The sequence below is a fragment of the Gobius niger genome (genome assembly GCF_951799975.1).
Source record: "Gobius niger genome assembly, chromosome: 13".
In the NCBI taxonomy this organism is placed as follows: Eukaryota; Metazoa; Chordata; class Actinopteri; order Gobiiformes; family Gobiidae; genus Gobius; species Gobius niger.
In genome coordinates, this window is record NC_136864.1 from 8,067,534 (window position 1) to 8,211,712 (window position 144,179).

Sequence of the window (144,179 nt, forward strand, 5' to 3'; positions counted from 1 at the left end):
AGAATTACGATAAGGGAGGAGTGCCTTGGTTTTTTGCTGAGCACTTTGTGTAGTTTTCCTTGCATGAAATCCTTGTTTCTATTATATTTTTTCAGCTTGCAAAACTAACGCAAACCCTGTATTTACTGATGTTTTTGTCCTATTTATATGAAGCACTTTGGCTCAGCTCAAACTCTATTAAAATGTAATGTAAACAAATAAATGCCCTGCCTTCAATGCAAAAATACTAGGCCTATAGGACTGAATACAAGACTTTTGTTATGAGAAGTGGAATGAAATTTTGTTTTGTCCTTCAGAAAAAGGCTGCACATATTTTTATCGATTACGAAATGTGTTTTTCCCGCTTTTCTGAAAAAAGGTCTTTAAAATGTTATACTTAGGCTATAATCAACACATTGCATTACATGGGCTAATTAATTAATAATAAACAATACTATAGTGAAAGTAGTAATCAACTCTTACAAGCAGACAACGTTACTCAAGTTTGATTTTGCCCACCTCAAAATGTCGGTGCCCCCATGGAGCTCAACGTGGCCTAGGTCTTCATCGTCATCATCATCATCATCCATGGGCGCCGCGCGCAGAGTGAGACGTCTCTCACAGCCCCGTGTCTGTTTCCAGCGGTGAAGCGTAATTACCGAAAGCCATAAAACCCCCGCTGAAGTCGCCGCAGGGCACTCTTTAAACTCACTGTTTACACTTTGGATCATTTAGCACGAGGAGCCACGAGGAGCGGACCATTTACGAGTGTAATTACTCAGAGAGATCACTGCTTCATCAGGACAGGCAGTGGAGCAGACACTCAGGCTTTACATCATTATTATGTCATTCCCTCATTAAAAACATGCCTGAAGTGTTGCCTTGGCACATTCACGTATTTTTGAGTAATCTGTAAAAAAACTCTGATGGCGGCCATTTTAGGGATAGGTTTGCCTGAGTCCTCCTAGGAACGCCCCCACCTCCTGAGGACGCCTCCGAGCTTTCGTCACCAGCCGAGTAACCAACCACTGCTCCTCAGCAGAACCCCCTCCCCACTGATGCCACAGACAGCAAGTGGAGGGGGCGAGTCGGAAAGGGTCAGAGGCCTATTTCAAGACATTCGCTACAGCCATTTTGAGAGAGCAATGTTATACAAGGCAGTTATTCTAATTTACTGCATTTACAGACTAACAGAAGGTTTCGTCATCATTGTAGTGTGATATAGACTGGTGCCATGTGATTGAAAAAAGCATAATACCCCCTCTTTAAGTCATACATGTGAAGGTAAAAATAGCTCACTGGAACTGTGTGTTTTGCATATGGAACAAGACAGAAGGATGATCAAAGTGTGTAGCATTGGGGCAGTGATCTTGAAATATGGAGAAAACAAGAGGCTAATACACTTTACTGTCATGGATTTGTTCATGATTTCCTGAAACTAATTGGATATAGGCTCCTTTTGCAGTTGTCGACGCCATATTTCTGTTCAAAAGGTTGACATCTCTACGGGAGGAATGCACAAAATCTCGACATCACCTTTAAAAGGAACAGGCCACCGTTTTTACATACTGAGATATGTTCTTACCTGAGTTTAGACGAGTTGATGCGTACCTGTCTGGTCTTTGTGCGTGCCCTCAGTCACACAAAACGGCCAAAGATGTTGTTAGCATTTGGCCTCTCCCAGCATATTCCTATAGCTCCAAACGGGGTGAAGTTCGAAGTGACCACGCTCTTCCACGGGCACAAAGACCAGACAGGTACGTATGAACTCGTCTAAGCTCAGGCAAGAACATATCTCAGGGAGCTGCAGGAGGAAGGAGGAGCTGACCAGTGCAGGACACCATGCTCTGAAACAGGGACCAACCCAGGAGGCGCTGCACAGGTCTGAGTCCATGATTAATAGGAGTGATCCTGGACTCAGACCTGAACTTAAACATCCACATCAAAGCAATAACATCAGCAGCTTTTTGCCATCTGAAAAACATCACTGAGATCAGAGGAATAGTGTCAAAACCGGACTTAGAGAGACTCATCCATGCATTTGTCTCCAGCAGGTTAGAAATACAAACATATTAGTCCAGTGCTCCGGTCTCTGCACTGGCTTCCTGTCACTCAGAGAATAGCCTTTAAAACAGCTCTGCTTGTTACAAGTCATTTCATGGTTTAGCACCAAAGTCCATCTCTGACATGTTACAGCCGTATGAACCATCTCGGGCCCTGAGAACTTCAGGCAGGGGCCTCCTGGTGGTTCCCAGAGTCAGGACTAAACACGGTGAGGCTGCGTTTCAGTTTCATGCTGCTAAAATCTGGAAAAGTCCTCATGAGGATGTGAGACAGGCCTCAACTCTGACAATGTTCAAATCCAGGCTGAAAACAGTTCTTTTTGCCCATGAATATGACTGAAAGTATTTTATCTGCACTCTTGCCTTTTACTGTAATAAATAATAATAATAATAATAACAATAATAATAATAAACTTGCCTTGCCACAGATAGAGGATCAGAGGGAAGCCAGCCAGGTTTCTTCCGGATGCTACAGTTTCCCAGTTAAAAAGACAATTAAATGAAATATGCCAAACATTTAGCTCTTAAATGTAATTAAAATGGATTCTAACTGACAATACAAGCCTAGCACACACAAAACCAAAAGATACAATTACTTTAGTATTGTGGTAATGATTTATTCGAGACGTACAGCAAATTAAACAATGCTTTTGTGGCGAGGGTCGGTGACATGTTCGACGAGACGATATGGACACAGTTGTAAAAGCCGATATGTTCAGAGGCTGGAGGCGAAACTTCAAACCTACTCAACTTCCCCTGAAAACATATTCAAAACTTGCACAGGCACATTAAAATCCAGCTCGATTCCTTGGCATTAGTGGCATCTCCGCGGGGAAAAAAAGTATGAGGCGAAGGAATCAAGGAAGAAAAAAAAAAAAAAAGTTAAAATTATGAAATGATCACAGAAAAAAAAAGAAAAAAAAAAAGGAAAATCTTCAAGTAGCAAATCAACAGGTAAAGAGTAATCTGCCGTTTTAGATACGCTCTGATATGTACATTGCAGGACCATATAGTGATTTTGGTGTATGTAGCGGCGCCCCCCTGTGGACCAAAGTGGGAAGGAGTGCGGCGCCGATGCTTCGCTGGCAAAGTAAAGTTGGCGTTTTTCTACAGCGGAGATTAAATAGTCTATGCTTATACATCATATACACACAGCCTACAGCAACTGCAAACAGGAGTGGACCGATGGCTTTTTCTTAAATAAAAACGCAGCTACAATTAACATTATTCTCATAAAATTGCATCAAAGTCATAGTAAGGCAGTGAAAGCGAAATAAAAAGAGAGAGAAGGCGGTTCCGCTCGTTTTCGGAACCACTTTTTTCTTTTTTTTTTCTCGTTTAAAAATCGTACAGTTTTGAGGAGGAGGATCGTTGCCGTGGTTTGGATAATGCAGCGTTTGTCCGTTTCATGCAAAGAGGGCTATTGTTTGATTTGTTTGCAGGAGGTGGTGGTGGATGTTTGGCGACGGGCGCAGGGGCTGCAGCTGTTGGAGAGGCCAGTCTTGTTGAGTCCCGGCGAAAGATGCACAGATTTAAGGTTTTTGTTTTAAAGTTGGCGGAGGACGGACAGACCACGGAGCGAGGGGTCACTCCTGGAAGAGCAGAAGAAACAAGAGTCAGAGGGATACAAATCATTTTTTGTATGGGCAGTGCTACAAATGCAATCAGCTTCCTTCAGACCTGGCATTAAACGGCTGCAACTACATTCATTTCTACGGCTCGGTTGAAACCTACACAGGCACGAGGAGATATTATGCAAACTCCATACACTATCACATGATATCTCGTCCTCATTTGTCCTCGTAAAACTTAGGTGCATTTGAGTTGGGACTTCAGAACGATCCCAGTTGTGTAAAGGCAAATTTAAAAGTTAATGTCCCTGCCTTATTAGACTACCAGTGGTTCTCAACAGGTGGGGACCCAAAAGCGGGTCACAGAACCATTTTCAGTGGGTTGCAGGCCTTTCCCTTTCAACAGATTTTTTTCTGAAACAGGATTGAAACACTTCCTAAGTCTGTTTAAAGCCCCCCCTAGAGGCCATAAGCGTCACTGCAGGTGTTGTAGCATGTTGCGTTTTTTTTTTACTCATTAATTGTCCATGAGAGTAAATACTACGCTGACAGAAAAGACAAAGGGAGAGATGGATACTATATATCCAATTACACAATGGAAATATTTTTTTTCACGCAAACCTGGCTGTAAATATAGTTTAAGTGGGGCTAGTCCGCAGTTAGCTTTGCCCGTTAGCAGGCTAGCGTCTTCTTCATGATTCTATTAGTGTGTATTGGGGCCTCCAAACCGGAGGCAGTCAAGGTCTGCAAGCACCCGGAAGCGGAAGTCGTGACGTGACACTAAACCAGTGGTTCTCAACCTGGGTGTCGGGATCCCCAAGGGGGTCACGAGACAAAATAGGGGGGTCACAAGAACATGTAGATGAAAAAAATCTGTATTTTATTATTATTTTATTGAAGAATGTGTGTGCGATTTTACCAAAGTGCTATTATTTGTTCTTAAAGGAGCTATACCTGATTGTACAAATAAACAGGGTCACTCAAGTTCAAATTGCTATTTCATTTTTAATTCAAACCCGGTTTCAAAACTGTCACTTCACTGTAAAAAATGCCTTCTACATTTTATGACTGTTTAAAAGGCTTTAAAACCAGTATTTTTTGGATAAATGTCTGCTTTTATCATATACTTAAGGACAAAACAAATTTTATTCCAATAACAGAAAATTAAAAAATCAAGGATAGCTCCTTTAAGTTGATTTATTTTATTGATTTGTTTTGGTCCCTTTGTTTTTGAAGAATTATAGGCTACTGTCCCCATTTCCTCTGGTGTGACCCGGACGGGGGTCACAAGCCCAATTAACTGTTATAATGGGGGTCGCAGCTCCAAAAGGTTGAGAACCACTGCACTAAACAAACATATAAACGTAATATTTACCAAAATCGGTACATCCGGGTTAGCGGAGATAAATGCTAACGCTGCAGCAGCTACGCTAACCCCAGAAGTATAAGTGACTTTAGTAAATAATACTTTTTTAGCAGTAGCTGCGGCATTTTTGGCTAATGAGTCTGAGAAATAAGTAGGTTCAGTAACTCTCCGTTGAGTTTCAGAAATATTGATAGTTTTAAAGAGTTTTTTAAACTTTTTTTTCTCGCATATTTGCCGCTCATATTTGCGGAAGTCGTGACGTCACACTTAACCCATAGCAGGTCTTGCAATGGCCGAAATGTCGCTTCTGTAAATAAAACCTTGTCAGAGTGCAAGACTTTATTTAGTGTTTGAAAAATACTTACACTAAACCTGTCAACATAGGTTTAAATCACTTTTTTAATGCCAGATCTGAAGAAAGACAACAACATCAAAGTCTAACATACTATAGATGCTCTTTACTTCATCCAAATTAGATGCACCCAGAATGATTAAGAAGTTATAATTGATCAACTCTTGCATAGAAAGTCATTTGAACACCGTGTATATGTAAGGAGGAAGTTTAATAACATTTAAATAAGGAATCAGAGTAAACCCATACGAGGGCTGCCATTCTTTGTGCATCTACAGTGGAAGAAAACAGCGGCATCTGAAGACACGAGGACAGCATTAGTCTGTGGTTAGTCCAGGCTCACAGTGATACAGCAAAGCCAGGCATTCCCACATGAACAGACATGCACCGCCCCCTCATCCCAAACGCCGCCGCCGCCGCTGCGCTTTGGGATCGCGTCAGTCAAAAAAGCTAATCGCCCAATTAGCTTCAGAGAAAAGACGAGAGCGAGAGGCAGAGGGAGGAGAGACAGGAGGGATATTTGAGAGTTTCCGAAAGATATTAAGAGCGGTAGAGACATGCTGTAGTCGTAATGGAATGAGCGGCTTCAAAAAGATCTGCACATTGAGCTGACAGAAGACAAGTCCAGACAAAGATGGCCGCCTCAGTGACGGAGCAAAACGGCGCCTGAAGGAAAGATCTCTCACTAAATACATAAAATACAGGTGCGGTAGGTTTAGGACACGCCTGTTTTGGGTGCTTCAGGTTGTAAACGCTGCTTTTAAATAGACTCATTGACGAATAAATGAGCTGAATGTGGTGTAATAGTAAACGAAGGCCAGGACAATTTAAGCCTCTCTTCAAAAGTTTGGGTTTTTATCTGAAGCTTGCCTTGTTTATTACTGGGGTCGACCAATATAGCGGGCCGATATTCGGGTATTTTTCAATTCGAATGCCGATTAAAGCTGATATCTAAAGAGCACAGTCAAAGCTTTAAAATGCCTGTTGGGAGAGTTTGTTAAAGGTGCATCATGCAACTTTTTATGTGTGGAAAAAAAAGTTGATATTAGTCCGTATTTGACCTTGTAGTCACCCAGTATATGTACGAGTGGTGAGCATGGCGCTTTTACTTTCTATCACAGTGGTCTCTACAACACTCCAGGATCATCTGTTTTGTATGTTTTCTGGTGAGAGGGTCTGTCAGTGGTGAAAACCTTCCAAACAATTGATCCTAGAGCGTCCAAGAGATCACTGTGATGCAAAGTAAAGACCACTCATGCAGCCACTGGGTCACTACAAGGTCACATTTTTTTCACATAAAAAGTTGCATAATGCACCTGTAAGTTTTTAAATTTTATGTGGCCGACTTTTGCTTATTATTTCAAAACCACAGGAGATAGAGACTTTTTTAGTTTTTGGAATCTGCTGATATTTGTCATTAAAGGGACTATACGGAGTTTTCCTCCCCCTACATGTTCCAGCCATGTCCTAATGTGTAGAATGAGCCCGGACCTGTTCACCACAACTGCCTCTAAAATCCTGCACTGTCACTCAAAAAGTTGTTAATTCGGGTCCGAAGTGCCGTCATGCACGAGCTTAATATAGAAGCTGCAGTTACACGTATGACCTGAGATGGCAGTAGTGAGTATAAAATGACTAACTTGGATCTAGCCCCTTTAAAGGAAAACTTACCCTCAAATACAATTTTTTTGCTGATAAACTGTATAAATGAGTGTCCAATGGTGTTCTCTACAGATCCTGGTCATATTTTTGCAATTTAGTTCAAATAAGTAAATATAATAATATAATATATAATAATAGATTTTTGAATATGGTCCCACACATGACCCCGGCCCCACCTCCAGCAATGAGAAGGGAGCGGGGGAGGGATAGGGCTGTTTACCTGTAAGGTGACCGGGGTCAATCACAGACCAATATCCCCCCCACACCCCTCCCCCCTGCACACTTCTAAGTCCTCCAGGAACGCCTCTAGGAATGCCTCTTTCTCCTGCTCTCAGGCTGAGGCTCTGGAAGGGGGGGTAAGTTTCCCTTTAAAACGAGCTCCCTCTGTAGTAATGACTAAACGGGAATGTTTTTAATAAATCAGGCCTGTGCCCCTAATAAACCCTTTACACTAGTTTTATATTTAATCTTTATCCCGGTCTCTCTGCACAACCTACGCTCCCAAGATTTCGGATAAATATGCAATGCCTCGATCCCAACAACTAGATCAGGATAGGATTTCCACTCCCAGCCTTTACATGCGCCGCACTCTGCACTACACTCAGCTGAGAGGTGATTAAAACACAGTTCTCATGCTGCAGATAATGCCGACAGGGCACATGACACAAATGCCTTTAAACGGCTCAGCATGTGACACTCGCAGATGCAGATGAGCGGTTCTGGGTCTAGCGTTTTAAATAGAGCGGAGCGATCGGGTTTCAGACTGAACACGTGGGTTACAGGAGCGGAGCCGGTTCTACCACGTCCGCACGGTCCAAGTCTGCAGGGCCTTTGTGCGATTCAATTATGTCATCGTTACTGCAACCCGAGCTGCCAAGACTGGTGTTACTATGACGTGACTCATACGGAAATCACACCTTCCAATGGTGCATAACAAGCAGAATTTAGACTTTCGGGGAGACACTGCAGGCAAAACACAATTATCTTACATTTTCTGGTTTGGGGACAAAACATGATCTAATCTACACAATGAGGTGTTAATTATTGCACTGATTCAATGTTTCGTCATGGATTTTTTTCATTGGAAGTTGTAAATTCAAGGGCAGTGCTTTTTTCTTACATTGTTGGAACGTGTCCACCTACAGGCTTGTATCAAAAATTTTGAAGGACATTTTTAATATCAAATTCCGAGCCTGAACTCCCCAAAACAACGTGAATGCTAGATTTTTTTTTTAATCAATCAAAAACTAAGGAAAGATGTAAAAAATCCCATTTGAGCAAATCTTTAAAGCAAAAATAAAGCCATGAATTTAAACCTGGCTTTATCCAGTACCAATATTTCACTGTCAAAATGAATAGCCACTTTTTCCAATTTGTTTTTCCAAAAGTCTTATTTTGTTATGAAAACTTCAAAGAGACTATACAGAGTTTAATGTTAAGTTTATTGTTAAAACTAAGTATTTTCCTCCCCCTACATGTTCCAGCCATGTCCTAAGATGTAGAATGAGCCCAGACATATTCATCACAACTGCCTCTAAAATCACTCAAAAAGTTGTTACTTTGGGTCCGAAGTGCCGTCATGCATGAGCTTAATATAGAAGCTGCAGTTACACGTATGACCTGAGGTGGCAGTAATGAGAATAAAATTGCCAACTTACATCTAGTCTCTTTAATAGAAAGAAAAGCTACATTACATTATGTCTTCATTTTGATGTGCTTCATCTGTCGCTCTATTGATCTTACCCAAATCTAAAAGCCTATTGGCCAGTGAAACGTCTCATTTGAAAGCTAAGACCTACAAAACTGAGTGCAACTTTTTTGTTTCGTTGTTGTGTTTACGTCTCTTTTTTTCGAAGATGTTTTTTGTCGTTTGTTGTTGCTTTCTTCATCGCTCTTTTCCCTCGCTTTTTGGCACATTTTTTCTTCATGTTTTTGTCGCTTTTTTCATTGTGTTATTGTTTCTTTTCCGGCTCGTTTTTTTGCTGGTTTGTCACTTCTTTTGTTTGTTTTCTTCCTCGGTTTTGTGGGGGTAAAGAAGTTGCCCCAAAAAAGCTAAATGTGACTGGAATAAGTATTATGTAGTATTCAATAAAGATAAACCTGGAATGATTATACCACAAGTGGACTAAAAATATTGTAGAAATGATTACTGCGACTACTGATGCTATGATTGTACGGTATCTGGATTATTTCTCTTTGTGTTATTTAACAAGGAAAGTAATATTTAAATTTCTGGTTCGTTGAGCTGGGCATTTATCAAAGTAGGCCGCCGACTGGGTGAAGAGGATTATGCTTCCTCTGTCCAGCAGGGGGCAGGTGCAGCGCGTCTCACTTTAAGCTGTGTCATTACTGTCTGAGGCCGTAATATCCGGTCTGTAGCGCGCCCTGACTGACCGGGACTGAATCACGTTTCTCTCGACTCCTTTAATCCCTGACTCCTGAGCTGTAAGACCTCGCTCGGACAGAAGGAGGAAAGCTGCTCCCGTTTCCTTTGAGGAGGCGAGTTTAGAGAAACGGGAGGAGACCTTGTCCTGGGGGTTAAGTGGACGCTGTGTTGTTAGTAGTGAGAGGTTTGAACAGAGCAAGGGCTGATGGGAAAGCAGCATGCCCGAGAATGACAGCAGCTAGATTTCAGTGTTCAGACTGCACATGCACATGGATATTTTTAAGAGCGTTCTCCCTTTGCTTAGTGTAGAAGCATTTATTTCAAGCTAAAACTTTGATAGAACAGTCCTGCAATTGACCAATGATCTGACCTAGACCTTCTGCATTTTAATCATCATCATTTTTACACAAGAACACTGGAAAACATAATAGTCCTACATAAGAAAATGACATAAACGTGCTTAAATTAAGATAATCTATGTTAATTTGGAGTAGATTTGGACTTTAAGATTCGCCAATGGAAAGAGAGTGTTTTTTGGTCTCATTTCATTAATTAATTTTGACATCAACAAAAATGTCGTTTAATTTTAGTCTAGTGTTAGTCGACTAAACATTTATAGTATTCATTATAATCATATATTATCAAGGTCCTCTGTTTTATGGAGCTTCTCCCACCAGTGTCAATTTCGTCGAAATATTATCTTAAAATATTAAAATCATCCAAACTTCTATTGAAAGTCTGAAAGAGCCTCAGATCATGTAAATTCACTGCCAAAGGAGCAGCTCCTATATTATAAATGCAAAGTGGACTAAATTTGTTTTAAATTTGGTGCAATTTTAGTCGACTAAAACTAGACTAAAATTGAAGATATTTTTTGGACTAATTCTCGACTAAAATTGTATTACATTTTCATCAAAAGACTAAGACTAAAACTGAATTAAAACATGTTGTCAAAATGACTTCATGTCTTACTGCCCACATGAACAAAGCTCAGAGCTGTTCCTTTGTCAGTGAGTTGTAAATCAAGAGGCTCTTTCAGACTGTCATTGGAAGTTTGGATGATTTTAGTCTCTTCTTTTCATTTTGTCTTATTTTAATCGATCTGGACATTTTAGTCATAGTTTAAGTCTCATAAAAAAAACTTTTAATTTAGTTTCAGTCCAAATTTAGTCAGCCAGAATATTAATTTAAATCATGACTAGTCGATGAAATGAACACTGATTTATTTAAAGCTGCACTATGCAACTTTTGAAGTACAAAAAAAGTTGATATTTGTGCGTTTGACCTTTCAGTGATCCAGAGGCCCTATGGGTGGTTAGCTTAGCGCTTTAACTTTCCATCCCCGTGGCTCCTATGTTGCTTCAGGATCAATTTTATTTCAGGTTTTTCAGGGTTTCCGTTAAATTTTTGGAATGGAATGTACATGTAACCATGGAAACGGTTCAATCAGCAACGAACACCTAAAAAAAACAATTGATCCTGGAGTGTCATCGGGATGGTAAGTAAAGGTGCTGTCCTCTGGGTCACTGAAAGGTCAAATACAGATTAATATCAACTTTTTTCTTTAAAATAAAAAGTTACATAGTGCACCTTTAAGCATCAGGAGAAATTATGCTTGTTCCATTGTTCTATTTCAACACAGTCCAAAAATCAGCACTAATTTTAAAATTCAAGCACTTTTCAAGCCCTTTATCTGACAGAAGACGGTATTTCAAAACCTACTGTGATTTTTCTCAATAATAAATTTAATTATTTGACCTTAATTAAGAAATATGTACAGTTTTAATCATCCTTGTCTTGTCTAAAGCTTGTTTTTAAAATAAAATTGACCTAATTTGAGGTTAGACATTGACCAACATAATGTAAGTGTGATTTATTTCCTCCCAATTTAACCAACATTATTTCACAAACACATGTCATACTCTTTTCATTTATCACTGTGGTTCTATCAACTTTATTTAATAGAACTTATCAATAGAACAGCCAGTAACATTTGACAGTGGCTTTAATAGGTGAACTCATATCCCTCCACCAAGAAAAAGTAGTTCCTGTCGAGTACTACCACAGCAATAAAGGACATGAATATGATTAATATGATAAATGAATAATAATAAAAAAGTATCTCTATTACGTTCTCCCCTTTATCTGTAATATTGCATTTTACTGGAGTTTAAAAAGTAAAAATATCCATGTGCGTGTAAAGCTCAGTCTAAAGCACGCGGGTTCAGAGTGAAGGGCCTTGACACCAGGACTGGACCAGGACTGGACTGTGGGACTTACCTGTGTCAGTCCTCTCCTTCCTCTGGGGTGATCTCTGTCTCTTTATGGACCACTACTTTGGTCACTGACATGTCTGGGTGCTGCTCTTTGGCCTCCTTTATGGCTTGGGCCAGTGCCTAATGTGGGCGGGTGCAGTACCAGCAGGGACCACCAGGGGGAGACACATACAATGGGGAAAGAGGGCAGGAGGCATGGTTGGGTTTAAAGTCAATAAAGAAAAAAAGAGGGAAGCTGGTATTACAGTGATGTTTTACAATAACAGCTGAACTAAAAATGTGTTTACCCTGACACATCAAAGGACTGTGTCTACGGGGGCGGCTGCTTTTCAACACAATTTGAATGGAAATTATAGTAGTCAAATATTTCTAATCACCTCGTCGTGGTCGATGTCGGCGTCTCCTGTGATTACGATTCTTTTCTCAATCCTTGTCTCTGAAATTCCTCCTTTCACCATCTGAAATATAAAAAGGCAGATGAATATACGGCAAAAAACTAGCGATGGGCAAGAAAACCCAGAGGTCCAGAGCTTGTATCGCTCTTCCTGAAGCAGATTGCTTCAAAGCACTGCCCCAGGAAGACGAGCAACCACTTTGCGGGATCCTAGTAAAGAATAAAGAAAAAAGAATAAAGCTGGTCACGTGACTTAAGTGTCAGATGTCTTGAAAAGTGTTCTGCGAGTCTGGCTCAGAATGTTTTAGTGTGTTGCCTCGACAACTTTGAGCAGCGAGGCGCTAAACCATCTATGTTTTCGGCAGGGGCGGATCTAGAGGCAGCTGCCACCCCGAGCAAAGGTCTTGCCACCCCATTGTCATGTGATGTCTCACATCTGCTCTAGAAGCTACTTGGATGCTTACAGAGGCTCACTGTCAGGTCTTACTTAACAACTTTAGAGCTAAATAAAGAGCCAGGTGGAACTCCTGTGGCTTCAAAGATTATTATTAGTTTGAATTGTACCTGAGTTAGAAACCCCCCACTTATATTATGAACAATGCTACTATTTGTGTTTCATTTTGGGAAGGCTCAGCCAGCATATAAATGGAAAAATTGCCTTGCGATCAAGCAAAACGTGCGTACCCCTGCTATAAACATTCAATATTGTAAAATGTGTTGCCACCCCAGAAATCCCTGACACCTGCTTGCCACCCCGTGATTTTTTTCTAGATCCGCCCCTGGTTTTCTGGTCCACACTTTGGCGATATAAACCATAAGTAAATGTGCTGTAGATCACTCTCCTTATGGGGTGATCTACAGCACAGCAGTAAATAGACTGAATGAAATAAATAAGATTTCGCATCGATGTCCGACGTCCGTAGAACAGAACTACATTATAAAATGAAAATGTACTCGTTTATTGGCCTATGATTGGTCTGATCATCAACAGCAAAATCCGGCTGTTGTGCAAATTATGTAAACGCCACACGCCTGTTTGAAACTTCTATTGCTCACATCGATTTGATCGCGTTGTCGCAATAATAAAGTTTGTCCACAAGAGGTCAGTGTTCACACAGAATGAAGCAGCTCTGAGAATCTGAATCTTTACAGACTGTTTACCAGGAAAGTGTTACAAGGCCCATCAGGAACAAAAACAAGTCCTTGATCATATGACCAAAAACATTCAGTATAAATCTGGTAAATGTCAGATTGATATTATAGTGCAAACAGCATTCGCGCAGTAATATGAATATGTTTAAATCATACGTGAAAAGAATGGACTTTCAGCAAGTCTCAAAAAGTAGCGCTAAAGCAATTCAATATGTTATTATAGTTTGTAAATGTGTAGCAGCACCACATGGTTTTCTTCATGGCTGTAGTGTTTTCAGTTTCAGTGCTCACTACAATCCTGCCACCTGATCGGCCCGAACCATCGGCAGATGGAAGATGGATTTTATGAGATTGAAATTCAGATCTAACTACAATCCAGTTTGTGAAGCACCAAGGATAATAGTAAGGTATTCAAAGACGATTTAAGACTCTCTAATCTTTACATTGCACAACTGGTAGGTCTTTAAACAACATGAAAAGCCGGTACTCAGCCATTTTTAGTGATGCAACTTTAGTTTGCTGAGCGCCTTTTACTGATTGCACAGATCTGTTGCAATATTGGCACATACTATCCATATAACGAGAGCCACAATAACTTCTTTTAGACTGAGATTTACAGTGCAAAAGTTCAGGTTTAGTAAAATGTCACAATAATATCGTCCTCATATCGCGCGCGTGACGTGTTTTCAGGCCGTTGGGGAGGGGTCGACCTTCGCTCTAAAACGACCCCTGACCTTCGTGATGTGAGTAGTCGTCGTGGTGCTGGTGGTTTCCGAGGTGATGGTCTGGGCGCTTAGCAACACTCCAGGGTCTGCGTCACCGTTCGTCTCCCCCTGCGGCGAACAACACGAGAGGCCATCTTTTATGACAAAGATGTATCGATAATGTCTGTGCAAATTAAGGCGAGACGCTTGATAGGACAAATAATAAAGACATGTCCATTTGCAGCTTTTCATGTAGACACAAAAGTCCTAATCGTCTTAATAAAGAACCAGCCTGAAGTGCCTCGGACTTTCAGTTTCTGTTTTTACTGGAAAAAGAAACAAAAACAAACATAGCCAAAAAAACAAATCACATAAGAGCCTAAACCTGTGCAAAAGCTCTGTTTTAGTCTTGATTTTCCTAATTTAGTCCACTTTTAGGCCACCGTTTTTCCATATTGAGATATGTTCTTAGATATTAGCTGTTGTTAGCATTTGGCCTCTCCCAATGTATTCCTATGGCTCCAAACGGGGGTGAAGTCAGAAGCTACCACACTCTTCCACGGGCACAAAGACCAGACAGGTACGTATCAACTCGTCTAAGCTCAGGTAAGAACATATCACAGTATGGAAGAACTGTGTGCCCTCAGTCATGCAAAAAGACCAAAGATGTTGCTAGCATGTGGCCTCTCCCAGCATATTCCTATAGCTCCAAACGGGGTGACGCACAAAGACCACACAGGTACATATCAATTTGCCTAAGCTCAGTTAAGAACATATCTCAGTATGTAAAAATGGCCTGTTCATTTAACCAGTGCATATAGGATAGGATAAGTATTGTATGTATGTTGAAATATCTTCACAATCACAATATTCTGTCGTCAAATTTCCCACGTTTTTCTCAAATTGTGCAGTCCTTGCCAAAAAAGATGTCGACACGTTTCTACATGCATTAGTTGCAACTTTGTTCTGTCAAAATAAGGCATTTTCTGTGTAAAAATCACAAAAAACTGCCATTTCTGGAGATGTCTGAATAATGGATAGACCCTGGTTTGATTTGTGTATTAGCTTTTTGGAATATCTTACAGTAAACTTGTGTTGGACGCTGCTAATTTAAGTGGAAATGTTACTGATACTGTGAGAAAAATGCATTTTGAGGGAAAGAGCCTTGTTGAAGCTAGGATTTCCAATGTAGAGATGTGGGAAATAACGTAGAGTCAGAGCAATTAAAAACCATCACAAACAATTCATCTGTTTCCAAGTGTAAATTTACTCGTCAAATCAGTGAAATGCCCTAAAAATACAAAGTTGAAGCTTTGTCTACTATGTTAATGAAGATTCACATTCTACACACCTATTTGCAAAAGAGGATTAAGTTCAAGAACGCCCTATTACTGCTGTTCTCTATAGCCATCTTCATATAAATCATCAGTAAATAGACATTATCCCAGTGGAAATCTCACCTCAGCAGCTTCGTAAGTGATGGTTTTCGTCTCTGTGTGGACCACTGGAGGCATGTCTTTGGAGCCCACGTCATTCTCAACGGTCTAAAACAAGATTGAGAACATTTATTATTTGAAATACGAGAACGAGTCACGAAACTAAAGGTGTGATGTGTAATCTTAGCAGCAATATATATCATAATGCTCTTTCGCCCTCTGAGCATTGTCGGGCGCCCAGTAGGAGCATAGCTGCGTGATATTTTGCTTACTCGAAGCTCACTAAGAAGAAAACTAATTTTGTTCATGAATTCCCTGATCCCTTAAGTAATAAACGCGGTATATACACAAGGAGGAATTAAGTTTGTTCACTCTGCGCGGTGTCTGGAATTAAATTGTACACATCCATACCTGCGTAATTGGTAAGGCATAGAGCAGTGGGTCTCAAACCTTTCAAACATCATGAAAACTTTCATCTAGCCCTGATGCTACTTGAAAAGTCAGACAAATTTGGACTAATCCGGGTCTAAAAAGGGTTTAAAATAGACAAAATCTCCTCACATTGTGCAGTCCTGGCCAATAAATAAACACATTTCTACAAATAGCGTCAATTGAAGTGCCTTTAAACTCGTGAAAAACATGCAGCCAGTCATGCATTAGAGCCAGTCCCTGTTCCAGTGAGGGGAGGAAACACCTCGGATGCAAATCACAAGGTTTTGATCAAGAGTGTCCCACGTCATCGCTGCCCTCAAGTGTCCGCCCCCGGAAAATGTGAAATTAGGGAGGTTTCCGGCACGACATTCTCCATTGATTAATAGTGGATAGTGTGTCATCAGGAGGAGAAAGTGCAGGTTACAGGGGGCGAGGCTGGACGGACACCAAAAAGGTTACCTCACGTGGGGCTTGGTCTGACTGGATTCCCTGGTCTGGTTGATCCGTTTGCGAATCTTCAACGTGAGCCACAACATCTTCGTTTGCATCAGAAGTGTCCAAATTTAGCATTTTTGTATCCCCTTCAGATTCTTCTTCATGCTGTATGTTTATATGCTTTTCAGACTCTTCTTGATGTACTGTTGAATCACTTTCTGGCTCTTCTAGCTGGGCTTTTGTATTCTTTTCAGCCTCTTCTTGCTGCAGCACCTTTGTATCCCTTTCAGACTCATCTACCTGCACTTTTGTTTCCCTTTTGGACTCTTCCTGAACTTCTGAATCACTTTCAGACTCTTCTTGCCGCACTTCTGAATCACTGTTTGACTCTTCTTCTCGCCGTGCTTCTGTATGGCTTTCAGACTCTTCTTGCTGCACTTCTGAATCACTGTCTGACTCTTCTTCTCGTCGTGCTTCTGTATGGCTTTTAGACTCTTCTTGCTGCACTTTTGTATCACTTACTGACTCTTCTTGCTCTGCATCTGTATGGCTTTGAGACTCTTCTTGATGCACTTTTGTATGGCTTTCAGACTCTTCTTGCTCTGCTTTTGTATCCCTTTTAGACACTTCTTCGTGCTGCACTTTTGTGTCACTTTCAAACCCTTCTCCCTGTATTTTTGTATCCCTTTCAGACACTTCTAGCTGAACATTTGTATCCCTTTCAGACTCTAATTCTTGCAGCACTTTTATATCCCTTTCAGACTCTTCTTCTCGAACTTTTGTATGGCTTTCAGACTCTTCTTGCTCTGCTATTGTATCCCTGTTAGGTACTTCTTCTTGCTGAACTTTTAAAGCACTTTCAGACTCTTCTTCATGCTGCACTTCTCTATCCCTTTCAAACTCGTCTGGCTGCACTTTTACATCACTTTCAGTCTCTTCTTGCTGGACTTTTCCATCCCTTTCAGACTCTTCTTGCTGAACTTTTGTATCACTTTCAGACTCTTCTTCTTGCTGCACATTTCTGTCCCTTTCAGACTCTTCTTGCTGAACTTTTAAAGCACTTTCAGACTCTTCTTCTTGCTGCACATTTCTGTCCCTTTCAAACTCTTCTTGCTGAACTTTTAAAGCACTTTCGGACTCTTCTTGCTGCAGCACTTTTGTATCCCTTTCAGACTCTTCTAACTTCACATTTGTATTCCTTTCAGACTCTTCTTGTTGTGCTTTTGTATCTCTTTCAGATTCTTCTCCTCCCTGTACTTTTCTTTGGCTTTCAGACTGTTCTTGCTCTGCTTTTGTATCCCTTTCAAACTCGTCTTCTCCCTGTACTTTTGTATGGCTTTCAGACTTTTCTTGCTCTGCTTTTGTATCCCTTACAAACTCTTCTAGCTGCATGTTTGTATTCCTTTCAGACTCTTCTGGTTGCTCTTTTGTATCTCTTTCAAACTCGTCTTCTCCCTGTACTTTTGTATCCCTTTCAGACCCTTCTACATGCACTTTTGAAGCAGTTTCAGACTCTTCTTGCTGCACTTTTGAATACCTTTCAGATTCTTCTTCTCCCTGTACTTTTGTAGGGCTGTCAAACTCTTCTTGCTCTGCTTTTGTATAGCTTTCAGACTCCTCTTCTTGCTGTATGTTTGTATCGCTTTCAGACTCTTCTTGCTGGTCGAGTTCATCCTCCAAGCTGTCGGGTAGTAATCTGTGGTATTTTTCTTTTTCGTAGGGAGACGCCTTTGACACATTTGGGCTTTCGACATCTCTCAAATCTTCCGCACAACTTCCTCCCTCGGAATGGATCTCAGCTTCATTAAAATAAGTCACTACATCCGAAAATTGCACCCTCTTTTCAGATCCCTCAAAACTTTTACTTGTATGTGTTGTAACTGCATAACAATTCCTTTTAGCTTGACAGGAAATGCCTTTCTTAAGGTGCACTTTCTCCTCAATTCTAGCTGGTGTTACTGTGAATCGAAATCCGTCATTTTCATTGGTCAGAACCTCTTCTTCCAAATCTTCATCCACAACAACGTTCTCATTTTGTCTCTCAGCTTTTGCAGTCAAACATGATTCTTCTATCATATTTTCACTAAAAGACAGGCTTGTAATTTGCTGTTTTTGCGGGCATTCCTCAATAGATGGGGAATTGCATAAGTTGTAGGAGCTTGTTGTGTCTTCAGCTTTAGCCGTAACCTCTATTTTGCCAATTCCCTTTTGCACATGGTCTAAATCGGAAGCTTGGATATTCACCGTTGGGGTTGTGGACTCTGGTTTAGACTCTGTTGCGACCGCTGTCTCCTCTTCTACAACAGGTGAGGCCTGCAAAAAAGTTTACAAGGTTAGACAAGTGTTACGTTGATGTTTAATAGAATGGCTACACAGAAGGGTTGGGGGGTTTGGGTGGAAATAATCCTCATGGCTATTGGCGAGATAAACTATGGTCTACTGTGGTTCTCAACTGACAAGCCGTGGAGGGCTGCAAAGTTTATCCATGTTGAATCGCAATTGAGGTTTTGACTACTGCAATAGCCTAACCTCAAGAAGGTGAGTTAGTTTTTGGTTGAGATCATTAAGGTGGCCAAAGAATAAGGATAGAGTCAGCTGATGATACTGAATGAACAGGTTATTCCATTTTTGGATTTTGGCGCGGCTTATACCAAGATGACAATGCCAGGATTCATTAGGCTCAAATTGTAAATGCGAGGTTCAGGGAGGGATTCAGATCAATTTATCAATTACCATTTTTAGCAAAGGCCAAGAAAATCGCACTGAAAATGGTTTCACGACCCACTTTTGTGCGCTATCCTAGTGTTCCCCAACCAGGGGTATGATCTTGGGGAACTTATAAGCACTTTGCAGGGGGTACTTGGAATTGCCTTATATTTAAAAAATAGGTGGACTTCAGTACAATTTCAACATTACTTTCAAAGAAAAGTTAGTTTTAATAATGTTTTTCAGTAAAAGCTTTGACTTTTAGAGTATTTTAGCTATATTTTGAACAAAACATTCTCCTAAATACTTAAAAAAAATTGGCAGGATCCTCGAGTTAGGGGGTACATGGAGTATAAATTAATTCTTCCAAGGGCTCAAAAAGGTTGGGAACCACTGCCTACCAATTGAGAAACCACTACAATATATAAGAATAGACAATACTATGAATGACTGAAGTACACAGACAACCATTGACCTTTGACAATTTTGAATCACTAACACTTCATGAAATTCTATTGTCTGTACCATCTCTGTGGCATGTTGTAAAAAAAAACATATCTCATTATGTATCTGAAACCACATTCAGCTCAACTATTCCAAAGTAATGTTATGCTTTAGTTCAATATTGCACTTTGGTAGATTGCGTAGTCCGCTAATTAACAGTCGGTGCGTAAAGTACAGTTTAGAGGGCAGACTGAAGCCTGAGACACAATAGACAAAACAAGAAGAAAAGTCACCTTTGTAGTAGCAGAAACAATTCCCAGAGTGGACTGACGCGAGAGAGAAAGAGAGAAGGACAGGGGACATTGAGATGTACAATTAGAACAAGTACGCAATCAACACAAGCAATAACAGGCTGAAATATTAGACGGTAAGCCGGGAGGAGCAAAGGAGAATTAAGTGAGTCAAGGGTAAAAGTTAATTCGAAATCTTGCTTTAGTTTTATCATATACATGGGTTTCCAATGACATCACGCATAGCTCCAGCGGCCATTTTGAACACTGAAGTACATGCAGTACCACAACAGGTAGCAATATCTCTACAAGATTTACTAAAGATCTTCTTCACTCCTCAGACTAAATTAACACATCAAAGAGGAAACAGAAAGCCTTTCTCTGTGATTTTTACAGTTGTCATGTCAACAGAGTCTCAGCCTGAGTCAGTGTTTACGCTGCTCAAGACGTTAGCATGCTACCGGTTAGCAACTGTCATCAATCAACTGGCAAAAACACATGTGTGGCTCACAGCTATGACACTGAAGAAATACTACAGTAACAGCTCAGCTCTGACCTCTGTTGTATTCAGAGAGAGGCTGGTGTTGAAGCTAAATGCTAACCGGTAGCATGCTAACATCTTAAACACTGACTCACTGGTTTCTTCACATAAACGTCTCTGGGGCCGTGTTTTAACCGTTTTCTTCTTGAGCAATGATTACATGAGCACAATGAGTACACAAAAATGCCACAGTTTTCATTTACTTTCATCCTGAGTAGAGATATTGTTACATGTTGTAGTACTGCATAATTGTACATCGGTATTCAAAATGGCCGCCATAACAACAAAAGTCACATGATTGAAAAGCATGTATTACTCTACTCATATGTCATTTTGTTTGCCGTGATTTGATTGATATAAAAAAAGTTCCTTTTTAGCCCATAGCGTGCAACCGCCAAGTCACTCACTTCTCCTTTCGGTGAATTGTATGGAATACCACTGTTTTTGGTTGGACGTTACAATGAAATAAACTCCAAAGGAAGCAATTATTACATTGTTTTTCTCCACTAGAATTGTCCTAGAACAGATCGCTCATTGCAAAGAGTGGAAAGACATATATGTATTATCAGGTAGAGCCATACAATGTTGCTTGAAAATGTAGCAGGGAAAAGCTGTCACTTTGAAAGCGCTGAAAAGCAAAGTGAAGCTGCTGAGCGTATATCAGGACAAAGCAAAGCAAACACTATTTCTTTCCTCATCAGTCACTGCTAAGGGAAGGGGAGCGGCTTCGGAATTCAAACAAACATTATTGCATTGTTTTCTTACTTTTAAATGAAATGCCCAGTTTGGTTGCAAGACAAACGGGCTTACAGGCCGTGGCTCTGGCGTTAATAGTTTGTTATTTGTAGGGATGTAACAAAATTGGCAATATCTAAAGTGTCACAACATTGGCATGAACTTACATTGGCTGCCCTGCGAGGCGACTGTTGTTTTATTGGGCTTTACAAAAACAAATTGAGTACACGAATGATGATATACAAAGCAATAAAGAGCTTTGGGGTTAATACAATGACCATGATCCGAAGTGCCCCAATCAATAGGTTGGCATTTAAAGAGCACAAATAGTTTTTTCGACAATTCTGTGAGGCTTTCCATACAGAACATCGATATAAATAGTATAATTGAATTTAAATACACAGTTGTTTTGATTTTGTTACATCCCCAGTATTAGCCATGCATGTTGTTGCCATTATTGCTGCGGTTAGACTTTGTTTCGGCTCGGCTGTTGCAAGAGGGAGGCAATGGGAGGTAGTGGAGACGAGAAAGAAGCCATTTTGGATTATTTTAGCTTCTATATTTATTTTTACAATACCACAGCTAAAGTTGTCGCGATTTGATTCAGGCTGGACACCTCCTCCTCTTGAACATCGAAAGTAAAGCTGTCGGAGGTCTCTGACTTTGTCTCTTGGTCGTCCGTTTGGTCGCCCTTCGCCTCTTCGTCTGTTGTCCGGGCAACGAAATCCATTTCTGCAGCCTTAGCGTCATCCCCCTGCTCTGTCGTTGTTGTTGTAGTAAGAACTTCCTCCTCCCTTGTCGCAGCAACAACATCCTTGGTGATCAAGGCAACAGCGTCTTCTTCCTTGACCTCCTCGGTTATCCAAAACGCCATCGCTTTTTTAGGAGAGTCAATGCTTCTAAAGTCATTCATCACTGTCTCGATCTCCATTTTCGGGCTTTGCAGCTTCATAATGATGTCATCTGTCCCGATATAAATCTCTTCTTCGATAGTTTTTGCCAAGTTTTCCTCAACAGAGACCCCTCCAGATGGGATTTTCCCATTCATAACTGCCTCCTCGCCGGTTTTCTCGTCTTTGAGTATTATGAGCATGCCCTTCTTGTCGATTATGGCTTGGGACACCTCCTGCCGGACCGCCCCGGGGCTGACCCTGAACATCGACCTCTCCGAAGCCTCGTCCTGCGAATCCGGGGTCTTCTGCACCGCCTCCCTCAGCGTCCCGTCCAGGAAGACGTCGTCGTCCAAGGTGTTGGACAGACTGATGCCGTGGGGGCCCGACGAGGTCTGGCCGTCCGTGAGCAAACTGTCCGCGACGTATTTGATCACAAAACCTGCCGCCTACAAAGACACTGCGCTTATAGATGGGAAACTGGTGGACAAAAGTTAAAGAGGCACAAGGCGAGCGGAAGAAAGAGAGGACACACAGACATACAGAACAAAGACAAGGACACGAGATATTGACCAAACACGAGCTTGGGAATGTGCTTATAGTAGCGCATGACGTTGATAGAGAGGAGTGGGAGCGAGATAGGCAAATCTAAATGTATGAGAAGAAATACAAAATATAGTACGAAACTGGAGCCTTGTTTGGGTCCCGGTATAGTAGTTTTAAGTCTTGGTTTGAGACAATTTGCTGGGAAAGCCCCAAACAAACACATTTCTTGTGAGTTCCGTCATAATGAGTAGCCCTAGTACCTAGCCTATGATCTGCCATGGTAGGATTTAACTTACAATACTCAGAGCTATTCTACAAATAGTATATGACTTTATTGATCACACAATGGAGAAATTCAGTTAGCAGTTTCCAAAATACATAATTTACAGGATTTCTAAATGTAGTATGATCTGATGGGCCTGAACACTGCATTACTTTTATTCAGTTATATAAGGCCTGCTGCTGACATGCCATCTACTACAAATAACTTGTTTTATTCACCTCAGTGGCTTTGGGTTCCTCCTTTGCCTCCTCTGCAGGCTGTTCATCTTTAGTCTGAAAAAGGAAAAACAAAAAAGGAAAATGAATAAAAGCAAACAAACAAAGATGGACATGAGTGAGTGTCAACTATCACCAGATCCTGCTGCTCATGTTTGACACACAAAAATGAAGGATGAGAGTATTTCAGTTCAAGCACGTCGCTGTACAATTATGAGATAACACTACATTATAAACTTTTACACAGACCAGTAAAACCAAAGCATGTTTCAAACCGAGCCACAGGCAGCAACACACAGTTGACACATTCAGAAGAGACTTGTACAACATTTTATCAAGTTGCTCCGATAAAACATCCTTTATCTCAAACATGTCCTTGAGACCTTTGCGTTTTCAGTAATTACTCACACAATCATGCACTACAGCTTCAGGAATGTGCAATCCTTTTTCATTATGGGACGAATATTGAAGTGTATAAGGCATGGAGGGAAACAGATGGGTGGTCAGTGCAGTCAGACATTCAATGGGTGCATTTAGGAAAGGTTTAAACCGTTTCCTACACTTGTGTTTAGGCTTGTCTCACAATAAAAATTTTTTTTTTGAAGTTTAAATCGTGAGGAATTATTAAACTACAATCTCTGTCAATGTGTGTAACCTGAGGACCACATCCTATTTGTTTCAGGTCCACATTTGGACCCCGGGCCGTACTTTGGGTGCCCACTACACAATACAGAGCAGACCAATCAAGTCAAGTACACTACAAAAAAATTCTTGAAATAAGTAAGATTTTCTTGAAATAAGTTCTTTTGTGCTTCATTTGGAAGTCTAAAAAACTCTTTCTATGGGGCACGAAATTTACACTTAAATTAAGATCAATGAAATCACAGCACTCAAAACTAGAAAAAGAATCTTAATTTCTTTGAAATAAAACTGTGGTAGGTGTTGTATCTTAATTTAAGTGTAAATATAATGTTCCATGAACATATTTCTCAAATGAAGGACAAAAGTACAGTATTCAACCTATTTCAAATTAAATTTTTGCAGTGTTGACTTGATCGCTCTGTAGTGTAGTGTAAGGGTATCCAAAGTGTGGCCGGGGTCAAAATGTGGCCCAAAACAAATTGTATATGATCCTCGGGCGAGACAAATTTACTTATTTCAAGAAAATTTCACTTCTTACAAAATCAATTTTTGCAGTGTATAGAAATTTAAATGATTACAAAACTTGACAGTAAAGTGATGAATGTTTATTAATTTGGCTTTTAATGAATGAACTAATATAGTCTCACTGACATTCATAATCTCTTTTTCAGGAGAGCCTTAGTCCCTAATGTACATGTTTGTGTGGAAGGGCCCCCGGAGGAAACATCATACATGGGAGAAACATGCAAACTCCACACAGAAACGCCCCAACACGGCAGGGGATCGAACCTGGGACGTTCTTCCGCTAAATCATTGCGCCATACACTGTGTCGCCTGTTTTCCATGAGCACAGTCATATACATTCATGTTAAGAAAGTCTAAAAAATGTTACTTCAATTTCAAGCCAATCAATAGTTAGTCAGAACACACTCGTTTATCTCCAAATCCGCTGCTAAAGCACCAAGAGTCAAAGCCAAACCCTCTGTTACTCAGAGATCAACAACATTAGTGCCGGTGCTGAATCATGCTCCACTCTCTTTTACAACCTGCAGCTCCAGCGGTTCGATCATGGGCGCGTCCTCGGGTTTGGGGGAGGAGCACAGCCTCTTGTCCCACTCCGTCAGCCCGGGAGAGGTGGGCCCCGTCTCCAGGAAGGACCTCTTGAGCTCGCTGATGTTCGTCAAGTGTTTGGCCACCTCGGCGGGGGTGGAGCTGTCCTGAAGCGGCCCAGGGAAATGATTATCAAAACAGCTAATGCGGATGGTGGGGGGCGGGCGGGCGGGGGAGGCAGGGCCATGCAGCTGGGATGTCCAAAAAGCGTCAAGAGGCAACGACAAGAGGACGTCTCTGAAAGGGTCTGCACGTAATTCAGTCATGTTACAGACCATTTCTCGAACGAGCAGCTTCAACCACTTGTGGAGCCAAAGCAAAGAGCAAAAAAACAACAACAAAAAAGCCAAAATACAAGCCTGCGAGCTTAGTATTTCTTTCCATTTTATACAAGACTTGTTCATATCGTTAGGGGGTTCCAGAGAGAAGTTAAAAGTCACCAACAAGTGGGTCTGTGTATAAAACTCTGTGGCTAACCTTGCGCGCTGTGTGACTGCTTCCTATCCCAATTTTAAAGATAAATAAAAAATATAAAAGGATAAAAAAATGAAGGTAAAGCCAATTGTTTTTCTTGCACATAAATTCTGAAGTGACACTGTTTTGAGCTTCACTGTCCTTCGATTTAACGTTAGCCTTTAGCTTTTAGCATTTAGGCGAGGAATAACAGGAAACAGTTACGAGCACAAGAAGTTAGCCGGGACTAGCAACATGTTCACAACTCCACACAAAAACAAGCAAAAAGCAATTTAACATGTCTGCACAGAAATCAGCCTGTTTAAAGGGATATTTCAGGATTTTTGACATAGGGCCTCATTTCCTAGTTATCCAGAGTGTTGCTGATTTCTGGAGATTTTTTTTTTTGTAATTCATGCAGTTCTTATATTTGAAGAGTTTTGTGGCGCTAGGCTAGTGCAAGGCTAGCGCATTTCTATGTTCTATGGTATCAGCTGGCCTGCATTAAAAACAGTCTGACTCACTCCACAGTGCACCTGAGGCAAATCACTTATAACACCAGACTAACCATATAAATGTCTGTGTCGATAGAATCATTTTTGGAATATAACTGACCTGCATCACATGAATGATCACATTTTGAGGGACTATTTTCTAGCAGATCACTCCGCCGCTGCGTAGCTTATACAACCACGAAGCTGATGCTGCTTAAATATAAGTTATTTTAAATGCAAAATGGTTAAAATTATTCTATTGACACAGACATTTATATGGTTAGTCTGGTGTTATAAGTGATTTGCCTCAGGTGCACTGTGGAGCGGGTCAGACTGTTTTTAATGCAGGCTAGCTGATACCATAGCAATGCGCTAGCCTTGCACTAGCCTAGCGCCACGAAGCTCTTCAAATATAAGAACAACATGAATTACAAAAAAAATATCTCCAGAAATCAACACCACTCTGGTTAACTAGGAAATAAGGCCCTATGTCAAAAATCCTGAAATATCCCTTTAAGTATTACAGTAAACTCGACATCCTTACAGTGAGTTTAAAAAAGTTATGTCAATCATGTACGACAATGACCAGACAAAACCCACACAGAACCACGGCACACGGTTAGGATCGCCGTTATTTAACTCTGGCAGGTCGTTCAGGGGTTAGCACTGTAACACGAGCCTTCGAAAGTTTCCTCAGACCAAACACCACGCTCCGTGCTCGGACTGACCTCCATCAGCATCAGGTTACTGTGTCTGATAAACACGTTCTCCCCTTTCACACGCCTTATGAAGCTATACTGGAGACACAATAGAGGAAGGGAAGGATTTTAGCTACAAACAAGCCTGCGTTTGATCATCTGGGAACTGCCATTTGAAAAGATTTTAGGATTTTAGGTTTCAGGTGGATCATAGTAAGAATAGATCATTATTGTCTGAGAAATGTAGATTTATAGCCAATCTGAATCGAATTGAAGGCTTTTTGTTATGATATTTAAGGCCTTAATTTTGACACATTCATTAATTGACTTTTAACGCTATTTATGCACTGTGGAAACCTTTGTTTTTAAAGGATTATTTTGTCCCATAGGCTTTTCTAGACAGGACAGCTAATCGTTAAAAGGGGTAAACAGCGTAAAAAGAGAGACATTCAGCAAATTGCCCGAGCCAGGACTTGACCTCACAACGCCAAGAAGGGCTTTGTCTTTTGATATTTCACTTTTCTTGTCAATACAGACGGCATCTCTGGAATCGCCCATATATGGTCATGTTTGAAAACAGTTAAGGGGGAAAATAATTCAGAAAAATATAAACTTTCTCTATTTATTCAAAAACTACTTGCTTAATTATGAACATAGTTTTCTATCCAATAAAGATAAAAAGACATGGGGAGGAGCAAAGAGATTCAACAGCCCATAAATACATAAATAGCGGAGAATGCTAACATGATGCTACATGTTAACAGCGTGCTAATGCTAATGCTATCTAGCGGTAGCTATGACTGCCGTTTTTTCGCTTCTAATGAACAATCTGCTGTGAATAAACATTCATATGGACCCGATTTAGACTACTTTATTTGTATGTGATAAATAAGTTAACATTTAACCAGAAAATGAGTAAAAACTGTGAAAAACTGTTTCCCAGAAGACTCTATTTTCCTCCTTGGCGAAGCCGCGCCCCCTTCTATTTCTTTTTATTAGCTGCTGTTGCTGGACATCGTCATAAAGCTATTTCTGCCGCTGGAATATCTGACATGTTTACTTTTATGTGCTACGTAATGCGTTTAGTTGCTCCTTTGATCTGGATAATATTGCATTGGTGTCAAAAACAGTCACTAACCAACACTTCTCCCCTGTTATAACATAGAAATAAAAAGGAGAAGCGTTGGCCCATCCGTATGTTGACAGTTAGCAAGTCGGCTAATCCGTTAGCCTGCTCAATGCATTTTCCCTAAAACTGTTAGCATTAGCCATCAATCACCACACATTATGAATGATCCAGATGTTTGAAGTTGTTATTTTGTTTTTTTGTTGTTGTTTTAAGTTAACCCATCGGCCACTTTTAGGTCAAAGCGTAGTTAAAAATCATTAATGAACCTTTTGAGATTTTGCTTGGATATAAATTAGCGTCTAAGGGTGTCCTCTGAGCTAAATGCTAACTCAAATTAACTTAAGCTTTTCCTTTTTGTGGGGTCAGATACACATCCAGTGGCCACTAAACACCATCTTATAATAAGTTAATGATAAAGAAACCAGAGAAATTACATAAATGCCGTGAAAACAACATGCTAATTTAAACCGGGGTCCAGGATACGACGGCTAACAAAATGTGCACATTTGTATAAACAGACAGCTAAAGGCGTCTCAGTGATTTCTAAACTCTACTTCTTGACGGAGAGCTGGGGGCTTTTGCAAAAGGTCAATTTTGAGAGTTCTGTCTACTTGCAAGAAAGCACCAGGTAAAAAGCTAAGCCAAAGTGTAGCTAACCTTTGCTTTAAGTTGTTCACTGTTATACTGTCCAAACATATCACGATTTGCAATTTTCTTCCAAATGATTCAGCTCTTTTCCTTGTACAGTATTTCACAAAAAAGCACCGACGAGAAAGAAGCAGCAGCAGCAGCGGTAATAAAGTGAATTGAGGCAAATGAATGAATGTTTGGCGGAGCTTTTTTTGCGATGACGACAGCAGAAGAAGAAGAAGAAGAAGTGAAGCCGGGGGTGAGATGGATAATTCAACAGCTCAGTGCATCTGGTGAAAGGGGCTGGAAATGCAGAGAGCAATGATACAGCAGTGGTTCTCAAACAAACGGGTCGTGGGAATACGATTTGGATTTGGGATAGTTTAGTTCGTGTCCCATTTTCAGACCAGTTTGAGAACCTCTCATTCAGATGGTGAATTCTACCTGAGTGCGCATCTCAGAGTCCTCATCCACCTCCGACTGAAGCATTAAGAGGAGACACAGAGTTAGACAGAGACAGTGAGGCAGTGATCGGGGGGAGAGGCTGAACAGGGCAGCATGCAGGGGGAAGGTCAGAGACAAGAAAGTGAAACAATATGGTGGATATCGCTTAAAACAGTAGATGCCGCAACCAACAAATGCTCTTCTCTTTATGTATTCTTCCACAAACACCAATGCACTAAGTAGTTTTGTGTGAAAAGTACAGTGTGGAGGCGTCGGACTAAAGGGATTTGGCGTTTCCGAGAACAGATCTAGTGCATGGGGTGTTCAAACGTTTTTCATTGGGGGCTGTATTTGGAAGTGTAGACTGCGCAGAGGGCCACAGATGGTGGAGAGTGCAGCGAAGCATTCAACTGGATAAACTTAGTGAAGGTTTTTTAAGAGATCCTAATCTCTCAATCTAAAATGTTTGGTATCGCGGTTATAATTCTGTAGAAATATTTAGGACTGGGTGCTGTTGCCTTTTTTTTTTTTTCAATACCAGTTCTTTAAAGCAGAACTAGTCACTTGTTAACCTTAATAAATCCTTTCCGTAGTCCCTCTGGGGGTAATACAAGCTTTAATAGGATGATTGGGGGGTCTTTCATCTACCCCTGGTGTCTCTGGCCAGAAAACCACAATTGCAACTTTCCCTGCACCGGGTCGGAGCCACCAATACACACTAATGGAATCTTGAAGAAGAAGCTAGCAGGCTAACGGGCAAAGCTAACTGTGGGCTAGCGCCACTTAAACAGTATTTACAGCCAAGTTTGAGTGAAAAAAAAAATCTCCATTGTTTCATTGGATGTACAATATCCCTCTCTCTCTTTGTCTTTTCTGTCAGTGTAGTATTTACTCTCACGGACAATTAATGAGTAAAAAAACGCAACATGCTATGACACCGGCAGTGGCGCTTATGGCCTCTAGGGGCATGAGTTACTTCGTACTGCTTTAGAAACTTGGCTTTTGACCAATACCTAAACAAAACTTTCTTCAATACCATAAAACAGAACGTTGGTGTTAATTTATTCCATAAATGTCTATTTCTATGAAATATTTGAGCCAAAACACCATGTTACTTCCAAACATGCATCAAAACTTGGTCTCAAAATATATTTTTTTCATGCCTGCTTTTGATACTTAAAGGGGCTAGATGCAAGTTCGCCATTTTATACTCACTACTGCCACCTCAGGTCATACGTGTAACTGCACCTTCTATATAAAGCTCGTACATTACGGCACTTCGGACCTGAAGTAACACCTTTTTGAGTGACAGTGTAGGATTTTAGAGGCAGTTGTGGAGAATAGATCTAGGCTCATTCTACACATTAGGTCATTGTTGGAACATGTAGGGGGAGGAAAATACATAATTTTGACATTTTTAAACTCTGTATAGTCTCTAACTAAAAATAAATAAATATATATATACCAGTAGTACCTAAGCTTTTCTTTGGCACCCAGCCATAGATATATTAAACTATTAGTGAAAGAAACAAAAACATCACTGGCGATGTGTGTCAAACCAATAAGAACGCAGAGGGGCCAACAAACCCGGTCTGAGGCCCACGTTCTGATCTCGTGGCTATTATTCTCGAACAATAACCTTCACTGTATTTTCTACAATTCGGCTCAGCTTGTTTTTGTTTGCGACGATGAGAAACTGAGCTGCTTAATCGGTTGAAATCACTTAAATGGATCATAAGACAGCCGATGTAGCAACATTAAATTGTTTTACTGGACTGGGAGGGAGCTGTTTCAAAACACAACGAAAGACCTTGATTCCAAAAGAGCAGCTGTAAAAATATGCAGCTTACCTTTAATTAAATGCTTTAGAAAAGAAGAAATGTCGTAACTTATCATAAAGGCTCTGTCCAATAATACACAAAATACAGAGTGTGTTTCCAAAGAACAAACTGCATGCATGGACAGGACCCATGCTGTAAACATTACTCTCTTACAAACCTCTGTGGGCGTCATCTCTCCGTCAAACGCAAAGTCAGTCTGTTCACTGTCAGTCTGCGACCGACAACAGATCCACGAGAGCACGGAAAACAAGAAAACCCAACTTTTAAAACCATTTTCGCAGCAGGGAACGAGGCAAAGTTTAACCACGAATGGACAAGAATGGGAATGAAACACTATGTTGGTACAAAAAGCTATAGGCAGAACCACAGACTACGGCAGAAGAAAAAGGGGAGGGAAGGCAAAGGAAAGTAAAAGCAGAAGCACAACAGACTCAGAGGAAGTACTTTGGGAATATTGAGAGGGATTAGGAGGGATTAAGCCTGACCGATCCACAAATGTGAAGGCCAGGGTCTATTTGGCGCAGAAAAGATGGGAAGTTTTGGGATTGTATTTTGGACAAACAGTGCCCGACTTTCAGGCCCTCTCCCTTGTCTTCATGCATGTGCTGATGAGATGGAAGCAAACCAACAGCCTCTCTGCATTACACAGCGGTGAGCACGAGCTGAGAGTAACCCAGAGAGACTTGATCATGAACGAGGAGAAGCTTCGTGCACATTCGGTTTGATGTGATGATGGTGAGGCTGAGGTGGGTTAGACACAAAGCTACTGTGTCTGAAAGTGAACCTTCGCTTGTGCGATACATGAAGAGGCTGAAGGCTAGATGACATTCATTTGTATCAAGTGAGCTGTGGCTACTAGAGGCGGGAAATATATCGTCTACAAGAAAATATCGAAATAGCCGTTTGGAAGACGTGCAAATTTACAATATCGATTTTAGCTCTAGTGTCAAGAAATGTGGGGAAAATGGGTAGAAAATGGGCGAAATGGAGGAAAAATATATGGGAAATTTGCACAAAAAAAAGGGTAGGGTAAAGGTGGGGGGAAAATGGGAAAAAGTGGGATAATTTGGGGGATAGAATTGGGGAATATTGTAAAAATGGAGGGAAATGGTGGCAAAAATGTTGGGGAAAAAGTAGGATAATTTGGGGAAAGAATTGGGGAAATTGCAAAAAATGAGGGAAAAAATGTTGGAAAAAATGTTGGGAAAAAAGTGGGATAATGTGGGGAAAGAATTGGGGAATATTGTAAAATGGAGGGAAATGGTGGCAAAAATGTTGGGAAAAAAGTGGGATATTTTAGGAAAGAATTGGGGAAAATTGTAAAAATTGGAGCGAAATGTTGGAAAAAATGTTGGAAAAAAGTGGGATAATTTGGGGAAAGAATTGGGGAAAATTGTAAAAAAAAAAGGAAAAAAAAACTTTTCTACTTTGTTCAGGACAATTATCTTTTTGGGCAACAAAACAAAAGCAATGTCAATTTAGATGTTTGCAGCACATTTTTACTTATTTCTGATGGTTTCGCTTCATTACCGTTATCGAGAAAGTTCCCCAAAATATTGAGATATTCATTTTTATCAATATCGCCCAGCTCTAGTGGCTACCATTAGGTGAAACTGAACCATGAGCCTTTAGAAAGATCCTGTTGTCGTCCGGGATTCTACTGTTATAACAGAAGCTTTCAGATATTGTCGACTAGACTGGGAAACTAAATAATGCATCTGGCCTGTGTGTTTCTCAGCCTTATCTTTTTGATTTACGAGCAGGAAGAAGCCTCTGAGGAGAGAGATGAAATTACAGATCCATAAAAAAACTCTAGAGAGGAAGATGCTGCAGTAATCCAGTGGGAGGGATGTCCAGCTTGGGCGGCCATGTTGTGATTGTCCATTCTAATAGGAGACTCTACCATATCTCACTGACTTTGAAAAAATGTGTCTGATTTTTGCTCATTATGGTCTGTTTTTAATAATTGGTGTAAGTCAATGTATTCATTAATGATGAATATATCTATGCAGTGTATTACACAGAGCCATGTAAAGTGTTTTACATTATGTTAGTAAAATCATGGCCTGACAAACTACTTTTCTCTTCTTCTCTCTTGGTGTTATTAGGACTCACAGGATCGGTTATTTTTTTTAAACTTTCATTCATGGAAATTCCTGCCCTTCTTTTCACTTTCAATTAGAATTTGGCTATGAGGACAATAACAAGATGGCTGCCACAGTTTCCACAGCGACGGTCGGAGTGTCCTGCCCTGAGTTTAATTGACTTGATTGTGCATAACTTCAAATCCTAACAATGCCGCAAAGAAAGTGGCTTCCTGTTTCAATCCAGCACACCAAGATAAAAGCACACAGCTTGTCTCAATAAGTGTTTTGTCTGCTAATGGTAAGGCAGAAAGAAAGTTGAAGAAATGAACTGCTGAATTAATGAATAAGATGGTGCTTTTATTTTGGCGTGCTGGATTGAAACAGGAAGTCACTTCTTGGGCGGCGTTGTTATGATTTGAAGTTATTATATATATATATATATATATGCACAGAGTCAATTTCACATCTGTGGGTGAAACATCAAGTCCAGTCGACGATATTTGAAAACCTCTACTACCTAAACCTCTTAACCCTCACCTTAACGGAGCACATTTTCTCCAGTTCGGCATTACCCAAATCGAAAAGCTCCTCGAAAAAAAGAGTCAATACAAGACGTAAACAAGGATGAAAACGCAACAAAAATACAACAAAAAAGTGACGACAACACAAGGAAAAATCTTAGCTCAGTGTTGTAGGTCCTAGCTTTCAAATGAGGTGTTACACTGGCCTGTAGGCTGCAAGCGCTGGTCGAGAAGCTTTTCGATTAGGGTAAGGCTGAACTGAAGAAAATGTGCTTGGTTAAGAGTAAAACAGCTGAGAACAGAGATAAGCTTTAAAGAAAAGGCATTAAAGCTACACTGTGCGATACTTTGTGGTTTCTGTGAAGACGTTCCGCTCTGCAGCTGCTGTGGCTAACCCGCTTTTCAACCCGAAAATGTGCCGTGAAATGATGAGACTTGCAGGTTTATCGTCACGTGGGCCGTAATGAGAATGCTCCTGCGCTACAGCTGGTGTTGGTGAATGGCGGAGATGAGGATCTGAAAGACAGACACTGGGACAGACGTCTCCAGGACAATGTTTCGGGCGGGGGGGAGGGGTTAATATCGTTCGACGTGACACACACACACACACCTCCTCCTCTTCCTCTGAACTGTCGTGGTCATGGCTGTACCCCTGCGCTATGGAGGCGGTCAGGGAGGCCGCCTTGGGCTCCAGGTAGCAGAGGCACAGGGCCAGCGGGAAGGAGAGGGTGAGCGCGTATGGGACGGAGAAAGAGGTGGAGAGGAGGAAGAAGAAGATGAAGAGGAAGCACGGGATGAGCGAGGGCGACTTGATGGGCAGGAAGTGCTGGGCGCACTCGGGCAGGAAGCGCATCTCGGACAGATCCGGGAACGTGAGGTAGCCGTCCTCGTCCAGGAGCGAGGACAGGTCGGGGAGGTGCAGGGAGATGGAGAAGAGCAACCCCCCGCCGCGGGATTTACTGCGAGCGAGTTCGAGCCGCTGTTTGCGCGCCGACAGCAGCAGCGCCCGCTCCTTCAGCAACGCCGCTTTCCGGTCGGCCCGGGCCTGCCTGCGCTTAGAGCTCGCTCCGTTTTTAACCGGGCTGACGGACGAGGCGCGCTTTCTGGAGGAGTCTTTTCGGCGGCGGCGGAGTTTGTTGGAGAGGACCGGGGTCGAGGGGAGGGACAGTTCGTTGTACAGATGGGAGCACTTATGTAAATGCACGGCGGTAATACAGTATATACGAGTGGTGGCGTAATGGGAATGGTGAGGAGGTGGTGGGGGAGGGGGGGAAGTCAAAAGAAGGACAAAAACAGAAAAGTAAAATTAGTAAAGCGAAGTGAAAGTGAAAGCTCCTGGTTCGAGTGCGGTGGGTTAAAGCTCAAAGCAACTGGGAGCCGCTCTCAGGAGTGAAATTAGGCAGAAAAGCAAAAACCTTAAAGGAACAGGCCACCGTTTTATCCATACTGAGATATGTTCTTGCCTGAGCTTAAACGAGTTGATAAGTACCTGTCTGGTCTTTGTGCGTGCCCTCAGTCACACAAAACGACCAAAGATGTTGTTAGCATTTGACGTCTCCCAATGTATTCCTATAGCTCCAAACGTTGGAAGCTACCACGCTCTTCCACGGGCACACACAAAGACTAGACAGGTACGCATCAACTCGTCTAAGCTCAGGCAAGAACATATCACAGTACGGAAGAACTGTGTGCCCTCAGTTAGGGAAAACGACCAAAGACGTTGTTAGCATTTGGCCTCTCCCAATGTATTCCTATAGCTCCAAACGGGGGTGAAGTTAGAAGCTACCACGCTCTTCCACGGGCACACACAAAGACCAGACAGGTACGCATCAACTCGTCTAAGCTCAGGCAAGAACATATCACAGTATGGATAAACGGTGGCCTGTTCTTTTAAGGAAATGAAAATAGTAGCAGCTTCTACAAAAGAGTTCACAGAGAGAACACGGAAGAAACATTTCAGTGAGTTTCTAGATGTTTCCTATGAATTAGTGAGTAGCTACATGTGCACACAAATAGCATTGAATGAATTCTTTCAAAGGCCATTTCCTCAGAATAGAGGAAGCCCTGTAATAGTTTCACGACCCCTGGGAATAAATGGTAAGATTATTTGAACATGCATTCCTGAATAGCAACACTGTCACACACAGAGAAACAAACCTACTATAAGCGCAACCTCCTGACCCCCAGCGGAACCGAGCACATTTTTTCCAGTTTGGCTTTACCCAGATCTATAAGGTTCTTCAAAAAAACAAAATGGAGACGAAATTCAACAACAAAGTGACGAAAAAGTGGCAAAAGAGTGGCCTGAAAAGGAACAAAAGGCAATGACAAAAAAGTGACAAAAACACGACTAAAGGGTGATGAAAAAGCAACATAAAAGCCAAACAAACGTGAGAAAAACATGACGAAAACTTTACAAAAAAACACCAACAAAAGTGACAAAAATGCAAAGCCGTGGGAACCCAGGGTGCTGAGGGTGCTGCAGTACACCCTGGTGGATGGTTTGTGCATTGCAGGCAATATTAATAAATGGGGAAATAAGCACAGGAAAGTATTTTTGTGGGGAAATCTAGTCCCTCAGCACCCGCTAACCAAAATATGCTCCCACGGCTTTGCAAAAATGAGAAAAAACACGACAAAAAAGCAATGAAAAACAGTGACAACAAGAAACTATGAAAACACAAGAAAAAACACACAACAAAAAAGAGGTGCTACACTGGGCTATAGGCATTGAGAAGCTTTTAGATTTAGGTAAAGCCGAACTGGAGAAAATGCGCTTGGTTAAAGTAAGAGAGTAAGAGTAAGAGACTTTTAGGGTGAACCATAAACATGACCAATTATGGCTTAACGCCTATAACAAAAGCTTTCCGTGTCCTTCAAGACATTCAGGACTTTAATAGATAAATATTTAAAACATTCAGAGTCAAACCTGAATTTTATCTTTTGGAACTTTTAGTATTTTTTACAATTTTACCACGAACGCGACTCGTATCCGTTACCTTCGTGTCCGTTACCTTCGTGTCCGGTCTGACGATAGCTGCCTCTGTGCTCTGGACCTCCGGGCTCTTGGCTTCAGTCGGGGCCGCGGTCTGGACCTGGTCGTCCTGCTCGGACCGCTCCTCCTCCTTCTCCGTCGTTACCGTGGTGATGATGCTGTCTCCCACGGTAACGCCTCCAGCGCCGCCGTCTTTCATCAGGGACTCGTGGTTCTCCGAGATGGGAGCTGAACAGAGAGACATATTTGTTTCTCAAATCGAGGCATCGAGGAACTTTTAGCATCTTTTGCATCCGCTTAAGGCGAGACACTGCAGGTGAATAGGGGAAAAAAAAAAAATGTAGAGATATCAATTTGAAACGTTTGCTGAACATCACAGATATAAATATGAGAAAAAAATGTATTGCATTTTTTCTGTCATTTTATGTTTTCACATAAAAATAAGGCCTTTTGAGCATTAAAATGGCCAAAATTGCCTATATTTTGGGCAACGAAATCAAAATAATGAATTGAGCCAGAATAAAATTTATGGTTTTATTTTATTGACATATTAGTAACTAAGATTTTTTCAAAGGGGATTATGGATATTTTGTTTAGTTTTTCAATAAACTAATCATCAGTGAAAAAATCTGTAAAAACTCAAATTCCGCCTGTTTTTTTTGGTTTCAAAGCTGAATAAATCAGGCTAGGAATTAGATATTAAAAAATCCCTCTGAAAAAAACTTCAAAATATTGTTAGGTCTCAGACTGGAAAGTTTGGAGTCTGTTGGAGCTTCTATAAGGGCTCAGGCTCTGCCCGAGTGCGGCTTCTCTCATTCAGAGAAAACCAGCCCTGAAGTTTTGTAGCGACTGCGACTTTTCCGCACCGGGCCTGACCAGGCCTCTCGTAGGAGGAATAATACGATATTTGGGTGGAAGCATCATCACGGGGCCCCTTCGCAGCACACGTGGATGTAAAATCTGTCAATATTTATGAATTAATACCCGCTTTCAACGCAGCGCAGCAGCTACTTCGGGATTGCCCCCACCTCGCAGGCGGACATAAAATAAACATCATGCGGGTGAGTTTTGTCATTTTTATACTCTGACATGAAAACTAAGATGTAAAGGGAGGAAAATAGATAAAAATCTCCACTTCGACCACTACGTGAAAAATCAATACTTTCACCTGCCGTGTCTCGCCTTAACTTTATGCAAACAATGGAAAGAAAGTGTTGTCATGGCGGCGTGAAAACAGGCAGCGACCTCCCTCTCTCCTGGTACAGCTCAAGTTTTAAACTTTTTCTGCAAACTGCATTGTGGCTTGTTTATCGGGATACCCTGCTGTGTTTTTGTGGAGGTTTGGTGGATTTGTTTATTTTGAGAGTCCAAAATGGTCCTGAAGAAAACAGCTTTTAAAAGGTAAACCCATTTGAGACCAACAAATTTCTTCTTCTGAGACACTGAAGAGGCACCAAGGATCTTGCTTCTTGATCAGGACCTCTTTTCTGTGGCTAGAGCTTGAATCCATTTCCTCTACAGTGTTATCAATGGCCACAGGTCGCTCTCACCTCCGTCCAGGCTGCGGGACATGTTGTATCTCTTGCTGCTGGACCTCTCGAACAGCGGGGCGGGGCGGATGATCTGAGAGCTGGCCCGTCGAGTCTGCGCCTGAGTCCTGCCGCTGTAGCGGAACTTCGAGCCCAAACTCAGGAACTTCTTTGGAGGCGCCTCCGGGGACACCAGTCTGAGGGGAAATCAAGCCACATGAGATTCATGGATTTTACAAAAGGTTTTGACCTGGATTAAGGTTAGTTTCTCTGTACGTTATGGAGACATGTGCTATATGGAGCAAGACCAAAGTGATGGGGAATAGGGCTGCACGATTTGGACAAAAAACAACAACAAATTTTCAGACAAATGTTGCAAGTGTGATTTTCATGTTTGATACATTTAAATAAATAAACTGCTAAAATTATGAGTGAAGGAACTCATGTTACTTAGAGACTGTAAAATAACATATTCTCAGCTTTCCTCACATTAGAACAATGCACAATAATCTACTAATAATAAAATATTAATTTCCCCCGACATTCAGAGTACCCCTGGGGGACAGCCATGTGATCAAAACAAGTCACATCCCCAGAGAAGGTACTTTATACTGCAATCTTAATGCTACACAATTAAAACCTCAAAAAGTAACATTTATTGTGAGACAGAGCTTCATTAAAGGTGCACTATGCAACTTCTTAAGTGAAAAAAAAACACACAATTCTGATGAACATTGATCACTCAAATGCCAGAGACCCCCCCACCCCCCAAAAAAACAAACAAACATGAAAATATGATTCAATATTGATAAACATTGCAGCCCTACAAGTGAGAGTAAAATAGTTACAAGTCAAAACAGAAATCCATCAGTGTTTGGCTCGTCCAGCTCGGATTACTGTGTTTGGCAAAACTAAAGAACTAGAATAAGGTTCAAGGGCTTCTCTATCAGCCCAAATGATTTCCTTGTTTCATCAAATGTTTACACAAACAAAGTCAGGTTCATTGTCTGAAAAGCAGTGTTTTGTTGTCCTAATGTTTTCTGCAGCCCTAAAGTACAAGTTTATACCATCTGCTGTATTGTAAAAAGCTGTGAGATAATATCAGTGCAAAATCCACTTTAAAAGCAGCCACTTCTGTTGCACAAAGTGTGAAATATGACAATCCGCAGTCATTTGGAGAGTCACACTGCTTCATTTGGCTCGCTCCCAAAGAGAGCTAATGTTACAAGCTGCACAGGAATCTTTTCACAAAACATATGCCGCCGCGCTTTTAGCAACCAGTTTATGTGCCCTTAAGTCATGGCTTGCAGAGCAGCGTATGTGCAGTGGAAAGGATGCCAAAACACAACACAAAAAATACATTCTTGCCAGGATTAAGACAGTGCAGCAGGAGTTCTTAACCAATTTCCTATCTAATCTATCCATTTATTGATACAAAGGTTGGAATATTTTGCATTATAATAATAAAGAAAAGAAATAAGCTTTTACCTGAAGAATGTGTGATGTTCGACACAGACTTTCCACAGGCGTTTCGCGGCGCGGTGATTCGGGAGCTTGAACCCGATGGTGCTTTCAAACTGCTCAAACTGAAACAGAAAGAGGCAACAAAATTACATTGTAAGCAAAAACAAACGATTCAGGAGTCCAATTATATAAAGAGGGAGGTGATGTCACAGCATAGCAACGGCACAGAGACAGAGGCCAACTTTTTATCCCTGTGTGTGAACAGCGAGCAGGTCTGGGTACCTTTAAGTTTACAGGTTTAGATTATACAGAAGCAACATCTGGCCCCTGAGATGATTTGGGGAAACATTATTACACAAATCAGCTGTTAAAGTGGTTGAAATTGCTGAAAATAGTGTCAGTTCTTTTTGGCGAGACACTACAGGTGAATAGGAAAAGATAAATATACTTTTCAAGCAGCTTATTCTAAAACGAGATGTCCAAAGTCCCATGAATTTAAATCGGTCTCCATCCATGGCATATGAAAAAATGAAAGGAAGACATGTTTTCCCATATTTAAATCACTAGTCTATACCAAAAGTTGATAAAAAAATGTATAAAAATCCTGACTTTACCAGGACTTTAGCTGCTGTGTGTAAATGTATGAAGTGCCTTGTTTTTGGGCTTCAAAGCTCAATAAATGAGGCTAGAAGAAAGAAGAAAACTAGCCAAGATTAGAAAAATGGACCATAACAAGGTTCAATGCGTTTTTGGAAAAATAAAGCCAGATCGATGTATTATTACACAGGCTGAATTTATGGTAAATGGCAAATGGCCTCAACTTATAGACTCAACTCCTGTCGATATCTTGGCCAATAATGTAAAATGTATTATATTATCGGCCGTTAAAGCAGAACTAAGTAACTCTTGCCCCTAGAGGCCACAAGCGTCACTGCAGGTGTCGTAGCAAGTTGTGTTTTTTACTCATTAATTGTCCGTGAGAGTAAATACTACGCTGACAGAAAACACAAAGGGAGAGAGGGATATTGTACATCCAATTACACAACGGAGAGAATTTTTTTCACTCAAACGTGGCTCTAAATATTGTTTAAGTGGGGCTAGCAGGCAGTTAACTTTGCCCGTTAGCCTGTTAGCTTCTTCGTCGGGATTCCATTAGTGTGTATTGGGGCCTCTGAGTCGGAGCAGGTGAAGTTGCAATTGTGGTTTTCTGGCCAGAGACACCAGGGGAAGATGAAAGACCCCCCAATCATCCCATTAACACTTGTATTACCCCCAGAGGGACTACGGAAAGGATTTATTAAGGTAAACAAGTTACTTACTACTGCTTTAGATCGTTATTACATTATTAGCACAACAGTGTTTCATTACACTATTGGCCTGTTAGTACGTGATCGGCTTATTGGTGCATTGGTTTTCAATAAGGAAGAAAATCGTCCCCCTACCAAACAAACCTGCCTATATACAGTGTTAAACAAAACACAAAGAGCATAAACCATGTCAGCCATCACCTCGCCGGGACGGATTTTGATGTAGAAGTTGTTCCTCTTGTAGGAGATTTTAAGGATTTTGGGCCACGCGAACCGGTTGATCCGCAGCCGGTCTCTGTAAATGAGGAGTCCACTGGCACAGACGCCCAGCATGATCTCCACGCCTTCAGAGTCCTGGGACAAAAACCAAGAAAAACATAAACCTCTATCATTGTTTGACCTATATTATACCACACCTATATTATATTAGGGCTGAATGGTTTAGGGCAAATATAAATATCTACTAGCAAATTATAATACAATATCAATTCATTTTTCTTCGCAGATTACACTGAAATATGAACTGCTAAACTACTACAAGAATCAAAACTGTTTCAGAACTCGTTTGTTGAGGTCAGAACTACAGGATTAGCAGGTTTTGAACAACAGATTTGCGATTTTTCACACAATTTAAGCATAAAACTCATCATTCAGCCCTAATTTATAACACATTAGAAACAGCGCACAGCAGAATAAATCATAAAAACGATTGAGGATGAACAAGTCAAAAGGCAGGCAGTCAAGCACCAACGTTCTTCCTTTATCTCCTCTAAGCCGTTTGCAATGACTCTGGAGGGAGAACGTGGCGAAAGCAGCAGCGAAGTTGTGGAAAATGACAGAGAAAAGATGCTCTCCACTGCACAAAGTGTGAAATGAGCAGGTGAAATCAATGAATGGGCTGGCGTTTCGGTGTAGAGAGTGACAGTCTGGTTTGGGGCGACCATGCATGAGAGGAAGCACACAGCTGGAGAGAGCGCGGGAAGCTCTTACCTCGCCCTCAGACGCGGCCAAGATTTCATAGAGTCGCCCTACCAACTTAGCATTTCACAAAGACACAGACAAGAGAGGGAGGCTTGGGCTCATGTGGATAATGTGTTCTTAACAACATGCTTAGGCTACTCCGAGACAGGACTTTGGGGGAAAAAGCTTCATTTTTTAAATCCAAGACTGCCATGCATTTCATCACACTTTTGTAAAGGCGTAAACTACAGGGTTAGCAGGTTTGATACATAAAAAAACCCAGAGGAGACATACTATGTTGTTAAATCACTGCAGCCATTGCAATGTGCTGTTTGTGCCCATTTAAACTGCCAATTTAATTTGATTGCGACTAATTGTCCTTTGCGCAGTATACACGGGACTATCATCTTTGCAAGCCAAAAGGAAGGTGCAAGAGGTTGGTATATAATCTGGTTTAGCTTCATGCTTTTTTCTTTTTTTTTTTACTCATGCTTTAATATAATCACAGCAGGGACATGCATTGACAAGAAGGCTGTGTGCTTATTTTATTATCTACTGCGAATTAGCGTCAATAAACCTTACCAAATGATACCAATAATGGTATACATGTGTTTCCAATGACATCACGCAGTTTGAATACCGAAGTAGAATTATGCAGTACTTCAACATGTAACAATATCTCCACCCAGGATGAAAAAGAAAGACAACTGATTGACAGTGGCATTTTAATGTACTTGTAATCATTGCTTAAGAAGATAACAGTAAAAACACGTGTTTGTGATATAATCAGCAAATGGCAGAGACGTAGCAGCTCTGGATATACTAAAGATCTGCTTCACTCCTCAGACTAAATAAACACATCAAAGACAAAACAGAAAACCTTTCTCTGTTGACATGACAAATTGTAAAAATCACAGAGTCTCAGTCTGAGTCAGTGTTTAAACTGCTCAAGACGTTAGCATGCGACTGGTTAGCAACTGTCATCCAACTGTCAATGGCTTCCATAGGATAAACACATGTGTATCTCACATCTATGAACACTGAGGAAATACAGTAACAGATTAGCTCTGACCTCTGTCACATGTTGTATCCAAGGCTAGATGTTTGGAGTGTGATTCAGAGGTCAGAGCTGAGCTGTTGAAGCTAGATGCTAACCGGTAGCATGCTAACATCTTGAGCAGCTTAAACACTGACCTCTGGTTACTTCACATAAACGTGCGCTTTCTGGGGCCGTGTTTTCACTGTGATCTTCTTAAGCAATGATTACGAGTAAAGAAAAATGCCACTGTCAAAAAGTTGTCATTTATATCTTGAGTAGAGATTTTGTTATATGTTGTAGTGCTGCATAATTCGACTTCAGTATTCAAAATGGCTGCCATAACAACACAAGTCACATGACTGAAAGGCATGTATAATATAGTATTTAAATTATTATTATGACTAAATGGTTGATAGTCTTGTCGATCGCATATTTTAGAGAGCTAAATGTCATTAGTAATCGATCATGAACAATAGGGGCTTAAAATGTATTAAACGTGTCATACTTTGAATTATATACACTGCCTGACACAAAAACACGCTGTAATATTTTATTGGACCGTTTTAAGCTCTCATCATTTGCTGTGACATTGTTTCAATAAGCTTATGCAATGTGAAAAGATCCAGTGTTGCATTCATTCTTCACCAAGATCTTGTATTGATGATGGGAGAGTGTGACCACTGCGCAAAGCCTCTACATATACATTAGCTGGAGTGTAGGAGTTGGATTATTAAAGCAAATATCGCCCACTTCCATGAACTTGTTCGTTACACCCTCCCAACTCTGGTCACTTCCATATCACTTCCTCTTTTCAAATACCAACCTATTTGTTTTCCTTTATTTCCACCCCGTCGTAATTTCTCTTTATGACTCAAGTCCTGCTCGGGCTTTAATGATCCCATCTGTTATGAGGATTAGAAACAGCAGCTCACGCAGTGGTGCTACAGCCAGCACACGCAGCTTTCCGCCTTAACACAGTCCACCTTAAATCCGCAGCGCTAGCAGTGAGGTAATGTCCATAAATTAGCCGGGCAGCATGTCGATTGTAAGGCATCGATTGTGCAGCCATGATGTGGAGAAGCGGTGTTGGAGGCGGCGAGCGTGACAACTTATGCACATCGTCTGAGAGTTTTTTTTGTTTTTTTTTTACTTACCCGGGCATGATGCAGGTCCACGCCGTACATCGATAACTTCTTTGCGTTTTCCAAGAAGTGCATCTCTGCTTCGGCCGGTGTCATGCCCCTAAAAGGAAGAAAGTGATGAATGCACTCATCTCTGACAAGTAATCATTTAAGGCTGCACTTTGTCGCAGACACACTACAATAAGGCATCTATACAGACACAACAGCCAGTCCATGACGTTAACCTTTTACCACCCGCCTTAACTGAGTGCATTTTACCCAAAATCCATAAAGTCACCACAGCCTATAGGCCAGTGTCACACTTCATTTGAAAGCTAAGACCTACAAAACTGATTTAAGTGGATCTTTTTCCTTGTGTCCACTTTTGTTGCTTTTGTGTGGCTTTTTTGTATTGTGTTTTTGTCAGATTTTTGATGACTTTGGAACTTTTTTGTTGATTTTTTGCCACTTTTTTTGTTGAATTTTTGTCATTTTTTTGTTGAACTTTTTGTCATTTTTTGTTGAACTTTTGTCACATTTTGCTGGATTTTTGCCACTTTGTGTTGAATTTTTGTCACATTTTTGTCACATTTTTGTTGATTTTTTGTCACTTTTTTGTTAATGTTTTTTTCCACTTTTTTGTTGAATTTTTGTCACTTTTTTGTTATTTTTTTCACTTTTTTGTTGAATTTTTGTCACATTTTTGTTGAATTTTAGCCACTTTTTTGTTGAATTTTTGTCACATTTTGGTTGAATTTTTGTCACTTTTTTGTTGAATTTTGGTCATTTTCTGTTAAATTTTTGTCATTTTTTTGTTCAATTTTTGTCATTTTTATTATTTTTGTCACATTTTGCCACTTTTTGTTGAATTTTTGCCACTTTTTGTTGAATTTTTGTTGAATTCTTGTCACTTTTTTGTAACTTTTTTGTTTCATTTTTGTAACTTTTTTGTTTCATTTTTGTAACTTTTTTTGTTTCATTTTTGTCCCTTTTTTTGCTTAATTTTTTGTCACTTTTTTGTTGAATTTTTGCATTTTCCTCCAGTTTCTGTTGCTATTTTCAAGCTTCTTTCAAGAAGCTTTTAGGTTAATGCCAAACTAGAATGTGCTCGTATCAGGCGGGGGTTAAGAGGTTAATGGTTTAGGTTAAACTTCTACAGAGGCTTGTTTATATTTCACACAGTTGTCCAAAGATTTAACAGGCTGGCGAGTCATCAGCACAAACACTACAAATGTTAAGGATATGAGCGCTCACTTGTAAGTCCGGTGCAGTTCCATCACCTTCTCCTCCAGCTCTTTGGTTTGGTTTGGTGCAAAGCGCAGCTCGCTGATGTAGTCTGCCCCGAGCTCGTCCGGGTCGTAGTCCCCGAGCTCGGACTGGACCGTGTAGGAGCCCAGCACCGTGTGAGTGGCAAAGGAGCAGGGCAGGCGTCCCGAAACCACATCGTCCCGCAGCTGAAGGCACAGGTAGTACCTATGGACACGAACCCAGGTGAATAAGTGTTAGGAGGTCATTATTAAAGACAGAACCTGCTTTTGTACGTTTACTATGACTGGTGCGGCCATTTTAAATAGATTTCATTATTATTCATCACATACAGTACACTACAGTAACATTTTACACACATTCAGGAGCCTTACCATTTATTAGAAGGCAGAAAAAAGATACCAGTATAGTGACAAAAAAGTTAAGGCACTACTGGAATTGGAAATGAGAATAATAGTATTGAAAACTTGCACACAAAACTTTTTATATTCAGCAACTATTGATGTCTTGTGACTCAAGAGACAGGATCAAAGTAAGTTACTTGGTTGTTCAAATACATGATAAAGAAATGAAGAGCAGGTTTTAAATACTGGGGCCCGACCGATAAGGATTTTTGATTTTTGAAGAGGCCCTTCATAACTGAGATGTATTGGATTATTGTGATGTACTGGTTGTAACTGACTAACTGTTGTTAATTGTTTTATACTGTATGTGTTGCAGCTTCAGGCAATGAGCCCAAGACAAATTTCCTCATTGGGGACAATAAAGGTTATCAATCAATCAAACTCAATGCCAGTGTTGTATTGTGACAGCGGGGGCGCTGCATGGGGGGCAGAGGGCTGATTTATACAGGACACTCATGTTTAGGGAGCTGGTTTGAAAGACAAAAATCTGCAGATTCCAAAACGAAAAAAAGAGTAAGTCTCTATCGTGATTATACGAAAAAGTCTGCAACGCAAGATCTATAAAATAGGGGTGTGACTGATTTTCGCCAAGATGTTTCTTTGTGAGAGCTCAGTCAGGGTCATTTTAAAGGGATCTTTCAGGATTTTTGACATAGGGCCTCATTTCCTAGTTATCCAGAGTGTTGCTGGTACCTGGAGATATTTTTTGTGTGTAATTCATGCAGTTGTTATGTTTGAAGAGTTTTGTGGCGCTAGGCTAATGCAAGGCTAGCGCATGTCTATGGTATCAGCTAGCCTGCATTAAAAACAGTCTGACACACTCCACAGTGCACTTGAGGCAAATCACTTACAGTATAACACCAGACTAACCATATAAATGTCTGTGTCGGTAGAATAATGTTTGGAATATAACTGACCTTGCATCACATGAATGATCGCATTTTGAGGGATTATTTTCTAGCAGATCACTCCGCCACTGCGAAGCTTATACAACCACGAAGCTGATGCTGCTCAAATATAAGGTATTTTAAATGCAAAATGGTTCAAATTACTCTATGGACACAGACATTTATATAGTTAGTCTGGCGTTATAAGTGATTTGCCTCAGGTGCTCTGTGGAGCGGGTCACACTGTTTTTAATGCAGGCTAGCTGATACCATAGAACTGCACTAGCCTTGCATTAGCCTAGCGCCACAATACTCTTCAAACAAAAGAACTGCATGAATTACAAAAAAAATATCTCCAGAAATCAGCAACACTCTGGATAACTAGGAAATGAGGCCCTATGTCAAAAATCGTGAAATATCCCTTTAAGGGGAAATGTTTGCCACACTGTCAGCTGATTCTGTAAAATACCAATACATGGATCGGGCCCTAATTCTAAATAATGAATAACGTTGTATAGGCATTGAAAAAAACATTATTCTGGAACCGGTACCATAGTTAAAGTTCTGGTATTGAAAAAGATGTAACGGTCCTCGGCTCTTGGAAAGACTGAAATGTGAGTTGCACATTTGTATTTTTCTGTGTCCTATTACCAAATTAATTGCATCCTTTGGAGTTTGCTAATTTCAACCTTTCAAAGCACGATTTCGTTTTTGATCGTGATTAATGTGTAAATTTAGTCTGAAAGCAAAACAACGATCTGTAAAGGTTCATGAACCTTTTGAACCCTGTTGTACTCACCTGGTAATGTCCTCTGAGAGCTGGGAAGGATCCGGAGGGTAAAACTTCACGTTGAAGGCGAAGTTCCAGGGACCTGCTGCAACGACAGACACAGTGAGTCCATTGAGAAAAACACCGAGCAGTTCATGTCGTCGCACTTACTCCTGATCTGCTTCTTCAGCTCTTTGTTGGGGTCCAGCCAGTTCTGCAAACACAAAGAAACGTGAGCAAGTTAAAGCGGGACCTGGGCCGGGCAGGTTTCCAGGAGGATGTTTGTAAATATGAGCGACCTGATGACCCAGCGCTCATGAACTTAAGAGAGGGGCTGCACAATGTACCAACAAACTATCATTACTGCAGTTTCCACATCCACTTCAAACTGACTGGGATTTACAATTTTTTTGCAAACACAGCCACAACAAAAACACATGAGTACTCGAAAATACATTAAAGCTCAGTTTTAGACGTGATTTTAGTTATTTAATTCCATTCTAGGCTCATTTTGCTCTAGATTTGGTGTCTGTTTGTATCGTTTTGACACATTAATGGAATGAAAAGACTTAAAAACTGCTTAATTCAGAGTTTTGTTTAGACTTTAGGTGAGCTGCAGCAGGTGAATAGGGGAATAGTTTTTTACCCCCTTAACTCCCACCTGAACCGAGCACATTTTCTCCAGCTTTACCCCAATCCAAAAGCTTCTGGAAACAAAGGTGTGAAAATAGCAACAAAACTGAGACTAAAACAAGGATGAAAATGGGAAAAAAGTGAGAAAAAATGGACGAAAAAGTGACAAAAAATGTACAAAAAATGTACAAAAAAATGACAAAATTTGACAAAAAATTGAGAAAAATTTGACAAAAAATTGAGAAAAAAATAGATGAAAAAGTGACGAAAAATTGACAAAAAAGTGATAGGAATTTGACAAAAAAATTTGAATAATTAGATGAAAAAGTGACAAAAAAGTGACAAAAAAATTGAAAAATTTGACGAAAAAGTAACAAAAAAGTCACAAAAATTTGACAAAAATGAGATGACTGCCCAACAAAAAAATCTGATGATGTGAGGAAAAAGATCTATTTAGTTTTGCAGGTCTTAGCTTTCAAATGAGGTGTTACACTGGCCTACAGGATTTGGGTAAAGCTGAGCTGGAGAAAATGCTCTCGGTTCAGGCGGGAGTTAAGAGGTTAAATTCAAGATATCAGTTTGAATCTTTTGCTTTAGATTACTGGCATAAATATGAGTAATGAGTAGTAATGCCAGGTTTAAATTTATGGTTTTATTTTGTTGACATATTAGGGGATTTTGAATATGTTGTTTTAAAAGAAGGAAAAAATATGGAAAAAATATGGACACATTGACATTTCTCCTTGTATTTTGGAATTCAAAACTCAAAAAATAAAAATGTTGTTTAGTCTGTAGGAGCTACATGCGTCTTACATTGTTGCACAAAAATTAGAAAAATGCATTTTGAGTTTATAGGTCTTTTCAAATTACAATTTATATCAGTATATCGCAAAACATTGAGTAATTATATTGCAATAATGAGAAAGTATGAAGATAAGGCCTTTTTTGTTTTCGTTTCGAGGCAAAAGTTTAAATGTTAAAGGGGCTAGATGCAAGTTAGCCATTTTATACTCACTACTGCCACCTCAGGTCACATGTGTAACTGCAGCTTCTATATTAAGCCCGAATGAGCACCTTTTTGAGTGACAGTGCAGGATTTTAGAGGCAGTTGTGGTGAACAGGTCTGAGCTCATTCTACACATTAGGACATGGCTGGAACATGTAGGGGAAGGAAAATAGTTAATTTTAACATTTTTAAACTCTGTATAGTCCCTTTAAGAGACCAACCTGAACATTGAAAAACAAATATCTCCTTTTAATGGAGCTCAGTGTTGAAACAGTTTAGTAAGATATCGCAATATTCAAGACAGTTATCGAGTATTGCCTTTTTTCTCGTATTGTGCAGCCCTGACACTGTATAACATGTTATTTAGACGATAAGAAAAGATTTTGCAACAAACTGGATATTCTATGAAGATATGCATGATTACCTTCTGGTTCTCTATGTCTCGGTACGTGATGCCGAAGTAGTCCTTCTCCAGCAGGTTCAGGTGGTCGCACACTTTGTCGAACAGGACCTGGCCTTTGGATCGTTTCTGCAAAGACACATTTTCAAATATTACAACATGACGAGGGTCGGTCTCTCATATCTACTAAACCAAGAAACATGAGGGATGTTATTAAGGCATTAAGGAGTGCTAGTCCGAGCTAATCCGCAGAGATCATCGTTGGGGAAGGGGATTAGCTGCTTCCCAAGAGACCGCTGTGATACTCGATACATCCCTCAGACTTTTCTGCCAGAAACGACCTGGATCTGAACTCACAGGTAATGGCCCGGGGGGAAAGATAAGCCCTATATAGTATAACGAATGTTAACAGTTTTTAGAGGAAAAAAAATCTGATTTTGGTTGAATTTTAAGATTACAAAACACATTTTAAACACAACCAGGATATTAAAGAGGGAATAATGTAAAATTTCTTTAAAGAGCTAATATTAAAATGGGATTCCCTCAACAAAGCATACTTGGAGATGTGTCCTGGTGGCCTGGCCAGCCAGAATACACGGCTTTCCTATTCTTTACAAAGACGTGTAGTCTGGGATCAGGGCGATTACTTCAAATCCCCGATGGATGTGATTGACAAGATATGGCAAACGGCAACAAGGAAGTTAGTGTTTTTTATGATGCATCAGCCAGTAGAGCGGACACAATGTGAACGATCATCACAAAACCTTAAAGAGCCTATACCTAATTTTGAACCTTTTAAGTCAAAATGTGAAGAAATGGGTATTTTTACCGTCATGGCCGTCCTTCAGAGTCACTATGTGACCAAAAAGGTCAACCCAAATAGCCAGATATTTGGGGTATTTGGGTTGACCATGCACAACATCAACAAATCATAATACAGCACAAACTTCAAGCTCAGGTTGATTTTTTCAAAAATGACTTTTACAGCCTACTTTTATGGGGCAAAAACGATTTGAGCTTGCAAAAAGAAAACAATGTCAGGTATAGCTCTATTAAGGATATAAGGAGTCGTTAGCATTTCGGGTCAGATTTTAAAATGTAGGAAAATTTAACACAAATGCATATGTTTCAGTCAATTCACGTTTGGATTGGGACAAAAACACTTTTGCTGGGCGGCAACAAGAAGAAAATTCTCTCTGAGAAGATGAAGCATCAACATCTACGCAGGTACATTCCTGTTTAGTACATTTAAGAAAATGTTTTACTAGTGGTGAATGATCTAGGTTCCTGATCTGATCTAGCCTGGGTTAACCAGAACAGATTCAAGAGCTTCCTTTACTGAATGGTAAATTGAGATTACACGGATGTAACGCGGCCACTGAGATCAGGCCCAGACGTAACATGTCGGGAAATGATCATTGACCGGAGTTTACGGACAGCTAAGGCCAGGCTGGGTCTGATCTGGATCGATATGAAACTTTCTGAGATTTGATTTGCTCTTAAGAAAGTTCCAGACAGTCCAGGCAAGTGTTTTGAGCCATTTGTTCACATTCGATTAAACTTTGACTCAGCTGTGGCAAGTACGAATTTAAATTGATCTCATTATCTCATAAACCAAGAATGAGAAACTTTGAATAAACCGTTTTTAAATCAATCTCTTTATAAGATGCTGATTAAGATGTGTTTGAAAGTAATATGAAAAATTCCTGTGAAAAGTGTAATATTTATACTACTACAGTTGAGAGAAGACTGTAAACTGCATAACTAAAGCAAGAATCACATGTTTGTAGCTTTATTCTGAAATTTGATTGGTGCTAATCACAGTTTAGATCGTTTCAAGAGTAATTTTGATTCAGTCTCTGTTTATCTCTCCACAGAGCGTGACGCACATTCGGCGGCTGATACGTCCTACAGAGAGCGGTAATAAGCCTCCGCTGATCATTTGCGACACAGAGAAGAGGAAATTGACAGGAAATTTGATCCATTCACAGGAAAAGGGCTTGATCTGTTGGAATATCTTGTCGCTAATGTCTTTGGGGACAGAGACCGCGCAGTTTCATAATTTCAGCAAACATGTTTCTATGATCAGAAAGACACTGGGAGACTTTGGTAAAAAAACAAAACATGACTGGTTCATTTCGATAACCCACAGCAAAAGAATTTTCTTCCCCCAATCCCCTTTTTGAAATCCTTCCAAAATGTCATAACTTCGTATCCTCAGGCAGCTTGGCTCCCCTTCAGGGGGGGAAACTAATCGCCTCCGTGATCTCTGCGCCGCGAGACCTGTCACTTTAAGACCGTTATGTAACAGCGTTAAGATGCAAATTCACTCAAAATGTATGGGCAGCTGTGGCCCCAATCTAAAGGCCTACACTATTATATAGAGGACACATTTTTTAGTTTTTGAGGACATTTTTGGTCTTGTACAGAGAGATCATGGACCCAGTGACTGATATTTATGAGCATTTTTCTAATTCATACATTTTCTTTATAGATACGACTTGTGAAAGTGTAATGCTGTTAATAGGAAAAACTGGCTCCTGCCCCCGCTGGGTCCGGTGACATCATCACAATCGAGAACCTGCAACCCAGCAATAGTAGCTTACGACCACCGAGTATGGAGTGAATGAATAATGCAATGTAAAGCGTCTTTGAGTGTCCCTAAAAGCGGTATATAAAACCGATGCATTATTATTATTATTATTAAGCTACAGACAGGAAGTGACAGAGCAGTTTGACTCATTTCCCATTGACATAACATAGTTGGCACGGCAACAGTCTGAAATTGTTTGCCTCTATCTATGTCACTTCCTGTCAGTGTCCAATAAGGAAGTAAAACTATAAACATCACACAAATGGCCAAACTAAAGAAAGCTGCTTGTATTTTTATTTCAGCAAAATCTTGAATATGACTGTGTGAACTATATTTGAGCAAAAACTTAAACAAGTTAGAACTACTTTTACCATGAGAAACTGTGTTGTAGCACGGCTGTTGTAGCTCTGAGTAAAGAACAGACGAAGGGAAGGGAGATGCAGCACATCTTATAAACATCGACTTTTAAACATTTTTCAACAAAGAAACAGACAAAGGGCCAGTGATTGAACGAGCAGCGGCTTCTGAAACAGGTGGGAAACGAGCGAAACTTCTTGAGCTAATCATGTTCTGAAAAAGATACAGCTGCATTGCATTGGCTGAGCAAACATCATGTGAAGAGAGGAGTTGACGATCTTAGCTTTTTCTTGCTCTCAATTGCCTTCACTCCCCCAGAGCGACATAAAGGGCTCACAACATGGAGCATATAATGTGAAGAACAGACAGAGACACTGACTGAAAGATCATTCACTGATGCCTAAAAGCAGATGCAGTGAGCCACTAAAAACACAGTCATGTGCAGGTCAAAATATCAGTTATTAGTATTACATTCATTAATTATGAGCTAACATGGCATTTATTACAGGAAAACTAATTGAGTTTGTAATGTCTAAATTCAGAAGCTCAACAAATAAATCTACTCGGCCTCCGACTGACACTGTGTTTCCGGATGAGCTTGAGGCCTCTGTTGTAAATACAAAAGCCTCCATTTTAAGCATGTATTTATAAGTGCTTTATTTTCCCTCCCTGGGTTTCACTCTTTTCCACTCATCGCTTTAAAACACGCGGAGCTGCCACTTCCGTCCGTCTCAAAGGGCTCCAGACTGACCCCCATTAACCGGGATTGTCCTTAAAAGTCCAGCGGGATATCCCATAATCAAACCAAAACGCAAAACACAGGTCTAATCCCACATCCAGGAGGAGGGGGAGCTCCGGGCAGGACGTCCTATCAGCGGCTACAAGTCTGGGAAGGTTGTTCGGGGTGAAAGAGTTGAACTAGTTCAGGATTCCAGTGGGAGGTGAGTCCAGATCGAGCCAATTTAATGGAAGGCACAGAAACACTGGACAACAAGGCTGAAAGTTCAAACAATTTTTATAATATTATTGAAATATTGAGGTTACAATATATTAAAGGAGGACTAAACACATTTTATTCTAGTACAAGAAAAGAATCAGGTGCCTTTAAGTCACTCACCTCCACACTGACGGTGAAGTCAGTTCCGTCCAGGAGAGTGATTTTACACGGCATGATCTTGACCTTCTTGAGTGGGGAGCGGGACAGGCGACTCGACGAGGACTGATGGGACACCAGGTCCTCCTCCGGCTGACCCTGCAACGGGACAGGCACAACAATTACTAACAATGTAAACAGTGTCAATGCCAAACACATACCACTATAAAGATCATTTCCATATTTATATAAAGGCATAATAAGAATCTCTTAAGGGGAAACACTGCAGACAAAACTAATGTTCAGGTTTTGGGCCAAATTGGTAACACATACATTTTCAGCTAGAAACAAAGAAAAAAACTTATCTTCAAAATAACATGTTTAATTATTGTTTCACAATAGATTTGTAAGGGCCATTTTCTCAAAATGCATTTTTCTCACATTGGTGCGACTTTATCTCCATGTAAGTAGCACCTTAGAGACTTCACACTTTCCTTGGACTGAACCATATTTTGAAGGCCTGTTTAGATTTTTTTTTACATCTAATTCCTAGTCTGATTTATTCCCCTCTGCGATCAGAGTCATGAACAAAAAACAAGTCTCTGTAGCTTAGTTACAGACTGCTATCACTTCATCACTATCACTTTATCACTTTATATCACTTTATATCACTTTATACGCCTACACATCTGTAAATACAATCCCGCTGTTGTTCAATGTCAAATTGTTCTTGTGTGTGTCACCATGTGTCACTTTTCATTTGATCTTAATTATCTTATTTATTCATTTAATATTCTTAATGCATGCCCCATAGCCTTATTGTTGAAAGTTTTATAGCTTATTTCTATCTTAATTCTACTAGCTGAGACCCGGCCTTCGGCCGGGCCTCGCTAGTTTCCACATTTGATATTCTGAGATTATGAGTTATTACAAAGAAATGTCCAACCCGTCACACAGTTCAGCTGTAGACCAGTGGTTCCCAACCCAGTCCAAAAACTATGGCCACTACAAATGTGTAAAATAATTAATGCTAAAAATAATTTCAAACAAACTGCAATTTGAGTGTTTGATGCACCCGTAGTCCTTTCTTATTAACTACAACGACAATATGTTCGCTAAAAGGGAATAGAATTCAAGAGACAGTGGAATAATGATGGATAAATATTAGGGGTTCAGCTCTAACGGTTCGGTTCACGGTGCAGGGCCCGTGGTTTGGTGCATCACGGTAGTGTACAATGTAAAAAAAAAATAAGTTGGTTTAGAAATGAAATAGCCTAATGATCGTTGTTAGACAGTATTTATAACCGTACAATACAATTCGCAATGCTTTCAAAGCTGCTTTAGAATAAAATGTACCTCTGGGCTCACAATACGTGAAAGCAAATGACACACATCGCCCTGTTTCGATGCGCGCGCGCTCACATACGCACACACGCACGCGCGCACGCACACACCGCCCTGTTTTGATGCACACGCGCACACATACGCACGCACGCACGCGCACACGCACGCACACACCGGCCTGTTGTGATGCACGCGCGCACACAGACACGCACCGACGCACACACAATCGCGCGCACGCGCGCACACACGCATCGCCCTCTGTGGATGCGCGCACACGCACGGCAGTCAGATCTCGTGCACTCGCGTTGTTGTGACGGCGGGTTGTCCTCGGACAGCAGCACCGCGGTCCATATGGACCCGTGGTCAATGCCCGCAGGCGGCGGGACCGCAACGTGGGGGCCGGCACCACGCACACACTCAGTACTGTCGCCAGGCTTCCTGATGTTCCCAAACGGTCTCCCAACCCAGTCCTAACCAGGCCCTTCCCTGCTTAGCTTCGGAGGAACGGTCTCCCATCCCAGTCCTAACCAGGCCCGTCCCTGCTTAGCTTCAAAGTCGGTATGGGAAATAAACATGGCGGCGCCCAGGCGACGGCCATTGAGATAGCGTTTTCTATTATAGATGTTATATGTTTTATGTTGCACGCTTGCACCAAGAAAACTTCCTAGTTTGTGAACCTGTTCTCAAACCTTGGCAATAAAACCTATTCTGATTCTGATTGGGTTTTGAATTTCAAAAAACAAGGCAACATTTCTACAAATTTTTTTCACCAAAAAAGCTTATTTTAAATCTAAGATTCCAAATCCCCTCTGAAAAAAAGTCTTTGTAAATAAAAACATAAAGTTAAACCTGGCTAAATCCTTTATTCACACTTCCTCTGGAAATATAAGTGACATTTTGGGCATTTTTAAGCACAAAAGGTAAAACAAACTTCCAATACATTTTTTCCTTGTTTTTATGCCAGCAGATCTACAGCAGAAGTTTCAAATGAATATCTTCAAATTTAAAAAGTTTCCCTATTCAGCTGCAGTGTCTCGCCTTAGGAGTTAGAAAGTAAAACCCAAATCTGTTGTGTGAAGATAATATTGGAAGCGTAAAAAAAACACAGAAAAAGGATTTGACCTTGTTACTAACCACATAATGGAGCCACAGTGGCACTAACAGACCGACAATGAGCCTAAATACCTGTGTCCACCTCAAATGTCACTTATCTAACATTACGGGCCGCTCGTCACATGCCCACCTCTAAAAATAGTCCCTGAAAGCAGCACACAGTGGGGAAGGCAAACTGTCCGACCATTTTATCCGGAAAGGAGTAAATCCAATTTTCCACTTCGCTGCAAACGAAAATCTCCTACAGAGCGACTTTGTGACCGAGCAGAAAAGGCCAAACATTCAGTCTGAGCAAACAGAAGAGGTGATGGTCTGCGATCTCTTTCACGCTTTCACACTCGTGCTGGAGACAGGCCGTGTCCCCCTCAGCGTCCCAAACCTCCACCCCCAGAAATGCATCAGAACATAACAGTACGAGCAAAAAGCAATTTATTTCAGATAACTGGAGTCGTGTCAGTATGAAAAAGTAAACAAGAAATAAGTGTCTTTTTCATCAAATCAGTTCATGGGGCAAATTTCTACATCTAAATTAAGATGTTACTCATTTGTAGGTTAAGTTCTTTTAACGCAGTGACCAAACAAAGCTTTAGGCCCATTCCCGCCATCCCTGATGATCCCCAGGGACGAAATCACACCTTTTTTTTTAGGTTTTCAATTACAATAGTATATTATAGATGATTAAAGCAGTACTATATAACTTGTTTACCTTAATAAATCCTTTCCGTAGTCCCTCTGGGGGTAATACAAGTGTTAATGGAATGATCGGAGGGTCTTTCATCTCCCCCTGGTGTCTCTGGCCAGAAAACCACAATTGCTGTTTTTCTGCCTACGGGTCGGAGGCCCCAATATACACTAATAGAATCATGAAGAAGAAGCTAACAGGCTAATGGGCAAAGCTAACTGTGGGCTAGCACCATTTTAACAGTATTTAGAGCCAAGTTTGAGAGAAAAAAAGGATCTTCATTGTGTACTTGGATGTACAATATCCCTCTCTCCCTTTGTCTTTTCTGTCAGCGTAGTATTTACTCTCACGGACAATTAATGAGTAAAAAAAAAACGTAACATGCTACGACACCTGCAGTGGCGCTTACGGCCTCTAGGGGAATGAGTTACTTAGTAGTGCTTTAACCTACAAAATGTGATTAAAAAACAAACATTTAAAAGCTTTAAAGTTGCTACACCCCAGAAAACCACTCATTTATTCTTCATATTAACAACTAGGGATGCACCGATACCGATACCAGTATCGGGTATCGGGCCGATACCACATGCTTGTACTCATACTCGTACTCATTCATGAGGTCCCGATACCAGGAACCGATACCATTTGACGTGCGGCCAGCGCACCTACGAGGCGCAGCTCTCAGCTGAGGAGAGAATATAGCAACAAACTGGAGAATTCTTTAGTGGAAATACAATAATCCACATAGAGCTGACTTTATTACAGACTGCGCTCTCTAAATCAGAGTCTGTGCTGGATTTAACCAGAGCTAAATGTTGTTAGAGCTGCAGCGTCTGCAGTGTTTACAACATACAGGCTAACGTTGCTAAATCGCGGCTAGCGCAGTTTTGGCCATTCTGACGCCGTTTTATGACCAGTCCTCAGAAAATCCAACGTAAAGACATACAGCATGTCCATATAGAGCGAAAATGAGCTGCAGCAGAACAATGAAAACGCTGTAGCTTCTCGCTAAGTTGCTACAAAACACACGAGAAAATCCACACGGAGCTGCAGTAAAGGCGAAAAGAGACCATTTAAGTAACCTCTCAATACTATTGTTAAATAAAAATACATAAATGAATAAAGCACAGGCATTGGGAGCTTTTGGACATGGGCTTTTCTTTCTATGATGGACAGTGCAATAAAAATAAAAATTATATTGAATGAAAATAAAAATAAATGGCATCAGCACAATTCTAATATAACTGCTCTTAAATGTGTAGCCTACTTGTAATGTAAATGAGTAAATTTACTAATTACAAACCAATCTGCTGTGAAAAAAGTAAGAATGTTGAAGAAAATGCCTTGTACTCGTATCGGTATTCGGTATCGGCGAGTACTTAAATCCAAGTACTCGTACTCGTATCGGTTTTAGAAAAAGTGGTATCGGTGCATCCCTATTAACAACGCAGTGCCTCTTAAAGCTAAACAAATGTACATTGTATAATTTTTTTGGTTGTTTCTTCCTCTGAAACACTGAAGAGGCACCAAGCTTAGCCGCAGCACAGTGGAGGACTCACAAGAGGCGCCACAGGAAACAAAAAAGGGACAAAAGAGGAGGTATCCGGGCAAGACTCGCAGCTAAGTCACACAAATCTTCTGTCCCTACTATTGTTCTGACAAATGTTCGTTCACTGGAGAATAAGATATTGTCAAATATGATATTCGTCTGCTATACGCTCTTCCCAGAAGGTGGTGAAAGACTGTTGTGGAGCGGAGGGAGCTGCGCAGGAGGAAGAGGAAGGAGCTGACCAGTGCAGGACTCCTCCAGTTATTTTTAGTAACTTAAAGAAAGGTAAGACCTAACGACTCCTATTACGTTGTTTTAATGTATTTCAGGCGATTACAGTCCACTAAGAATTGTACTCGACACAAACTGGCCTCCCCGGCAAGTGCAAGAATCCACTGTGGTTTGCCCCACTATCGACCCGTGTTGATCCTCCGGCGCTGTTGACCAGACACAGACAGAGGACGCCGGCGCCCGGGTGTTAAAATGTGCCCGTTTCTCTCAGTCATGTTCGTGTCACTTCACACCGACCTGAAAACAGCCCCAACCATCCATCTACATCAACGAGGCAAACAGCGAGGCGTGAGGAGCAGCACGTAAAAGCTACACAGCGGTTCAAATACAGGGTTTGTTGCCTTATTAACATCTTAAAGGTACACTGTGTAACATCATGGACTATACGGTTGCCATCAGTACAAAACATTCTCCTAATGAGCAGCTCGACAAAGAAAAATGCTAGTTTTGCAGTGTGTAATCAAAGAATGGATTTGAATGAGAACCTGTAACTTGCTTCAATCAAAAATTCTGCTGACTTTAGTGGACATCTCCATGGCAACGAGCTGAGACGTACCCACTACTGGTAAAGTTACAGTCATGTCTTAGGAGAGCTGAGCCGCTCAGAGCAAAATAACATGTTTGTTTGTATGTTTATGAAGTATTTTTCAATGCTGAAAATATCTGTCACAAAATAAAAGCTTGTATTTCAATGTTATTTTTTTGGTAAAATTCTACACGGTGTGGCTTTTCAAAGGGATATTTCAGGATTTTTGACATAGGGCCTCATTTCCTAGTTATCCAGAGTGTTGCTGATTTCTGGAGATATTTTTTTTTTTGTAATTCATGCTTCATTGTAATTCTTCTGTTTGAAGAGTTTCGTGGCGCTAGGCTAATGCAAGGCTAGTGCATTTCTATGGTATCAGCTAGCCTGCATTAAAAACAGTCTGACCCGCTCCACAGAGCACCTGAGGCAAATCACTTATAACACCAGACTAACCATATAAATGTCTGTGTCCATAGAATAATTTTTGGAATATAACTGACCTGCATCACATGAATGATCGCATTTTGAGGGACTATTTTCTAGCAGGTCACTCCGCTGCTGCGTAGCTTATACAACCACGCAGCTGATGCTGCTCAAATATAAGTTATTTTAAATGCAAAATGGTTAAAATTATTCTATCGAAACAGACATTTATGGTTAGTCTGGTGTTATAAGTGATTTGCTCAGGTGCTCTGTGGAGCGGGTCAGACTGTTTTTAATGCAGGCTAGCTGATGCCATAGAAATGCACTAGCCTTGCACTAGCCTAGCGCCACGAAACTCTTCAAAAATAAGAACTGCATGAATTACAAAAAAAATGTCTCCAGAAATCAGCAACACTCTGGATAACTAGGAAATGACGCCGTATGTCAAAAATCCTGAAACATCCCTGTAATTGAGTTTATAAGCACCATTTCACAACTTTTAAGAAGCTATACTGTCACAATAGCTAGTTGTTTTACGAAAAGTAAAACAACTAGCTCCTATATCACAATCGATAAAAATCCTTAGCTTCTTCTCAGGCTAAACTGAATTTCTTGTAAAATAGTTCATTTCCCCTACAACAACTTTTGAAATTTACATTATTGCATCATCGAGATCACAAGATTTACTCAGACTGTGACCGTATCCCACTGCCTTTAAAAGTGACTGTACTATTGTGATTGGGACAGAAGTATTTCCAGGAACCTCTGTGAAGGCATTTGTGCTGATGTTATCGTCACTCTTTAAATCTGGGACATCGAAGCAGGGTTTCTGTGAAGTCTCGGATTGTCCTCTTTCTGTTCTGTTCAGCCTTTAATGCCTGCGATTCCTATCTCATCTCATTGACAGCAAGTAGGAAAAATAAACCGCTCTGTCGGGGCTGGAGAATTTTGGAAAAACGGTTGGAAATTTTGAGTAAAATAAAATAGCTTTTCTCCAGCCCTCGTGTTTCCAGGCAAAATGCTCGACGTCTCAGTCTGGACACAAATGACTTCAACTGCCCCTGAACTGCAATGCTGCGTTCACGTGCACTGGGGAACTTCTGTTTTCCCTGAGACGTGATGTCATTGTCCCCTGTTGGTTTGTGGGAAGTGGGGATTTGGATGACACCAACTAAAATCGGTCTTTTGTCACGGATTAGTGTTTAACGGAGTTGACTGACATTTCTCTTACAATTATGTTACACCAAAGACAACAAAAGCACACATTAAAGTCAAGAAAGTTAAAGGGACTATACAGAGTTTAAAAATAATAAAATTAAGTACTTTCCTCCCCCTGCATGTTCCAACAATGTCCTAAGGTGTAGAATGAGAAGAGACCTGTTCATCACAACTCCCTCTAAAGTTGTTACTTCAGGTCCAAAGTGCCGTCATGCACGAGCTTAATATAGAAGCTGCAGTTACACGTATGACCTGAGGTGGCAGTAGTGAGTATAAAATGGCTAACTTGCATCGAGCCCCTTTAAAGAGTTTAACTAAAAAGCTCACAAGACGGTAAATGAACAAATCAGCTGATTTCCGCAGTCAGGTGTGGCATAGTGGTGCAGCGGTTTGCACTTGTGCTTTACAGCTAGAAGGTCCCAGGTTCCATCCCCGACTGGAGGGGCCTTTCTGTGTGGAGTTTGTATGTTCACCCTGTGCCTGTGTAGGTTTTCCCCGGGTACTCCAGTTTCCAACATGTTCAATAGGCCAGAGTGAATGTAGTGTGTGAGTGAGTGTTTGGTGGTGGTCGGAGGGGCCGATGGCACAGATTGGCTGCCTCGCTTCTGTCATTCTAACCCAGGGCATTTGTGGCTTCAATAGTAGCTAACCATCACTGAGTATGGTGTGAATGAAGAGTGACTATAGTGTAGAGCTTTGAGAAACTTGGGAACACACGCTTGTAAAGCGCAATACAAGCGTCAGCCATTATCAGGACGGGAAGCTCGTTTGGACCCGAGTTCCCCGGTTGTTTTCCTCAGCTGAGTGAGCGTTCATGTATATTTTCCAACCAGGGAGAACGTTTTTCCCAGTTTCAGATGACCACATGAACGCAGCATAATAACTCGCACTATGCTCATCCATAAAGTCTGTGCCAAAATACCTTTTAACAAAAAGTACCTTAATTTTATGAGTGCAATATACATTTTAAGGGATTTTTAACGGGTCCCATGAAGCTAAAGTAACTTTTAGCTTTCAGCCAAGTTTAAATCCAAAGTTTAAATCCAGACAGCTTCAGCAGACACATTACAATCATTTCAGCATTCAAAAAGCCCCCACTGTGCAGCAAGGTCTCCCACAAAGGTCCCAGGTTTGAATCCCAAACAGCGTCTGCCTATCTGAGTTTGTGTTGTGCATAAACCTATAGCCCAAGATCGTGGCACGTAACTTCTTCCACAAACCGCGGGTCCTGTTTAAGTTACCTGTTCTTTGCGGGCCGGGGTGCTGTGTCCGACCGCCGCCGGGAGCTGCTCGGGCTGGTTTAGGGGCGAGGCGGTTTGTGACGGTGCTTTGGCCTTCTCCTCCTTCTCCTGCTGCTGCTTCGCTTCAGACTCGGGGCCCGTTTCTGTCGTCATGGTCGATCAAGCTGCAACAACAGAAAAAACAAGTCAGTGTCAATTTCACACCATCCAGAAATACAGCAAAAGGGGAATTTGTGAACCACTTTTTTTTTACATTAGAGTGTACTTTATTGCATGGTCTTCAAATATTACTCTGAACTCTAAAATTGGATTCCCGACAGCAGCATGCACTATGTCAGTCCCTGGAGACAAGACACAAACAGTGACTCGATCTACTGTCAACAAATCCTCAGTGACACGGTCCGTTTTGGAGAAGTGGAGTGGAGCAGAGCGGTGTAATTGAAATTAATGCAGGGGCTTAGGTTGAACTGAGGCCTGTGATTTGGAAGTGTCAGCAACTTGGCCAGTAACAGAATGAACAAAAAAATGAAAAAGTGCTTTGGGCAGCGATTTGAGCCCATTCTACAAATTATACATCAGGCAGCAGCTCGCAGTGGGCTCATTCTGGTCAGAAAAGGATAAAAGTTGGTCACTGGTCACTATGCTGCATTAACTGTGACAGCTGAAATGTGAAGTTAAATATAGTCAAGTCAAAGTAACATCTTTACCCACTTAAGTTAGACTGAATGTTAGGTTTTAACATTGAAGAAGCTAAAAATGACTGAAAATATGACTAAAATGTCAAGATATTTTTGTCAACAACTACAAACTAAATAAAGATGAAAAGCTGGGAATAAAAACAGTGACCTAGTTTGAAAGAGACTTGTGTCTTTCAAAAGTAATACTCCAAGAACAAGTCCTGTCCTCTGTCTGTGAAGGCGCCAAAGAGAATCTATCCACGCTAAGACTAAAACTAAACTCAACACTGCTTTCATGCACTTTTTCTACTAAACAACAAATAAGCAAAATGGGAAAAAGCTGCTCAAAAAGGTAGGAATGAGGTTGTCTTTGTAGTAGTTCGCAGGAGTCACATGTGCACAAGGTGGGCTGGCATAAAGTCACCTGGTGTATGATGTAATGTGCACAAAACAAATAAACACACGGCATATAGAAAAACAGGAAAATTCTATGTTTCTTTGAATTTTTGAGATGTTTAAGAGATTATGCAGAGTTTAAAAATGTTAAAATTATGTATTTTCCTCCCCCTACATGTTCCAGCCATGTCCAAATGTGTAGAATGAACTCAGACCTGTTCACCACAACTGCCTCTAAAATCCTGTCACTCAAAAATGTGTTACTTCGGGTCCAAAGTGCCGTCATGCATGAGCTTAATATAGAAGCTGCAGTTACACATATGACCTGAGGTGGCAGTAGTGAGTATAAAATGGCCAACTTGCATCCAGCCCCTTTACATCATTTAAAAAAAACAAACTGATCCGAGGCACCACTGGCTAATGAAAAGTCCTGCCCTGACGAAGACCTGGAATACTTGAAGTACCCCATATGCCTTTAAAAGTACTTTTAACTCGTCAGAAGTTCCTCGGATCAGCTTCCTTTATCAGGCGTTTTGTACGGATTCTTGCTGCTCCAGCTCCCTTTAAAAGAAATCATTATCCCACATTTTTCTGCTTCCTGTACGAGTTCAAACCTCACTGTCTTTGGTTAAATCTCTGCGTCACCGACACGCTCGGCACATTTGAAACTGCTAATCGTCAAAACCAAGGAAACAGCTTTAGGGCGAAAGTGCTGCTGCAGCCATAATATCTGTCTACACTAGAACGCTAAAATCCCACATGCAAACACGAGGCCCTTTTGGGTGTTCCTCTCCCCTCTCACAGAGCTGGCATTTCCCAGTGCTACATTTAAACAGTCTCTTTGCCCTCCGGCGTATTTACAGACAGAAATCCCAAGCATCCCAGCACCGCTCCTGGTCACATGTCGAACAGTGCGCGGCGCGCCCCTCTTTTCTCCCCCAGACGGGATCCCAAAAGCCTCAGGCCCGAGGTCGTATAACAGGGCGCTGTGCCAGACGGGACACGTTACGCTTGCTTTAAGGGCTTTGACATTGGGACGTGGTGTGCACTGGGCGTGGGGCGTGTAGTGTGTGGATGCCGGTCATTCTGTCGCGGGACGCCATCTATTTTTAGGGGTCGTGTTTACTCCAGGACAAGAGAGGGGCTCAGGGAAGGATCTACAAACGGGACGCCAGCCAAAGGAGCTAAAAAAAAATGACGACAGCGTGAAGGGAGCAGTGATCCCCAAAATGTTGCAGTGAGGGAGGGGGACAATATGGCGGACAAGTGGAGAGTGATGGAGGATTATAGTTTGTAACTAAACACTGGTAAGATAATGAGATCGAGAGGTTGGAGTAGCTGAAGAGTAAATGCCCTACTCCTTTAGGAAGAAAAAGTCTCTACAAAAAAAGCTATATCAAAAAATCTTCTCCTTCTCCTCCTTCCTCTTCTTCTCCTTCTCCTCCTTCTTCTTCTTCTCCTTCTCCTCCTTCTCCTTCTTCTTCTCCTCCTTCTTCTTCTGTCTCCTCCTCCTCCTCCTCCTCCTCCTTCTTCTTCTCCTTCTCCTTCTTCTTCTTCTCCTTCTCCTCCTTCTTCTTCTCCTTCTCCTTCTCCTCCTTCTTCTTCTCCTCCTTCTTCTCCGTCTCCTCCTTCTTCTCCGTCTCCTCCTTCTTCTTCTCCTTCTCCTCCTTCTCCTCCTTGTTCTTCTCCTTCTCCTCCTTCTTCTCCTTCTTCTCCTTCTCCTCCTTCTCCTTCTTCGATCTAATGCTTTGTTGGGCCGACTTTAGCGTTGTTTACAGCACACATTCGCAGTTTCAATAAACCTCTGCAATGTCAAAAGATCCAGAGTTGCACTCATTTTTCACCATGATCTTGCATTGACGATGGGAGAGTGCGACCACAGCGCAAAGCCTTCTCCAGCACATGCCAAAGATGCTCAGTGGGATAAAGATCTGGACTCTGTGGTGGTCAGTTCATGTGTGAAAATAATCGTGCGCTCCCGATGAATCCTGGCATCTTGGAATATGCCTGCGCCATCAGGGAATATTATATTATACTATTATATTATATTATATTATACTCACTACTGCCACCTCAGGTCATACATTTAGCTGCACCTTCTACATTAAGCTTGTGCATGACGGCACTTTGGACCCGAAGTGAAGTGACACCTTTTTGAGTGACAGTGCAGGATTTTAGAGGCAGTTGTGGTGAACAGGTCTGTACATTAGGACATGGCTGGGAGAAAAATACTTAGTTTTAACATTTTTAAACTCCCTATAGTCCCTTTAATGAACATATAAATGTAAATATGCCAGAAGTACCCAATGGCTACTTTCCATGTGTAGTCCCTGGCAGATCAAGAAAAAACAAAGACCTGTGTACTAAATTAGACAAAAGATCATCACACAATTAAACTTGAGACATAAAACATAAGGATAATGGTCAGTGGTCACATGTCTGATTCCCCTTCAGCCAACCTTTAAGGTAGGTTTTAAATAGTATGAATGTGGTGCAGTCTCTGATGTCTGCTGAGATGCTGTTCCATACGTTGGTCCCTTTCACTGAGGAACCACAGTCGCCTCTGGTGGCGGCTCTGGTCACTTGTACTGGATATAAACTTAATGAATTCATTCCTGGTCATTCAGGAAGTTCAGATCGTCAGCTTATCTTATTCTTATCTTATTCATTCCCGGTCCAAAATGGGACAAACTCACCGTCTAATCTAAGCATTTATTCTCATGCTGAAATTTCATTATGATGAACTAAAGTTGTGTGTCATCTCCAAGGCAACAACGGCCACATGCTCTGGTCAGTAGCCGACATGAAAAGAACCAACACCAAAGTTCAATATATTGAAGTAGGTGTTAGTTTGATAAATATTGAGCCCCACAACATATATTGTCATTTGTTGAACGATAAGTCGATATAGTCAGAGCCTTCACTCTACACATCAGCCCAACATTACATTAATTTAAATAAAAAATATGAGTCAACAGGATTTGTAAACAGCTGATCGTGAATTAAAAACATTTCTGTTTTCACATTAACTGCACAGCAATGATTTTCCACAGGATTTGCTGCGTAATCTTCTGAATCACTTCTTAAATACTTGATCACTGTAACACTTCCAAAGCTTTCAGAAGAACCCAAAGCCGCTGCAGCTCTAAATCTGGATTTGCAGAATGACCATTACTTATTAAACGTGTTTTAAAGACTCTGATTATAGGATGTCCCGCCTGCTGTAGCTGCACACATGTGAGGCGCCAAGGGTCAGTGCTGAATGGACGCTTTCGAGCGCCGCTGCTGTAAAAGGCTGTATAGATTGATTACTAATCTAGATTACAGCGACCGCATCAAAGTGACACGATCAAACTCCACTCCTGCTTTACACATCATTTCCAGGTGGAGATAAGAGTGTTAAGAAGAGAGGGATTTAAAGGCACAGCTCACAGCCTTGATCGTTACAAGCAGGGTTTACACAGGCAGAAGAAAGTAAAATGTATAATATATAGAAAATAATCTGTGCTTATTTTATTTGTTAAGATTTGCAAACATTTCATCAAAGAGAAGAAAGAATGTGGTCAATTTCTGCCAACACTGAAACTAGATATTTAGAGCATTGTTTCCCAATCAGGGGACTTAACAGGGGGTTCTTGGAAGGTTCTCAGATTAGAAAAATGTGAAACTCTGAAGCATTTTAAAATTACGTTCAAAGGAGTTTGTGTTCATGATGTTTTTCAGTAAAAATGGTAAAAATGGTAAATGGACTCAATTTATATTTCGCTTTTGGACCTTCATCACCTAAAGCGATCTACAGTAAGGAACCAGTTATCCATTCATACTCTCATTCACACACCAATGTAGACACTGGAGGTAAGGAGGGTGAAGAGTCCTGCCCAAAGACACAACAATAGTGTACACCTTCGGGAGGCGGGTTTCGAACCCAAGACCTTCCGATCATGAGACAAAACGCTTTACCAACTGCGCCACCGTAGCCAAAAAAAGGTTAAGACAACACTCCACCAACTACTGAATAATGTGAATTTAGTTCATCACTTTGTACAAATGTTGTCAGGAACCTCGAGGTAAGGGGTACTTGGAGTATAAATGAATGACTCTCGGCGAGATTTGGAACCAGTGTTTAAGACCATCATTTTGGTATTTTTTTCAGTGGACTTTGTTGAGTAATGTCACATTTAAATCCAAATGTGACATTGCTCAACAAAGATTTAATGCCAGTTTGAATCTAACATAATGCTTTTTAATGACATGTAAAGCCTTGATTTTTGGCTTTATTCATTTAATGACTTTTAAAGGAACAGGCCACCGTTTGTCCATACTGAGATACAGTATGTTACCTGAGCTTAGACGAGTTGATACGTACCTGTCTGGTCTTTGTGTGTGCCCTCAGTCATGCAAATCGACCAAAGATGTGGTTAGCATATTCCATAACATATTCCTATAGCTCCAAACGGGGGTGAAATTGGAAGCTCTTCCATGGGCACAAAGACCAGACAGGTAAGTATCAACTCATCTAAGCTCAGGTAAGAACACATCACAGTATGGAAAAACGGTGGCCTATTTAAAGGGACTATACAGAGTTTAAAAATGTTAAAGTTGTGTATTTTCCTCCCCCTACATGTTCCAGCCATGTCCTAATGTGTAGAATGAGCCCAGACCTGTTCACCACAACTGCCTCTGAAATCCTGCACTGTCACTCAAAAAGCTGTTACTTCGGGTCCGAAATGCCGTCATGCACGAGCTTAATATAGAGACTGCAGTTTTGCACAAGACCTGAGGTGGCAGTAGTGAGCATAAAATGACCAACTTATACTTAGCTCCTTTGGGCAAGCATAAGTCAAGCATATTCGTTAACTAAACCAGTGGTTCTCAACCTTTTAGAGCCGCGACCCCCATTATAACAGGTAAAGGGGTTCGTGACCCCCCGTCCGGGTCACAACGTGAAAAATAGGAACATTAGCCAACACAATTCTCAAAAAACAAAGAAAAAAACAAATGGCTAAAAAAAAATTAATCAAAATACGAACAAATAATGGCACTCTGGTAAAATAGCAAACAAATGCTACAATAAAACATTAGAATATTTGCTAATAAAAATATGTATGTTTTATCTAAATAATCTGGGGACCCCCCAAATTTGTCTCGCGACCCCCTTGGGGGTCCCGACCCCCAGGTTGAGAACCACTGAACTAAACAATAGCTTTAGACATTCAGGACTGGCACAAGTTTTAACAAGGGATTTCAAAACTAGCTCCTACAGTCAATCCAAGACCCCCCCAAAAAAAATTGATTGTAAAAGAAAATGAGATCCGAGGTACACAAAATCAGCTACTAGGGAAATGTATTGAACAGCAACCAATCAAAACCCATCTGAAACTCAACCTGCATCCAAAATATTTTAAAACATCAATGTGAAATCAAGCCACAGATGCTCAACCTCCTTCAGTATTCGCAGTGTCAGTCCCAGCCCTGGACAAACTCGCTCTCTGTACTCATGGTGAAGATTTCTATCCACAATAAAGGCCACACAATGCGAGAAATAAGGGCAAATATTCCATAATTGTCTTGAATATTACTTTTACTGAACAATTTCAACACAGCACCAGCAATTAAGATTTTTCCTCACAGTGGGTTCAAACAACAATCACAAAATGCTGAATCAGGACCAAAACAAAGTGAGAAATGGAACTAAATGGAAAAAAAACCTGACCAAGACGGAACTTCTTGCACATTTTTAGGCTATCACTTATCAATTAGTAATCAGAAAAAATGAATGTCCTCTTTCTCTGCGCTTTAAGGAACCGGCCTGAATCCGCTGACTGTCGCATGTTTAACCTTTGCCTCGCTTTAACCCCGGGCGTGAAACAGGAACAGAGGAGGAGCGGGGACTCGTTAGCACCATAGAAATGAGGGAAGAATCCGTTCAGTCAGCGGTGACAGGCGGCTCTTCTCCGCGCTCACAATCCCCCCACACAGCGCCTTGTGTTCGGGCCCGAGACACATACATAATGCATTATTCAGAAAACTGGACTCCTTTAGACCCGCTGACACTCAGAGGAGTAAGAAGAACATGACGGAGAAGAAGAGGAGAGAAGGAGTATTTCAACGGGAAACATTCGGGACTCTGTAGTAAAAAAAAACAGTGGCTCGTTTAAAGATGGTTCGTAAAAGGTCAAAAAACAGCTGAATATTTTTCTGCCGAGAGCGAATGAGCAAAGCAGGAACCACAGGTGAAAGATTTTGCACTAAACATGACTTGAAGGGACTATAAGGAGTTTAAAAATGTTAAAACACTGTATTTTCCTCCCCCTACATGTTCCAACAATGTCTTAGTGTGTAGAATGAGCCCAGAATTTTTCACCACAACTGCCTCTAAAATCCTGCACTGTCACTCAAAACGGTGTTACTTCGGGTCCGAATTGCCATCATGCACAGGTTTAATGTAGAAGGTGCAGTTACATGTATGACCTGAGGTGGCAGTAGTGAGCATAAAATGGCTAACTTGCATCTAGCCCCTTTAAGGCAGTTGTAGCCTCTTGCCTTTGACCTGTTATCATTTTATTACCAATGGAACAAGAATGACCTTTTTGTCTCATTTCAAGTGTCTTGTTTCAAGTTTAAGCGACTTAATGCTTGTTCCTAATTTCAAAGACAGTCCAAACCTGCTCTAAATCAGTTTTAAATATCTTAATTCAAGCACCTTTCAAGCCGTTTTGCTCAGATAAGAAGCCATTTTTCCAGTGCAGCCTATATGTCAGTGTGATATCTCATTTGAAAGCCAAAACCTTCTAGCTTACTAAAAATATGTGTAAGATAATTTGCTGTTCCTGACCCTTGACCCTAAACCCGCACTGCAAAAAGTAAATATCAAGCATTGGCTTAAATGTCTTGAATTGAGGAAATGTTTTTTTTTTTTAGCAGTTTTCACTCATTTAGACTTTTTCCCAGATCTGGCCAAGTTTGTTTTGCTCTTTTGAGGACGTTTACGACTAGTTCTAAGGTAAATCTCACTGGAAACAAGAAAGTAAAGCGTCCAATGAGATGAGACCAATGTTCTTACCCCATTGGCAAAGAAAATTACTTGAAATAAGGACAAAATGTATTGAAACGAGTCAGAAACTAGTAATATAATCAAGTAAAATAATCTGGATCAAAAGCCCAATCACATCTTTCCTCGTCAAAACATCTCAAATTCTGATTATTATGCTCAAATTAAGACTTGTATACTAATCTAGTTAATGTATCATTTATATTTTATTTATGGAGCGATATAGTAATTACAGCCCTAGTTAATATATTTTAGTTATTATAAATAAAGATCTTCTTCTTCTTCTTCTTCTTCTACAATATAATTCTTGGCCACAACTCAGTTTTAAATCACAGACCGTTTACAATGTTGTGACGTCAGGTCAATCTATTGTGGCACAAAGTTTCAGGTTAAAATGGATCTAATAGTGACAATATGACAGCATGAGTTTCCATCTGACTCCTTAAAAAGACATTATAAAGATGAGAAAATCCCATCAGTACAATAATCGTGGGCATTGAGGGGATTAAGGTAAATTTCTTTTGTTGAAAAAGAGGAGCAAGGGAAGAAAATGTAAACAGAAAGAGGATCGAGTGAAGGCTTCTCTCTCTTTCCTAAACCTACATACTGTACATGTGCACAGGAATGAATGTAGTCAATACATCACGACAAGCCGCATCTCAAACCCGACACCGGACAGCGGCAGCAGCAGCAGCAGCGGCAGAGGAGGCGCCCGTCCTAAACGCTCACAGGGCTTATCGGTTTGTAAGAGCGCACATTACATAATCGCTCAGTGACACTAAACGCTTCACTACAGCCCTGTGCATGTGATCCGTCTCCATTTTAAGGTCCAGTGGTGATGGGAATGCACACAGCGGCAGAGTGAAGGCAAACTAACCAACACGGGAGGGGGGCAGGAGGCCATCTGTGCCCGGGGCTGTTAGCGGCGCCGTCCGGGAGGAGGACGATGCTTTTGAGCATTTCTAATGAGTGAGTTCAACCACTTTAAACCATCCCTGTTTTAGCAGCCGACACAGTGACCCAGACACACCCGACAAACTATAAGTCCTTTATATCAACGCCTAATAAAGATATCATGACACATTTATCAACAAAAGCTCATATAAATACGTTAAAATGCAACACTTCATTATAACTTTATCAAACCAGGTAAAGGACCTTGTTTATTCTGACCCCAGGTTGGGAATAACTTGTCTACTTCAAAATTGTAGCTACAATCCAATAATGAGGCAATGTCGTACTTACTATGAGGAGTTCAAAAACTCTACTGTACTAAAAAAGAAAAAGGGCAGGGAAAATAAAGCTCTTTAAACCTTTTTTCCAAAATTTTGTCCCTACATTTTTTTGACATTGGAGATAAACTGGATATTGTAAATGTGTTTATCTTCCAAACAGCAATTTTCTACACAGTGACACAAACACACTTCTCCAGCTCCAGTTATTCCTAAGACATTCATCATTTATTAATTCATCCAGACAAACATATTTATTTCTTTTTCAATGCTTACCAAAGATATTATAACACATTGATTAACAATAATCAATATAAATACGTTAAAAACAGGTATTTATACTACTAAGTATAAGATATCCAAGATATCCTGACTCATTTATCTTGAAGTCAGGAAAACAAGGACCTCATTTATCCTGACTTCAAAGTTGGAATAACTTCTACTTCAAACTTGTGGTTACAAAACAATGATGAGGCAATGGAGTACTTACACACTAGGAGAGCTAAAAGAGACTCGTTAATTAAAGCAGTACTAAGTAACTCTTGCCCCTAGAGGCCATAAGCGCCACTGCAGGTGTCATAGCATGTTGCGTTCTTTCCTCATTAATTGTCCGTGAGAGTAAATACAACACTGACAGAAAAGACAAAGGGAGAGAGGGATATTGTACATTCAATTACACAATGGAAATCATTTTATTCTCTCAAACTTGGCTGTAAATACTGTTCAAGTGGCGCTAGCCCGCAGCTAGCTTTGCCCGTTAGCCTGTTAGCTTCTTCTTTGTGATTCTATTAGTGTGTATTGGTGACTCCGGTGGCAGTCAAGTTGCAATTGTGGTTTTCTTGCCAGAGACACCGGGGGGAGATCAAAGACCCTCAATCATCCCTTTAACACTTGTATAACCCCCAGGATTTATAAGTTACTTAGTACTGCTTTAAGAAGTTTGAGACAGACGCAAAATGTCTATCAATACACTTAAATGCTTAATGCTTACACAGACTTCCTTTTTCCTAATTTACAACAAAATTAACAGTTATAAGTTAAGTTAAGTTATCTGCCACACACACTAAAATGGGGGGAATGTGGATTTATACAACAACAAAAATATTTAAAGTGAGCTAAAGATAAATATGTAGATGTTGATGATACGTTTCTGAAGCGCTTCTCCTTGTAACATTAGACTTTGGGGCTGCACTGATCTGTCATGATCTTTGCGCTGACTCTGAAGTTGCATATTTCGCAAAAGAGGAACTTTTAAAAATAAAAAAAACACCAGCCTCACTTCCTCACGCTCCGACACAGAGTGGGGGTTGAGAGCTTAAAGGCAGATTTTTGGCTCATAAATCTTTAAGGCCCATTCTCCGTGCGGGACAGTCCCACATTGGGCACCTCTGCTCACGCCTGCAGGGCTGACAGCTGTCACACACACACTGTAACCGGACCTTATCCCCAAACGGGACAGTTCGGGGGGGGGGACACAAGGGGCGGGACTGGTCTCCAAAGCGATTATCCGTCCTGACAAACAGCATTAGTGACGGGTTCGGCTTCGGTCTGATCCATAACCAGCAATAAGTGCACAATCTGGGGAATGCTCCGGACTAATATTGATTCAGCTCGGTCTGTGACTTCAACAGGAAAGATAAAAGAGACGTGTCGAGCTGCTCACGTCAGCCATGTCACTATTTATATTCTTCTCTTTACATCAGCATGGCGGGGCTTAGAGGAGCATTTCAGATTCTGGAAGCTTTGCTGAAATATAAATGTACATTCTTTAATATGTAGCAGCAGATGTAGAAGAAGTGACAGTTTTAGCGTCACATACTGTAAAAGTGCCAAATTATGCAACTGGTACAATTTAAAGCAGAACTAAGTAACTCATGCCCTTTGACGCCATCAGCACCACTGCAGGTGACGTAGCATGTTACGTTTTTTACTCATTAATTGTCCGTGAGAGTAAATACTACGCTGACAGAAAAGACAAAGGGAGAGAGGGATGTTGTTCAACCAATTACACAATGGAGATCATTTTTTTCATTCAAACTTGGCTGCAAATACTGTTTAAGTGGTGCTAGCCCGCAGTTGGCTTTGCCCGTTAGCCTGTTAGCTTCTTCGTCGTGATTCTATTAGAGTGAATTGGGGCCTCTGACCCATAGGCAGGAAAGTTGCAAGTGTGGTTTTCTGGCCTGTGACACCAGGGGGAGATGAAAGACCCTCCAATCATCCCATTAACACTTGTATTACCCCCAGAGGGACTACGGGAAGGATTTATTAAGGTAAACAAGTTACTTAGTTCTTCTTTAATAGCAGTGATGTTGCAACAAGGATAGGCGTGTACTAAATAAAGAATGAATGAATAAATATACAGGTAGCAGAAAGTCAACATCTGTGCGTATTTGATTTCTTTAGATTAGCAAACATTCAATCAAACAGAAGAATGAGGCAAAATCTACCAATTCAAACAGAAATTGAACACATTGTGCAAAAGCATAAATATCATGTATTCAGCCAAAGCCACAGTTGAAAGGATAAAAATGTCAGTACTTTTGATGAAAGTATAGATACAAAGTTTATATTCCAATTTCCCAATCAATATGTTTTTGGGCTGAATATTCACTGTCACTTTCAGTACATTTATTTGCATTTTCTCTCCATTTCTCTAATGTAATAGTTCTCTAACCAAAGGAAGTTATGTTGCATTGTATTTCATGTTCATTTTTGGATATTTAAATATTAAGTACCTTTAGAGAGAGAGAGATGGTACTTTATTGATCTCACTTTAAGAGCCTCATTCTATAGAGTTAGTTTCTGTTGCATTACAAGGTCTTCAATAATATCATTTATCCTGCCTCAATATATTCAACTTCAGATTATGTCATCATGTCAGGCCAGAAAAAATGGTTGAGAAACGTCATTATTTTCCAACAAATTGATTTCAAATGCCCTTGAAATTGCAGGATGTTACACTGGGTTTCAAGACAATGCATGTGATTCAAAGTATAAAAAGATATTGACTAAATGACGAGCCTAAAGATACAACAGGAGCCGAATGTTGTGGAACATTCGGGGACACATCTGGCAGGTGAATCTGTCGTCTTATAACACTGGCCAGTGCTGTTGCAGTCCGGCTAACTCAAACAAACCGGATCTGTTTTCTACCAGTGACTTGGACAAGGATTTAGTTGCAGCATTCTTCTGTGAGACTGATGCAACAGAGGGACGAGGGAAACAAGTCTAAGTATGGACTTGGATGGAAGTGTTCTCTCTACTCAATACACCAATATGGGGAGTATATTTAGTACATTTTGTAGATGGATATTACAGTCATAGCAATTTAACAAGAAGAGTCAAATTCACACTATTCTTAATATAAATTGGAAGATATGTGTTTTATCATGAATACTAATGAACAATAAAAAGGTCCAATGAATGAGTTTCAAAAGAGAGAGAATAACTTTTGAATTCCTGATGGCTTTAGTAACAGTCCTCATATTTCGTCTCTTTGGACCGACCTATGGACAACTTGATTATTAACATTCCAGGCCAGTTCCACTTCAAAGATATTTGTCTTTTTCCATTTGGCAGGTTTTTAGAGAAAGGAATCAAACTCATTGGATAAGCGTCACATCGGTGCCCTGTCTGTGCAATGCAACTTTAAACAACACCAGTGGTATCAAAGAACAGTTTGGGTACGACTGGTATAGGGAAAAAAATAAAAAATTATATATATATATATATATATATATATATATATATATATATATATATATATATATATATATATATATATATATATATATATATATATATAAAAACAGGGAGCAAATTTTCTTTTCTTGAAAAAACAAATTTTGATTCCTGTCAGTGCTGTTGGAAATCAGTGACTTTCTTTAGTGCCGGCACTACAGGAAAATACTTGGTTGTTTCAGCTCAAATATATGATACAAAGTTAAAATAAATAGTCTTTTATGTGATAAATTTACATTATTAGGGCTGGGCAATCAACATGTAATTGAAATTGTCATCTCTGCTTTGATCAATCGCAATAATCATCATAGGACTTTGTAATAGTCAGGTTCTCAGCCATTTCTTTGAGAGTTTTCAGGTTTCAGACGATAGAACATTTTTTTGTGTTATATGAAAACTAGAGCAAAGCATTTGTATTTGTTTGAGCTCAGGTTTGTATAAATCAGCTACACCTATTTAGAAGATTTTTATCATGAAAAATCGAGATTGATCAATATAAGGGGTAAAAAATGATTATTATTTTTATAATAAATTAAATGCACGCAGCAATTGGCACGGTAGCGCCTCCACTTCACAACTAGAAGGTCCCAGGTTCGATTCCCACCATGACAGGGCCTTTCTGTGTGCAGTTTGCATGTTCTCCCCATGTCTGCGTAGGTTTCCTCCGGGTACTCCGGTTTCCCCTACCACTAAAAACATGTGCAATAGGTGAATCCTCCAGCCTAGCTGGATTCTGACCACCAGCCACCAGCCTGGCTCCACATCATGGAGACAGGTCTCCGGGAGCGGCACCGCCGTCGACCACTGCTGCTTACGGGCGCCCCAGCGGCATCGAAGGATGGGCTAAATGCAGAGGACAAATTTCGTTATGGGGACAATAAAGTATACACATAACAAACATAACATAACAAAATACATGCATTAATCACTGTATACCACTTGTACTATGACTGTAAACCTGCACTGCTAAGACATTTATAGTCTGCTTATTTTTAACAGTTTATAGTTTTACTGTTTTTTAACTGTTAAAGTTGTTGGTAGTCATTGTACATAAGATTCCTCTATTTACTTTTTAATTGTTTGCACATTTCTTGTCTATTTTGCTGTGTTTCTGAGAGCTGAATGCAACAAGTGAATTTCTCCATTGTGAGATCAATAAAGGCTTATCTTATCTAATCTTATTCAGGAACCGACAGATGCAACTTTCATACAAAAATAAACTCACACAAAAAGAACCCCTTTCTTCCAGTATTAACGCACAAAAATCTCCCATTGTCTCAGAACTCCAAAACCAGGTGCCAAAAGAAATGCAAACCTGACGATTAAAAAGATCCCTGACGATTACTGAGATTAGAGAAGAGACTGCAGTTTCGATGAATTACCCTGCCCTAATTATTGCTCTGTTTTATGATTCTAGATGACAAATATTTTAGTATAGGTATTGAAATATATATCGGTATAGTAAACCAAGTATCGCCAAAGTCCTGGTATTGACAAAAGAGAATGTAAAGGTACCCAGCTCTAATCCGGACCACCTTTGAGCCTAAACCTCGACTTAATCGAAACAGTAAAGAAAGTTTGAGAGATAAACTCTAACTAAATCAGAACAAAACAAGGACAATGCATTGTTTCCTCAATCTGAGCAAGACACATAACTCTAAAACAGAACCACACCACACAGTTCGAGAACCATTGACCTGAACAAAACGCCTCCAGTTTTCCAGTCCCGATGTTGACACAAGCAAATCTAATAGCTTAGCATTGTGGAGGATTCCCTTATACTGCCTGGAGACACACGATACCAGTGGCTTTTCTATACTTCCACATCAAAAGCCACCTAAGAAAATATCAGCCTTTCTGAGTCGGCCAGATCAAAACCAGGTCCAAACTAAAGCTTAAAGTCTAAAACCGGGACTAAAATGACTGAAGCGAAACCATTTCATAACTTCTTATTTAACATCGGCACAAAGGACTCTTTCACTTTGTACATTGTAAGCCACATTTTTCCGTCCGGGTCTCCACACTCGAGTAGCAGAATTTACAGAAGCCAGGCTGGTCACATGAAGGTGAGTCTTTTTTTTTTTTGTGCTGAGGACGCCATAAATCGTGCGGACGTTTACATTCTTAGCATGACTGGAAGATGTTAAGGGTTACTACAGACCGACCGTGCAACACTCAGGCACTGACCAATGCTGTAATGTAGAATATGGCACAACGGGGCTTTGGGAGGATGCCCTTTTTTGGGAGAAGGCTTTACAGTTTGTCTGGAAAAGTGCTCAAATTATTCTTTAACTTAAGATAAATGTTTTAAAAATCAAGATTCGGTTTACAAATGTGCATTTTAAGATTGTTTAGGAGCAATAACATTTGAGAAAAGACTGAAAATTCACACAGTTAGACTCATACAGGATTCTCAGGCATTTCAGAACATGTTTGGAGAACTCTGAAATACATGTTGATAGTTCTCCCAGGGGAATTAACAGGAATAAACAGGGAATCAACACAAACGAAAGGCACTTCTTTACAGACAGATATAAACTGCAGCATAAGAGTCTGATTTGAAAGTTATAAACTGAAATATCTACCACAGGAGACATCTCAAAAGTCTCAATTAAATCATCTTCACCGTCTGAGCAGTTGGTTTTGAAGAGGACAGTTTTTTAGGTGCATGGCCAACACGAAGAATAGCTTTAGGAATTGGAATAGACTCATTCCATGTCCCATCTTGCAGTATTACAATATCATAATGTTATAAGAGTCTGTACCATGTGTCAGTAGATAATTAAAGGAACAGGCCACCATTTTTCCATACTGAGATATGTTCTTACCTGAGCTTAGACGAGTTCATTCATACCTGTCTGGTCTTTGTGCCTGTGGAAGAGCATGTTAGCTTCCAACTGCATCCCCATTTGGAGCTATAGGAATACATTGGGAGAGGCCAAATGCTAGCAACATCTTTGGTCTTTTTGCGTGACTGACGGCACACGTGAAGACCAGACAGGCACAAATGAACTCGTCAAAGCCCAGGTAAGAACATATCTCAGTATGGAAAAACTGTGGCCTGTTCCTTTAAGGTCTGCACTGTTTAATGCAGCTCTGGGTCAGACACAGGCCCCGCCCACCCCTCGTACAGTATTCATCCCAGTTTGTCATGATCTGAGGTGAACTTAACTAATCCCAGTGTGATTGAACAATATCATTATATACAGTACTAGAAAGAGAGAATGTTATGTTTTGACATGACATGTTGATCAGTCATTTATTGACCGATAAGTCGACAGCATCAGCCAGCCTTCAGGTCACTCTTCCATCACACTTCTCCACAAACATTTTCTAACAGCTCTATTCCTGCATTAGTTTGACCTTTATTGCAAGCTTTTCAACCAAACCAAAACACTCTTGTTGTTGTGGCTTTTGTAGAAGAAAACATTTTCAAAGCTCCTGGCTGTTAGTGACCGATGTGGATTATGCCTTTATGAGCTAAGCTGGAGCTGCAGTCAGTAAATGAGCCTTATTAGCCAGAGCGGCTTCTGGCAAATGTGATTACAAAAGACCATTAGCACGACTGACCGCACCCGAATGTTTATTTCATTCATCAAAATGGTAATCCATACATTGGATTAGATTAGCAGGCTAACTTTAGCTTGTGTTTTCTTTGGTATAGCTCGGGTTACTCCAGGTCTGTACCGGAAGACCAGTTTATCTAAAAACCCGAAGTGTTTGAGCACAGCCACAAGGACATGCTTCTCATTCACAATCTACATAGTCCATCCTTGATGACGAAGATTGCATATTTTAAGACATGAAGTTGTAGTTGTTGCTGAATAAAAAGGCAGCATCTCTTTAAAGGAGCTATACCTGATTTTTTTTTCTAGAAATTGAATGTTTGGATGTATTCAGGCTATTTTTCTAGCATTTTTGTGAAAGTGACCCTGTAAAGTAACCTTGCAAGTTGTGAAATGTGCCTATAAACTTGTCCCTGTAAAGAATTTGAATACTACAAATATATTAGGAGAGTCACAAATGAGTTTGGACAACAACAAACATTTTAAATTAGTGGCTTCCCCTTTCATTGTCTGCAATCAAAATGAGGTGAAGGGCCTTTAAGTACAATAAACAGCAGATCTAGTTAAAATGTAAAGTCTAATGCAATTTTAATGCACAATATATTATGTTTAATGCCACAACTGCAACAATTTACACATTTATAATTTCTAGACTTGCAAACATTAGATCAAGTAGAGTAACTAATTAATATTTGGATAAAGTAAATTGTACACATCGAGAAAAAATTTGTAAAATGGACAAATAATGTGCAGAAAAAATCAGGAAAAAGTGGACAATGAGTAGCATTTTCAATAACTTTTTGGCTTATGATGTTATTTTTAAAGCAGTACTAAGTAACTCTTCCCCTAGAGGCCATAAGCGCAACTGCAGGTGTAGTAGCAAGTTACGATTTTTTAACTTATTAATTGTCTTGGAGAGTAAATACTACACTGACAGGAAAGGCGAAGGGAGAGAGGGTTACTGTGCATCCAATTATACAATGGAAATATTTTTTTTCACTCGAACTTGGCTGTAAATACTGTTTAAAGTGACGTTAGCCCACAGTTAGCTTTGCCCGTTAGCCTGTTAGCTTCTTCTTCGTGATTCCATTAGTGTGTATTGGTGGCTCCGGTCTGGTGGCAGTCAAGTTGCAAACATGGTTTTCAGGCCAGAGACACCAGGGGGAGATGAAAGACCCTCCAATCATCCCATAAACACTTGTATTACCCCCACAGACTCTACGAAAAGGATTTATTAAGGTAAACACGTTACTTAGTACTGCTTTAAATGAATTTTGATCGACAAAGGTTAACAGTGACTTTTATGCTTGAGAGTTCATTTGCATCTCACATCTTCAGAGTCGATAATATCGTCTATCGTGATGTTTTCCTGCCTCAATGTATGGAACTTTGAATTCTGTTATTGCTGGTCTTACTTTTGTACTAGTTATTGTAATCCTCAAAATGCAGACAAAGTGTCAATCAATATACTACTGGGTGAAGTTCAATGTTCATCGATGGGTCTATTCCGGTTAGCCACATGCTCATGTGTCCTTGTACTTCTCCAGTCATAGCTGCAAAAACTGTCTGCAAGTATCAACAAAGTGGCAATGAATAAAACCACAGCAATGACCTGAAAATAAAGGTACTCAGGTGAAACATTTTCAATTAGCGCTCTATAAATAAAACCCGTCCTCTTTTTGACATTCTTCTGGGATATAGTTCTGTCAGGCAGTCTATTCTCCTCTGCCTTTCTCTTCCATTGAAACGCTTTGCAAAACACTGAGCGCACAGCTGCAAGCACGCCTTTCACTGAACTGCCCGGTCACATCAGGCCCATCGCATTACACAGCAGCGCCCATTGCCATCTCGGGACAGGGTCAGGGATGCTCCAAGGAGGACCAAACCAGAGGCACGGCCAGCCCTAACCACGCCTACCGCAGTGCAGATCAAAAAACCCCAGCCGAGAATGTCGTCCAACCCACGGGCTCCCTGGGCCAGTTTTATCCGCTCCTAAAGTGCCATCACACACACACACAAAGCCCAAATGACGCACCCTTTTCCCCCGTACAATGCACCGGGGTTTGGGATTACAAAGCATCTTGGCTGTATGTTGTTTTCTGACAAATCACCACCCGGGGACAGTGAGAAGGTGCCAGTTAGCCCCACAAACCGGTTTGCTTCTCCATACAAAAAAACCCAAGCTGGAAAATCGCTATCGCATCTGGCAGTCCGTTCAGCGTCAGGACGAAAACACCAGCGCTCGAAACGCACGTAACAGCGCGGCTATTACGCACAGCTAAAGCAACACACGACCACCTATGCCTCCGCTGTTAGCCTCTAGCACTTCCCCCCCCCCCGCGACTCGGACACAGGAGGTCTATTTTAGCGTGAATTGTCAGTCACTGATGCAGCGCTGTTGGATAAAGGGAGACACGGCGCGCGCGCGTAACGCAGAAGGCGACGCGAAACCGAAGCGCCGCGGCGATACACGGGAGAAATGGTCATGGAAGAAATGTGATAAATACCCAGAGAGCCGTCCTTTCCAGCGGAGTGGGCTTCCTGAATCCTGACAGCGGCGGCGGTGCTCGTCTGCGGCGCGTAGTCCCCCCTCTCTCTTTGCGCCAGCCTATCACGCTATACACTCCTAAGTGCGTTCGAGGAGAGGAGAATTGTGGGAGATATGCACACACACAGCCCGGGCCTAGTATTTAACTAGAAGCAGCAGCAGCAGCAGCAACAGCAGCAGCAGCGAAGGCAAGAGGCGCGCAGTCACAGTCTCCTCCCCACTCCCACATCTCTCTCCGCACACGGGCAGACAGCGGTGCGATTCAAGACACGAGGTCAGTTGTTGCAGGGAGGGGGAAAGGGCTTTAAAAAGAAAGATGTCGAGTCAATAGAGCTGATGTAAATAAGTGAAGTGAAACCAAGTCAGTTGTGACACAAAAGCAATGTCCTCTTTCATCTAGTTAAAAGTACTTTTCTCAAATGGGCAATAACAGATACATCACCCACACACCACTAAACACTGTGTCCTCATCAAAAAAAACTTTGAATATGGATAAGGTAAAAGGCTCATATGAAGAGTAATAGTCCTCGAATCCATGATACATAAATCAGAAGAGGTCGTTTTTAATCGTTTTTTTAATCGTTAAAGGATCTGTATCATGCTATTTTAGCCATTCTAAAGTAAAGTATAGGCATCCATGTGATATATCGTACCACTACCACTATGGAGTACTCATCTTTGTGATAAATTTAAGTGTTTTCTGGAGGTATTTTTCAAACCAAGGAGACAAAACGCTTGGATTCAGTTAACTCCGCCCCCTCTCTTCGCTCATACAACTTTAGCAGTAGTAGAAATATAAATACCACAGCAAAAAGTCAAGTTACTTCCTGCTGCAGTTATAAGGAGTTGATATTTGCAACAGAGCTTCTTAAAGTGGCTAAAACACACAAGCCAACACGCGTTTGGACTGACTCACCGCTCTGGTCCATCGGCTGTTTACGTTATGGGACTCACGTTGGTTATAAAAGTTAATCCACTTTGGTTCTGGCGAGGGTTCACCAAACATCCATCAGTGACAGTCACAGAAAAACACAATTTTAGTCGCAGAATCCTGGAAAGAAATTCCAACTTCTGGCGAGTGGCCTCTTCTTTAGAAAGGTTTATAAAGTTTGTCCTCTCGCAGCCAAACGCGCTTTTCTCCGTGACATTATCGTTGGGTAAGAAAAAAGAACAGGCGTGTCCAGAGTAGGTTAGAAAGAGCTCCTTCTTCACAACTTTGTTTTCTATGTAGGGCAGTGCGGACGCGCCAGGCACTTCCTTCCTTCCTTCCTTCCTTCCTTCCTTCCTTCCTTCCTTCCTTCCTTCCTTCCTTCCTTCCTTCCTTCCTTCCTTCCTTCCTTCCTTCCTCCAAATGAGACGTTACACTGTTGCACTCCAGTCAAGAAGCTTTAAGATTTGGTCAAAGTCGAACTGGAGAAAATGCTGTTATGATGTTAACTTATTTGCCTCTATTCATGTCACTTCCTGTCGGTGTCCAACAAGGAAGTGAAACTATAAACATCACAACAATGGTCAAACTAAAGAAAGGTGGGTGAAATGTTTAAGGGGCAACATCTGGCGCGTTTACTTCTTTAATGACTCCCGTAAATTTCTGCACTCAATCTCTATATGTCTAACTTCTTCAATGAGAGCAGCTAATGTAAAACACACTGGCAAAAGCCCATATTAAAACCATGCTGTACGCACATGCCGGGGCCCGATACAAACGCAGACACAGAGGCAGTTTTTAATCAGAGCGCTGCGGGTTCATGTGGGGGATTTGCGGCGGAGAGTCCGGCCTCCCAGTGGGACCCTGCCTCGCTCACTCTGTTGCACGTAATTGCTTTCATGCACAAGTGTAGGCAGCGCGGCAATATAGACTTTATGCTACACTGAATCTGTAATTTAAGGTCTAATAATAGTCTGCACACAAGGCTCATGAGGTCTCGGGAAAGCATTAAGAAATTGATTCTGTTTATAAATTACATGCAACTGGGCTTCGTCTACTTAACTTTAACACGTGCATTGTCCAAAAATCAGGCAAACTTTATTTCCAATAATAATAAGATCAAACATTTGACTGTAGGTGTTGTAAAAGCTAAGCCAATCCGAAAGCATAATGAAGACTTTCCAACTCTATAAAGCCAGTATGCCATAAAAATAAAAGGACTCTCAGTAATTAGCGCCAGTGACTGAATTCTGGAGGTTCCGAGCTTACAAATAAGGTATGGTTTGTTGACATATAGTGAGATTAAGTAGTTAAAACTTCAACTTCAGTAACTGTCTTGAATATTACAATGGCTCTAGGGCATTTTACTGCACAAGGCTGGAACAAGGAACACGACTAGGAACTAGAAGACAATTTCAGACTAAAACAGAACTTATGCAAATTTCAAATCTACAACGGATTCTTGTTTGAGGCCCGAGAGTCTTCAATAAACAGTTAACCTCTTAACCCCCACCTTTCCTCCAGTTCAGCTTTACCCAAATTCAAGTTTCTCAACTGGAGCTTACAGCCTCTGTAGGGCCAGGCCTCATTTGAAAGCGACAACTTACAAAACAGATCTTTTTTCTTGTGTCCTTTTTCATTGCATTTTTGCCACTTTTTTCTCACTCTTTTGTTCGGTTTTCCATCAGATTTTGCCACCTTTCCATCACATTTTTTGCCACTTTTTCATACATTTTTAAACACTTTTTCATCACATTTTTGTCACTTTTTCATCACATTTTTGCCACATTTTCCATCACATTTTTAAAAATTGTATTGCTTTTTTTGTCACTTTTTAATCACTTTTTTATCACATTTTTGCCACATTTTCCATCACACTTTTGCCACATTTTTTGTCCCTCTTGTTGAATTTTCATCACATTTTTGCCACTTTTTCATCACATTTATGCCACTTTTTCATCATATTTTTGTCACTTTTTCATCACATTTTTGCCACCTTTTGTTGCTTTTATGTCACTTTTTTATCACAATTTTTGTTGTTGTTGTTGAGTATTCATCACAACGCTTCTTTGTCACTTTGGGAAAATGTGTTTGGTTCAGGCGGGGGTTAAGAGGCTAATCCCAGGTTTTGATCCCTGTGCCTTTTTAAGACCAAATACAACATACCCTCCACCCTTTAATTAAAGCCAATGCCCATCCAATCAAACCTATTACTGTATGCCTGCCACCTGTATCTGTCCCTCATTAAACTTGGCTTATCAGCTGCCAAACCAAACCAACCAAAACGAAGGCTCCATCTAACAGCGCTCATCCATCCCCATGGAGCAGGCCCTGCCTCCCTGTAGTGTGCAGATATAACAGAGCACATTAGTATTGGCCTGTTTCCATTTTCAGCTCTGCCTCAGACGCTCAGTCACCACCCACAGGCCAATAACAGGAGCAGAGCTTCAGGCCTTTCCCGAGCCTCCTCCAGCTGTAAATGCACATAAATAAATACTGAGGCACATTAACCACATGAGATATAGGGAAGGGAATCTTATTGTACAGCCATTTTCACAAGTCACTACTCAGTCACAAAAAAAACGTTTGCATCTGGCCAAAAATATGCTTGTGTAGGCCCTCAGTCATCCAGGAATTATCCAGAATTATCCATTGTTGGAGTTGTAGAGTCTTACACTGACAAGAGCGACAAGAAGCTTAACATGATAGAAGCAAAACATCCTTAACTAAATCAATTAGGAATGCACCGTTCCGTATCGGATATCGGAGCCGATACTGGAATAAATATTGTATTGGGTATCGGCTACAAATATCCGATACTGAACCAATGCCAGTTCTGGCTCTCACCGCTTTAAAAACACAACTTTTCCCACCTAAATGTAAGTGAACATGGGCTGTATGTCACTGTGAAGCTAAGAACCTGGAGAATTCAATCGCTGAGTTAGTTTTAACCTTCGCAGATGTATTTTTGATCGCAGCGCAAAATTCTACGGTTAGCAATAGCATGCTAAAGCTAGTGGGAGCAAGCTAATGCTGCTGAAGCCAAGTGTTTGTATTTTAGTAAAAGAAATTACACTAAAGAGTCATATACTCAAGGATATTGAGTGTAGAAAAGTAATCTTTGTTTATCCATAGATGTAATTGATAATTGATCTGTAACATGACAATAAAATATGACTTTATTGATCTTACAATGGAGAAGACTCAATTAAATGTTTCACTCAGAGAAAGCCACTTTTAAGAAAGTCTCTTGGTATCGGTAAATATCGGATATCGGCAGATACTCAAACCCCAGTATCGGTATTGGGAGCAAAAAATCTAAAATCAACCCAGTCCAATAGATACAGACGGCATCTCTAGAATCGCCTATATATGGTCATGTTTGAGAACAGTTAAGGGGGAAAACAATTTGGAGAAAAATCTAAACTTTCTCTAATTATTCAAAAAACATTTTACCAAATGCTGAATTATGAATATAGTTTTCTACTAAATAAAGAAACAAAGACATGGAGAGGAGCAAAGTGGTTCAACAGCCCATAGTTACATAAATAACAGAGAATGCTAACACAATGCTTCATGTTAGCAAAATGCTAATGCTAACGGCTAGCTAGCGCGAGCTACAACTGACGTTTTTTTCACTTCTACTGAACAATCTGCTGTGAAAATATCCATGTGGGTCCGATTTACACTTGACTTTATTTATGTGTGGTAAATAAGTTCATATTCCACCAGAAAATGGCTTAAAAGAGTCGATAATTGTGTTTCCCAAAAGATTCAATTTTCCCCCTTGGCGAAACCCCGCCCCCTTCTATGACACGATGCCGTCTGTATCTATCGGAGATACTATGTGTGTTGGCTGACAACCTGGATGAAAAAAACTCCAATATAACATGTGTTTTTGGTCTAAAGCAGGATTTATACAGAGTGAGAGGCCGTGGAAACAAGATGTTTTGTTTGTGTACGCTCTCAGTCATACACTTTCCATCGTAGACTTAGTTTTAAGCGTTGCCGACATTTCGCTTCCTCGTCCAAGAAGCTTAGTCATCAACTAAAGATCTTCATTTGGCAGCATGGATGAGTCTCTGACAAAGCATTTGGCCATATAGTAATGTATATCTGTACTGACGACGATGCTTCTTCAATGTTCCCTCGCCCTGAATCACAAAGTTTCTCTACAATATGCACCTCCAGCTTGTGCATGAAGTAACTGACCCTGACATTGTACAAGCAGATAAATCTATAAAAGGCCGTCACTCCAGTGTCTTGCCGTATCACAGTCATAAAGTCATGGGTAGGAAGATTTGGTTACATTAGCCTCAAGACTGGCCCGTCGAGCCCTCTGTGTGAGCGGCTTACGTAATGACACAAGTGGTGGATACAGTCTCATCAGCACAATGGTTAATAGCAGCCGCACATGTGACCCGAGGACTGTGTCAGCTCATGTGGCGCTTAACTCTTCACTTTTTCTGCCGTGTGCACACACTCATTTCCTGTCTGCGCCGGGTAAAATGTTTCACCTTGACCTCGAGTGACCTTTACTCCCGGTTTACTCAAAACAGCCCGACTACGGAAGGATTAGGGGTCGATTCATAAACAAAGTGGAATAAGCAGTGGCCTTGTAAACTACCTATAACCTTTCACTGGCAATAATGAGGTATTTCTCTTTTCTTTGATCAAAAACAAAACATTAAGAACTATTGTCCCTTAAACTAACACTAGGGGGCAGAAGAACTGCAGCGGTGATCGCAGGAAAGATGCAAAAGGTGATATTAATATTGCAATCTTAAAGGCTTTATGCTAAGTATAGGCTAATTAGAGGTTTGTTTTATGCTGAAATTACACAAATGGCAGAACATACTGTTACCCTTTTGGTATCAGTGAAAAATTGATAATCAACATTATCTTAACTATAGCTTAGCAACCATCTCTCTGAGCTTTGATGAACAACTTTGTACAACTTTACCTTAAGCAGTCATCTGTACTCTGTTGTTGTGTTGGACTTTTCGCTCTAATCAGAAAAACTTTGTTAGCAACTCTAAGGCAAAATCAGATTATACAAGAGACCCATCTTTGTTCAGAAAACAAACCTTAATTGTTCAGTGAGTCTCAGTATCAAAACTTTCCCTATGAAATCAATATATTCCTTTGCGATTCTTTTACAACAGAAAATACATTAAAATGCCGTCCCTTAACCTGCGTCTTAACCAAGACCATTCTCTCCAGTTCAGCTTTGAGATGGTAAATGCAGTTGGTAGAGCAAGTCGTCTCGTGATCGAAAGGTCGTGGGTTCGACTCCCAGCTCCAGCAAATGCACATTGTTGTTGACACTTGCTTTCAAATTCAGTCAGTACACTTTGAGATTTGGACAGGCATAATTTCCAACTATGACCCTAAACCTAAGTTAAGTTATTCTTTATTAATCTCTGTAGAGAAATTAGTTCTCTGCATCCCATCCTCCATGTCACTGGGCAGTAGGAGCAGTGAGCAGCCAGAATGGGCTCGCGCTCGGGGACCCATCTCCATGATGTGAAGCCAGGCTGGTTGTCAGAAACACCTGGCTGGAGGATTAACCTGTTGCTCATGTTTTTACCTCTAAAAGATGCAAACTCCACACAGAAAGCCCCCGTCCAGGTGGGAATCCAACCCAGGACCTTAATGGTACTTCCATTAACCTGGTTTACGTCTTTATTCAGAAGCTCTGAGGACTGAATCACTGATCAAAACAACTCATATCAAACACGACAAACTCTAAGCTATTTCTTTTGACCACTTGGACTAATACTAACTGCTATACGACTGCAGAACCAGGGCCTGTTTCCCAAACTTCCCCGAGGGGACAATAAAGCCACATCGACCTGACAGACGACCTTTGAAAAAACAATTGGTCTTACATGATTTTTCAGAGCAAAACAACTCCGATCTGCATTACGGCGTGTACGAGCATGTGCATATTTACTAAAATGAGTAACCTTTCGATCCTCATTACCAACAATCCAATTTTCCACGCGCTGGTCTGAACAGGAGCGGCCGCCTGGCACTTTGTCATTACATAATTGCATTAAAGCTTGTGCCGTACAACGCCGGGCGGCTCTTTAGGCATGTGACCCAATTAGGAACACACACAAGTCCAGGCGACGCTCAGCGCTGTCCCAGGGGTCGGCTCGGAATAACTGCACATGAAATCCATTCAACACCTACAGCTGGATCCTCACAGTGATATTTGGGAGACTTTTACACTATGACTGTCTTTTCCACACATGTCGGAAGCACATCTTATCTCGGAAAGTCATAAAAGCGCATCATTAACCTTTGGAAAGCAGTAGCAGATGATTTTTCGCCCTTGAAGAGATTTCTCGTGGGGAGAGAGTGGGAGGGGCCACACGTGAACGTGGTTTGAGGCTTCTCCCTGCAGAGATTAATCAGCCGAACAGCAAGACGTACAACCACAGAGGAGATGGAAATGAAAAAATCATACGAGCTTTTCAATTACTCATAACCAAAATGCAAAAGCAATTAGTTAAAGATTGTTATCTCAGGCTTTAGCGATTGTACTGCTTTGATAAAAGCTTGATATAATAATTATGATGAACAGATTTGAACAGAGGCTGTAGTTCATACATTCTCCACTGCTGAGATGATAATAAGGGAAGATTGGCTGTATTTGTGCCATAGGTGTGAGCAGGACAGAATGAACCAAGGCAATGCACTTATCAGCAAATATTCTTTGATATTTCAATCTCACTTCCTTTAAACAAATGATTATCACTGTTATTGTTATGGTTCATGAACAAGGACAATGTAGACCTTTAATTGACGTCAGCTCAAATAAAAGAATAATGCTTTCCATGATAAGCCAGGACGCCAGATAAAATGCCATCTTATCTTAGATGAATGGCCTGAAATGGGCTTGAATTAAAGCAGAACTAAGTCACTTGTTTACCTTAATAAATCCTTTTCGTAGTCCCTCTGGGGGTAATACAAGTGTTAATGGGATTATTGTGTTTTTTTTCCATCTCCCCCTGGTGTCTCTGGCCAGAAAACCACCCTTACAACTTTCCTGAAGAAGAAGCTAACAGGCTAACGGGCAAAGCTAACTGTGGGCTAGCACCACTTAAACAGTATTTACAGCCAAGTTTGAGTGAAAAAAATTGTCTCCATGGTGTAATTGGATGTACAATATCCCTCTCTCCCTTTGTCTTTTCTGTCAGCGTACTATTTACTCTTACGGACAATTAAAGAGTAAAATAACATAACATGCTACGACACCTGCAGTGGCGCCTATGGCCTCTAGGGGCATGAGTTACTTAGTAGTGCTTTAAGACATCTGATTTTGAGTTGGTTTGGACCGTCTTAATGGAACAAGCATTAGTTCGCCTGAAATAAGAGAAATTTACCTGTACATTTAAAAAAGGACAAAACCCTTGAAATGAAACATAAAAGTCAAAGGCGAGAATAATCCACTGGCAACAAAATAGTCCAAACCTCCTCAATTAAAGCACTTTTTCAGTCACTTTTGTCAAAGATAATAACAATGAAAGAGGAAGCCACCAAATTAAAATGTTAGTTTTGGTCCTAACTCATTCCTAACTTTCCAAACATATTTGTAAACATATTTCCCAATCCTTCACAGAGACCAGTAAATTGAAACATTTCACAACTTTTCAAGGACACTTTCAAAAAAATGCAAGAAAACTCACTTGAACCACTTCATGCAAAAGATACAAATGTCATTAGATCTGCAGCGTTTTCCCCCCAAATGCCTGAGTTTACAATACAGTGAAGGAAAATGAATCAAATGTTGCTTCACTGCTCGAAAAAAACTTTAAGTATAGCTCCTTTAAGAAGCCCCACGACAAAATAATTTCTTTTATTTGTTTATTTGGTCGGCACAGTGCATGTTAACCTCTTAACCCTCGCCTGAACCAAACACATATTCTTTCGGTTTGGTTTTTCCCACATCTAAAAGCTTCTTGACAAAAAGTGTCAAAATAGCGAAAATAAACGAAAGGAAAACGAAGATGAAACCGTAACAAAAAAGTGACCCAAAAAAATAAGACAAAAGTGGCAATAATAGGAATCGAAAACGCACTAAAAAGAGCCCGGCAACAACGCAAGGAAAAAGATCCATTGAGATCAGTTTTGTAGGTCTTGGCTTTCAAATGAAGCATTAGACTGGCCTATAGGCTGCAACCTTTTAGATTCGTGTAAAGGCAAACTGGAGAAAAAACACTGGGTTGTTAAGGTGGGAGGTAAGACCTATTGTACATGTTTTTAGTAGTAGAGGAAACCGGAGTACACAGACACGAGGAGAGCATGCAAACTCCACACAGAAACCCCCCGTCCAGGTGGGAATCGAATCCGGGACCTTCGAGCTGTGAAGCACAAGCGATAACCATTGTGCTATTTACGTTTATGATCATTCAAGAAGCAAAAGTCCAATTTGTCATGTCAGTTTTTTATATAATTTAAAACCAATTGGGACAGAAGTGGACAATGGGGGGGGCATAATATAGTATAAAATAAACTCTACTAATATGTAAATGAACTGGTATCTTTTTTTTGACTCTAAGATTATTCAAATGAACGTTTATGTAGTGACTGTAGCTTCTTATCACCCGTATTACTTTTACTTTAAAGGATACTCAGCCCCATTGAACCCGCCCACGTCTCTGCTCTATTAGCCGATAGTGTTTGGTGCCACGCTGATAGACACAGCTTTATAAAGGCAGGGACAGCTCCACAGTGTCCGCTACAGAGATAACAGGAGTCCAACCTCTTCTTATCTGTGCACTCACTCACTGTGACCCTCCGCTCTGTGCTGCACGTGGACCGGTTAATTTAACGTGAGCCACTCTTGAAGGAAGCCCCACATTACACCTCACACCGGCTGAAGAAAGTACGAAAGAAAGGAAAAAAGATGATTGTGTTCCTCAAAAGCAGTGCACATGAACCAATCTCAGCCATGATTTCTGCATACTGAGTTTCAGCTCAGTGTTCATCATCATCTCAGCTTCCTCTCGGCTAAGACTGAAATTTGCTTTTGTTTTATTACACTTAATGATTACAACATTAGCATAATCGAAAGAAGAAGAAAAAAATCAATAAAAAACCCCCAAAAAATATTCTTTCAACTTTTTTTTTGCAAAGCAGACTTATATTATTTCAGGCCGCTGGGATTTCATGTGCCATGGCTCATGCTTTTGCCTGACATAAAAACAAACAGCGCTGTGTGATGATGTCATCAGGCTGCGCGGGTGTGAGGGCTGGCCAGCAGGGGGCAGGTGTGAAACAGAGACCTCTCGTCAATTGAGGCAAACTTCATTTGTACTTTTATGACTGTTCAGACAACATAAAATATTCAGCATAGTTTTTTGATGAATATATAAATAAAATAAAGATAGACTATTTTTTAAAGGCAACAAATAATCGTTTGAATAATCGTGATTTCAATTCTGAATAAAAAAATCATGATTATTATTTTTTCAATAATCGAGCAGCCCTAGGTCACTCCTGCTTCTTGTACTCTTCATACTCGTGTCATGCTCGGTCGTGCGTACGTGGACCGCAGTGTTTTTCTTGTAGCGTGCTGGCAAACTTATTTTACATAACTAAATAAGTACCTTGTGGAAATCTACAAGTTGTTGCTCCTTTCTCTATCCAGCCGCACACGTCCATGGCTATAGCTACCTCATCCTTTACCACCACACGCTACGCCGCGCCAAACGCTGTGGCTAGCGACAGCATGCTAATGAAAGTGATCAAGGCTGGGACAGAAACTTTGATTGGATCACCTAAAGGAGCCTAATAAAAAAAAAATGTTCACTGCTAGAGCGGTTTGATTTTTTGTTCATGAAATGCTGTTAAAGAATAACTCATATAACATATTTGTATTTCACAAGTTGTAATAATCAGATCACTTTGTGTGAGTTGTTTGTATTAATGTGACCTTTAGCCTGACACTTGAGTAAGTTTACCGATGTAAATTCTATATTCATGTTCCATGATAAATACAACTTTCCTGTTTATGATCTTTTGAAAACTGGATGAGTCAACTCCTCCTGAGCGGAAGACTTACATCTGCTGTTGTTTACACTAAACTAGTTTTGCCTCTTAAAACTACCTGTCGTGTTGACCTGTAGTGACACTTAGGGCTGCCGCGATAACTATATTGACTTATTATCCATCAAATGGCAGATAAACAATACATTTTTGGGCTCTGTTTTCATCACCTGTACATTTTGCATTTTTTATTACCCAAAGTCAGTGGTGTTTCATTGTATTTCATATACAGTATATTATGGGATATTTTGAGATTAAGTACTTTACTGTCATTTTCAAGCTTCAGAGTCAGGTTCTGTGGCATTAAAAGATCTTCAGTAATATTGTTTTTCCTGCCAATTAATACAGAAAGTTGTTGGACGCTTTATGGCTCATTTGCCGCCCAGTCCAGATTATTACTTTTTAACAGCTGTATGCTCCACAAAAAATAGCCAGTAAGAGCAGACATGGCCGCTTGGTCTTTGCTTCAAACATTACGCCACTTCTTGCGGCGCTACAAAGATATTAAGCATCGACCTCCCTCAGCTTACGCTTTGTGAGGTCAAGGAAAACGTTAATATCTGGCCCGACTTAAACCATTGCTCCGTCCTCCAGTCCCACCTTTGCCTCGCCATCGAACGGCTCCAGACCATTTATTTTAAACCTGTGACCTCCGCACTGTGATGGCTTCTTCGGTCCGTCCGGTTTGTCACACACACAGCGCACAGACCTACAGCAGCTGAAGTAATGTCCTCTCTCTATTCTCTCTACGGCTCCATTGATCATGAAGTCAGACGTATTGATCAGGCCAGCGGAGATGAATGACCCGTGATGGGGTTTTGTCAGTACCGGCGACGCTTCAGACCAGTCGGAAATCTGTCATACCCGGACATTAGGGAGACTTTAAAGATATTGTTAATCTTGCTACACAAAGCTTTTGGGATGGAACATTTGCTAAGGGACAGGGATACTGCAAGTTAAGTATTTGCAAAGTTGAGTCTGTAAGAAAATGTAATTACTGGGTTTATAAAAGGTACCAGTAAGACAAATGTAGTGCTTCTAATGACATTTTGATGCCAGATACTTCATTTCCGTAAAAGAAAAGGATCACCCCCTAAATAAAAGGTCACACACTCTAGTATTTGCTTTGACCGCTGTGTCATTGTTTCAATAAGCTTCTACAACAGGTATCTCCAACCAGTGGCTTGGGAGCTCGCCAAGCCTCTCCAGGGAGCTCGTAGATTTTCCACATCTCTACACGCTTGATAACTCAAATTTTAGATGCATTTTCTCTTTGTTCTGAACATGCTGAACCCAGTCTGTGAACAGTTTGTTCAATGTAGTAAAGAATAAGGACTAAGTTGTATTTTTCACAATTGTTTTGGAACATAAGTAGCTCTCCGATGTTCATATTGTGTAAAAGTAGCTCGTCAGGTAAAAAAGGTTGGAGATCCTTGTTCTACAATGTCAAAGGATCCAGAGTTGCATTAATGTTTCACTAAGATCTTGGGCCCAATCTTGTGCATCAAAACGGAGACGATAGCGTGACATTTTGCGCTCAGTAGGAGCACTTTGTGATCTTGCCACTCCAGACTTAGCGCATTTAAGTGGGTGGAGACCAGAGACACACATTTTCCTCCAACCAGATCGACTCCGCGTCCAGGAGAGTGGTTGTGTGGGAGTGGGGGGTGAACATGTGCTTTTGTTTTGCTTCGCGTTCACGCCGAGCGCGGCCGATCTGCGCCACAGCGGACGCTGTAGCTCTGTTTCTCTCGAGACGTGAACATGGTTTAGCTCACGATGTTCACGTAAATAAAGTTTTTAGTTTGACCTGTGAGAGCCTAAGGCTTAAGAAAGAACGCAAGACAGCGCAATGTAAACGAGGAAGTGAATGTCAGCCGTGTTTCCATCAGTGCAGTCACCTCCTCTTGTGACGCCCCCTCACAGGTGGCGGAGGCGAATGGCACATATAGCGCCGCCACTCGGAAAATAATTCGCCAAGAGCCTGCGCCGCCCCGTGCGCCGCCACAAGATCTGGCCCCTTGTGTTGATGATGGGAGAGTGTGACCGCTGTGCAAAAGCCTTCACCAGCACATCACAAAGATTCTCAATGGGGTTCAGATCTGCACTCTACGGTGGCCAATCCGTATCTTGCTCCCTGAACCTCTCTTTCACAATGTGAGGCCGATGAATCCTTGCATTGTCATCGTGGAATATGCCCGTGCCATCAGGGAAGAAGTAGCCCATTGATGGGATAACCTGGTCATTCAGGATGTTCAGCTGATCTCATTTTTTGGGCACATAGTGTTGCTGAATCTAGACCAGACCGACTGTAGCAACCCCAGATCAGAACATCTACAATGAAGGTTCTTCAGTCATCTTCTGTACTATATCGTTGAACGTTTCGCCTCTCATCCAAAAGGCTTCGTCAGCGCACTTAAGTTTCAATGTTAGACACTTCAACGACTGAGTACAGAAGACGACTCAAGAACCTTCATTGTAGATGTAGACTTCTGCACGACTGAGAGCCTACACAGACCATGCCATAACAGTTAGTTAAATCAAGGCGTAGGTAGTGTACACTTCTAATGCCACAAAAACATTCTGCATATTCCATTTCTTTAGATGTGGATTTCTTCAAACAGCGGAATGAGAGGAATTTTCTGGGCAATTGAATATGTTTTGGACCATCACTTTTGTATTTTTGCTGCCATTTGCCCACGCTATCTTCCTTATCCTTATGTTCCCCGGTGCTGACCCCATTTGCGACTCAACAAACGAAAAGATGAAACAAATTATTTTAGACATTTAGGTCCAGAAATCAGGAATTCCCCTCGGCTGGCCCGTAATTACAGCCCCTCTGTGGTCGGTGGAAACTACAGGCAAAAAAAAAGAAAACGCCCCCACATCGGTCAGCCTCCACTCCAGTTATTGGCGAGTTTAACTTTGAGACGTAGATGAAAGATAAATCACTAGCGACCAGTCACCAGCACTTTGTCAAACCCCACAGACTTTGGACGGCCTTATCTCCCACAGTCGTGAACGTTCACCTCCAGCGTCAGACTCACAATGTCACCTAGAAAGTTCCCTCTCAGATCCAGCCAGTCATTCAGCAAAAGAAAACTGTTATTGCATGTCTTTATGGTACTCACAAATGAGACAAGTAACATCCGAATCAATACAAGGGCTCATTTTTGGGTGCCTCATGAATTGATTACCCATTCTCATGCACAAAACAAAGAGAAATTGAGTAGAAATTGGTGGCATAAACAGTATTAAACACTAACTAAGGTTGCACAATATGTTGCCAAATAGTTTTAATTGTAATATCAAGTGATAAGCAGTACTAAGCAACTCATGCCCCTAGAGGCCATAAGTGCAACTGCAGGTGTCGTAGCAAGTTGCGATTTTTTAACTTATTAATTGTCAGTGAGAGTAAATACTACGCTGACAGAAAAGGCGAAGGGAGAGAGAGATCTTGTACATCCAATTACACAATGAAGATATTTTTTTTCACTCAAACTTGGCTGTAAATACTGTATAAGTGGCGCTAGCCCGCAGTTAGCTTTGCCCGTTAGCCTGTTAGCTTCTTCTTCGTGATTCTATTAGTGTGTTAATCATCCCATTAACACTTGTATTACCTCCAGAGGGACTATGAAAAGGATTTATTGTGGTAAACAAGTTACTTAGTATTGCTTTAAACAAAAATACATAACTTTAAAATGTGAAAAAGTTCATTTTGTTGCTTTATAGTCACTTCTGTGTATTTAAGAGCTGTTTTTTTTTAATCTTCTTCTTATGCTTGACTCCAGGGAAATGCATGAGAATACTGTTTTGTGGCCAGACACGATCCAGACACACAACATTTTGGCCAGTACTAACCCGCTGAATACTTTTGAAAGGTAATAAACTTGGAAAAAGGAGGGTCAGAGCTTTAAAATAAGCCCTCCATGACAAGTCTCCTTGGGCTCCAGGAAGCAGAGTGAAATCACGTTGAAGGTTTGTGGCTAAAAGTGCTCCCTCCTTTTACAGAACTGCTCCCAAAATGATCAGAGTTTAAATGCGTAAAGACAAAAGTAACAAATCATATTGGTCTATATATTAGCAATCGACCTTTCATATCAGTATTGGTATCAGACGCCCAAAAATCCATATTGGTCGGCCTTTGCAACCCGTGGCGAGGTACTTTTACACTACAAGAATATTGGAGAGCTACTTAAAGGGGCTAGATGCAAGTTGGCCATTTTATACTCACTACTGCCACCTCAGGTCATATGTGTAACAGCACCTTCTATATGCATGAGGCAATTCGGACCCGAAGTAACACCTTTTTGAGTGACAGTGCAGTATTTTAGAGGCAGTTGTGGTGAACAGGCCTGGGATCATTTTACACATTAGGACATGGCTGGAACATGTAGGGGGAGGGAAATACATAATTTTAACATTTATAAACTCTGTATAGTCCCTTTAAGCTTCAAAAACACTTGTGTAAAATACGACTTAGGTGGAGTTCAACCAGGAGAATTCGTTGCCAAGATCATAGCTGTCAAGTCTCCCGTTTTGGCCGGGAAACTACCGTACTTGGACCTGTCTTGGAGCTTGGACTGGTGGGACAGCTCACAGCGGGCGCCAGAAAATGTCCTGTATTTTCATATCCAAAACTTGACAAGTATGGCCAAGATGGTGTTTCATAGGATACTTATACTACAATCTAAAATCTGAATTATCGTACAGAGATGTAGAAAGTCTTTGGCGAGGTATTGGCTGGAAATCCTTGCCCTAAAGGTTGACAAAATGAATCAACAACATTAAAACGGCATCCGCAAAAGACATTATCCAAACAATACTCTTTCTCTATTGCTCCATTGACTGCTATTTTCAGTGCAGACGGCGGAGGAAACACATGCTGAGACGACTTCCCATTTTGCGGCGGGTGCCAGTGGACCGAGGACTTTTGATCAGGTGTAAAGAGCGCGTGTTCTTTTTTTTCCTTTCCTTCTTCTAAAGAGTGGAGATAGAAGCTGCCAGCTCAGCGTTTCACGTCACTGCGGAGCCTAAGGAGCAACTGACAAACTGCTGATATGTGGATTTTACAACACGCCACTAACGCTGACGGATCACTGTTCACTTTAACAAAGGCTTCGGGCTCAAAGTGACACTGGATGTTTGAATTGTCAAAGCGTCACGTTTAATACGCAAGGAAGTTTTTGAAAAGCACACAGCTAATGCAACTTTGATTTGAGTATAGTCTGCATGGGCACTAGTGTTTGAAACTAGATTCTTTCAACAACTGTTTGCCTTGACTACTTCTTAATCATGATTTAGACGCTCCAGGATCAATTGTGTTGAGAGTTTCTGGTAAGTTTTCACTGCTGGTGGACCCTCTCACCAGAACACATACAAAACAACTGAAGCCTCCTAGAGTCCACCGTGATCGAACAGAAAGTCAACATGCTAACCACACACACAGCCATTGGATCACAAAAATTACTCACAAATGTCAAGTATTTCTGTGTAAAAAGTTCCACAACTCCCCTTTAAAGTTGCATAATGCACTGAATGTACAAAAGACGCAGAATTTCTGTTTCAGTTTTACCCACATCTGTCCTCAAAAAGTCTGAATGAGCCTCAGATCATCAGAAAGAGGAACCGGTCTGTGCTTTGATCATGTGGAAGAAGCTCCGTGAAGCAAACACTATATGTTCAAATATGTTTAGTTAAACAGTTAGTCGACTGAAACTAGACTTAAACTAATTATATTTTCATACAAACTTATTTACAATTCGAAATTGCCCAGAAATAATCAACTCTGGGGTCGTAGACATCAGAAATGAGTCACTTGTAGTAGTAGTAGTAGTAGTAGTAGTAGTAGCAGTAGTAGTAGCAGCAGTAGCAGCAGTAGCAGTAGTAGCAGCAGTAGTAGTAGCAGTAGTAGTAGTAGTAGCAGCAGCAGTAGTAGTAGTAGTAGCAGTAGTAGTAGTAGTAGTAGTAGCAGTAGCAGTAGCAGTAGTAGTAGTAGTAGTAGTATTAGTAGCAGCAGTAGCAGTAGCAGTAGTAGTAGCAGTAGTAGTAGCAGCAGTAGTAGTAGCAGTAGTAGTAGTAGTAGCAGCAGTAGTAGTAGTAGTAGTAGCATTAGCAGTAGAAGCAGTAGTAGTAGTAGTAGTAGCAGTAGTAGTAGCAGTAGTAGTAGCAGCAGTAGTAGAAGTAGTAGTAGCAGTAGTAGTAGTAGTAGTAGCAGTAGTAGCAGTAGTAGTACCAGTAGTAGTAGTAGTAGCAGTAGTAGTTCAATATCAGTATCTCATTTTCACGAGGCATCAGTTGCAGCAGTTGTAGTAAAAGTTGTCATAGTAACACTGTAGCAGTAGAGAATAGACCAGTGGTTTCCCAACATTTTTGGCACTTATTGACGTGCCCCTTGACTCGTCCACTTCTACTCAAAGTACCTGTTAACTCAAAGTCGCAGCCATTATTTACAAAATGATCTCCTCAAAATAAACCAAAATCACACTGAAATCCAAACCGTTTACACCAAAACATCAATAAAAAGAACTTAATATTCAGCTTCATCTTCTTTTTAGATCAGAAATAATCCTAAATGCCCCCCGGAGTCCATGTAAACACTGGCCTATACTACAATAGATGCCTCCAGTTAACAGTAAGAGCATAAGGATTATATTTGAGCCATATTTTGCATTAAAGGTACACTGTGTAACATTTTGGACTATACTGTTGCCATCAGTTCAAAACATTCTCCTAATGATCAGCTCCACACAGAAAATGCTATTTTTGCAGTGTGTAATCAAAGAATGGATTTGAATGAGAACCTGTTTCAATATTCTGCTGACTTTAGTTGACATCTCCATGGCAACGAGCTGGAGACGTCCGCTACCGGTAAAGCTACGGTCACGTCTTAGGAGAGCTGAGCCGCTCACAGCAAAATAACATGTTTGCTTGTGTATTTTTTATACTGAAAATATCTGTCGTAAAAGAAAAGCTTGTATTTCAATTTTCTGTTTTTGGTAAAATCCTCCGCGGCGTGGCTTTAAGTGACCGTACTTTAATCAGTATGTATCTAATCTCGACGTGGCATTGAGTACAGACACAAGCGATGCTGCAGCCGTGGCTTACACTGCAATAGCTGCACAGTAATAAAGCACGGCCTATTAAAAACAACCAGAAATAATTAACTTTTGGAGCCTTGGCTTTTGAAGGGGTGTGATTGTGTTGCACTAGCGCTTCAGTAAAGGCATCATGCAAATCATCATAACCAGTTAAACTCAGCGTTTGTTCCTATGAAGGGAAAAAGGAAAGGCATTTGTCAGGCTCATTTAACGTGACACAACTCATCCAAAGCGCCGGGAACTCTGAGGGAAAATACTCCAAAGCCACGGCTTGAGTACAATAGTCCCATTTCACAACAGGCCGCCTTCACAGATAGGCCTATGATGAGCGCGTCTTTACGCCTCTGTCGGTCATAGGTCAACAACATAATCTCCCCCCCAAAAAAAGTTGTTCTTGGATCATTACAGGCACAGTCAGACGCGATGTTGCCACCTTCTGCGATGAAACCTGACGAGCGTGTTTACTACAGCCTCCCCCTTATGTGCGCGTCAACCGCCTCTATTTCGGCGCAGTACTTCCCCATAGTTTTGTGAATGAAAACATGGTACTCACCGTGTAGGTTTCCACCGGTCAACAACAGCAGTAGCGCAGAGCCGGACGACGAGTGCCAAGTGTCCCGTGGTGGTTTTAAAAAGGGAAAGAAAGATGGGAAAGTTAGGGGGGACGTCACTCAAAAGTTGTCAAGCATGCAACGTGTTTGTAGTTTGATCAAGATCTACTGTTTGTTTTCATGCCCTGCAATAACTAAGTGTTTAGGCAGAAAGTTTCCGAGTAGGAGCGCAGCGCTTACCTGACAGAGCCGCGCGCTGCTTCTTCTTTTTTTTTTCTTTTACGCACGCTTGTTGTCCCGTGTGTTCCTTCGTCCCTAGTGTCAAACAGGGGACCAAGCACCTGTAGAGCCCTGCGCCGACACTGGAGCGAGTTAACCCCGCCCCCTTCCCCGGCTCCAAAGCGGCCTCTGTGGTTCGTCCAAAAAAAAGGAAAAAAAAAAAGCTGGCACGCCCACTTTCGCAGCTGGTTTGGCCGGTGGTGGGTGGTGATGGTGGTGATGTTATTTATAGGGCTTCACGGTGTAGTGCCTCCTTGTGGTGTAAGGATGAGTGTGAGGGGCTGAAAGTGTGGCGCGTGGCCGCTGGGTGGAGCTGTTAGCATTTAGTCGAACAGTTCTTTTTTTTTTTTTTTAGTCGAACAGTACTTACTTGGCGACTCCTAAAACCCTCTGACGTGACCTGAAAAACTATATTTAAGTAGACTTAAATCTATCTATCTATCTTAAAGCTATCCACGTGGATTTCAATGGAAAATAAACAGAGCTTAATATTACAGGGCTTCTACGTGCCTTAAAGAAGTGTTTTTCATTCAATTATGCAATTTCACCTAGTTTTTTTTAAAATAAATTCATTATTATCCGCAAATAATGTACAGTTTCGAATGTCTGTGCCCTCCAGTAATCGGCAGAGTAACCATGTAATACTCTTCCATATCAGTAAGTGGTCGTAGCTCATTTGTGATCAATGGCATTGTGGCTAGCGAGACTATACGGTGTACTGAATATACAGTAGGAGTTACATTTTTTTTTACATATTCTGTTGGTGGTGTGCCTCGTGATTTTTTCAATGAAAAATATGTGCCTTGGCTCAAACAAGGTTGAAAAACACTGATTTAGACGATGTTGCAGTGGCCCCTCTGACAAACAATCTCTGCATTTAAACAGGAGCATGTTTTGCCCACGGACACAAAGTTATAACAGACTTAAAACTGTAACTCGTAGTAACTTGTAGTAAAGAGAATCACATGATTAGTCAATACAATAGATTTATTCTCCTTTTTTATTTCTTATTTGCAGTAAAAACACATTGGAAAACAAAAAAATACAATCCCAAAACACATGAATAAACCATAAAGAGTTGTTCAATATTAATATAGAGCAAAAATCTTAAATATTATTCTGTCACAATGTCGTTGTCCTTCACAACTGAATTTAAATCATGTGTAAACATTGTATTTCGTGATTGTGGGTAAACTACAGGTTAGATTCTTATTGTTAACAAGGACGTCAGAAAAATATCCAATAAACACAAACATGTTATTTTAACTGAACCCACTTTACCAGAAACATTTATCTGAGCATTTGACCAAACTGAAGTATTTTGATGATGAATTGATAAAAACTTAATTATGTCCCAATATTCACAAATCGTGATGATCTTTTCTTCAGCCACAGTCACTTCTTCACCACAGTGAGGATCAGAGGAGCTGAGTTTGTATCGTAAATATTACTACAAGGATTTAAAAATGGAAAGAGTTTCTCCCTGAAGCTGCAGCCGGTGAAGGAGTAGATGAGATCTGCAGTGTCTGCGTCATAAAAGGAGACCAGCCCCTCGTCATAGTCCACAAACACCCCGACCTTCTGAGGAGCACACTTCAGGTACAGAGAGACACGAGGCTCAGTGAAATTAATATATACGTTTCTACTTTCCAAACATATGCACCAATATCCGTATTTAGTGTTTAGTGTGCCTGGCAATTTTCTGCCAACACATTCTTTGGCCACTCCTAAAATCCAATGGGACTTATCTTTGACTTGAACCTCAAAGTAGAACCTGCCTGAGGAGAAACTCTGCTTTGCCAAAACACAGAATGAACAAAACCTCTGAGGACTGTCAGGGAAGTTCTTCTGATCCGTGTGATGAACCTGCTTCAGATCATTGGACACAGACAGATTAACAAAAGCAGTCTCAGTGTCCAGAGTCAGGTCGACTGCAAACTTCTGCTCTCTCCACAGTTTGTTTTTTGGTTTTGACACTTTCTTCATTTCTTCAGTGAATGTTTCCTTCAGATTCTCCTCCAGTTCAGTCAAAGCTCGTGCTGCAGTTCCTTCAAACGGCTCCAGCTCCAGTCTGACGCTGCTCCAGTCCTTCAGGCCAGTAGGGGGCAGTGCAAGGCAGTGCTGGAGGAAGTGGAGGTGGTCTTCAGAGCGTAGGAGCTGCTCAGCCTCAGTGCTCCTCTGCTCCAGCTCACAGATCTCCTGCTTCAGCTGTTGGAGCAGAGCTTCAGCCTGAGTCTGTGTGTGCCTGTGCTTCTCCTGCAGCTCCTGGATGAAGTGCTCTCTGCTCCTCTGCACAGACTCTATCAGAGCGCTGAAGGCCTGCAGCCCTGTGCTCTTCTCTCTTTCCACTGCTCTCTGACTGAGCTGCACTGAGCTCTGGAGCTCCTGGATCTTCTGCCTCCTCTGCTCCACCATGTGGTGGCTCTGCTGTAGAGAGGCCTTTCTCTGTTCGAACTCTTCCTTCAGAGACACAAACTTATGGGACTGGTGCTCCAGCAGAGCACACATGGTGCAGAGGCAGCTGTGGTCGCTGCGGCAGAAGAGCTCCAGAGGTTTGTGGTGTTGGGAACACATTCTGTCCTCCATGTTGTCCACTGGCTCCATCAGCTGGTGGCTCTTCAGTCCGGGCACGCTCAGATGAGGCTTGAGGTGGCTCTCACAGTACGAGGACAGACAGACAAGGCAGGACTTCAGCGCCTTCAGTTTGGGATCGCTGCAGTGATCACAGGACACTTCTCCAGGTTTGGACACTTCAGACCTACTTCCTGCTTCCTGTTTGAACTGAGAGACCATCTCTGAGAGCAGCGTGTTCACTCCGAGCTCTGGCCTCATGGGGAACAGCTCTTTACACAGAGGGCACCTGCAGGAGGCGCTGGTGTCCCAGTGCTGAGAGAGGCAGCGTCTGCAGAAGTTGTGTCCACATGGAGTGGTCACTGGTTCAGTGAACAGGTCCAGACAGATGGAGCACAGGAACTGGTCCTCAGATCTCACAGCAGCCATTCTGACCTGAGACAGAGACACAGAGAAACATGAACCTGTGACCTGAAGCTGCAATCATACACGGTCAAGATCAGATACACATCAGATCATAAACAGGGAGCAGAGGCAAAGCGCTTTACATGAGGCAAATGTAAATTCACTCCATAATTGGTGGTGTTCAGTTTCCCCTGGGGGAGACGGAGAGACTGACAGAAACGCTGCACACATCTTTTATCCTCGCCTATTGTACATGTTTTTAGTGGTAGGTGAAACCGAGTACCCGGAGGAAACCTACGCAGGCAAGGGGAGAACATGCAAACTCCACGCAGAAAGGCCCCATCCTGGTGGAAATCGAACCCTGGACTTTCTATCTGCGAAGCACGCACGCAAACCTCTGTGCTACTGTGCCGCACCGTACCAGAGCTAATCTTAACTGTGTCTCGTGGCCCAAAAGTTAGCTCTGCTCTCATCCTGGTTCCAACAGTAGAGCATGGCTTTGTTGAACAATGAAGTCCATTAGAAGCAGCTCACATGATGTTTTCTGACGATATGTTGCCATTTTTTCTCACAGCCTGACAGTTAGTTTTCGGGTTAGGGACAGAATGCGCAGCCCAATCCAGTTTAATTTCGACTAAGTGGTTACATGCAGCTCAAATCTGACTGCTATCGGCTCACGGGGGAAAGTTGGATCGCGCCCCCCCAATCGCATCTGTCAGGTTTACATGGGTTTGGGCGATCCTGTTCTGGTCTGAATAGGTGAGAGACTTCGTCGTGCAAACACAGTGTGTGAGTCAGGGCTTGCTGTAGAACAGGTATTTCCAACCAGTAGCTCGCCAAGCCTTTTCAGGTCGCTCGCCAAAGACTTTGTACATCTCTTCACGCTGGATTACTCAAATTTTAGATGCATTTTCTGTATGTTCTGAACACGCTGAACACAATCTGTGAGCAGTTGGTTCAATATAGTAAAGTATAAGGACTAAACTCAAGTCACTCAAGTCAAATACCATAATTCTTCTGGGTGAACTCCACCTAAGTTGCGTTTTCACATACTGTAAGTAGCTCTCTGATTTTCATATTGTGTAAAAGTAGCTCGTCAAGTAAAAAAGGTTGGAAACCCCTGAAACTGTTCAGTGAATCCAAAGTAAAAGTAGCTCAGTGTTTGGACGCTCACGTTTTTTTAATTTCAAGTACAGCTGAAAACTAGAGCCACAGAGTCTTAAAGAGACAGGCAACTATTCTGATCCTGTCTCTGTGTGACGCCAAAGTGAAACTAAAATTAGTACTTTTTATGGAGAAACTGGGCATACAGGTTTGTCTGTGCTCATCCCTTAAAAAGAACATACTCGCACTATTGCAGGACTCAATAATGACAAGAAAGAGGGAAGAAAACCCATGATTATATTAAGTCTTGTTTGATCAATGGCTAATATTTCTAAGAAGACAGAGATTCACAATATTGTCGAGAAAGTGAGAATAGGGCCTTGGACCAGCTCACAGATGATTTAAGAGAAAGTTCAAAAGAAACAACTTTGATGAATATACAATAATGAATAATTTACATGTTCACAAAAGCTCATGGACAGAGTTTAGAACAAGACATTGAAAAGCCTCGACTCCTTTAACAGCAGGACAGTGCGTTTGTGAACTCCTCTGGTCTGTGTGAACGTCCTGGAGCAGCTCTGTACTCACCTCAGTCTGTGCAGATGTCGGTGGACGTTGGTGTTTTCTGCTCGAGTTGAAACAGCGTCTACGTTGGGGAAGTGTGCGACGTCCAGTCTAAAGAAGGCTGCACTGCCTGGTTTGTTCATTTACTGGGCGGGACCTGAACCGACTCATATCACACACACTGAGGTGAACTATTGCACAAGTTTAAACATGTTTACACTGGAACACTGTCAGACAACAAGAGTCACATGGTTTTATGGAGGCCACTATGGGCATTAGGCCACACATATCAGTTTTTATATATTGTAAGGCGTAATAATACCAGGAGTAGTTCGAAATCGGTGCAGTAATCTTCACTTTACTGTGCGGATTCCAAATTACTCCTTACAATATAGTCCCCCCTTTTATCCGCTTAGAAAATCCACATTGTTTAATTTTGTGTATTATACTTTGTAGTGGAACACTTCACGTAGCCATATTTAAATAGGGAAAACGTGGAAGAGCTTGGTAGCTTCTATGTTGACCTGTTTTGGAGCTATAGAGGAGAGGGGGAGAGGCTAAATGCTAACGCCGTCTGCGCTGTGTTTACGTGACTGAAGGAACGGATGAAGACCAGACAGGTCCTAAAGAAATCGTCAAAGCTAAGGTAAGAACATATCTCAGTATGTAAAAACGGTGGCCTATTCCTTTAAGAATCTGTGCCTGTGTCAGTCTGCATCCATGTTTTATGATTCAAAAACATTAATTAATCCGATTCATAATTAATTAAAGGTGCATTATGCAACTTTTTGTATGGGTGAAAAAAAGTTATATTATATGATATTTGCGCGTATTTGACCTTGTAGTGGCCCTTTAGTTTCCATCACACTGGTCTCTAAGACGCTCCAGGATCATTTGTTTGGAAGGTTTTCACTGCGGATGGAGCCTCTCACCAGAAAACCTACAAAACAATTGATCCTAAACCATTATTCCAAAATACGTTTACAGTTCAACAATTCATAGTTACACTTTAGACTGCGTTGCTTTCCACTCCCGTATACAGTAGCTCAGAGATCGGACGGAGCTGTTGGAGCTGATGGAGTGAAGAGGGAGTGACCAGGATTAGCCAACTCTGCTGCCAAGCCAAAGGGAAACCAAACAGGACACGGCAGCAAAGGTTTTTAAAGAGCCGTCACCTGGATTTGCTGATTTAAAGCATCAATTGTGTTTCAAACTGACATTAAATATATTGGAAAATTAGGACATAGCTCAACAGGTTTTGGTGTGGCTTGTTTACATGCATGAGACCCGTGTATGTTCATTAACATGCACTGTCCCGACCAAGTAAAACCAATAAATAACAAAAAAAAAAAAAGTCATGGTCAGTTTTGTAGGTCTTAGCTTTCAAATGAGGCGTTACTCTGGCTTATAAGCTGTGAGCTCCAGTCGAGAAGCTTTTAGATTTGGGTAAAGCTGAACTGGAGAATATGTATACATTAAACCCTATTGAAAAAATGAATTTTATTTTATTAAAGGTGCATTATGCAACTTTTTATGCAAAAAAAAAGAAAAAAAGTTGATTGTGTGTATTTAAAGCAGTAGCCTGTGGTGAAAAATAAAATAGGAAAACATTTTAGGCTGATGCTTCGGTCTAGATTAGGTGCACCACAGACTTTTTTTCTTTTTAAAGGTGCATTACGCAACTTTTTATGTGGAAAAAAAAAGTTGATCCATGTTTGTATTTGACCTTGTAGTGAGTGACCCAACAGCATGGCACCTTTACTTTTAAACACTATGGTCTCTACAACGTTTCAGGATGAATTGTTTTGTAGGTTCTCGGGTGAGAGGGTCCATCAGCAGAGAAAAGCTTCCAGACACTTGATCCTGGAGCGCTGTAGAGACCACTGTGGAAAGTAAAGGCACCATGATGACCCCCCATGCAGCCGATGGGTTACTACAAGGTCAAATATGCACAAATCAACAATTTTTTCCCCACATAAAAGTTGCAAAATGCAGCTTTAAAAAGGAAAAAAGTCTGTTTTTTTTTTTATTTTTCACCACAGGCTACCACTTTACAGGTTATGAGCAAAAATACATGGCTTGTATATTGCACTTATTGGGTACAGTTGCAGTAGGCCTATTTGCAAAAAGTGAACAAACACACTGAATGTCAAGCCCTGAATATATATATTAATCAGTTTATTCTTATTCAGTTTATTCTTGCTTATATTAATCAATAGAAAAGGCAGCACTTTTTTTTGGATGTCTTTTCCCGAACCTTATATTGGATTTATTTGTGATGATGTTTGATATGTAGAGCCACAATTTGTATTAGCTACCAAATGTGTTACAAAATGCATTGAGTACAGATGATCACAAACTAAGACAGACTATCACATGAATGAGGCTTTATTACACACAGGAGTGAGAACATTTTGAACTGTTAAGGGTTAAGTTGAGGTGAAGTGGTTGATTGTTACATATTTTGGGGCTTTGTTGGATTTGGTTACAGTCTTTGGAGTAAAATTAAAGACCAGGTTCAATCATTTGTGGAATTTCCTTTTGGATATCTCTTATAAAACGCCATATTAACCCTCCCCCATCACCAAGAGAAGCTTAACTGATTCGAACAACAGCCCATTGAGTTCTTTCTTCCATTTTGCTGTGAAAAATAGTGTCTGTTACATAAACATAGGCCGATATAGAAATGCATTGCCCTGTATAGTAATGCTTATATTTCTTAAGCTGTTATCCTTGCCTTCAGACAATATCCCCCCCCACAAAAAAAAAATGGGTCAGGGGCTAAAGCAGGACAGGAAACCACGGCTTCTTCATCTTTTGAGCCAGATTCTCCACACGGCTGTCATCCCGGTAAGAAATGTTGTTATGTAACTGGCCTCCAACCAAATAAGGTCCGTGCTGGTTCAGCTTTGCTCAGATTATAAACAGAGATAGAGACAGAAGGACAGAAACAAACACCCAGGGAAATAGAGGTGCATGTACGAGCAGATTCATCAGCCATATTTATCATGACGTTATTTATACAATGTCTTTAATATAAGGTATTGATTTAGATACTTTGATAGACAGACTCATATTACCTTGAGAAAATTAGGGCTGATTCATCATATTTCATCTGATGTGTTTGTGCATGTTAATGAGGCAGACAAAATCAATGACATCTTCAAATAGGAGGGGTTAGAGATTGAACATTACTGTGGAAGAGCTGCTTATTGAGCCATATGGGACAATTCATATCACATTTTTTTCAGATTTCAATAACCAGACAGAGGGAAATCATCTTACAGTATTTCTCAATTGATAAGACATTGTTCCCGACTAGGGCTGCACTGTTTATTGTGAAATTACTGTTATCTTAATACTAGGTGACCCACTGACTGAGGTTTACACATTTGTTTTTTCTTTTTGTAAACACAACCTAAAACACAAATGCATCCTAACTTTAAAATGTGCAAAAGTTGTGTCTAGTTCATGGCATGTAAACCTCTCTCTCGGTGCAGCTGCATTTTTTGGGGGGCCTTTTTCTGTGGACTGCATTTGTGTTTTCTGTGTTCCACATTGTCTTGCTGGACCTTTGTTGGTCTTTGCCATGTTTTTGTGGGGATCGGTGGATTTTCTTGCTGCAGAGAGTCCATAATGGTCCGAAAGAAAGCACACTGCAAAAAGTATTTAACTAGATCAGTATAAACATCTCAATTTGAGCATAATAATCAATTTTTTTGTTGTTTTGACTAGTTAAGAAGTTCTTGGGCATTTGTCCTAGATAATTTCACTTGTTCTGAGATGTTTCTGGCTCGTTTCGATACGTTTCGTCCTTATTTCAGGTAATTTTCTTTGCCAATGGGGAAAGAAAATTGGTCTTATCTCATTGGCAGTTTTACTTTCTTATTTCAGGCGAGATTTACCCTAGAACTGGTCTGAAATGTCCTCAAACAATCAAAGTAAACTTGGTCCGATCAGGAAAAGTGTCTAAATGAGTGAAAACCACTCAAAACAAGATACATTTCCTCAATTCAAGTCATTTAAGCCAATGCTTGATATTTACTTTTTGTAGTGCAGGTCTTTAAAAGTAAACAAACATCTAGCTAAACCCATCCGAGACCTACACATTTCTTCTTCTAAGACACCGAAGAGGCAACAAGAGCCCCCCACACCTGGAGCACAGTGGAGGCGTCACAAGAGGAGCTACAGGAAACAAGGAAGCAACAAACAAGGAGGTATCCGGGTGGGGCTCACAGCTAATCCACACATGCCTTCTATTGTTCTGGCTAATGGACGTTCACTGAAGAATAAAACAGATTAACTGCTGAGCTCATCCCAGAAGATGGTGAAAGAATGTTGTGGAGCGGAGGGAGGTGTGCAGGAGGAAGAGGAAGGAGGAGGTGGAGCTGACCAGTGCAGGACACCACGCTTTGAAACAGGGACAAACCCAGGAGAAGGTGCACCGTTTCAGAGGGTCAGAGGAGACTGAAGGCGGACAGGTTTCCTCCAGGTGCTACAGTTTCCTCTACCTCCAGAAAACATGCTGGTCAGGTTGACCCACAGTGGCTCAGTCGCAGCGGCTCAGGACTAACACCTGAACACTATTTCGTTTTACGACAATTAAAGCACTTACTCACTCATGATTGTCATAAATTAGCTTCATTTTTGCCTTGTTGTGGTTATACATTTACTCATGATTTATGTTTAAATTTCGCTCTTTTTTCTTATATTGTGCACGATATATAGCAAAAAAATAAATAAAAGAATCACAATGAGGCAAAAAAGCGCCTTGTGACTGCAACATTTTGATCTATTTTAGAATATGGAGACCTGTTGTACATTAATCTCAAAGTCTGCATAAGATTGACACTGTATATCAGGCTCCTCTGAGGTTCATTACTAACTATAGGGCCTTGACCCATCATTGTGAACTGTATTCTCGAGTGGGATGGCCTTCTTTGCCCCCCTGGAGGCTGGGTCATTGGTTTACTTTTATTCATAAGGCCATGCTTGGTCTTCTGCCCTCTTACATCTGTAACTTAATCTCACGGAGGAGTGTTGGCTCTCACTGTTTGCGTCCAAATGATCATTTATTGCTCACTGTTCCATTTGGCCGTACAGAACTGGGGAAAAAGACTTTTGTTCACTCTGCTCCTTCTTCATGGAACACGTAGCAAAAAGACTGGAAAAGATTGAGAGCATTTGAGTCGACCTTTTTACATTGTATCTGTTTTTCATAGTGTGTATAACATGTGTGTAATTCTAATTCTGTATCTTTTGCTGCCTCTTAGCCAGGACTCCCTTGAAAAAGAAGTTTTCAATCACAATGGGACTTTCCTGGTTAAATAAAGGTTAAATGATAGCTGGTTCATGAACTGCATGAACAAACCGCAGCTCAAATAATAACAAATGCTTTCCTCTGGTTTCATTTCACACACAAAAATCTTCCATTGTCTCGGCCAAACTCCAAAACTAGGTGCTGTTCCTGCCAAAGACTTTGATGAATTGCCCATCCCTACTTTTAAGAGAGAATGTACATTTTGTTGGTAAAATCTGGACAAACATACAGTAGCTGTTACATACAGCACAGAGAAGCATTAAACATGATGAAATGAAACTCCAGAGGCAGATAAAGATGTGCTCACTTATTGCATCATGTGTGAGAGAAAGATTGCAGGCCATGTACTATATAGTTCTGTCAGAAGTGTGTTGTATCTGAGATTGAGTTTAAAGTCGTTCGGTGCTGTGTTTTATCAATCGAGAAAAACCTGCAACATTAAACCCATTTTTCAGTTTCCCTGCACTTCGATCACTCTCCCACGAACAACCACTAGACCTCGTGTGTCACATTTAAATTTATTCAGTCATGGTTTTTGATACAAACAGGTGTGCACATAAGAAAGACCTCTGTCCCGTCGTCGGCCCGTGTAATCCTAATCCCGTCATCTACCTGAGTTTCGGTTCTTTTCCCTATATGATCACGTGGTATTCACAGAATCAACAATGCAGAGAGACGAGTCTAGTCTAACTCATTTTTAAACCAGTGGCTTATGTCAAATCGATGCTACCGTACAACATCGTGGTGACAGTTTTGGCAAGTCTACACGCTACAACGGTTGCCTTACTATTTTTAACAAGATACAAAAGTTTTTAACCCCCGGGCGTACCAACCAGGGATTTGCTTATATAGAAATCTTAACTAAATCTTCTGACAAGTCTTTAGTATTGCTCTTGCTACATTGTAAAAATAGAAAAAGTCACTTCTGGATATTGAGCAGTGGATGGGGTATTTTTAGCCGCTTGCTTTTTGTGTGTTCATGGCTATGTTTCAATAGTCCTTAGTGTGCTTTCAGATTCGCCCCTTTTCCCCCGAAGTATCCACATGCACATGCTCAACAAGACATCATACAGTTTGTTCTGAAGAAACGTCAAATATAATCTAGGTCAGTGGTTCTCAAGGTGTGGCACAGGGGGGGCCTCTACTAGAAACATAATCCTGAATTCGTTTGGGTTTAATCTGATACCTTGCCTAGATGAGATTTTGAATATATGACTGAAAGGTTGCCGCTCATACTTCACAACAAAAGGTTCGACTCTCATATTGTGTCTCTCTATATGTGGAGTTTGCATGTTCTCCTTATGTGTGGACAGGTTTTCTTCCACCTCCTTCGCTTTGCCCCGTCAATCTTATACATATAAGCCTCCAGCAAGATCTGACCAAACCTATAGCGCAGTCCCAAGGCGCCTCACTGCGGTCGTCCACCTCTCCTGACAGGTTTCCGCAGCAGCACTGAAGGAGGCTGCAGAGGACGAATCTCCCCTTAGAGACAATGACTTTTCCCTCATCCTCAGCTGTGCTTTGGTAAATCCAAACTAGAGTCAACACGATTCCCCTCAAATCAAGAGTAAGACGTTAGCGTTCTTGACACAAAGTCGTGTTTCAGTCTTGGGCATTATTCATGAACTCTTCGCCCACGTTGCCCTGTGGCAGACTGGAATAAGTGTGCCTGCCAATCTACGCCTACAGCCCTTCCACGCAGTCGAGTATGATCGTTTCAGTTGTGATGGTTTTCTTTCTTTCTTTTTTTTTGCAGAAAGTGTCAAGGCGAGTTTCACTAACCCGAGATCCTCAACTTGTGAAACGGCCATATTTGCTTTTTGAGGCTAATCCAGCGCTTTCCCTTATTTGTACCCAAGTCAGTCCTTATTAAAGGGATATTTCAGGATTTTTGACATGGGGCCTCATTTCCTAGTTATCCAGAGTGTTGTTGATTTCTGGAGATATTTTTTTTTGTAATTCATGCAGTTCTTATATCTGAAGAGTTCCGTGGTGCTAAGCTAGTGCTAGGCTAACGCATTTCTATGGTATCAGCTAGCCAGACTAACCATATAAGTGTCGATAGAATAATTTTTGGAATATAACTGACCTTGCATCACATGAATGATCGCATTTTGAGGGACTATTTTCTAGCAGATCACTCCGCCGCCGCATAGCTTATACAACCACGAAGCTGATGCTGCTCAAATATAAGGTATTTTAAATGTAAAATGGTTAAAATTACTCTATGGACACAGACATTTCTATGGTTAGTCTGGTGTTATAAGTGATTTGCCTCAGGTGCTCTGTGGAGCGGGTCAGACTGTTTTTAATGCAGGCTAGCTGATATCGTAGAAATGCGCTAGCCTTGCATTAGCCTAACGCCAACTCTCCAAACAGAAGAACTGCATAAATTACAAAAAACATATCTCCAGAAATTAGCAACACTCTGGATAACTAGGAAATGAGAACCTATTTCAAAAATCCTGAAATATCCCTTTAAGAAGTAGTTTAGCCTGGTTTAGCCGTCCTGCAAATAAAATGAGTGTTGGCTCTTTTGGGATTTGAATTTTGGGCCTTTTTGGATGCAAAACCTGCCCCAGATCTACCCTAGTTTGTTTCGATTCAGGTGTGTATGACTAAATATTCGTCTTGGTGTACATTTTTTACTCAATATGCGAGAACCACTGATCTAAATTTCTGCCGAAGACTCCCCGGCAGCCATCATGTCTCTTTCCCCTCCCTGAGCTTCGACGTCCACCTCGGTATCCGCGGTTACGTCTCTCTCGCCCACCACCAAAGAGGTCTCTTCCGTGTCGGGGGCTTCGAAAGACTCTCCTCCCAAGTCAGTCAGTTTAATGTAGCCCTTGCTGTTCGAGCGCTCCAGTTTGGGGCAGCTAAACCTCCTCGCCCGCTCGCCTTGTCGACACGCGGTTAAAGACAAGCTACAGCGCCGCACCAGCCTCGGCTCCCTCTCCGCCGAAAGGGAGTTCAGAGAAAGTCGCGACCCCGTGTTCAAATCCACCTGCGATGGCGAAGGGACAAGATGGGTCCAATTCTCCTGCGCGTCCCCCTGGTGTTGATTGGGCGTTACTACCGCTACGGCAATACCCTCGTCATCGTCTTTGTGGGTTGGCTGTTCCGACGAAGTGTCCAAATCGGTCGCTTGCGTCTCCTCCGTTTGGCTTAGATCGATGTCGTCTTCGTTGCTTTGTGATTCTATGGCCGTTTCGATGACGACTTCCTCCTGAGAGCGCCCCCTGTCCGCCGCCGCCGCCGCTTCTCGTCTCTCCGACTCCTCCACCTCGCAGTTGTTGAGCTTGATCACGGGTAGCGTAAAAGCGTTGACGGACGAGGTGACGATCGAAGTGGTCTCCCAAGGCTTCGGCTGCGGCGTGTGGTCCGAGCTATTGCTGTAGTCTTTGTATATGCTGTAGACCGTGTCAGTGAAAGTCTGGACGTCCCGGGACCAGCTGCGCGGCCGTTCCACGAGCGAGGGCCGCCGGAAAACGTCGTCGCTCCCGAGCTCGCCCTGAAAACCGAGTCCGGTCGACGGCCACGAGCTCCGCGTCAGCTTCCCGCCCGGGGGGTGCGAACCGGAAGGCCCCTCCGCGCTCCTCGCCTGCGTGTAATTCACCATCCCGTTCAGCGGCGAGTACTCCTTGGAGCGGATGCTGTGCAAGTCGATCACCGTGGAGTAGATGTCCCGCAGGTTGATGATTTTGGTTTTCTTGTCGCGATTCTCATGCAGGACGGCGTTGGCGCAGATGAAGAGGAAAATCCCGATCCCCATCACGAGCGGTCCGAAGACTTTTAGATTGTCGGAGTATAGGTAGTTGTCCAGGAAGTCGCAAAGGAATCCACAGCGCGGGGCGGGGCTGGGGACGCTACTGCCGTTACTGCTCTCTTCGCGATTGGCGTGGCTGGCGTTGAACATCTGATCCGATGGCGGTTTCTCGCGAGACACGTTAGCAGAAAGAGTCTTTGCGTAGCTCCGGTTCGGGTGGTATGCCCCCATCCGCCGCCTCGCCTGGTACTCCTGTTGGTTCTGACTGGGCCAGTATCCCAACACGGCCATCGACACGCCGACCAGCAGAACCAGAATCCCCACGGCGGCCACCAGCCCGGCCGGGGAGCACAGGTTGAGCTTCCCCTTCACCACCACCACGTCGTTCTTTTTCTTCTTCTTGGCTTTCCGCTTGCGTTTGTTCTCGGCCCGGTTTTTGGCACGCAGGGAGTCCTGGCGCCGGTTCATGCGCAGCAGCCCACCGGTGGCTATCATGGTGGCGGGTGGAAGGCAGGCTCGTCACTCTCAATCTGAAAGGAGAGGAAGGGGGGGGGAAGATAGAGCGTGAGACTTAATCGATAAGAGGATTCAAGCGGTATGCGTGGAAAGGGAAAATGCGGTGGCAAATAACAGTGGGATTGTAGTGGGCGGCTGCAGTTAATCCGGATTTATTGTACATTCATTCTGTGTACAGTAGAATCCTATACACTCGCTTGCATCTAAACATTAGCAGGTTACACGGCCCGGGAAGACTCCGTGGAGGCTGGATATTAAAATCTACTTCCGTCTACATGACTGCAGTCTTTGCGATTTGCTTTTGAAACCGTGAAACTGTGATTTTGCCCTATTTAACACTTTTAATTCTGTTCATTTCCTACTCCTGTTGCTTTGGTCTGTGTGGAAGAAATGCTATGGACAACTAGGGCTGGGTACAGTTAAATTTTTTTCAATACAAGGACTTAACAACCTAACAATACTTGGTTTTCGATACCGATACCTTCATTAACATATTTGTCATTAAGAACCATTACACAGATTAATAATGTCAATTTATTCCTTCTCCTTACATTTCATTTTAACGACAAAAGGGCGGGGAAAAAAAACATTCCAAGATTTTCTTATTGTTTGTCCCCATTTGTAGCATTTTTTCCCATTTTTCCCCCTAAATTTCCCTTTTTTCACCCATTTTCCTTGTTTTCTTTTTTCCAAATTTCCCCCAAATTAAAAAAAAATCTCTGTTTTTATTATTATTTTTTAAATTCACAATCTTTTTCCCCAAATGGAACCCGATTTTTCCACTTGTTTTCCTACTTTTTATTTTTATTTAGATTTTTTACATGTCTTCCACTTTTTCTCTTCTTTTAAATTTGGATGACCAACAGCCTCAAAACTGGAATATAAAGATTTTATATTTTCTTTTGGGTACCTGCTTTCGATACTTGTATTTTTTCGACACCGGTTGTACCTAAACCTTCTTTTTCGATACCAGACCAGTATCGTTTAACGTTACCCAGCCCTATGGACAACAAAGGTGGTGTAAACCAGTTACTGAGCAAATACCAAATGCAAACAGTGAAAGAGATCGCCCTTTCCAACTCCAACAGCTGTTCTTATCAATATGACCTCATTTTTTTTAACAGCACATTAGATCTGAATGAATTTTGAAAAAGCGATTTGAGATATTTGAGAATTTCTTGCGATTAGTTTGGACAGAAATATGAGCTGTGTAAATGACAGGGTCAGCAAGTTTATTCGTAATAAGAGCATGCTTTTCCAACTCGGTGCACCAATTTAAACTCTTTAACCGAGCACATTCTGTCCAGTTTGGCTTTGCCCACATTAAAAAGCTTCTTGAAAAAGAGTCAAAACAGCGACAAAAGAAATGAGATGGAAACAAGGATGGAAACAAAACAAAAATGTGACGAAAAAAGTGATGAAAAAGCCAAAAATTGCCAATACATTGCTTTTAGAAACAACAAAAAAGTTACATAAATGCAAAAAAACACCCGTGACAAAACAGCGTAAAAAACACAACAAAAAAGGTGACGACAACATGGCAACAACACAAGGAAAAAGAAGTCTTTGCTCAGTTTTGTAAGTCTGAGCTTTCAAATGAGACCGATAGCTCCAGTCGAGAAGCTTTTAGGTTTGGGTAAAGCCAAACTGGAGAAAATTTGCTGGTTAAAGTGGGGGTTAGGACCACTATTATATATTTTACACCGGCCTTCCTCAGTTTGTACAAGGGAATCAATACTTTCCAAACCCACATTTCAGAATCGATACCAATGTCCATAAATGAATACCATATGACAAAAACAAATTCTTTTTCTTTTTAATGTCTACTTGTGCGCGCTCAGTAGCAACCTGACAACAGTGTAGGGGTAATGTATTCCATACAATATTTGGGAATATACTAGTCATTGATATTCAAGTAACTCGAGTTACAAGTGTATTTAAATGTATTAACGGTGTAGAAGATCTGCGGTTGTGTGTAGTTGTCTCATGTGAAGCACTTTGTGACCATGTCTGTGAAAGGCACTATCCAAATAAAGTCCTTTTTCCTTTCCTTTCCTTTCCTTTCCTAGTTAATGTCATCAAAACATAACACAAGAGAATGGGGAAAGTGAAAGAAAGGGAAATCCTTTTTTTTTTTTTTTTTCATACATAGAACACCACACCGACCATTAATCATTCCGCTCACACATTAAGGTAGTATGAGTGTACGTCATATTGATGTAACTTATTAAGAAGACCATAGGTGACTTTCTCATAGGATGCTAGTTTGACCATTTGCTCACACCCCTCATAAGGTGGGGGTTGTTTTTTCATCCAGTGTCTTAATAGAATCCGTTTTGCTGTTGTGAGAGCGAGTATTATCCATCTTCTTTCAAAAGATGAAAAGTGTGAGTTGCAGAAATTATACATCTCTTTTATTAATACTGTAAAAATTATGTCCATAATATTTTTCCACCAATCCTGAAGAGCTGGGCAACTCCAAAGGATGTGATAAATGGATCCACCATGTTCGTTACATCTCCAACAGGAATCAGTGGGAATAAAGCTGTTGGGGGTTCGACGCCATGATCAGTGGATTATCTTAAACTGAATAAATCTGCTACAGACTTCTTCATACATTGTAGTAATATAACATGATTCCCAGTCGTGGAAAAGGAAATCCTTGACTGCAGTTTTGCTCAGTATTTTCAGTTTATATTTTGCCAAAAGTAACTACGAAGTAGCTCAAAGTAGAAACTGTTAAAACTCTAACTAATGTAGAATATTACACTTTTAAAGTAACTTGCCCAACACTGCCTGACAATGGCATAAACTGACAAATTTCTTGAATTCTGCTGGGATAAAGATGGGATAAAGAAGCAAAGAAAGAACATTTCTGAATATGGCTTTTGAGAATGACTTAACAGAAAGTATAGGTATTAGTATCGTCATTGTCAGTACAAGCCTTGGAATAGAATATAAAGTAATAAAAGCCTGCTGGTGTCGTCCAAACACATCTCTTTTGTACATCGTGTGCGTAAATGCACATCTGACTGCTCCTCTTGTCAGCATCTGTTTGGTGGGATTACGCTAAGGCTATGTCTGAAACGCAGAGTAAATCAAAGCTATTACTCAGACTTATCCTGGATTTTGACCCCTTTTAAAAAGCTCACTGTCATCTGCTTCCTAACAAGTGCCCTTATGTGCTCCATTATGGCGCTATATAAAACCTACCGGGACATTCGTAAAGCCATAAATATCCATTTTTAATGCAGCCCTGTGATTCTGTTTCCAGGGAACAATGGCGGAGAGGAGAGAGGAGCGCCGCGCTGCTAATTTTCTTTTCCCTCGGATCCCGCTCTGTGGATTCATTTGGCAGGTAGTAGGAAGGTGCGCCGCCTCTGTGCATAATGCAGGTGTATTAGCATATTGGACAACACCGATTTCCTTTGTTGTCGGCGTCCCAGGAACCGGCCGTTTCCTGAGGCCATCTAGAATCTCATTGCCTTGTCGTGTTGAAGTGAAACACCTCGGGAGTAGCAGTAGCTGAAACCCTGCTACTGGCAAGGTGCTCTGCTTGTACAAGGTGTTGTTTACACAGACAAGATGGTGTTTTAGCAAATCATAAATGAGGTAATTTTTGTAGTAGCATCATGTCCTTTACAGAAAACAACATATTCAGTGTCAGTATGCTTTTTTTAATGAATGAAACCTGATAACTGTTGTAGCTTAGAAAACACAAACATGCTCTGAAATGCTTGTGGATTTTCTTTCCACACATGTCAGTGCTCTTTGATATGTTTGACTCTTACTTTAACTAAGCACATTTTCTACTGTTTGGCACTACCCAAATCTAAAAGCTTCTCAATGCCTCTAGGCCAGTTTAACGCCTCATTTGAAAGCTAAGACCTACATAACTGATTGTAACCTTTTTCTCACATTGTTGGCGTTTTTGACATGTTTTTGTCTGGGTTTTTAAATTGTTTTAGCCAATTTTTTTTAACGTGTTTTTCGTTTGTCCGTTTTTTTTGTCGAGTTTTTGTTGCTTTTTTGTTAAGTTTCCGTCACATTTTTAGTTGCTCGTTTGTGGCTTTTCTGTTGCATTTTTGTCACTCTTTAGTTGTGTTTTTGTCGCTTTTTTTAATTGCATTATACTTTTTCCGGACACTCTTTATTGACACTTTGTTGTTGCATTTTCATCCTCATTTTCGCTTTAGAAGCTTTTAGATTTGGGTAAAACCGGACTGGAGCAAATATGCTTGGTTCAGGTGGCGGTTAGGCTCTATACCTGATTTTTTTCCGTTTACTATAAAGACAGAGGGAGCATTTTTGCATGGTTAATGTGGTCCAGGACAACATTTTGTCTTTTGAAGAAAATGGCGTTTAATTTTAGTCGAATAATTCCTTTAAATTGTTGTCTAGTTTGAACTAAATCTAAGATGAATCTACACAGCTTTGCATTTATAATATTTCTTATAATCATACTTAGTCAAGGTCCTCTCTTCCCCACATGAACAAAGCTCAGAGCTGTTGCTTAGTCACTTTTACTTTGACTAACACAGGTCCAAAGGCATTTCTAACATTCCTCACACATTTTCCACTGGCACTTCCATTGTCGACTTTACATTTGATAAAAAGGCTTTATAAGAAGATGCAGCGGACAAAGGTCTTTTCCCCCCAACATACTGATTTTTCTTTTTCGACTTGTATACAGCCTTTTAAATCTACAAAGGGAAGGAAATCTACAACCCCAAACTCAGTCCTTTTGTCAAAGACTCAAAATTTTATTGTGACAGTGAACTATTGTATATAACAGGATCTTTCCTTGCTTATGCGGCATCCAAACATCGACCTCACTTTACTACAATGTGTTATACTACAGGGCTTTAACAGGCACTTTATAAAGTCAATGCAATTGGCAATTTGAATGAGTCACGTTTGACCTCAAAGGCTGCTATTATCCTGAGCAAACAACAACATATCCTGTCTCTATGGGGTCTTATCATCCATAAAAGCATCTCATGCAGTTTACACCAGGGGTTATCAGCTGTTTTGGCGTCAGGACCTGCCCTCACGAACATGATGAGCTGCGACCCAGATACAACTTTATTTTGTTTTATATAAAGCGGAATATGGTATTTTCCACAGAGATTATTGTTGGATAAGCATTTGCCTAAAGAGCTGACATCATGATGGAAACATTGATTACACTGCGTTAACAATTATTTTGCAAATGATATTTCAGTGCCATAAAGGTAAAAAAAAAATCAATTAAACTCATGGATGGTATTGTGTCTCAGGGCTCTTTGAATCACTGACATCAATCTCAGACGTTCCACATTATTAAGCAGATCACCATTTTCAAGCAATATGGGAATCTCTCTGCTGATGAAAAGTGTGAAATGGTTGAAAACCCTGGACTAGGTATGAAAGCCTTCGATATTTCATGAAAGATATTTGAGGCTGATTCAGAGCACACATGGGTTTGTGCAGATAAAGGCACAATCAGGACGGTTTCTGCCAGACAAATACACCCCTAAACTAGGCCCACTGCAGCCGTTTCTGCTCGTGAGCATTCAATTAATAGTTTAGGGGAGGCCGGATAGAAGGTTTATGCACAACTGCAGCATGATGTTCGGCAGACTCCAGAGGCACCAGCAGCTTCAAATACCTGTATGCTGCTTTGTAGCTGCTGTTCTCTTAATCTGATGTATTTGTCTGGTGCCTCCATCTGTGTGCTCCTGAATCAGCCACAAATCTCTCACAAGTACAAGGATTACAATGATTTTCAAACCTACTTGAAGGCATTGAACTATTTCACGCTTTTCATCAGCAGAGAGATCTTTTTCCTTTCCCATATTGCTTGAAAATGATGATCTGCTTAATAATGTGGAAGGTCCTTTTTCAGTAGTTTTTCCCTTAACTGGGTTTACCTGACAACTAATCATCACAGGCGTCTGAGATTGATGTCAGTGATTCAAAGAGCCCTGAGACACAATACCATGAGTTTAATTGAAACAATATTGTTTTTTACCTTTATGACACTGAAATATGTTTAGTAGCTTGTGTTTCAGTCTTCAATATTAATTGATCCTGGACATACTTTGAACAAATCGCAAATCTAATCACAATGCTGAAATATTGGAGATTTCCCCCCTCAAACCCATGCCTTTGTCCTCAAACCCCAGAGGAAATGGAGCTTTCTGAAAGCATCGTAACAAGGTGACAACTGACAAACAGCCCGTAGATGATCACCAGTAAAAAAACCTTTAAATCAGCAGCACAGAGAGCAATCAAATCAGGCTTTTAGCTATTGAGGAGTGTGAAGTAGCGTCTGCAGCAGCTGTATATTCAAATGCGGCGGTGACATGGGGGGAAGACAAAGACATGTAGCTCGGCTGACAGGAGAGAACAAGGCGCCGCGCTGTTTATCTATGGAGCTGAGCCAGGGCAGTATCAGCCTCGGAAACCGTAATGTGTCCAGACAGGCCGCCAGCAGGCATGTTCAGTCCACCACTCTCCTGCCCTCTCCTTCCCATCACACCTCCAAATCCAATAAATGAGGGCGAAAATAATCGTGTATGGTTGTTGCAAGAACGTATAGATGTTTCACTTGGAAGACTGAAAGGTTAAGTAGGTGAATTGTTTGAAAGTAAATGTCAAAGGTTGCAGTTTAGGTAATCATATAGTGTTCTTTTTATGGGCGTATTATGTTTAAAACCAGCTAATACTATTATACTATTTTATGTGTATAGAAGTTCATGAGAAAACAATGAAAATAGTTGGTGATAAATCTACCAGAACTAGTACAAAACGTTGAGAGTCACCTGTACTGGTTTGTTTTAGTGTTCAGCAATGATTGTCTATAGCAGGGGTGTCAAACTCATTTTGGGTCGCGGGCCGAAATTCAGCTCTCACGGCGGGTCGCGGGCCGCATAGAATAGAGAAAATGTTTCCAATAAATGAATAATAATAAGCTGTGATTTGGTCAAAGCCTCAGCTTCATTAAAAACAACGGCTTACACTTGTAATACACTTTACAAGCCTGTGTCCTACATGGTTATACATGGGGCAGACTGGCCATTTACCACGTGGCTATATAATGTGTTGTTCATATCAGTGCCCTCTGCTGGACACATGTGGAACTCTTTCTTTTTTTTTTTTTAAATGACCCCTAGTGGCTAGAATGAGCATTCTGGATATTCTTTAAAAATTCATAACTCTGCACAGGAATTGGCTAGAGACTTACTTTTTTTCCTGCATACTCTGGGATTTATGCTCTGCAAGGCAGGGGCCGGATTAAATCCTCTCACGGGCCGGATAAGGCCCGTGAGCCGTATGTTTGACTCCCCTGGCCTATAGTCTCTCTTCCACAACCCTCAACTCGGTTTGGCGAGCTTTTCCATAGCAGAGGCCAGGGTCAAACCAGTCTGACCAGGAATACGTTTTGGGACCGACTTCTGTTTGTGGCCAAAGCGCACTGAATCGTACCGACGTGAACAGACTGCTGGCAAATGAGAGAGTGAACAGCCCTCACTAGTGACACACAGGTCATACGGAGTTAACATTTTACAGCATCATACCGCTGTTCTAAAAGGACATTTTTCAGATATTAGCATTAAGCCTCTGTTAGCTTTAGCTGGTGTTAGCACGACATTTGCATGTATCTTCATGGTTCGTATTTAGCGGACTCTTTTCTGTTTTAATACAGCTTGGCGCCTCTGAATGATTCCATAACCCCCACAAACCTATATAGCACTTTTGGACACTCGAAGATGCTTAGAATAGAAGAGGTGGGTTTTGAGTACTGGTTTGAAGTTTGGGAGTGAGTCTGTGTTTCTGATGTGCTGTGGGAGTGAGTTCCAGAGGCTGGGGGCGGCAATACCGAAGGCTCGTTCCCCCAAGTTCCGGCGGTTAGTGCGAGTGATGGAAGTGAGGCGGCTGGAGGCAGCTGAGCGGAGGCGGCGGGTGGGTTGGTGTTGTTGCAGGAGCCCGGTGAGGTAGGGCGGGGCCAGGTTACGGAGGGACTTGTAGGTGAGGAGGAGCTTGTATTGAATGCGATATTGAAGCATATTGGAGCCAGTGGAGCTGTTGGAGGACGGGGGTGATGTGTTCTAAGGACCGGGTGTGAGTGAGGAGGCGGGCAGAAGAGTTCTGGATGTATTGCAGTTTTTGGAGATGAGTGGTGGGAAGTCCGTAGAGGAGGCGATTACAGTAGTCGAGTCTGGAAGTGATCAATGCGTGGATGAGGATTTCAGCTGCTGACTGGGTAAGGGAGGGGCTGAGGCGGGCAATGTTGCGGAGGTGGAAGAATATAATTGATATGCAACATCTCGTTTGCAAGGAAAGATGAGACTTTATTGATCTCACAACAACGTAAAGAGGACCATTCACTTTTTTCACTCAAAGCAAGCTGCTTGTAAGAAAGTGTCTTAGTATCGGTAAATAGTCAGTAGATACTCAAACCCTCAGTATCGGCAGCAGAAGCGAAAAAGCTACATCGGTTCATCTCTACTCTCAACTTATACTAGAGCCATTAACACATTGAGTGCTGCGCTGTTTTGGGGATTTAGCTGTAGAGTACCAACAATCCAGACCATTTTTCATGATGTTTGTAGCACCACAGCGTATTCTATGTTATAGACATGGAAACATGCTGTGGCTCGTTTGAAAGGTGAGACTCTAAGCTCTCCATAGGTGAAAACTGTTCCAGTCTACGTGCCTCGGGTTCCTGAATAATCCTAAGCTAAACAGAGGCTAGTTTTGATCAAAATCACTGACTTTTTTTCTAGAAACTGAGATATGTCGTGTTTTATGAAACTCTCCTTTCAGATTAACTCCTCTCTCCTCCTCTATCCTCTCTGGACGTTATGGGAAGAAGCAAATGCCTAAATATCTCAGTTTCAAGTCAAACAGCCTGGTTCTCGGATTGAAGACTTAACCCAGATGTTTCTCAGTCGTCCTTGGACCAATTTTGACCATTTACAAACAGAGAAATGCTAGAATCTCAACTGTTTCGATCTTTCCATGGGAAGCCACTCTGCTTTGTCAAACCACGCTTCCTCGGACAAGAAACGCAATAATATATGAAATGTCCAGACCATGACTTTTCACAAGTTTTTTATCATCATTTAATTCAGTTCGGTTCGGTTCATCACAGAGCTCCCAAAATCACACATAAGGTGTATTAGAGTGTCTAGTTTAAGGTGTATTAGAGTGTCTAGTTTAAGGTGTATTAGAGTGTCTAGTTTCGCAATAAAAAAAACGCAAAAACAAGGTTTTACGTTTTTGGCACTAAATGTGTAAAGTCCAGTCTGCTGAAGATGACTGGCTACTGACGAACATCCTCAACCCTAAAACAACCCAGTATTGCTAAATAGTTTTTTCTACAATGAGAAACTGTTGACAACTGACAGTTTACACTCAAGTGAAAATGTTGATATTTTGGCTGTTTAACATGTTGGCCCTGGTGTATTCTATCACTTTTATCATTCTTGGTTTTGAAACATTTATCACACTGCAGTACAGTATGAAGTCTTATGTGAGTTTGCATCCTGCCACAGAGGAGAGGAACACCACAGTGACTGGTGTTGAATTGGATTGTGTCGGGGTTGGATATGAGCTGAACTGTAATGACGGTGGAGGTGGGTGAGAGCAGAGAACACGTGAAGCAATGGGGCTGCAAAAGCTGAGTCGCTCAACACATAAATCGCGTCTCTGTTCTTTTGTTTGTAGACATTGACAAAGATCCTACCCTTAAAATTAGAGCTTCTCCGTCAATTCCTATCCAGCAACTCCTCAGTCTTTGTCCCCCCAAGGAGAGAGAGGTTTTTTCTCAAAGCTACAGCGCCAGAAATCCCTTGTCTTTGTGTTTTGAAAAAGCCCCACAGTTATCGAGGTCAGAAATGACTGTGATTTCAGATTTTAGCCTTGGAGATGGAAGATGGTTTGAAAAAGGAGTGAAGGAGGCCATTTTTGTGAGAAGAAAGAAAACTTTTCACTCACAAGGAAGGAGGCTTAAGATGAATTTGTCCTCTATTTACAGTTGTGTGGGTTCACTGTCCTTGTCATTGTATTTTCTTATGTAACAGCCTGTGTGTTTCCTCCTGGAACCGCCACCATAACGGGGTGGAGGGGTTTGAGCACCCGAATGATCCAGGGGATGCTGTTGTCGGGGCTTTGTGCCCCTGGTAGGGTCTCCCATGGCAAACAGGGCCAAGGTGACGGGTCAGACAATTAGCGGTTCAGAAGCTCCTTATGAGAGACCAACAGGCCCGGTTAGAATCGTGAGGCCGTCCTCCTGTGGACCCACTACCTGCAGGAGGAGCCATAGGGGCCGGCGCAATGAGATTCACCACCCGGAAACAGAAAAGTGGAAGAAAATGGATGGAGGGACTGCCTGTGTGTCAGGACAAAGTCAAAAATATTGTTGTTTTAAAAAGAGTCAAAAAGAGATCTAAAGTGGAATGAATTATGTCAAAATTGAGTGTAAAGACAGTGTCTAATCCAGAAACCAAAAAATATTTCAAAAGCAACATCTGCAACATCTGCAGTTGAGTTACGCTGAGTACCAACTATGAAGAAGCCCTCGTAACACCAGTGTTACTGAGAAATATTGACTTGACAGGCTGTTGAGAGCTGCTTTTAGAACAAAAAAGTCAAAGTACATGACAAATTCAGACCCTCCCATTGTATAAACAAAAGTCTATAGTTTGTACTCAGGTCCGAAGCTGTGGAACTCATTACCCACAGAACTTAAAACCATATCTAAGTTTAAAATGTTTATTTCTAGGGTTAAGTCTTGGCTGAAAACAAACCAAAGCTGTACCTATTTGTAAATAGCACTGTGAGTCTGTGTGAATGTAGGTGCGGTTGTATATGTACTGTGTGTGTGTGACTGAAAAATGTTTTATACAAATGTTGTATTAATGTATTTTATTATTATAAATTGTGTGGACAGGCCCAACCCGAGACATGAGCGGCAAATTAGCACTAGCTTTTGTAACTGTGATGATTGCAAAAATAAATAAAATGACAGGATTAGAGGACAATACCACACAAAATACTGTACAAAAACAGGATCAATATTGCTAGTCTCCATGTCCTATCCTGCAACCCATTGACTAATTACATAGACTTCGTTTCCCTGGATCCACCCTCAGATCTCCCCATTCTAGAGATCCTGCAAGAGACGTGTTGTTGCTGACGAAGCCTCTTGGAGTGAGAGATGAAGCTTCCAGAATTCTAAAACAACCCACTACATGTCACAGATTGGGTTGTTTCCCCCGTTGTCCTTTTGAACATCATGAAACAAAGATAATGCAAAATGCAACAGGTAACTTTAAACAGGTTGTATATTTTTTGACCTGTGCTGCTCATGTTTCAATCCCTTCATCTCTCTTTTTCAATCTGTTATTTTTTCATCAGTGAAGAACATGAACTTCCCCGATAGGATTTTCTGCCGCCATTGATCGGGTGTTCAGAAGCCGTGTGGTCCGACCAGTCAATACGGGAACACAGTATCCAAGAGACCGCCACGTCTTACAATACATTGGATTACAGCTGCGTCAATGTTCCCAATGGAAACGCATCTTCAACCGACATTTTGACGAGACTACAACCTTACACACCGGCTCTCAAATCACAGCAGCCAACTGGGCATAAACAAAGTGATTAATAAGAAAATTAGTTTGCAAAGAGGGAAATGCTCCCAGTCGCCATGGCAAACGCTGTCCAAATACAGATTTAATTAAACAAGAATGCTCAAACATCCAGGTAGACAAATATGGAGGAACGTCAGCGTCAACCGTTTGTGCCGAGAAATGCCCTTCTGTATGAATTCACCAAACTCCCATTGTAAAGGCTGTTCCTATAACATCAAAATTATCTCATCATAGACTGTTAAAAAGAATAGACGTCTCCTTCTCACTCCCCGCTTGCCACAATGACTACGCTCGAGGGGAAATCATGGCGGATTTACAGACTGCCCCTCCCCAGCTCTGATGAAGCATGTTCCTAAAAAGGGCATAAGGGCGGGATTTTCACTTTAGACTCGGCACTTGCCTTTTAAAGTTGTTTTTAACGTGTCTAAAGCGCAATGCATCCCAATGGGACACTGGCGGCTATATGGAGGTACCATGACGGAGCAATGGCGGCCTCCAGTGTCGTCGTCACAAAGCAGAGCAGCCATTGCGTTGAATAGAGAATGATTAACTTCATACTGACTTAACTGCCTTAACTGACCACTTTTTCCACTTTATCCAAATCTAATTTAGCTTCTCAACTGGAGAGCAACAGTGTAATGTCTCATTTGAAAGCTAAGGCCTACATAACTGTTTTGTCACAGTCACAGAAACTGTTTTAATTTCTTTTTTGTCATGTTTTTGTTGCTCTGGTCACTTTTTGTTGCTTTTTAACACTTTTTTTGTTGCTTTTCTGCATTTATACCAGAGACATAATAATAATAATAATAATAATAATAATAATAATAATAATAATAATAGACTCCATCTCCTCACTCCTCCCTGTTTACCACAATGACCACGTTCGAAAGGGAAATCATGGCGGATTTACAGACTCCTCCTCCCCTGCTTTGATGAAGCTCGATCCTAAAAAGGGCATAAGGGCGGGATCTTCACTGTAGACTCGGCACTCGTGGTGCGTGTAGTTCGGTCGTAGCTGCGCCATACAAGATTTCAAAAATGTTTCTTACAGACTTTGTACATTGAACATTGCAACTAACCCAGCATTATCACAGGAGCAATATCTAGCTGTAGAAATGTAAAAAAAAATTAGAAGCCAGGCTTTAGAGTTGCTTAAATTGTGTGTAAAGTGCAATGCTTTCTAATGGAAAACTAGCTTGTTTTGCCACCCACATATGGAGATACTGCAGCAATGGCGGGTAATGTCGGCCCCCGAGCATCGCGGTCATAAAGCAGAGCAACTGGCGACCATTAGGATTTACCCTCGTTATTTTGATGTTTTTAGATTTGCATAAAGCCAAACTGGAGAAAATGTGCTTGGTTAAGGCGGGGGTTAAAGCATGTTTTTCTGACAAATCCCTAAAATGCCTCTTTGCCTCTTGCATGTTGTTGCTGCATGAAACGTAAGTACCATTAAGTACCACTGTAAAATTGTTCCCGGATGTTCTGTCAAGGCAGGTGAGGAGGCATCAAAATAGTGCTCAAAAAAGTGATTACGATAAAGCGTAACGAAAAAGCCCAGGACTTAACTTAAACAAACAAAGGAGACAAACAAAAATATCGGGTGCAGCCTTGCAGCAAACTGCCCTTCTCCTCCAACAATTCTAAACCAGGAGTACTAGTAGGAGTGCCCCACCTCACCCACCTGGAAGTAACCACTAGCCTTCAGGGAAGGGAGGTGAGCAAGTTGGCCTTAACACAACCAAAACAAAAACAATATAAGCAATAAGCAATCACAAATTATCCATCCATACATCCATTTTCTTCCACTGGTCCGTTGCCGGGTCGTGGGGGCAGCTGTTGGAGTTGCCCATATCACATTGCACCATCCCCTTATGGCTCCTCCTGCAGGTGGTGGGTCCACAGAAGGACGGCCTCACGATTCTAACCGGGCCTGTTGGTCTCTCATAAGGGGCTTCTGAACTGCTCATTGTCTGACCCCTCACCTAGGACCTGTTTGCCGTGGGAGACCCTACCAGGGGCACGAAGCCCCCGACCACAGAGCCCCCAGGATCATTCAGGTGCTCCGACCCCTCCACCACGTGAAGGTGGCGGTTCCAAGAGGGGCAATCACAAAATATACAAACAATAATCAAATCATCTTAAAGTAATAGACTTGATAACATGAACCTAAAGAAACCATAAACGACAAATGAAACATACCATCCCCCTCTAACTCAATCCCAGTGCTGCAGCCCAGCTACCCCAGGAGTCACCACTCATCAGCCAGCTGAGCTGACAGCATTTCAAGTAAACAAACCAATCAAAACAATAATCAACTAAACTAGACCATATTACCAAACAATACAAAAAGCAAAGGAATTGACCACTCACACATAGTAACTACGCAGCCCAATTGCATGGAAAATAAAACGTATGCTATTAATAATTTGTTAAAATCACAATTCTTATAGCGTGTAGATTTGTAGCTTTATTAACTTCTATGTAACTGAGGGAACTTATGTGGAAACAGTTCCACATTAAACGCATCTTTAGCTCTCTCTTGTGCGTCTCCAAATTCCATTCATTCTGACTCAAACTCAAGAATGCAATGTGGTTCAAAGCTCAATAAATCAGCTTCAGATTACTGGAAAATGTATCAAAACCTCCAACGTCCCAGCTCTTAAATGCACTATTTTTTTTTAAATCATTTTTTTACCCACACGTAAAGTGAAGCGAACCTCAAACTTTGCCATGGCTCTGATTAATCTCCAGAATTGTGCACGGATGCTTTACCTTTGTGCTCCCGCTTCCCCATTACAGCCTCCGAAAACTACCAAACACAACACGAAACCCGAGCCCGAACGCGCTGGCACCGTTTCCTCACGTTCAAAGCTGCGTTCCAAGTCGGAAACTACTGCAAAGCATAAATGTATTGTCACACATTTGTTTGGATTGAACCAGTTTGTGCTGCCGCAGTATGAGCTTCGGGGATGTCACACTTTAGGCACTGTTTTTTTTTTTTTTACCCTGCAGGGAGTTTGGCTTAGCGCTTTTAATTTAGCCTCCAGTCGCACTTGTTTCTATGTGGCTGTGTCCTTTTGCTCCGGAGGAAGTGAGACATCAAACCGTAATCCGCTCCGAGCGTTTTAAGTGGCCTGGCTTTCGGGGGGGGAGAGCAGGTAATGCGTTCTGGCTGTTTCCAGAGCCCCAGACACTGCCCCGGCCTGCACCCTTCATGCTTTTCAACGGCCCGTGGGTGCAATTTCTTCTTTTTTTTATCCCCCCCTGTTGCCTTCTCCCTTCGAAAGCTTCTAGCAACCTCGAATAATTTTACATAATAATCCTGCACCTTCTAACTCTATGCCCTCCTTTTGCTGCATCCATCTGCTTTGGTCTTTGTCTTTCCTCCTGCCTTAATGCGAGACTCTGACCGATCTATTCTATATTTTTTTCTGTTTCTGTGTTGGATTTTTTGGGGATATCTGTGAATAAACAAGTGAAGTCTGTGTGGTTCAAAGCTCAATAAATCAGGCCAAGACTAGAGGTCGAACGATACAGGCCGATGATGATTATTTTGGATTTTTATTGGTTGATTTATATTTTATAATATTTTTCGCCCATAATCCTGTCTATAATCTGGTCTATAATCCTGTAACCACATAGGCTGTGTCCGAATGTCCACACTATTCACTTTATAGTGCACTATATAGAGGTCACGCCATAGGGGTGTCCGAATGTCCATAGAGAAAAAAGTAGTGCTTCCCACAATGCACTCTGAAAAGTAGTGAGCAGCGGTGGTCACTTAACTGGTCAATATAGACCACAATGCATTGCGAGAGTCGGAGAAGAGCCTGACAGCAACTTCTTTGAGGTCTTTGAACTAAACAACACGACTGAATGAAATCAACCGTTTCCATCGACTTGAATATAAACGGTTATGGTGAAAAAATGCTAACGTTAGCTGCTAACCTTTAGCTCGAGCTGTTTAATGACCGATAGCTTCCTTTCAAATAATTCAAGCCATTCATGTAAAATCCATATTAAATATAACGCATCTGACTCGTATTTATCCATAAATATTCCACTGTCTCTGTTGGTCTTTGTCGCAGAAATACATTATTCCCGGAGCTTAGCAAACTTTTAGCATAACGTAGTCACTCAATCGGTGGACTAGATAATCTACTATATAGTGCGGGCCTATGTAGTGAATGAGGGGTTAGGGACGAGGGTGGACATTCGGACACAGCCATAAATACTGCTCCAGCAGTGGCAGATTTTGTTGTATTACTTTAGGGCAGTGGTTCCCATAGTGGGGTCCGGAGCCCCCTGGGGCCTCAGAAGCACTATAGCCCCCCCCCCAAAGCATGTCTGCAAAACAAGTACATTGAAAAAAGTTCATTTTGAATGGAAATATACATTTATCTGGACAAATGCACCAGTTTAAACAGTATATAGCCTACCGTCACTGTTAGATGTTACTTTTAATGTCATTTTAGCAGTGAAATTATAAATAATTCCTTTGAATGGAGTAAACTATTATGATTTGGGGGGCCCCGTGAGATTTTCTGATCAATCACGATCTCCTGGACTTTGGGAATGGCTGCTTTAGGGGATTTAATCATAGTTTCTGTCCCAGCTTTGATTAGGCGCCGCTAGCATTAGTATGCTGCCGTTAGCATTAGCATACTTTTGCTAGCCACGTCAATCAAAAATACACTAGCGGAGGTGAAAACTAACTCAGCGATTGAATTCTCTGCTTCAAAATGGTATTCCAGGTTTAATTGGGGAGCAAAGTGGGACAAAACGTCCATTTAACCTCAGCTTCCTCACTCATATATTCGTTGTCCCTCTTCCACAAATGTCCAAACCTCAACCTGGAAATTTGCTCGAAACTTCCAATGTCCCAGCTCTCAAATGTACTATTTTTTTTCAACTCATCTCTGCCTCTCTGCTGCAGCGTCGCAATCTGAGTAACTTCACCTTTCCTGACCGACAGCAGCATATTGTAACAGTCATCCGCGTAATAAGAGTTAATGTGTGAGCTTACGGTAGCTTTCTTCTCGAGCTCCCGTTGGGCGCTCTCCAAGCCTTTTCAACAGTGAATTAATGGCTGTGGATGAAACAAAAGAGGAGCTAATTTATCTCGAGATAAATTAGATCATAGTAAAAAAAAACAACTTAAAAAAAAGGAGAGAAAGGAAGAGTCAGCAAAGATAGATGTTAAATGTGAGTAATGGGTGGGGTTTGTCGACTGTCAAAGCTACAAAGTGAATAAATAACATGAAATGCCTAAACAGGGTGAGGAAGAAGAGGACACCTGTGATACAATTTGGCTTTTTGGGTTTGAAACCAGGTCCAAACCAGGTCTAAAAGTTGGATTAAACAATTGTTGAAATGCCCGACCACAAAAAAAATCACTACCTGGATTTAACCTCTTAACCCCCACCTTAACCAAGTGCATTTTCTACAGTTCAGCTTGAACCAAATCGAAAAGGTTACAGCCTAGGTCAGTGCCTCATTTGAAAGACCTACAAAACTCTTTTAAACATCTTTTTTCTTACTTTTTTGACATTTCTTTTCATTGATTTTTGTGACTTTGTCGCCACTTTTCAGTCAAATTTTGTGTCACATTTTCGTCAACTTATTTGTTACATTTTTGTCATTTTGTCACATTTTCATCACATTTGCGTCACTTTTTTGTCACATTTTTGTCACATTTTGGTCCCTTTTTTCATATTGTTGTCACATTTTCATCATATTTTCCCTTTTTTTTCTTATCACTTTTTTTGTCTCTTTTTTGTCTTTTTTGTCACTTTTTGTCACTTTTTTGTCTCTTTTTTGTCACATTTTTGTCACATTTTCCTTTGCATTTTTATCACATTTCCATTACATTTCCGTCTCTTTTTGTCACATTTTTGTCACTTAACTATTTCCTTTTTTGTTGTGGTCTTGTCTCAGGATTCATAAATAAGTGGTTCCTGAAGACAACATTTTCACAAATGGATCGGCCGCCACAGAGTCCACAGAGAGCAGAACTGCAAAGGATAGGATAAGATAGGAAAGACTGGAACGTACAGTGCAAGAATAATAACAGTGTTTTATAATAAGACCCCGTGGAGGCAGGAGATCCTGTTGTTTGCAGGAAACTATATAACCTATAGCAGAGTTTGTGATTTGTGTCTAAACTGCGACCATTAAAATGACAACTTGCTCCTTATTTTGAGAAACACTGACCTATTTATACCCATAACATGGAGAGTGTAACTTTTAAAACTCCTTTTCTCCATTACCAACATGTATATGAGCACTTTTCAGCAACTTTCAGGAAGCAACGCTGTCATGGCAACAATGAAAGCCTTTTGTAGTCGGATGCACTGCAAAGTAAGGTCTTGTTTCTCCCACAAATATCTGCTTTTACGTTATACTTAACCTTTAACCCCCGCCTTAACCGAGCGCATTTTCTCCAGTTCGGCTTTACCCAAATCTAAAAGCTTCTTTCTCGACTGGAGCTCACAGACTATAGGCCAGAGAAACGCCTCATTTTAAAGCTAAGACCTACAAAACTGATCGTTAGAGGGTTAGTCCTCATGCTTCACAGCAAGAAGGTCCCGGTTCAATTCCCACCCGGACAAGGCCTTTCTGTGTGGAGTTTGCATGTTCTCCCCTGGTTTCCCTGACCACTTAACATGTACAATAGGTTCCGCTCAGAGGCCCGGACTCCCCTGAAAAAGAGATTCTTCATCTCAGTGGGACTATCCTGGTTAAATAAAGGTCAATAAACACATTGTTGCTTTTTCATCACTCTTTAGTCGTGTTTTTGTTGTGTTATTGTCACATTTTGGAAGTGTTTTTGATGCCTTTTCGTCGCTTTTTTCATTGTTTTTTGTCGCTTTTTTAACACTCTTTAGTCGCGTTTTTGATGCTTTAAAAAAATAAAAAATAAAAAATAAAAATGCATTGGTTTTATACAGTGCTTTTCTGGACACTCAAAGACGCTTTACATTGCACTATTCATTCACTCCATACTTGGTGGTGGTAAGCTACTATTGTAGCCACAGCTGCCCTGGGGTAGACTGACGGAGGCGAGGCAAGTAGTCTGCGCCATCAGCCCCTCCGACCACCACCAACCACTCACTCACTCACTACATTCGCCTGATTTTCTGGTGTTTCCAAACGGTCTCCCATCCAAGTCCTGACCAGGCCCTTCCTGCTTAGCTTCCAAAGTCTGACAGGATCAGGCAGAGCAAACCCGGTATGGTGGGATTTGTTGCTTTTCCAGCTCGTCTTTGTCGCTCTTTTGCCGTTTTTTTGTCACATTTTGGAAGTATTTTTGTTGGGTTTTGGTTACTTTTTGTCGTGTTTGTTACTTTTCCCTTTTCCCCACTTTTGAGTTGCCTTTTTTTTTGCTTTTCCATCACTCTTTAGTCGTGTTCTTGTCACTTTTTTATTGTCATAGTCTTTTTCTGCTTCTAGATTTGGGTAAAGCCAAACTAGAGAAAAGGTGCTCGCTTCCTGTGGGGGTCAAGAAGCCTTTTAAAGCGTCCGCCAAGTGGAGCTGTCCAGCAACAAACATCTGTATAAAATGATCTCATTCGTCCACATCATGACTTCACTCACGGCCTGTAAACTCCCCCTCTCTGTCCCTTTCAGCACATTCAGTAACTCTTACAGTGTAATAGAACCGCCCGTTCCAACAGATCCTACAATTTGCAAACCCAAGTCTCTTCCAGAGTCAGTGATCCCGCCCGTGCTGACATCACGAGGCGCGGGGAGGACGAGGACGCGCTGACTGATCCGACTCTCGCTGCAGCGGAGATCACGCCTGTAGTTTCCCGTTCGACTAATCACGTTTAATTGTGTGTGACTTAGCGCTGGCGTTCATGAATAAGTTATGGCGCAAACTGCTTTCAGAGGCAGCGATTAATAAAGGTCGCTCTGAGTGTGGGCAAAATATGGTGTTGGAGAAACAAGGGGAGGAGCTAATTTATCTCTAAAAGTGAATAAATAACATGAAATGCCTAAACAGGGTGAGGAAGAAGAGGACACCTGTGATACAATTTGGCTTTTTGGGTTTGAAACCAGGTCCAAACCAGGTCTAAAAGTTGGATTAAATAATAGTTGAAATGCCCGACCCCCCCCCAAAAAAAATCACTACCTGGATTTAACCTCTTAACCCCCACCTTAACCAAGTGCATTTTCTCCAGTTCGGCTTGAACCAAATCGAAAAGGTTACAGCCTAGGTCAGTGCCTCATTTGAAAGCTAAGACCTACAAAAGTCTTTTAAACAGGTCTTTTTCCTTACTTTTTTTTACACATTTTCATCACATTTTTGTCCAATTTTCATCACTTTTTCATCACATTTTTGTCACTTTTTTTTAATCACTTTTTCGTCACATTTTTGTTACATTTTCATCACATTTTGTGCCCAATTTTCATCACTTTTTCGTCACTTTTTCGTCAATTTTATGTCATATTTTTGTCTCTTTTTATCACATTTTGGACACATTTTCGTTCCATTTTTGTCCCTTTTTTGCTACATTTTTGTCTCTTTTTTTATCACATTTTTGTCACATTTTTGTCTCTTTTTTTATCACTTTTTTGTTACATTTTCATCAATTTTATGTCATATTTTTGTCTCTTTTTATCACATTTTTGACACATTTTCGTCCCATTTTTGCTACATTTTTGTCTCTTTTTTTATCACATTTTTGTCACTTTTTCGTTAAATTTTCGCCTGTAGTTTCCCGTTCGACTAATCACGTTTAACTGTGTGTGACTTAGCGCTGGCGTTCATGAATAAGTTATGGCGCAAACTGCTTTCAGAGGCAGCGATTAAAAAAGGTCGCTCTGACTGTGGGCAAAATATGGTGTAGGAGAAACAAGGGGAGGAGTTTGATTTAGATTTACATGACCGGGTTTCTCAGAGCATTTACCTATTACCTGCTTTGGCCACTATCATACACTGAATGTGCAGGCAAGGTGGGTAAAGTGTCTTGCTCAAGGACACAACAAGAGTGTATGTTTTGAAAGCAGGAACTCATCCTTGTCTGGATCGATTGTTAAGAATGTTCTGCTTTCTGATCTGACAGCATCAAAAGTCTTACATTCAGACGAAGCGGAAAACGCTGCTGAAGTTGCTATAATGTGCTTTATAGATATACTTGACTAGACTGGGTTTTGTGTGCTTTCGAATATAACTTTATTAGTTTGACGGGACAAGTAAAGTGCAAGCTTTAATAAAGGTGTACAAAGAGTAATAAAGGTGTACAACATGTAGGTGAACTTGTAACAAAAGGCTACAAGGTGTAATTAAGGTGGAGCGTCTGACTTTAGATTACAGCCCGCGCTCATATGTAGTTACATATTCCAGGGTTTCCACGTCGCAAAATAAAGCATTTAATTGTGCCAAAATCAACAATTAACTATCATCAAGCATTAAACTGGATTCAAACTGGCATTCAATCTAAAAATGATGATTATTACTCTGAGACTATGGGATCAAACATATTCAGCTTTTGGCTGAAATTGACATTTCTCTTTTTGCTCAAAATTTTCCCATTTGGTCCAATTCTCTTTCCTCTGCAAATCTTAAATATGGGCAGATTTTTTCAGCATTTGTGCCTTTAAAATCTACTATCTGGGCATTAAAAAGACACCACACCTTTGTTACACCTTGTGTAGTTGTTACACTTTGGACACCTTTATAAAACCTTGCACTTTACTGTGTAATTACTTTGTTGTTACTGTGAACGGTAATCTAAAGTGTCACCACAAATAATGATGTTTTTCAGTTAAAGGTTTCAATTTAAGAGTGTTTCACACAACACAGACCAACACACGACTAAAAACTGAACCCTCTTGGATATCACTTTATTTTACAGTACTTTGATACATTGTACCAAACTAAATATGTAATGTGCTCTGTAATAATCTGTAACAACTTGTACCTATGGGATTGATCCACAATGTAATAACTTGTATTAGTACTTTGTAGGTACATGATGTAATAGGGCATAAGACCCGCTATGAGTTTATTTTACAATACCTTGACACATACTTTAACTACATTTAGTACAATGTAATGTGCTCTGTAATGATCTGTACCTATACCTATACCTGTAAAATAAAGTGTTATAATAATAATAATAATAATAATACATAGGTCTTATATAGCGCTTTTCAGGAAACACAAAGACGCTTTACAAGTGAGACAGACAAACAAAGATGGCAGAGCTATTGTTGGTTGTAAGTGAGCTGAAACAGGTGTGTTTTGAGCAGTTTTTTGTAGGTGGCCAGTGAGTCTGAGTTTCTGATGTGGATGGGGAGTGAGTTCCAGAGGGTGGGGGCGGCGATGGCGAAGGCTCGGTCCCCCAGGGTTCGGTGCTTTGATTTGGTGATGGGTTTGAGGAGGTTTAAGTCGGCAGAGCGGAGGCGACGGGATGGGCGGTGGCGTTGTAGGAGGTCTGTGAGGTATGGGGGGGCCAGGTTGTTGAGGGCTTTGTAGGTGATGAGCAGAACTTTGTAGTGGATGCGCTGTTGTACGGGGAGCCAGTGAAGCTGTTGGAGGACGGGGGTGATGTGGTCTCTGTAGCGGGTGTGGGTGAGGAGGCGGGCAGCAGAGTTTTGAACATATTGTAGTTTTTGTAAATCAGAGGAGGGGAGACCGTACAGGAGGCTATTGCAGTAGTCGAGTCTGGATGTAATAAATGCATGGATCAGAGTTTCAGCAGCAGATGTGGAGAGGGTGGGGCGGAGGCGAGCAATGTTACGGAGGTGGAAAAAGGCAGTTTTGGTGATCTGGCGGATGTGGGGCTTGAATGTGAGTGTGGGGTCGAAAATAAAACCAAGATTTCGGATCTGGGGAGAGGTGGGTACTGTGTGGCCATCGATGGAGAGATTGAAGTCTTGGGAGGAGGGGAGGAGTGATTTGGGACCAATGACGATGATTTCAGATTTATTGCAGTTGAGTTTGAGGAAGTTGGTGCTCATCCAGGATTTTATTGCAGAGAGGCAGTTTGTGATGGTGGATACTGTGGCAGGAGTGATGGATCTGGTGCTGAGGTAGAGTTGTGTGTCGTCTGCGTAACTGTGGAATTGTAGTCCATGATTATGAATGATAAGTCCAAGGGGAAGCATGTACAAGATAAACAGAAGGGGACCAAGCACCGAGCCCTGAGGGACTCCATGGTTGACAGATATGGAGTGAGACGTGCAGTTGTTGATGAATATGAATTGAGATCTGTTGGTGAGGTAGGAGGTGAACCAGGAGAGAGCTGAGCCAGAGATGCCGAGGTGTTGTAGGCGTTGGAGAAGGATGGAGTGGTGGATGGTGTCAAAGGCGGCGGAGAGGTCAAGTAGGAGGAGAATGGAGAGGGAACCAGAGTCGGAGGCGAGGAGGAGGTCGTTTGATACTTTGAGTAGTGCAGTTTCTGTTGAGTGATGAGTGCGGAATCCAGACTGAAAGGTTTCGTAGAGCTGATTGGAGAGGAGGTGATGTTTTAGTTGGGAGGCGACCGAACGTTCCAGGATTTTAGACAGAAAGGGAAGGTTGGAGATGGGGCGGAAGTTGTTGGGGTTGTCAGGATCCAGGCCAGGTTTTTTAAGTATTGGTGTGATGGCGGCAACTTTGAAGGAGGAGGGGACTGTTCCAGAGGTGAGAGAGGAGTTGATGATGTCCATGATGAGTGGGCTGAGGCAGGGAAGGCAGAGCTTGACCAGTGCAGATGGGATGGGATCCAGTGGGCAAGTTGTGAGGTGGATTTTATTGAAGTGGTTAATGAGGTCAGATTCTGCGATGACTGATAGGGAGGAGAGAGTGGAGTGAGATGGAAGGGATGAGTCAGGTTGAGGGTCTGTACTGGGTGAGATGTTCATGGTGAGTTCTTGGTGAATGTTGTCAATTTTGGATTGGAAGTAGTCGATGAAGTTATTGCATTTGTCCGTGGTGAAAGAGTGGGTGATATTGTCAATGGGTTTGAGTAGTTTATTGACTGTGGCAAACAGAGTCCGGGGGTTGGAGGATCCAGAGTGAATGATACCAGAATAGAAAGCTGTGCGGGCAGATGTGAGTGCTGATCTGTAATGATGAGTGTGGTCCTTGTAGGCTTGTAGGTGTACAGTGAGTCCAGTTTTCTTATATCGGCGTTCCAGTTGTCTGCGTTCTTTCTTGAGTTTGTGGAGTTCGGGGGTAAACCAGGGAGCAGAGCGGGAGAATGTGACTTTTGCAGTCTTAACTGGTGCGAGAGTGTTGAGGCTGGATGTGAGTGTGTGATTGTAGTGAGCTACTAGGTCGACGGTGGAGTTTTCGGGGGTGCTGGGTATGGAAACTGAGTTTGCAATATGGGAGGAGAAAGAGGTGAGACAGAGGGACTTTAGGTTTCGGTAGGATATGGTGCGTGTCTGCTTGAAATGAGGGCTGGGGAGGTTGATGTGAAATGTTATGGCGAGATGATCAGATATGGCCAGGTCTGTGTGTGAGAGAGTGTCAATATTGAGTCCAGTGGAGCAGACCAGGTCCAGGATGTGTCCACGGGTATGGGTGGGGAAATTGACATGTTGTGTGAAGTTAAAACTGTGTATGATGTCCAAGAAGTCCGTGGAGGGTTTGGAGGTGGAGGAGTCGATGTGGATATTGAAGTCACCTACGAGTAGTATGGTTGATGAAGTTGAGCAGAGTTGGGTTATGAATTCTGAGAAATCTGACAGGAAGGAAGGATTGGGTTTGGGAGGGCGATAAATTATTGAAATAGTCAGAGGGGTGGGGCCTAAGAGTTTTAGTGAGAAGTGTTCAAAAGAGGGAGCAGGTGGGATGGAGAGAGGGCGGAGCTTGAGAGTTTGTCTGTGGATGACAGCAATACCCCCGCCCCTGCCTTCAGGACGAGGTTGGTCCATGTATGAAAATCCAGAGGGGGTGGCTTGGTTGAGGGAGAAATAGTCGTGAGGTTTTTGCCAGGTTTCAGTTAAGCAGATCAGGTCTAATTGTGAGTCCAGGATGAATTCGTTGAGTATGGGGCTAAGCTTACCTAAGACCCTCAGGGTTAGGGCTTAAGGTTCGGGTTAGAGTTATGTCTCATTACATTATGTACCTACAATGTATAAATATATATTATTCCATTGTGTATCTAACCCAAGGTACAAGTTGTACTAAATGTAGTTAGGTACAATGTATCAAGGGTAGTGTAAAATAAAGCGATACCCAATCTTGGTTTAGTGTTTAGCTGGTCACTTTGTAACAATATGGGCAGAATCTTGAGGTAAAGGGTACACAAAGTATAAAATAACTCCTCAAGGGGTACAATAAAGGTCACCACTGGATGAATGGACAGAGTAATGGCCTGGGTAAATGTCTGAGTGTAAAAGTCAGATTTCTGAACAGACATACAATAAAATGACATTTTAGAGCAAAAATCTTTCAGTAAATGTAAGTGTTGTGGTGCAGCAGCCTGTTTCAGCCTCAGCTTTAGTCCGCCTCTTAACATCTGACTAACCAAATCACACAGACCTAGTTCAGTTACATAATTTGTCCTTGGCTTAAAACTCAAAAACAAAAACTCATCCAGACTTGTCGCCGCCGATTTTCCGCAGCGACGACACTGCCCCCCCATTAACGCCCCATAAAAAGAGCCTCATCACTTCCACGGGGCGCAATCAACGTCACTTTGCCACCGACGCGACAGCGCGAGGTGCAAAGAGGCAACTGCCAATAACCGGAGCACTTTACGACGTGAGTGGAGGCCGCGCCGCTGCCTCTGCGCGCGTGTTTGAGCGCGAACTATCTTTTCACCCAGAACGTGGGAGCCGCTCCGAGCCGCGCGCTGTGGGTGGACCCGCGCGCGTGTCTCTGTCCGCGGTGCTGAACGAGAGGGAGAGAGGGAGAGGGGGGGGGAGGAGGAGGAGAAGCGGGGGGTGACAAGGTGTTTTTTTTTTTTCCTCTCTCTCTTTCCTCGCGCGATGTAGCGTGAGTAATCGACTGTTGACATTAAAGGTGCATCTGTTTCCCTTCTGTTGGCTAAAAAGGCCGTGAAGCGCGAGCAGGAGTGTGCGTGCGCGTGTGCGTGTGTGTGTGTGTGGAGTGAAAGCGCTCGTGAAGATATCCATACAACACGCCGGATCTCAGTGTTTTTATGAGTACCAGGTCGAAATCAGGAGAAATCTGCTCGAGAGGGACTGAAAACAATCAGAAACCATATCTGGATATGACTGGATTTAGACCCAACCAAGTCCAAATCAGAAATCAGGGCTAAACCGTGTCTAAACCTGGGGAAATTGTCACGAGTCGGAGCTGTTACTAAATCATGCCTAAATCAGGACTAAAGGTCTTGAACTAGACCAGGTCCAAAGCAGAAGTTAACCGAGTGAAAACAAACCAACTAATCTAGACTAAAGCTGCAACATCAACTTAACCGAGCCTCGATCAAGACAAAATGAGCCCTAAACCAACACGAGCTTGGACTATGACATAACCTGAGTCTTCACAAGGACCAGCAGGTCTTGGCCCAGGGTTGAACCCGGATTACTCTTGTCTATATCAACACTGTGGACCCGTTCAGAGAAACGACATGAACCGGCCCTGGCCCTGGACCTGAAAATGTCCAGATGCACAGAGGCGCATATGCCGCTCCAACACAAAGACAAACACGGAGCGCGTTTTGTGCTTTTTTCCCAGCCCTGTTGGCTCAAGGTGCGGATAAATGACAAATACGCGCAGTTTGACGAAGCGCACGCCATCACAGCCACACACATCTGTGGATTATCAGCGCCACGAAGCAGCAGAGAAAACCCACCACGAGCGATGGCGGAGTGATCGAGATGGTGGAAATGAAGCCATAAAAAAAGTTGAACAGTGAAATATCTCCTCTCTTTCCTCACCGATTTGTGTGATGCGTGGCACCAAATCAGCCGCGCACAAATCCGTTCTTCCAACACCGTGTGGCCAAAAAAACAAACAACAAAACACACATTGCAATTGTCAAGGAGCGGGCGACACACTGAGCGTTCGCCTCAAGCCGCCGTTTCAATTTGGAAAACGCGTGCGTAATTGTGTCTTAGCTACAACAAGGCCACAGCGAGACGTGAACCTGGGTGAAAATGGCATACGGCACAGGCAATGTTGGCAACCATCTGGAATGAGAGGCTCACTGCACGAGCTCCACGGGCGGAGAAGATGAGCTCTACACTCCCATGTTTGAAGAACAAGAAGAAGAAAAAGGCGAAGTCAGAAGATTACACAAAAAAAGAAAAGAAAATTCTTACCGGAAAAAGCGTCTCGTCGGTGGATCATGTTCAAAAAAAAAAAAAAAGCGCTCGCCCCCTCCACACACGGCGTCGTTCAGCCGTGCATGGCGAAGCCCCCGGGCGCGCTACTTCAGGTGCCAGGCGCTGGAAGAGTGCTCACCAGTCGGACTCTGATCCGCGATAGAGCGACAGGGGCGGGCCAACTGCGCTTTCTCCCATTTGCGCCGCTGGTAATTGGGCGCCGTGAAAAACGAGGGGCTCCGTGAGAACATTTATCACCGAACCGCGCGCTGTGGAAGAGAGCCGGACCAGGTCGAAACTGCTGCCTGCGCCGCGTGCGTGTGTGTGTGCGCGCTCGTGTGTGCGTGTGCGAACGCGGCAGGAACAAGAAGAAGAACAGCCAACCCCCTGGACTAGAGAGAGGGAGAGAGTATATAGGCTATGATGAATAAACAATGGGCAGAGAGAGAGAGAGAGAGGGAGGGAGAGAGAGGGAGGGAGTGGAGGTTCGGTGTATTAAACGGAGGTCTGGGAATTAGAAGGTAAGGATGATAAATGTGGAGAGGATGGGGTTTACGTGCCGCTGCGCATATGTGTTTGTAAAGATGTAGTGGGCGTTTTTACAAGAGAAATCAATAAAAGGAGATTTCCAGTTGATCATATTGGCTCTGGGGCATTGTCTGATATGACAAAGTGGCGCACATGAGGTCAGTGAGCATCTCTGGAAACACTTATCCTGTAATAGAAAAACAAAAACTGTGCTTATACTGCCTGACCAAAAAAAGGTATTAAAAAGTAACTGCTTGTCGCTGCAGTTGGTCAAATCTAGGTTCAGCAAAACTATGAGCCCAAATCGATGTTTCATATTGATGTCGTGATGACCAAAACTCTCTAAGTTGATCTCCCTTAAATGAAATTTCAATCAGGATGACAAATTTCAACTCAACTGAAAAGAAAAGAAATAAACAGAAAGAAAGGAAGAAATCAAGAAAGAAAGTGGAATAAAATAATGGAATGAAACTGGAGAGAAAAACAATAAAACAGTAATCATTAATATTGTTAACATAATAATAATAATAAAATGGTGTAAAGAGGAAAAAAAAAAAAAAAAAAACAACGACCTTGACATCCCTATGATTATTACTGCTATTCATAGTGCTAAGTGTAACAACGCAATTCTTTATTTATTTTTTTTATTTATTTTGAACTAATTTTCTTGTTATTATTATTTGGCTTTATTTCTGTTGGTGTGTTTTGTGGGAAGTGGGTGGGACATGAGAGGAAAAACCACATAGATTGTCTTGTTCGCAACTTGTGAAATAAAATGTGAAATAAAAATAAATAAAAAATGTGACAAAAATGCACAAAAAAAAAAAAAAAACTAACTGCTTGTTGCTGCAGTTGGTCAAATCTAGGTTCAGCAAAACTATGAGCCCAAAGAGTGAGCTGAACATCCTGCATGACCAGGTTATTCCATCAATGGATTTCTACTTCCCTGATGGCGCGGGCGTACTCCAAGATGACAGTGCCAGGATTCATCAGGCTCACATTGTGAAAGAGTGGATCAGGGAGCGTGAGACATCATTTTCACACATGGATTGGCCAAAACAGAGTCCAGATCTTAACCACATTGAGAAGCTTTGAGATGTGCTGGAGAAGGATTTGCGCCATGGTCACACTCTCCCATCACACTAGCTATATTTACTAAAGCTTGTTGAAACAATGCCACAGCAAATGCGTCCTGTAATCAAAGTTAAAGGCGGTTCAGCCAAATATTATAGCTTGACCTTTTACTTTTTTTGTAGTGACTTTATTTGGTATGCATATTACCACGGGAAGAAACACACTGTAGTTTTTTTTTTTTAAAGGTTCTTGTTCGTAAGGAGCCTTATAAAAGTGTTTTTGCATTATTATCCCAGTAGAGCATGTAGTATTCATTTAAGTCAAATCAACATTTAAAGCAGAACTAAGTAACTCTTGCCCCTAGAGGCCATAAGCGCAACTGCAGGTGTCGTAGCATGTCGGGATTTTTTTACTCATTAATTGTCCGTGAGAGTAAATACTACGCTGACAGAAAAGACAAAGGGAGAGAGGGATATTGCACATTCAATTACACAATGGAGATAATTTGTTTCACTCAAACTTGGCTGTAAATACTGTTTAAAGTGGCGCTAGCCCACAGTTAGCTTTGCCTGTTAGCCTGCTAGCTTCTTCTTCGTGATTCTATTAGTGTGTATTGGTGACACCGACCCGGAGGCAGGGAAGTTTAAGTCTGGTTTTCTGGCCAGAGACACCATTAACACTTGTATTACCCCCAGAGGGACTACGGAAAGGATTTATTAAGGTAAACAAGTTACTTAGTACTGCTTTAATAACCCCAAGATCAACCTTCTCCATATCTAGCGGCAGAGTAAAGGTTAAAGGTCAAACTTTATTGTCCCCCAGGGAAATTTGTCTTGGACTTGCCATGCTGTGGTTCCTACAATAACAATATATGTCAGTAAATTAAAATGACGTACAAAAGAACAACAGTCAGCTCCATTAAGGCCACAATGTTTCCAAAAGTTTCATCAAGGCGATAAAGAAAGACCTGAACACACAGTACTTTCTGCACTGGTTAAGAAGAGCAACCGACACGGGAATAAAATGTGTGTATGAGTTGCTTGTGAATAATGGTCAGGAAAATGAAGCTTGAAGGTTAAAAAGGGAAATCTGCTTTTAATCCATTCTTCAATGCCACTGGGGAAACCTGGCAGGAGAAGTGGGCACCATCTTGCAGTGAGGAAAGAGCACTAACCACTGAACCAGTTGCCCAGTGCATGACGGTGATGGAGAATCCAGTCAATAGAAACCTCGTTGGATCTGATCTGTGGACTTTGTGTTTACGGGGCAACAACCACCATATGTCACTGTCCTGCCAAAATCAAGAAAACCATCGAAAGGAACAGAAAAGGAGCAGATGAAGCCCCGTTTGTCCAAATGAGATCACAAACTATCCCCATAAGGAGCAAAACCTCCCCCTGCCAAACTGTAAACCTGGCTTTGTTTGCGGAGATTAGGTTTCTAAGCCAACCCAGGTCGGTGCATGTGGTTTTTTGAAGTAGAGTTATTTTTTCTGAAACATTGTAAGCCTGTGTCAGAAGCCTGTAAACATCTGCTGTGCATCCGCCCGTCTCTCTGCAGACCCTGAGAGCCCAGCCACTCCAGCAGCTCGGGATTAAAAAGATTTGTACGATTGTGGATTATTGTCCTGTGGATATGAGGGGGAGGGCATAGGTCGAGCTTTACCCTTTAAATCGCAGAGGCATCTTTTAGTGCGTCTTCCCCTTTGTAAGGATAGATAATGAAGGTAGGAAATAAATAAGTAGGTAGGTGAGTAAATATGTAAAACTGAAATATACACAATGAAGCAAGGGAGCCTGAACAGAGAGCATTTTCTCCAGCTCAGCTTTACCCAATTCCTGTAGGCCAGTGTAACGCCTCATTTGAAAGCTATAGATCTGCAAAACTCTGCAAACTAAATTAAAAAAAAAAAAAAAAAAAGTGACATTTTTGTGAAATTTTTGCCACTTTTTCAGCATTTTTTGGCACATTTTTGTAAATTTTCCATCCAATTTTCGTCTAATTTTTGTGACATTTTTGCCACTTTTTCATCAATTTTTCATCATTTTTTCGTCAATTTTTTGTTACATTTTTGTCATGTTTTCGTCATTTTTTGGTCAAATTTTTATCACATTTTTGTCCTTAAAGCCAAACTGGAGAAAACGTGCTCGGTTCAGGTGGGAGTTAAGGGGTAAACATTACATTAACAGCTGCCAACCATTGCTAAA

The 144,179-nt window shown here is 41.4% G+C and overlaps 3 protein-coding genes across 6 annotated transcripts; all 3 read right to left on the reverse strand.

Annotated features, from left to right (window-relative positions):
- Positions 1-3,580: 3,580 nt before the first annotated feature.
- Positions 3,581-61,270, reverse strand: epb41l3b (erythrocyte membrane protein band 4.1-like 3b; the record flags this gene model as incomplete). Of its 4 annotated transcripts, none has more annotated exons than XM_079569684.1 (25): positions 3,581-3,634; positions 11,660-11,775; positions 12,033-12,113; positions 13,936-14,034; positions 15,366-15,449; positions 18,453-18,521; positions 19,652-19,684; positions 21,502-22,263; positions 22,862-22,915; positions 24,547-24,717; positions 28,459-28,494; positions 30,457-30,510; positions 33,521-34,096; positions 35,922-36,130; positions 37,453-37,628; positions 38,920-39,017; positions 40,404-40,556; positions 41,193-41,237; positions 43,356-43,443; positions 44,577-44,795; positions 46,679-46,751; positions 46,820-46,862; positions 48,712-48,816; positions 52,755-52,889; positions 61,118-61,270. In XM_079569684.1, 24 exons carry the CDS (start codon positions 61,268-61,270, stop codon positions 11,665-11,667), a joined length of 3,627 nt encoding a protein of 1,208 aa, XP_079425810.1. In that variant the 3' UTR covers positions 3,581-3,634; positions 11,660-11,664. The 4 variants fall into 4 exon arrangements, with proteins under 4 accessions (XP_079425810.1, XP_079425809.1, XP_079425811.1 ...); XM_079569683.1 differs by having other exon boundaries at positions 46,679-46,754; XM_079569685.1 differs by lacking the exon at positions 41,193-41,237 and having other exon boundaries at positions 46,679-46,754.
- A 39,370-nt stretch (positions 61,271-100,640) lies between these two features.
- On the reverse strand, positions 100,641-103,962 carry LOC306973295 (E3 ubiquitin-protein ligase TRIM39-like; the record flags this gene model as incomplete). Its single annotated transcript, XM_079570202.1, has 2 exons — positions 103,914-103,962; positions 100,641-102,251 (listed from the first exon to the last, which is right to left on the reverse strand). Exon 2 carries the CDS (start codon positions 102,243-102,245, stop codon positions 100,641-100,643), a length of 1,605 nt encoding a protein of 534 aa, XP_079426328.1. The 5' UTR covers positions 102,246-102,251; positions 103,914-103,962.
- Positions 103,963-111,693: 7,731 nt separating this feature from the next.
- On the reverse strand, positions 111,694-140,855 carry LOC306972995 (transmembrane protein 200C-like). The gene is made up of 2 exons (XM_079569773.1): positions 140,368-140,855; positions 111,694-113,505 (listed from the first exon to the last, which is right to left on the reverse strand). The coding sequence occupies exon 2, from the start codon at positions 113,468-113,470 to the stop codon at positions 111,881-111,883; it is 1,590 nt and encodes a 529-aa protein (XP_079425899.1). The 5' UTR covers positions 113,471-113,505; positions 140,368-140,855; the 3' UTR covers positions 111,694-111,880.
- Positions 140,856-144,179: the final 3,324 nt, after the last annotated feature.

Coding starts and splice junctions, on each gene's coding strand:
- LOC306972995 (XM_079569773.1), bottom strand. CDS start 113,470: ATGATAGCCACCGGTGGGCTGCTGCGCATGAACCGGCGCCAGGACTCC.